At 32.2% G+C, this 106,319-nt stretch overlaps 3 protein-coding genes and 1 long non-coding RNA gene across 4 annotated transcripts; all 4 read right to left on the reverse strand.

The window, feature by feature from the left end:
• Positions 1 to 9,904: 9,904 nt before the first annotated feature.
• Positions 9,905 to 12,435, reverse strand: LOC132723914 (obscurin-like). Its single transcript, XM_060708722.1, has 5 exons — positions 12,430 to 12,435; positions 12,027 to 12,162; positions 11,182 to 11,328; positions 10,263 to 10,541; positions 9,905 to 9,954 (listed from the first exon to the last, which is right to left on the reverse strand). The coding sequence occupies exons 1-5, from the start codon at positions 12,433 to 12,435 to the stop codon at positions 9,905 to 9,907; spliced, it is 618 nt and encodes a 205-aa protein (XP_060564705.1).
• On the reverse strand, positions 12,436 to 14,231 carry LOC132723912 (uncharacterized). The gene is made up of 3 exons (XR_009624811.1): positions 14,087 to 14,231; positions 13,248 to 13,394; positions 12,436 to 12,576 (listed from the first exon to the last, which is right to left on the reverse strand). It is a non-coding gene; the product is annotated as an uncharacterized LOC132723912 (long non-coding RNA).
• Positions 14,232 to 14,891: 660 nt separating this feature from the next.
• On the reverse strand, positions 14,892 to 48,648 carry LOC132723911 (protein furry homolog-like). Its single transcript, XM_060708720.1, has 8 exons — positions 48,514 to 48,648; positions 21,109 to 21,219; positions 19,961 to 20,585; positions 19,115 to 19,261; positions 18,278 to 18,424; positions 17,441 to 17,587; positions 15,753 to 15,899; positions 14,892 to 15,058 (listed from the first exon to the last, which is right to left on the reverse strand). The coding sequence occupies exons 2-8, from the start codon at positions 21,136 to 21,138 to the stop codon at positions 14,892 to 14,894; spliced, it is 1,410 nt and encodes a 469-aa protein (XP_060564703.1). The 5' UTR covers positions 21,139 to 21,219; positions 48,514 to 48,648.
• Positions 48,649 to 58,370: 9,722 nt separating this feature from the next.
• LOC132723913 (uncharacterized) lies at positions 58,371 to 93,218 on the reverse strand. Its single transcript, XM_060708721.1, has 10 exons — positions 93,091 to 93,218; positions 84,619 to 85,255; positions 83,111 to 83,386; positions 82,237 to 82,512; positions 80,471 to 81,036; positions 80,060 to 80,230; positions 77,216 to 77,332; positions 76,493 to 76,532; positions 74,197 to 74,314; positions 58,371 to 59,876 (listed from the first exon to the last, which is right to left on the reverse strand). The coding sequence occupies exons 1-10, from the start codon at positions 93,097 to 93,099 to the stop codon at positions 58,931 to 58,933; spliced, it is 3,156 nt and encodes a 1,051-aa protein (XP_060564704.1). The 5' UTR covers positions 93,100 to 93,218; the 3' UTR covers positions 58,371 to 58,930.
• Between the last annotated feature and the right edge of the window lie 13,101 nt (positions 93,219 to 106,319).

The following is a 106,319-nucleotide window of genomic DNA, read 5'->3' on the forward strand; positions in this document are numbered from 1 at the left end:
TTAATAAATAACTAAAAAAACTAGCATAGCTTTTTTTAGTAAGAAGTAAAAACTGAAGACTCTTCAACGTTTGCCTGTGTTCATTCTATGCTAAGAGCGATAATTACATTGTAACAATAATATAGCACAACTTCATATTGACTATACACGTTACACACACACGCGCGCGCGCGGACACACGCACGTACGCACGCACAACGCCAGGCATACACACATACACGCACATACATTTCTAATAACATGTGTAACCGCCATGAGCCCCGATGATACCCTCAACCTGTCTCCTCATTCTACATGTAAGGAGTCTAATGCGATTTTGAGGTAAATTATGCTATTCTTGTTGCAGTGCTTGTTCCAGTTGCTGACTAAAGGTGGTTCGTACACTTGCCCAAATAAAATTTCAGTAGTGGTCATATCAAACTGCCGGGTGTAAGGTGACAAGTTTAGCTTATCATCTTGGCATGTGGCGGTTACACATGTTATTAAAAATTGGCTACATAATGGCATTTTAGGTTACGTAATTGACAACATTTACCAAAAATGTCCACCAGTAAATGTTTTGTAAACGCTCCAACACCATTTTAATAAACACTTACAATTAAGGTAAAAACAACACATTTTTACAACACCGCATCGCAGATGCTGCGGTGGCATAAAAAGACAATGCATACAAATCTCGTTGTATCCAATACGATATACTTCGGAAGTCTTAGACTATGTTGGATTTTGCAGGAGGGAATTGCGACTTGTGTATTTACTTGTGTGTCCCAATACTGCCTCGTTAGCATTGATAGGACTAGGAAGTATGACAAAGTACTGACAAAATATAAATAACTAACATGTTGTAGTTCGAAACATTTGAGAATGTCAGGCCGTATTATGTTATGGTCTTAGTGTGTTTCGATCAGATTTTCTCACTTACTGGAAAGAAAAATTCGTAAACGTTACAAAAAGTAGCAATGTTGGAAATTTTATATCAGTAGGCTTACCTCCCACTCCACGTGCAACACTTCTTTACATAGTCCTACACAAACGCTATATTTAGTTCTCGATAAAGCTTATTAGGGCCAAATTTATTTAGAAATTGTTTGATCGACTACGTTTCGAGCCAGAGGGAGAAATTGCTTCTTTTCGGTTGTTTACATTTGTTACTCAAAGAGACAGATTTAATACTGTTTTTGAAACTTAATTTAAATGGTAAACACGCACGTTAAGTACTGAGCTAAGAATATATAGAAAAGAATTGCGAACGATTAATGTCTACAAGGCCAATCCCCCTTCTCCAACAGGTCGTGCACAGGCAAGTGACAGTATGCATTAAAATATAGTAAAACTTTTCATTAGACACCGCGTGCACAGGCGGCTAGTAATTATGCCATTGTTTAATCAGCAATGGGGGATTTAGTATTGCTTTTATTTTTATGTTTTAACAAAATCACTCTGTTTTCAAATCTATTAAAATAACCTTTCTGATGTCCAACATGTCACTGAGCTTATAGAAATCAAAATAAAGAAATAAAGGTTTAACTGGAATGATAGGGCCATGTTTGAATATCAAATTCTTTTTATCTTTATCTTTTTTTAATTTACCTAATAAATAACGTGTCAATGAGCCAGTCTATATTCTAATGACGGGAACCAAATTCGGACAGGTAACAAAGGGTATGACTAAAATACGCAACGGATATTTTTTTGGCGCTACGTGCGCAACGGATTTTTTTTTGCACAGCAGGCATCACGTATGCTTAACATTTAAGTTATAAAATAGATTAGCTGAGTAAAAAAAGTTTTAAAATGAATCGCAAATATATGCAAAAGGGTTATTTTTGATTCTTTGACGATAAACTTTTTTTTATCAAATTTAGTTGTTCTATACCTAAATTCCAGACAAATATGCAATCTTTTGTTTTATCTAGTAATTTAATCTTTAATAAATAAGTAAACAATACGTAACTAAGAATTAATTATATTTAATTTATTCATAACCATTATTTCATATTGCAAACATATTTTTGCTATTTGAAAAATTACAAAACAGTTCGTCCTCAAAATAATTCGAACATTATGCTGTTCGTGTTTCATATTTAATTCTACATTAAATATATATTGTTTCATATTATTTTACATTAAATATATTGTTTCATATTTAATTCTACATTAAATATATATTGCATGCAGTACCTTTAAACTTGATTGTTAGGCTCCGCCTACTTAGTGACTACATATTGTTAGACAGTCTTAGAAATAAACTCATAGTATCAACATCTCGTATTCTCTGCATCCACACCAATTTAACAAACATAAAACAGTTCGCACCAATATTTCGACCAAATATCAATATCTTTAGGACGCATGATTTCATCACCTTCAATAAACGATCATTAAATATAACTACTTTATAAATAGAATTCAAAGCTGCGGACATCACAACTGGGCAGTAAGTCCCTGCCCAGCTACCGAATAGTGAACATCATAATTAATATTTCAGATAATTAACTTGGAATCTGGGACTATTTACGAAGTCTATTAATTGCATCACTTTAACATAGAGTTAGGTGTAATTGTTAGTACTAAAGTATCGAACAATTTATACCCAAGTGGTTTTTCTGTATATTTGAATAGCTTGATAATCAATACCTCTATTTTATAAATAAACCATTTCGAAATAAGGGCACGTTCTTGTTATCAAAACTTTTCAATTGAATTTGTTTGAACAAATCATTTTCTAATCATTTCTGATAAATCTTCTGGCAACGAAGCCATAAGAAAATATATATATCATTAATTTGAAAGTTTTATTGTGCCAATCATTTCATTTGATAAAAGTTTATGTAACAGCTAGCCCGTACACTTTACAATTTTATCCTGGCAAAATGACTGCGAAATGGACTAATAATTGGCGCAACGGAGATAATTCTCTATAGAGGGAACAATGTATGATTATAAATAATAATTATCAAACTAAAATAAATTATATATCCTAAATGAAGTATCAACATAAAAGTTTGTTGTAAATTTCAATAGAATATTTTTTATTTTAAATATTTTGTAAGGTTATACATGCCTGCAAAATTCGGGAGCTCAATAAAATGCTTACAAAGCCTAAAAATAAATATGTAATATCGTCAACAGACCAACAGAACAGAGTTGATTAACAGAAAGCCAAACCTCCGCGAATACAGAATATGTATTAGTTTCAATGCTGTTGCTTTGCTGAAGTTTTTATTCTAAATAATCAAAACAATGGACACGAAAACCTCGTATACATTTCAATAATTCATTCATTACAGAAAATAATTCATTTAATTATATTGGACAAAGCTTATTATAACTGTTCAAAACAAGATGCTTAAAAAGTTCAAATTATATGTAACCAATCAAATCAATTGAGATAAAAATGATGAAATAATACGATTTTTTTCTGAAGAAAATATATAAAAAGGGTAAATTATGAAGGTAAATTAAAATCCCTATTCTTTCGACTCCATCAAATATTGAAGTCACAACTAGTTTATGTTTAAAGAATACTGCATTAGTGCCGTTCTATTACAATTGACGTATGGTTCATAAGTCAAAGAATGCGTTTGCCATAAAAACGCCAATAATGGGCGAAACTCAATAGAATGGAATTTTGAAAGTTGATCAGAGGTAATAACGACTGCAAATCAAAGATGATATCAAAATACAAATTACAAAAGCGGGCAACATATCCGAAGGGTGATTTAACAATTTTCAAGTAAGGCCAACGAGAAAAAAGCCAAAGAGACAGAATTAAAAGTATCACAATCACAACAATAGTGTCGTGCTGAACGAGGCATTTCCGATCTGCATTGTTTATAATAAATTAATTTCATCATTCCATTTCAATGTAAAAAGCTTCAAGATGTCATCATCCACTACAATAAGACTCGACGTTTTTCTGTCAAATGAAGTGTAAGAGAAATCAGAACTTCTTTTTATGTCATCTATTTTTGTTTGTGTATATTCATCTTTACTGTTCACTTTTAAAACATGGCCTATCTTATCACAGACTATAACTTGACCGTTTCCAATGCAGTACACATCGACTGGTGGACTTAGACTTACCTCACTGACGTTTGGTAAACGTACATTACGTACAAGGGAATGGTCAATTGCTTTTTGGGTCAGATGCGGAGAAACTTGTAGTCGGCGTAGGTCTAATCCCATTACAACCTTTCCATTATTGCTATTAAGTTTGTATATACAAATATGTCTATCTAAACAGTAAATAAATTTCTCATCGTCGCTTACTGTTAAACTACTTTTACTTGAAACATGGCATTCTTTATGTTTGGGTAATGAAGTGAGTGTACATACATGTGTCCCATCTGTCGTACAAGTGAACACAACGTTACCATCGAAAGCATAAATCATGTCCCCATGACAAACTAAACATATTGCTTCATATTTTAACTTAACTTTTTGTTGAAGAATTTTTAAGGTTCCCACACATACAAATTCTAGTAGGTAGCTTTTTTGATAAAACACAGCTTTGTTGTTACCTATGTAACAAAGACTAGTAATTTCAGACACTTGTGAAGGGCAACATGCTATTGGCTTGAAGCTTTCGCTGAACTTATAAAATTTATATTTTAACTCTTCCTCCATCTGTGCAAGAAATTGTCTATTATTTAGTGCACATATAGTGATTATACGACCTTTAAATACACGTGATTGGTTCAACGCAAATGATATGGGCGTATCGTCTGTATGTCTTTTTTTAAATTCCCTTGGTTCTGAACACATCCTATAAGAAAAATAGCATATCAAATAAAAAGATAAAGATAACAATTGTTAACATGCAAACGTAATGCTATCTTAAATGTTTAAAATTGCACAAGCATTATATATGCATTTTGTTCTCAACTCAACTGAAAATCATGCTCATTGATGATTTGAGTATATAATACTAAAACAAAATTTTGCATGGGGTACTTCAAGAAAGGTATATGTATTACCATGGAAAAATTTAAGTAAAAAAAAAGTGTTGCGATCGCCTTTGTGGGAATGTATTTTATCAAACGCTTTAAAATTAGTGACAAATAATGGCATACCAGAAGAAAAGAAGAAATTATCTCTCGGAATATCTCTTTTTAATGAAGTATACGTAGTCGTAGCGTATAATTCTACAGAAAATCGCATAGTTACTAGGACTTTGATTTGCTTAAAACGTTATTTATAAACAAAGATATTGTCGCCAAATTGTAACAGTTAAAACTGTACAACCTCGAGCTCTATCCTCTTCTACAATAAAGCACACTTTTCGAATAAGGCTATAAAATAATAAGATTCACAGTTATTTCGTTTTACATCATTAACGTAGAACAACCAGATGTTTCTTCTTGAATGTGCAAAAACATTTATCTGTATCCGTTCCACTATTCTCAAAAACATAAGATTGCACATAATATTTGAAGTGAGATGCCCGTATGAGTGTTTGATATCAAGTATACAGAAATATAGATCTCTTTCTTATCAATGGGGAACTCGCTTGTGTTGTTTCCTGAATCAGCACTATACACTAATTTGTTAAATGGAATATTCCTAAACAATAAATAAAGTTTTTTGTCATATAATAAGTTTTAAATTAAATATATATCAGTCCAATGATGCAATTGTGAAAATCGATTGTACATTTTTTCAATCAAATGACCAAAACTGTAAAAAATGCTCAATTAATGACTACCGGATCCCTATAGGGTAAAGATTAGACTTAAGTTTCTGGTTGGATTAAACCTAAACGTGATTGACTTTGTAGCTAACTATGTTCAAGTCTGAAAGTAAAAATAAGTTGTTTGGATGTCAAATTTAATTGGCGAACAGGTATTTTCCCTCAATAGAAATATACGAAGGACATTATTATATCTAAATGATGATCAAACGGAGTAAAGTTATCCGGAAAAGACGTGTAAGGCTGAATAAAATATAGTAATGCGACATAGAAGACCAAGTAAGTTCTCTCCATTTTTGAGTTTCTACAACGTATACATTTTCGTGTTCAGCTTCTAACTACTTATTTCCGTAAAGTTAAGGAAGTAATATTTTTGCAGTACATGTACTTAGTATTTTATTTGATTTGCTGACATGTAATTTCCAAATTTACATGAGCAAGATCATTTCATAAAGTAAGTTTTATTTTACCCCGTTTTGTGTGCCTAAAGTCATAATGATCTGAAAATTTTCAACTTGTATCACAAAGCTTCTATTATGCCAAAATGCCATTGCAGATATTACTAATATAAATGTTTCATCTACTTAAAACATCGACAAACAAGCGCAACAATAACAGGCCAGTACATGGTCTAGAAAACAGAGCTCCCAAGCGGTCGTGATTTATGTCTAAATATACCATTAACCTTATTCTTATCTCGATTTTATTCATTCATCTGAGCGATTCGGCAACCATTCATAGAGCCAGTGTATAAATTCGGTCAGATTGTCTTATTCATATAAACAGCGATTTTAAGAAAGTTATTGACAGTCCGATAATCTTTACCCTAGCATTGAATAACATAATAATTTTTACCATTCAATATCTCATTTCGGAATTAAGAACAATATATTTTATTCAAAATTTTATTTTTATCTGTTGAAAATTCAAGAATTTTTTTTATCTCTTTATTTAAAGCCTGTTTCCATCAAACAAAATTGATTCACTTATTTTAGTTATAAATTTTTTGAGCGGATAGCTTTCTCTTACAATGACAATGTACAGATACGTGAAAATGTGAGCTTTCGGTTGATTTGGATTAAATACAAAAGGTTGGTTAATGATGAGTTTTGTTTATAAATAAAAAAATAAAAAAAAATGAAATCGATCCAGCACTTTCATCTATCATCGGAGTATGTTTTTATTCTTAACATTCATAAATATACTATTTTAAACATTTGTGATGGATATATTTAAATCTGAAACGTAAATGATGCATTACCTATGATCATTCTCCTTACAGGAACTGCAAAAAGCCTGAGCATGTTCCATGCAATACCATGTGCTTACTGTACCATCATGTTTCTCACACATAATTTCGCCCACCTTGCTGTTGTCATCTGAACATACAAAAAATCTATGAAAGCAAAGGAAACTACTTATGCGAGCCTTTAATGGATTTGTTAGATTTTGAACGCTGTTCCATATATATCATAATAAAAGGTAGCATTGTACGAACATATTGCAAACAGTGATGTAGCATTATTCATTTCTACAAATTTAATCTTGATATAAAAGCATGAAATCTTACAGGTTGTGATTTTAAGCGCGGTAACAAAATTAAAACTTCTTGTTGATTGCAGTAACCTGGATACAACATGTCAAAATGAAAGAATTATTCATAATTTACATTATTATTGTATCACGCATACAACACGCATTGAGATAATAGGATACTGTGTTAGAGAAAAGATATGTATGTGTTCTTTCCATGGCATCAAGGTTTTCTTCAATATTTTTTTGTGAAAATCACGGATTGATTTCTTCTTAAGCAATTGTTATTTTGTTGTTTCTTTCTATATTGTATATAGCAATGTGTACAAATATTTTGTCAGCAACCTTATTTATCCATGTTACTGCTCATTTATGAATTAATTGTCTCAAGAACTGTGCTTATGTTGAAGAAAATGTATTTAAAAATAAGATATTGTGCAGTGAAAAAAATGAAAGTGAACGGCTCTTACAATCCACCAAAATAACCAAGTGGTCAACATATGCAAAATTGCCCTTACTGACTTAGTTACGCAGTAGAAATATGGTGATAACTACTGCAAAATCAGTCATTAATCGAATGAAAAATCAGCCATTAATCGAATTTAACTTGTAAATCATTTTCTTAATCATGAATCGTTTTACTTTTCTATAATCTTAGAATTTTATTAGCACCAACATAAGATAAAATATCCGACCCAGATTTTATCAAATTGTGTGACACTTTACATTCTATTTATTCCTTACATTTTTATTAAGTTTCTATTAAAAATATATACATATAATAATAATATATAATGTTACTCCATCTTTACATCAGAACATATACACAACAATACGTATTCCAATATATTGCAATACGCTTCGGCAAAATGGCAATATATTGCAATACGGTTTTTGCCGTATTGTTACACCCCTACTATTTGCCTCCTTTTGAGCAAATAAAACAATAATACGAAACCATTATATAAAACAAGCCCCTTTAAAGGCCAAATATGTCTCAGAAATGATTTTACTTTTATTTCCCGAAGGCCTTTTTATCTTTGATGTATTGTTGTAGTTTCTAAAAAGTTACTCATACGCAAATTATTTGAACATTATTTTGCTTCTGTTGCTTTTTGACAATTAGTACTGTTGAAGTGATCTACTATTTTGTATGGAAGCCAGAACACTGTTTACATTTTGCTACTTTTATTACGGATAATTGCACATTTACAGCTAATTTCTTCACATGATACACATCTAACATGCTGTAAAACCATTATCTTATTGTTATAAAACTCATGATAATAGAAAAAAAATCGTTTTTGCGGCATAATGTACCTTTAATACAACTACTCTGTTCATCATACAAGTTTTTTTCTGATCAAACAACGTGAAATACTAAGTATTGGAAATAAAATTATGATACAAACCTTTAAGCTTTTCTTGCAATTGTCGAAGCTCTTCATCTTTCTAAAAAGAAGATAAAATAGTATTTTCTAATTATTACATCACATCCTATATCTAAATCCAGAAGAAGAATGTTGCTATATACTTTTTTTACATCTGCTGTAAAACAATTTAAGAAAAATAAGCCACAAGCCACATTATATAACATTTTGTTGTTGTTGTTGTTGTTGTTATTGTCGTGACAATTGGCATATGTATCATATTTTTGTAATATCATCATAATAATACAATGTAGTCTTAACCCTTTACCTCATATATACGCGAATCAACGCACTTTTGACCCCCTCCCTCTTTTAGGCCCCAAATAGTGAAAAAAAATCATATTTGGGCCCCAAACATATGTTTTCGTTTGAGAAATGTTGCTAAAAAAGTGAGCACTTTTTCGGCGCCGCCTCTCATCCAAAAGATACATCAGGTGGTTGCCAGAAGGGGGATGTGCCCCCTTCTGTTATGGGGGTGGGGGTTGAAGGGGGCGGTAGTCCCCCTGATCGCCAAGAAAATTTTGGATTGTAAGAGACTAAAAATGACCCCAGGTCGATCATAAGGTAACGTGTAACCAACGCTGAAAAGCCTTTGAACATTTGTGCCAAGTTTGATTAGTATTGAAGCATTTTTCATAGTTTCATAGCAATTTGAACTTGTAACAGGAGGCTTTTCAATGAAAATGGCCATTTTTCACAATAATTATGCTCATGAGGGATAGGGTTAACTAAAAAAAAATAAAAAAAATGTTATAAAACAACATTTTTTCACCAAAATTAGGTGAAAGACCACATGTTAACATGGAAAAACTAGATTTTGGGTAATTCAAAAGTTTTTCATCATCTTTTGTTAACCCTTTACCTCATATATACGCGAAACAACGCACTTTCGACCCCCCATCTTTTAGGCCTCAAATTGTGAAAAAATATCCCATTTGGGCCCCAAACACATGTTTTCGTTTGAGAAATGTTGCTAAAAAAGTGAGCACTTTTTCGGCGCCGCCCCCCATCCAAAAGATACATCAGGGGGTTGCAAGAAGGGGGATGTGCCCCTTCTGTTTTGGGGGTTTGAAGGGGGGCGGTAGTTCCCCTGATCGCCAAGAAAATTTTGGACTTGTGAGAGGCTATAAATGACCCCAGATTGATCATAAGGTAACGTTTGACCAACGCTGAAAAGCCTTCGACTCTATCTCAATCCCTTGAGAAGTTGCAGCACTTTGAAATAAATTTTGATAGAAAAAATCATTTTTCACCTCTCATCTGTTTCCACGTAATCAGAACTTTTCATGATTATCAGATCTGCATAAAATGTAAAAATAAAATCTGGATAAAGTGTGATCCCTCGGAAGCTTTAATCAACAAAATTACATCTAAACCATTTTGTAGGCAATACAGTTCTGCAAAATTTGGTACAAAGTTGCCAATATTTTGCTTAAATAAATGTACAATTTTTTCTGAGTATAGCTTTAGCAGCTGCGTACTCTTCCGAAAGAATTAGCTGTGTACTCGTCCAATAGAATTTGCCGTAAACTCGTCCAATAGAAAACAGTATTGTACTTAACAATGTATAATAACCTCACATAACAATTGAATAAACACAAACATACTGGACACTATAACGGAAGCAGATGTTGACTGATTTTTGTATGAACAAGAGTACGTGCCGCTGTCTTCTGTCGTTGCACTTGGAACAATAAGGAAATGGCTGCATTTGTTCGCTGCTAAAATGTAGTTAGAGTCCATGTCCGTAAGGTGTTTACCATTTTTCGACCAAATGGCATGACAATCATCTTTGTTGAGCTCACAAGCAAGAGCGATTGACTCCCCCACGTCAACAACTTTGTTTGAAAGATGTTTAACAAATTGTATGATCGGTTTCTCGTTATCTGTGATGAAATATAGGATATATTTAAAAAATACTAAGGTCATTCGTTTTAAGAGTATTTATTAAATAGTAGACTCGGTAAGTGTTTCACGTTTGTTTATTACAGGTTATCACATTGCTGTTCAGCATGACTCGCTATGCATTAGTACAGCTATGCATTAAATATGTAAACAAGCCGTTTCCACTGCTTTGCATGTCTGTGCGGTTATATTTCTGAAGATGTTATGTAGCTTTTTGATTTAGTAAACAAATCATAATTGTAACTTTTTCATGCGTCTCATTCCCCATTGGGAATATGTCACTTCCAATAATCCGTATAATTAGAATATGTGATAAAATATGAGATAAAATAATAAATTCGTAAATATTTCATATCAGCTTTATTGAACAAGACTCGCATTATATATTTTTTATTTAACGCGTTTAATAAATTTAATATGGAACCTAAATTTAAACTTAAAAAGTTTTCAGAATCGATATTAAAATAAAAGAGACATAAATGAAATATTTTCTCATGCTATCTAAAAAATTAATACAAAATGATAAATAAACAGCAACTGTGCCTTATTAAGGTTGTAATAGTTTACAATATATCTTAAGGAGACATATACAATGGTAATATTTTTACATTAATTTCTTACCATTATCTTCGACTTCAGGCAAATCCTCAGTGTATAAATCTGGGACCGAATTTGAAGGTAATTGGTATTCTGAAGCGATTTCAATATGCTTGTTGACATCTTCAGTACTTTTCAAGTGTTCATCTACTTCTTTTTCTATCTGAAAGTCTTTTGATTTATCAAAGAACTCAATTAGACTTTTGCATTTACATACAGCGTCTGTACCTTTACAAAGTTCAATCAACGAGAACTTGAGTTCCTCCCATGCATTTAAGTACAAAAGTTTCAAAGTCAAACGAAGCACACTTTGTAGGTTTTTTTTCAAGTTAAGCCGTTTGTATAATATGCGTTTAACACAATCGATATTTGATGGCAAAGTTAGTTAAAAAAAACAATTTCACAGAGTTGTTATTCCAAAATCTCTATTTTGTACAAATATTTTCATTGGTATCATCAAAAAGCAATTTGTATATAATCAGTATAAAACGTTCGTATATATTCTTTCTTGTCTGTAAGAACAGTATTCAGAGAGGTATGTTTTATCCGTATAATTAAAATATGTGATAGATAAAATAATAAAATCGTAAAGATTTCATATCAGATTTATTGAACGAGACTCGCGTTATATTTTCTTTTTATTTTATGCGTTTAATAAATAAAAAATGGAATCCAAATTCATTTAAAAGTTTTCAGTATAATCGATATTAAAATAAAAGAGACATTAATGAAATATTTTCTCATGCTATCTACAAAATTAATACAAAATGATAAATAAACAGCAACTGTGCCTTATTAAGGTTGTAATAGTTTACAATATATCTTAAGGAGACATATACAATGGGAATATTTTTACATTAATTTCTTACCATCATCTTCGACTTCAGACAAATCCTCAGTGTATAAATCTGGGACCGAATTTGAAGGTAATTGGTATTTTGAAGCAATTTCAATATGCCTGTTGACATCTTTTCCTATCTGAAAGTCTTTTGATTTATCAAAGAACTTAATTATACTTTTGCATTTACATTCAGCGTCTGTACCTTTACAAATTTCAATCAACGAGTATATGAGTTTTTTCCCATTTAAGTACAAAAGTTTCAAAGTCAAAGGAAGCACTCTTTGTAGGTCTTTTTTCTTCAAATTAAGTCGTTTGTATAATATGCGTTTAACACTAAATAAACAGCAACTGTGCCTTATTAAGGTTGTAATAGTTTGCAATATATCTTAAGGAGACATATACAATGGTAATATTTTTACATAATTTCTTACCATCATCTTCGACTTCAGTCAAATCCTCAGTGTATAAATCTGGGACCGAATTTGAAGGTAATTGGTATTCTGAAGCGATTTCAATATGCTTGTTGACATCTTCAGTCCTTTTCAAGTGTTCACCTACTTCTTTTCCTATCTGAAAGTCTTTTGATTTATCAAAGAACTTAATTAGACTTTTGCATTTACATTCAGCGTCTGTACCTTAACAAATGTCAATCAACGAGTATATGAGTTTTTCCCATTTAAGTACAAGAGTTTCAAAGTCAAAGAAAGCACTCTTTGTAGGTCTTTTTTTCTTCAAATTAAGCCGTTTGTATAATATGCGTTTAACACAATCGATCTTTGATGGCTAAGTTAGTTACAAAACAATTTCACAGAATTGTAATTCCAAAAACTCTATTTGTGTATAAATATTTTCATTGCTATCATCAAAAAGCACTTTGTATATGTCAGTATGAAAAGTTCGTATATATTCTTTCTTGTCTGTAAAAACAGAGGTATGTTTTATCCGTATTATTAGAATTTGTGATAGATAAAATAATTAATTCGTAAAGATTTATTAAAAGAGAATGGCGTTATATTGTTTTTATTTAACGCGTTTAATAAATTTAATATGGAATCCAAATTCATTTTAAAAGTTTTCAGAATCGATATTAAAATAAAAGAGACATAAATGAAATATTTTCTCATGCTATCTACAAAATTAATACAAAATGATAAATAAACAGCAACTGTGCCTTATTAAGGTTGTAATAGTTTACAATATATCTTAAGGAGACAAATACAATGGTAATATTTTTACATTAATTTCTTACCATTATCTTCGACTTCAGACAAATCCTCAGTGTATAAATCTGGGACCGAATTTGAAGGTAATTGGTATTCTGAAGCGATTTCAATATGCTTGTTGACATCTTCAGTACTTTTCAAGTGTTCATCTACTTCTTTTCCTATCTGAAAGTCTTTTGATTTATCAAAGAACTTAATTAGACTTTTGCATTTACATTCAGCGTCTGTACCTTTACAAATGTCAATCAACGAGTATATGAGTTTTTCCCATTTAAGTACAAGAGTTTCAAAGTCAAAGAAAGCACTCTTTGTAGGTCTTTTTTTCTTCAAATTAAGCCGTTTGTATAATATGCGTTTAACACAATCGATCTTTGATGGCTAAGTTAGTTACAAAACAATTTCACAGAATTGTTATTACAAAAACTCTATTTGTGTATAAATATTTTCATTGCTATCATCAAAAAGCACTTTGTATATGTCAGTATGAAAAGTTCGTATATATTCTTTCTTGTCTGTAAGAACAGTATTCAGAGAGGAATGATTAATCCGTATAATTAGAATATGTGATAGATAAAATAATAAATTCGTAACGATTTCATATCAGATTTATTGAAAAAGAATGACGTTATATTGTTTTTAATTAATGCGTTAAATAAATTTAGTATGGAATCAAAATTCATTTAAAAAGTTTTCAAAATCGATATTAAAATAAAAGAGACATAAATGAAATATTTTCTCATGCTATCTACAAAATTAATACAAAATGATAAATAAACAGCAACTGTGCCTTATTAAGGTTGTAATAGTTAACAATATATCTTAAGGAGACATATACAATGGTAATATTTTTACATTAATTTCTTACCATCATCTTCGACTTCAGACAAATCCTCAGTGTATAAATCTTGGACCGAATTTGAAGGTAATTGGTATTCTGAAGCGATTTCAATATGCTTGTTGACATCTTCAGTACTTTTCAAGTGTTCATCTACTTCTTTTCCTATCTGAAAGTCTTTTGAATTATCAAAAAAAAAAACTTTATTAGACTTTTGCATTAACATTCAGCGTCTGTACTTTTACAAAGTTCAATCAACGAATACTTGAGTTCCTCCCATTTAAATTCAAAAGTTTCAAAGTCAGAGGAAGCACGCTTTGTAGTTTTTCAGATTAAGCCGTTTGAATAATATGCGTTTAACACAATCGATCTTTGATGGCTAAGCATTTAAAAAACCAGTAACAGAATTGTTATTCCAAAAACGCTATTTGTGTACAAATATTTTTATTTGTATCATCAAAAAGCACTTTGTATATGTCAGTATGAAAAGTTCGTATATATTCTTTCTTGTCTGTAAAAATAGTATTCAGAGAGGTATGTTTTATCCGTATTATTAGAATTTGTGATAGATAAAATAATAAATTCGTAAAGATTTATTAAAAGAGAATGGCGTTATATTGTTTTTATTTAACGCGTTTAATAAATTTAATATGGAATCCAAATTCATTTTAAAAGTTTTCAGAATCGATATTAAAATAAAAGAAACATAAATGAAATATTTTCTCATGCTATCTAAAAAATTAATACAAAATGATAAATAAACAGCAACTGTGCCTTATTAAGGTTGTAATAGTTAACAATATATCTTAAGGAGACATATACAATGGTAATATTTTTACATTAATTTCTTACCATCATCTTCGACTTTAGACAAATCCTCAGTGTATAAATCTTGGACCGAATTTGAAGGTAATTGGTATTCTGAAGCGATTTCAATATGCCTGTTGACATTTTCAGTACTGCTTTTAAAGTATTCATCTACTTCTTTTCCTATCTGAAAGTCTTTTGATTTATCAAATTACATAATTAGACTTTTGCATTTACATTCAGCGTCTGTACATTTACAAAGTTCAATCAATGAGTACTTGAGTTCCTCCCATTTAAGTATAAAAGTTTCAAAGTCAAAGGAAGCACTCCTTGTAGGTTTCTTTTTCTTCTTCAAATTAAGCCGTTTGTATATCAACGCTTAACACAATCGATCTTTGATGGCTAAGTTAGTTAAAAAAAACAATTTTACAGAGTTGTTATTCAAAGAACTCTATATGTGTATAAATATTTTCATTGGTATCATCAGAAAGCACTTTTAATATGTCAGTATGAAAAGTTCGTATATATTCTTTCTTGTCTGTAAGAACAGTATTCAGAGAGGTATGGTTTATCCGTATAATTAAAATATGTGATAGATGAAATAATAAATTCGTAGATTTCATATCAGATTTATTGAACGAGACTCGCGTTATATTTTCTTTTTATTTTACGCGTTTAATTAATTAGATATGGAATCCAAATTCATTTAAAAAGTTTTAAGAATCGATATTAAAATAAAAGAGACATAAATGAAATATTTTCTCATGCTATCTACAAATTAATACAAATGATAAATAAACAGCAACTGTGCCTTATTAAGGTTGTAATAGTTAACAATATATCTTAAGGAGACATATACAATGGTAATATTTTTACATTAATTTCTTACCATCATCTTCGACTTTAGACAAATCCTCAGTGTATAAATCTGGGACCGAATGTGAAGGTAATTGGTATTCTGAAGTGATTTCAATATGCCTGTTGACATCTTCAGTACTTTTCAAGCGTTCATCTACTTCTTTTCCTATCTGAAAGTCTTTTGATTTATTAAAAAAGTTAATTAGACTTTTGCATTTACATTCAGCGTTTGTACCTTTACAAAGTTCAATCAACGAGTACTTGAGTTCCTCCCATTTAAGTACAAAAGTTTCAAAGTCAAAGGAAGCACTCTTTGTAGGTTTTCTTCTTCAAATTTAGCCGTTTGAATAATATGCGCTTAACACAATCGATCTTTAATGGCTAAGTTAGTTAGAAAACAGTTTTACAGAGTTGTTATTCCAAAAACTCTATTTGTGTATAAATATTTTCATTGGTTTCATCAAAAAGCAATTTGTATATGTCAGTATGTAAAGTTCATATATATTCTTTCTTGTCTGTAAGAGCAGTATTCAGAGAGGTATGTTTTATCCGTATTATTAGAATTTGTGATAGATAAAATAATAAATTCGAAAAGATTTCATATCAGATTTATTGAACGAGACTCGCGTTATATTTTTTTTTATTTAACGCGTTTAATAAATTAGATATGGAATCCAAATTCATTTAAAAAGTTTTCAGAATCGATATTAAAATAAAAGAGACATAAATGAAATATTTTCTCATGCTATCTACAAAGTTATTACAAAATGATAAATAAACAGAAACTGTGCCTTATTAAGGTTGTAATAGTTTACAATATATCTTAAGGAGACATATACAATGGTAATATTTTTACATTAATTTCTTACCATCATCTTCGACTTCAGGCAAATCCTCAGTGTTATAAATCTGGGACCGAATTTGAAGGTAATTGGTATTCTGAAGCGATTTCAATATGCTTGTTGACATCTTCAGTACTTTTCAAGTTTTCATCTACTTCTTTTCTATCTGAAAGTCTTTTGATTATCAAAAAAAAAAACTTTATTAGACTTTTGCATTAACATTCAGTGTTTGTACTTTTACAAAGTTCAATCAACGAGTTACTTGAGTTCCTCCCATTTAAGTTCAAAAGTTTCAAAGTCAGAGGAAGCACTCTTTGTAGGTTTATTTCTTCAAATTAAGCCGTTTGAATAATATGCGTTTAACACAATCGATCTTTTGATGGCTAAGTTAGTTTAAAACAATTTACAGAGTTGTTATTCCAAAAACTCTATTTGTGTATAAATATTTTCATTGTATCATCAAAAAGCAATTTGTATTTTGTCAGTATGAAAAGTTCGTATATATTCTTTCTTGTCTATAAAGAACAGTATTCAGAGAGGTATGTTTTATCCGTATTATTTAGAATTTGTGATAGATAAAATAATAAATTCGTAAAGATTTCATATCAGATTTTATTGAACGAGACTCGCGTTATATTTTTTTTTATTTTTAACGCGTTTAATAAATTAAATATGGAATCCAAATTCATTTTAAAAGTTTTCAGAATCGATATTAAAATAAAAGAGACATAAATGAAATATTTTCTCATGCTATCTAAAAAAAAATTATTACAAAATGATAAATAAACAGCAACTGTGCCTTATTTAGGTTGTAATAGTTTACAATATATCTTAAGGAGACATATACAATGGTAATATTTTTACATTAATTTCTTACCATCATCTTCGACTTTAGACAAATCCTCAGTGTATAAATCTTGGACCGAATTTGAAGGTAATTGGAATTCTGAAGCGATTTTAATATGCTTGTTGACATCTTCAGTACTTTTCAAGTGTTCATCTACTTCTTTTCCTATCTGAAAGTCTTTTGATTTATCAAAAAACTTAATTAGACTTATGCATTTACATTCAGCGTTTGTACTTTTACAAAGTTCAATCAACGAGTACTTGAGTTCCTCCCATTTAAGTACAAAAGTTTCAAAGTCAGAGGAAGCACTCTTTGTAGGTTTTCTTCTTCAAATTAAGCCGTTTGAATAATATGCGCTTAACACAATCGATCTTTGATGGCTAAGTTAGTTAAAAAACAATTTTACAGAGTTGTTATTCCAAAAACTCTATTTGTGTATAAATATTTTCATTGGTTTCATCAAAAAGCAATTTGTATATGTCAGTATGTAAAGTTCGTATATATTCTTTCTTGTCTGTAAGAACAGTATTCAGAGAGGTATGTTTTATCCGTATTATTAGAATTTGTGATAGATAAAATAATAAATTCGTAAAGATTTCATATCAGATTAATTGAACGAGACTCGCGTTATATTTTTTTTATTTAACGCGTTATATAAATTAAATATGGAATCCAAATTCATTTTAAAAGTTTTCAGAATCGATATTAAAATAAAAGAGACATAAATGAAATATTTTCTCATGCTATCTAAAAAATTATTACAAAATGATAAATAAACAGCAACTGTGTCTTATTAAGGTTGTAATAGTTAACAATATATCTTAAGGAGACATATGCAATGGTAATATTTTTACATTAATTTCTTACCATCATCTTCGACTTCAGACAAATCCTCAGTGTTTAAATCTAGGGCCGAATTTGAAGGTAATTGGTATTCTGAAGCGATTTCAATATGCTTGTTGACATCTTCAGTACTTTTCAAGTTTTCATCTACTTCTTTTCCTATCTGAAAGTCTTTTGATTTATCAAAGAACTTAATTAGACTTTTGCATTAACATTCAGTGTTTGTACCTTTACAAAGTTCAATCAACGAGTACTTGGAGTTCCTCCCATTTAAGTACAAAAGTTTCAAAGTCAGAGGAAGCACTCTTTGTAGGTTTATTTCTTCAAATTAAGCCGTTTGAATAATATGCGCTTAACACAATCGATCTTTGATGGCTAAGTTAGTTTAAAACAATTTTACAGAGTTGTTATTCCAAAAACTCTATTTGTGTATAAATATTTTCATTGGTATCATCAAAAAGCAATTTGTATTTGTCAGTATGAAAAGTTCGTATATATTCTTTCTTGTCTATAAGAACAGTATTCAGAGAGGTATGTTTTATCCGTATTATTAGAATTTGTGATAGATAAAATAATAAATTCGTAAAGATTTCATATCAGATTTATTGAACGAGACTCGCGTTATATTTTTTTTATTTAACGCGTTTAATAAATTAAATATGGAATCCAAATTCATTTTAAAAGTTTTCAGAATCGATATTAAAATAAAAGAGACATAAATGAAATATTTTCTCATGCTATCTAAAAAATTATTACAAAATGATAAATAAACAGCAACTGTGCCTTATTTAGGTTGTAATAGTTTACAATATATCTTAAGGAGACAAATACAATGGTAATATTTTTACATTAATTTCTTACCATCATCTTCGACTTCAGACAAATCCTCAGTGTATAAATCTGGGACCGAATTTGAAGGTAATTGGTATTCTGAAGCGATTTCAATATGCCTGTTGACATCTTCAGTACTTTTCAAGCGTTCATCTACTTCTTTTCCTATCTGAAAGTCTTTTGATTTATCAAAAAACTTAATTAGACTTATGCATTTACATTCAGCGTTTGTACCTTTACAAAGTTCAATCAACGAGTACTTGGAGTTCCTCCCATTTAAGTACAAAAGTTTCAAAGTCAGAGGAAGCACTCTTTGTAGGTTTTCTTCTTCAAATTAAGCCGTTTGAATAATATGCGCTTAACACAATCGATCTTTGATGGCTAAGTTAGTTAAAAAACAATTTTACAGAGTTGTTATTCCAAAAACTCTATTTGTGTATAAATATTTTCATTGGTTTCATCAAAAAGCAATTTGTATATGTCAGTATGTAAAGTTCGTATATATTCTTTCTTGTCTGTAAGAACAGTATTCATAGAGGTATGTTTTATCCGTATTATTAGAATTTGTGATAGATAAAATAATAAATTCGAAAAGATTTTATATCAGATTTATTGAACGAGACTCGCGTTATATTTTTTTTTTATTTAACGCGTTTAATAAATTAAAATATGGAAATCAATCCAAATTCATTTAAAATGTTTTCAGAATCGATATTAAAATAAAAGAGACATAAATGAAATATTTTCTCATGCTATCTACAAAATTATTACAAAATGATAAATAAACAGAAACTGTGTCTTATTAAGGTTGTAATAGTTAACAATATATCTTAAGGAGACATATGCAATGGTAATATTTTTACATTAATTTCTTACCATCATCTTCGACTTCAGACAAATCCTCAGTGTTTAAATCTGGGACCGAATTTGAAGGTAATTGGTATTCTGAAGCGATTTCAATATGCTTGTTGACATCTTCAGTACTTTTCAAGTTTTCATATATTTCTTTTCCTATCTGAAAGTCTTTTGATTCATCAAAGAACTTTATTAGACTTTTGCATTTACATTCAGCGTCTGTACCTTTACAAAGTTCAGTCAACGAGTACTTGAGTTCCTCCCATTTAAGTACAAAAGTTTCAAAGTCAAAAGAAGCACATTTCGAATAGTTTTTCAGATCAAGTTGTTGGACATATATGCGTTTAACACAATCGATCTTTGTTGGCTCAGTAAGTAAAAAAACAATATCACAGAGATTTGTTATTCCCAAAGATTCTATTTTTGTATCAATGTTTTCATTGGTATCATCAAAAAGCACTTTGTATATGTCAGTATAAAACGTTCGAATATGTTCTTTCTTGTTTGTAAGAACTATATTCAGAGAGGGTCCTCTTTTTTCAACAACATCTCTAATGAAGGCTTTAATTGCTAATGGCACGGCTTTACTGAATAGTAACATGTGCCTGAAATACAACTCTTGCCCTCTTGCTATTTCATCTGTTTTCTAAAACAAAAACAAAAAATCAAAACAGAATTCTTGTCTTGTTTTAAGTATGTTTTATTTAATTGACATAATTTTTGCTTAAAACAAGTATGTAGATTTCCTGTTGGTTGATTTTAATTAACTATATAAATTGCCAATTGTGGAAAGTGATATTGATATTTTGTGGATTTCTCTCAGTCCATGGTGCATTGATGTGTGTAGAAGCGTTATAAACATTTATGCATATTAAATATTAAAGCTTAAGAGTTTTTTTCTTGTTCATTGAAGAGTAAGTTTAATCCACAAAATTTACCTGGCAAGTATTAATGCGAAATTTTAAAACTAAAAGAAAAAATGCACACTTTAATGTATATTCTCTATAAATTTTGACCTGTCGACATCTATAGAAAACTCTTAAAAAGGATGATTGCTGTCTACAACTACGCCTTCTTTGTCCTCTATTTCTGGATAAATATATTTGAATATAACACTATTTAGAAAGGAATTACTGAGACCTAAAATATTTTAGGATTGTCAGACTTACATAAGAAATTGCATTAATTCTATTCTCCATTTCATCCGACACTCCACTAACACCACTCAAGGTTTACCAGCCACTTCATCATCATTGGTTAACATTGTACATACCGAGTTGCTGAAATAATTATTACAAAGACTAATTGTTTAAAGCAAATAAGACGAGCATTCTATTTTTTAATTTACTTTGTTTATTGCAAAATGTTGTTTGTTACAATCTGTAACTGAAGCATGAAAACATAACACTACAACATTATAATTGAATAACAGAAATAATGAACATGGAATCAAACATATCTAATTTTATTTTACATTCAATGAAGCAGTAGTCAAGTAATGATGCTCTTGCATGCTTGTTATTGCCAAGTGACCAACTTATGTTAAATTTTGCACGAGAGTGCCATTTGAAAAAAATATCATCTGCGCGAAACAGCATTTTAAACCGGCCCTATTTCACGAAAGTAAGTTAAAACTACATTATATCAATTAACTTTAACTGACGACAATCATTATGCTGTTATAAAGCTTTATAGAATAACCTAAAGAACATGTTGAAGGTTTAATTGATTTCGTATAGTTATGTCTCGACAGTACATATCTGTTTATGGTTTGTTTGTTTTTTTTTAAGTCAGGAAATGATTCTTAGAATCTTAGAACCTCCATCGGGCGGGTTCAACGCTCGACAGTTTTACTTTTTCTAAAAGCAAACAAATAAACGGTTTAAACACATCTTAAAGAAAAAATATTTCCTTTTTTTTTACTTTCAATAGGTCTAGACTGTCTAATTACACAACAATTGTCCAAGTATGAATCCTTTGCATAAATAAATTACAAAAGCTAAGCAAATATAATCAAGGTCAAGGTCACTTAAATGTCAAGGTCATATGTAAATTTTTCCACATATTTAGCAAGCACCAAAATGGCCCCGTCTTAGATATTGATAAAAACCTTAAGGAGAGGCAATTTGGTAGGAAGTTTTATATTCGAATAACCAACTACCTACTAGCTGGTAGTTGGTTTCTCGTAATCCCCCTCTACCTACCATCAGGTAGTTGGTAACTCGATTTTTGTATGTTTTCCGTTAAAAAACAGTAAGTATTTTTCCGGAATAAATATAATATATATACGATAGTGTGTTTTTCAACATTGAAACACCTTGTCTAACTATGTCCACCAACAGAATCAGTTGGCTATAGTACAACTGTAGTATATAAATAACACATGGGTTTGTGGGTAACAGTAAAAATATAATCCCAAGGAATATACTGTTACCCGAGGCGTTGGCTTATAAATCGATTAACTTCATATTTAGAACTTACATCTTTTAGGTCAGGACCTTCATGTTGATTATGACTTATGTATGACCTTGACACTGAGTGTAAAATTTTAGAATTTTCACTGATTGTTGCCATAATGTGCTGTAACTTGGTTATTTGTCAATGAATTATATTTATACTTGGATAAAACAAACGTTTAGACAAGACCTTGACCGTCAATGTTAAATTTATGTATTTCGGTTAAGTTGTTTTAATTTTGTTATTTATGTACGGATTTGATATATTTGACAAAACAACACTTATGACTCAACAAACATGTTGAAAAATTTCGATATGACCTTTAAATGACCTCGACCGTCAAATAATTGAAGTCTACTTTTAAAAAAGTAAACAAAAAAGTCAAGCGTTGCCCCGATCGGCGGTGGCTCATGTTTATCTTATAACTTGAATATACATTTGACATAAAAATATTTAACATTCAAAAGACATAGTTCAATGTAAATTAACATACACATTTATCTTGTGATCATTTTTATCAGTGATAAACATTAAAGGCACATCATGCCTCAGACATCAATAATTAATTCATTTTTTTAAATTTAATGTCAGATATGTGTTTGATAGTATTTTGATATTAAATTCAGAGCATCTTAGAAGAAAGTAGAAAATTTCGCAGTAATGTGTAGTAAAGTGATTTTTTTAAAACTGTTATATGATACCAAAAACAAAATGATTTGAATAATAAATATATAGCATTTCAAGGGCTTAATATAGGTCTTTAAACAATTGGTCGATTGTAGACGTTTATAATGACAAATAACTTGATGACTTTATCACAATCAAAGCGAAACAATTTACTTCCTAGTTAAATTAATTTAGATAACACGGTAGAGAATCACATGATTTTTACGATAACGTGTACTGACAATATGGCGGCCTAAACACCTCGCTTTACATGTGTTTTCCAGATATTTCTTATTATATCTCTTATACACCGTGTATATCCAGTAACGCCTGATTGTGAAAATAAAGCACTATTCGTGCAATAAGTAACAGAGAGATCATTTTCGCACTCAGGTAGCTCAAATTGTACTAAGTTACAATATGCAATCAAAATGTTGAATGTCATGATCTAAATATCATTTATTTCTTAATAAGTTACGAAGAAAACACATGGACTATAGGTCGCAAATAACTTGATTATAGTCGCCGATAAAAGGCGTTAAACCTGTGTAATAATTCTGTACCATATAAGAAAAAAATCACATTTTCCAGCGTTACCGCGAAGCACTATTCACGTACATTGGCGTTACCTCTTAAAAACGACTTGAATCACATTTCATCAGCTTATTTCAATTTTCTATATCACTAGAATTTTAGTAAATATCACTTGCCTACCTAAAATCGAAATTATACTGAGTGTATAATATGCATTGTTGTACTTATAACAGTCGACAAAAAGCCAACTTAACTATAAAACAAAAGAAAACAAAATCTCTTTGTGCTTAATTATTATTTTGTGTGACAATGGTAAGAAACAGTTCAAATAAGCAAAAAAGATAATGAATACTTGAAAATGGTAGTCAAGTCATCATTTTCACGAATGATCTTGAAAAGTAAACAATTTCATGGAAATAATCTTGATGATAGATAAAGAATTATTTTCTCGCAGCCGTATGCAGCTGTTTTTTTTTTTAATTCGGTTAAATAAAAAATATATTGGCCAGTTTTCTTACCTCGTTGGAAATCCTGTCAGGTATCCGCCATTTATTGCAATATTTTATGTGCAGGCAATATCTTTGCAAGTAATAGCTAAGATATTCCCGAGAAAAATACTGTTTCCCGAGGCGTTATATGAGGATGACAGCATTTTTAGGAGGGATGATATTTTTTACTGTTACTCATAAAACCTATGTGTTATGTATTTTATAATCCCGATAAAATACTGTAATGATCTGAAATGTCGGATGTACGATACACTAGATCAAATAAGATAAATCTTTCCATTCCTCATTGTAATGGCACTATTTTCTATAGTTGTATTAAAGATTGGAATATTATTGCTAGATAATCTGAAATGTATATCAAATCCAACTTTATATGAACCTTCTGTTAAAAACCATGTCGCTTCTATTTGGACTGCACAACATCAAAGTGATTTTCTCCATTACTGATGGGCATTACAGTTTCACATACTATTTCCTATTTAGACTATATAAATCAAGTAACACCTGGACGGGCTAATTTCGATCTGAGGATGCTTAAAACAAGAATGAATTAACCAATAATTAAAAACTTACAATCAATGATAAGCATCCGTTTGAGGTTAAATTTCAGACACACACTTGATTGTGTGACGGAAAAGTATTTTATGAATAACTTGATTTCCTCCCCTTTCTATAAGATCGCTACTTGCATAAGAAAAATATAACAATCTATTTATAAATTTAATATGAGATAAAGAGTAGGTATTTTAGTCACTTTTACTATCAAATCTGTATAATTTTAGGGTATCCTTCGATGTGTTTATATTTCCAAGTGTTTAGTTATTACTCACAATAGTTTGTACAAAGAATAGTTCAGGTAAAAGACGCTTATAAGATTTTGTTAGAATCAGTATCAAAAAACGTTTTACTTTTATTAGCCAATCAAAATTATTGCTTTTATTCAATGCGGAGATGGTGCACTCATAAGTATAAATAGAACGTTCGCAGTGTAAAAGATTCAGCTTCTCTCTTCCCCTCGGTACGTGTACGTCGTTGAGAAGACACAGGGCATCGGCAGATGATTGAAGGACCAATGCTACGTTTAAGGCGGCAAGTTCGCATGTTTTCTACAGCTCGGGGTAACGTTTAAGGCGGCACGACTTAGCTTGCATGAAGTTAGCTGCCGGTGTCCTGACTAAAGCCGAGGGGAATGGCCCTACAAAGTAGGCCTTTGGTCGACGAGGATGGTATGCTAGGGTGCGTGAGCCCCTAGCACGATTAGACGGCTTAAATGTCAGGCCTTTTGCTGGCACAAACAGCCCTTTTCAGGGCTAACCTTTCATATTGTCACGGGTAACTGTACGTTTAGGTTCTCATTGACCGCCGTACAGTGACCTACTTTCGGCTCAAAATTAATTTTTTTGAATAATATTCCGTGGAAATTGCATGGAGGTAAATTATCACCACTTTTGTGCTTCAAAATTAATTCTTTAAGGGAATGACTGGTGACATGTCCGGGGTCCGTACTAGACAGCGAAAGCTGCATTTTTGTGCCCTTACGGGCGGATGGACCCTCATTAAACATAGACTATAGATAGATAAAAGATTCAGTTTGGTTTCATCCGTAAGGCAGATCAGAGCAGTATTATATTTACTGGTACACATAAATCTCAAATATCTGGGGCTAAAAATCTCTTGCTGTTTCTCATGGACAAACCTTTCAATTGAAGAAAGTTTGAGAAATGGGTATTTAAGAGAGTCTGAATATGTCTGTGCAAGAAGGGAATGACGTATTAAATACATACTAGTGTACAGGAATCTCAGATATCTGGCACTAAGGACGTATTACTATTTCTGTCAAATCTCTGAGTAAATGTTTATTTTTGGGAAATAGATATTTGAAATATGTTTGGCTATGTCCTTGTAAGAGTTGGATTGTAAATTAAATGATAGTAACATTTTCTTGTACACAGCAATCTCGGATATCTGGTTGTGAAGTGTTCTATTGTTTCAGTAAGACCTCTGGGGCCAACGGTTGATCAGAAAGATTTGGTTGATGTTAAAGCTTATAGTTACTAGTACACCACAGAAATTTCGGATATCTGGTACTAAGGATGTTAAATATTTATAAGGCAAATGATTAATAAGGAAATATTTTGTTTGAATATTTGAAGTACTGTTTTTGGAAAGAAACATAGGATAAGAGATTGTTGAAATGTAAATGTAGCGGATGAAGGATAGGTTTGATATTTGTTTGACAAACAATTGTTACTTGGAATATATATCTTGGAATATATATTTTCGAATGATATTAGAAATAGATTAAAACTGTTATCTCATGCATTGAATGATGTTTGTTTTAGTTATTTTCCAATCTTAAGGATAGGTATCCCGAGAAATATTATATATTAACATTTAAGAATATTGTGATTTTATTTTGTAGCACTAGATTAACTAGAAATGTGTCCAAAGGACACGGGTTCCCCCACACGTCACTGTTCTGTCAATCTTATGACTTTATGTCAAATATATTTAGGACTACATGTGCCACAAGTTGAAAGCTAAAAATCTATTACTAAGTAAAGGGCAATAACTTTACAAATACTGAATAAATCAACAAGCAAACCTCAAGGTGCATAAGTACACATGCTGACCAACATTCTTGTAAACTTTCAGGCCTACAAGTCAAATACTTTTTGAGCTATGCATGAACAAGTTGAAAATTGCAAATTTATACTACTGTAAGTCAAGGGCAATAACACTAACAAAACAGAAAAAATACACATGCAAAGTCCCAGGTGCATAACTTCACAGTGATGTTGATCACTATTCCTGTAAAGTTGGTTGATTCTAACTCAAGCACTCAAGGAACAAATAACACAACATAATGAAACGGTGTTCACTAAGTCAAGGGAAATAACTCTACAAATACTGGATAAATCCACAAGCAAAACCAAAGGTGCACAGTTACACATGCTGATCAACATTCCTGTAAAGTTTCATGACTCTAGGTCAAATCCGTTTTGAGTTACATACGACACAAGTTGAAAATTGCAAAAGTTTACTAAATCAAAGGCAATAACTCTAAAAATACTATATAAATACACATGAAAATACCAAGGTGCACAACTACACATGCAGATCGACATTTCTGTAAAGTTTCATGACTCTAGGTCAAATCCGTTTTGAGTTACATGCGACACAAGTTGAAAATTGCAATTTTTTAATAAGTCAAGGGCAATAAAACTAAAAATACTATATGAATCCACAGGAAAATACCCAGGTGCACAACTACACATGCTTCTTAAACTTCCTGTAAAGTTTCATGACTCTAGGTCAAATACTTTTTGAGTTACATGCGACACAAGATAAAAATTGCAAAGTTTTACTAAGTCAAGGGCAATAACTCTAAAATACTAAATCCACACGAAAATACCCAGGTGCACAACTACACATGCTTCTCAAATTTCCTGTAAAGTTTCATGACTCTAGGTCAAATACTTTTTGAGTTACGTAGGACACAAGATAAAAATTGCAAATTTTTACTAAGTCAAGGGCAATAACTCTTAAAGTACTGAATAAATCCACACGAAAATTCCACGGTGCACAACTACACATGCTGATTAACATTCCTGTAAAGTTTCATGACTCTAGGTCAAATACTTTTTGAGTTACGTGCGACACAAAAGAGAACGGACGGACGGACAAGGGTAAATCTAAATGCCCGCCACTAAAGTGGGGGCACACTAATCCACCGATCGGTACACTTGTAGGCGTGAGGTCGCGGGTTTATTTTCTGGTGCATTTGCATCTTTCTGATATGTTGATATATGATATACAAACAAAATTCTAAGACAGTTTTTGGTGTGTTTCATGTATATGTAGATATGAAAAGATCACATTTAAAGTATATGATTGATCCGCGCATGCGTCGATGCACGTGTCATGGGGTCGATATTCTTTTTTCATTATTCGTTAATTATATCGTTTTTATGTATCATTATGTCCTCGTATATATCTTGTGTATTTGTCTGTAATCTATGTGTTATAATCTTCTACAGTCCGATATACAATCCGTTATCCCATATCATTCTTATATTATTCAATTTCATCATCTTTTCATCAAAACAATTACTTACTTATAATTATTTCATTTCGACATAACTAGCATGCCGGGTCCCAGTTTTCAAAACTTCCCGGAAAAACTATCTATCTCATGCATGCGCACTTTGATATAAATATATTTTTAAGGTGTGTACCAGAAATTGTTTGTCTCGTTATTTATTAAATTTTCAAGCCTTTGGTTTTATGTCCTTTACAGGTAATTGTTGTTAATCATTATGTTTCATTATCAAGCATATTTCCATTGTTCGTTTATGTATTTCGGAGCTATATTAATGCACTTTGATATAAATATATTTCAAAGGTTTGCGCCAGAAATTGTTTCTCATTATTTATTAAATTATCAAGGCGTTTGTCTTGTGTCATTTACAGGCATAAACAGCCATTCCTTGCATATGGAGAAGAACCACGCGACACAAGCTTGGCGCCAAATGTCACATGGTGAGAAAAATGTGCAGCTTGACCGGGACTCGAAACCTGGACTCTCGGAATACGGTTCCGCGGCTCTACCGACTGAGCTATCCGGCCGTTTACACAACCTCTCCCCTAATAATTGAACAGTTATGAACCGTGACACACGTTATACGACTTGCTGGAATGGAATGAATTTCACTTAGACAAAAATAAACGACAAAAATGTAAATTTACACCTAAAAACACCTTTTTCAATAACTGTATAGAAAATGACATGAAAATAAACCAGGCAATCATCATAATCATAACGTTACTTACTTAAGTATGCAAATATATATCCAGTAATAATATACATTTAATAATTTATCTACTATTTCAACATTAAGTAAAGTGCCCATCTAGATAGTGAGATACCTTCTTTGAAAACTTTTTACATATGAAGATAATAAGCTAGATAGAAATAGAAAGTCGAATCCTGGCTATACTACAATGCATTGAAAAAGGAAAAGATTTAAACAAATACACTATTCTTCATTAATACAATAAATAATTAGATTTGTTACCGGCAAAGAATCGACATGGAAGAGAAAACTACTTATAAATTGGAAGAAAAATAGATCTATAAAGTAAGTCTTTTATGTTATATGTAGCATAACATAATGACAAATACATTATTACCGATAAGTTTGCTTACCAAGAATTCCTTGACGATTGAAATAGCCCTAAAATGCAAATCCCGTGTACATAACTGCTAAATTGTCATAAATCACTTGGAACATGTACAACTTGAGTAGTCACAACAACGTAAGTGAAAGTATAAGCTAAACTGAAGTTTAACCGGAAGTGAAAGTGTTAAGTGTAGTCCTTGTCAGGGGCGGATACAGTTAATGGTTTCCTGGGGGGGACTCTTACATATGGGTGGAAGATAATGCAACAGGCAAAAATTGTGCATGTTTGAAAATTGGGCCAATATTTTGTTCATGTGACAAAAAATTGTGTTTGATGTGTTTTATATCTCATCTTATGAGTGGCGATGTACTTTGCTTATGTATGTGTATACTTATATTTCCGTAAAATATTTAGATGATATGTAATTAAGAAAAATATATGTTATTGGGGTGGGCTTGGGAGGGGTGTCCCCTCCAATAGACTCAGAAAAGTTTGAAATATGAGGTTTAAAATGATGTTTTTTCCTTTCTAGTGCACTTTCTAGTGCTGTTTATGGTACCTTTTGGATGGTTTTACAGGTTAGTGTTTGCAGGGTATTTCAAATAGAAATCCCCTGGTGTTTAGTATTAAGCATTTACAAAATAACAGCACACTAACCAATGTATGCGCAACTGTTGATAAAAATAATTTCAAACACTTGATCAATTTACTCATCTGAAAACTATTATTCAATAAGAGTTTTTCCATCACTGAATCCATTTTATATACTAAAGAGGTCAGTACAATTTAAATTTTATTTTAAAAAATATAACTGCAATAAAAAAGTTATCTAAAGCAAATGACCAATCATTTCATTTTTATAAAAATCGTAGTAAAACTAGTTAATAAAACGCGATTCATTTAATATAATCTTTATAAAACTCGCCATCTTTTTAATTCACAAATACATTGTAGTAATTTTCAATTTCTTAATCCTAGGGCTTTTGAAAAAAAAATTGAAAAACAAAGATAGTAAAATATGGTGTATAATGTAACACATCTATTTGCCACTACCTGTGACTATTAATTTCATTAGACCTTTGGAAAGTAATAAAATAATCAATTATGCAGTTTAAACATTGAAGTCATTCAAGCATGTTGATAGATAAAGATCTCTGTCAACCCCCCAGGCAGGAGATTAACAACTGGACGACAGCAATAAATGTTTTGATAAGGGAGTACACTACAGCCAGTTAAGTTTGAAACTGACAAAAAAAATTCCAACCCAGCTGGTAAACGTATCTTTTGGCCGAGCTGGGGGGGGGGGGGGGGGGGGGCTGCAGCCCTGAAGCCTGAATCCGCAACTGCTTGTGAAAAACAATAGCAAGGGGAAGGACGTTTGCACCGTAGTATTACTATAGAATTTTCACGGTCCTACTAAACACTGCTAAGGACTGCTAAGGACTGCTAAGGACCGCTAAGGACTGCTAAGGAGCCACAAAGGACTACTAGGGAGGCACAAAGGACATTAAAATACCTTCTAGGGCATTCGTATAATACATGGTAGTATGTTTAGTGAAAAAAAAAATATAATTTTAAGAAAAAATATTATTTTGGTGAAAATTTTATGAGTTGCCGGACTGCTAAGGACTGCTCAGATACACAAAAGACTGCTAGGAAGGCACAAAGGACCTTAAAATACGACCTAGGGCATTCTTGTAATACAAGGTAGGATGTTTAGTGACAAAAAATGTATTATTTTAAGAAAAAATATCATTTTAGTGATAAAATTTATGTTTTTGAAGAGTTGCCGGACCGCTAAGGACTGCTCAGGTGCACTAACAACTGCCAGGGAGGCACAAAGGACCTTAAAATCCCTCCTAGAACATTTTTATAATATATGGTAGTAAGGTAATAGACAAAAATGTATTATTGTAAGAAAAAATATAATTTTAGTGATAGAAATTATGTTTTCGATGAGTTGCAGGACCGCTAAGGTGCACAAAGGACTGCTAAGGAGGCACAAAGGACCTTAAAATATTTCCTAGGGAGGCACAAAGGACCTTAAAATACCTGTGAGGGCATTCTTATAATACATGGTAGTATGTTTAGTGACAAAAAATGTATAATTTTAAGAAAAAATATAATTTTGGTGATATAATTTATGCTTTCGATGAGTTGCCCGACCGCTAAGGACTGCTCAGATACACAAAAGACTGCTAGGGAGGCACAAAGGACCTTAAAATACCGCCTAGAACATTCTTATAATATATGGTAGTAAGTTAATGGACAAAAATGTATTATTGTAAGAAAAAATATAATTTTAGTGATAGAATTTATGTTTTCGATGAGTTGCAGGACCACTCAGGACTGCTAGGGAGGTACAAAGAATCTTAAAATACCTCCTAGGGGCACAAAGGACTGCTAGGGAGGCACAAAGGACATTGATATACCTCCTAGGGCATTCTTATAATATATGGTGGGATGTTTAGTGAGAAAAAATGTATAATTTTAAGAAAAAATAAAATTTTGCTGATAGAATTTATGTTTTTCGATGAGTTGACAGACCGCTAAGGACTGCTCAGGTACACAAAAGACTATTAGCAAGGCACAAAGGACCTTAAAATCACTCCTAGAACATTCTTATAATATATGGTAGTATGTTTAGTGACAAAAAATGTATTATTTTAAGAAAAAATATAATTTTTGTGATAAAATTTATGTTTTCGATGAGTTGCTGGACGGCTAAGGACTGCTCAGGTGCACAAAGGACTGCTAGGGAGGCACAAAGGACCTTAAATTACTTCCTAGGGCATTATTATAATATATTGTAGTAAGTTAATAGATAAAAAATGTATAATGTTAAGAAAAAATATAATTTTCGTGATAGAATTTATGTTTTCGATGAGTTGCCAGACCGCTAAGGACTGCTAGGAAGGCACAAATGACCTTAAAATACATCCTAGGGTCACAAAGGACTACTAGCGAGGCACAAAGGACCTTAAAATCACTCCTAGAACATTCTTATAATATATGGTAGTATGTTTAGTGACAAAAAATGTATTATTTTAAGAAAAAATATAATTTTCGTGATAGAATTTATGTTTTCGATGAGTTGCTGGACCGCTAAGGACTGCTCAGGTGCCCAAAGGACTGCTTGGGAGCCACAAAGGACCTTAAATTACTTCCAAGGGTATTATTATAATATATTGTAGTAAGTTAATAGATAAAAAATGTATAATTTTAAGAAAAAATATAATTTTCCTGATAGAATTTATGTCTTTGATGAGTTGCAGGACCGCTAAGGAATGTTATGTAACAGTTGTCTCTAACATCCGTCCCTATCATCAGTCACGACAAAACCAACATAGTGCGTTTGTGACCAGCATGGATCCAGACCAGTCTGCGTATCCGCGCAGTCTGATCAGGATCCATGCTGTTCGCTATCAATTCTCTACTTGTAATAGGGTTTGTAAGCAAACAGCATGGATCCTGATCAGACTGTGCGGATGCGCAGGCTGGTCTGGATCCATGCTGGTCGCAAAGCCATTATGTTGGTTTTGTCATGACCTGGCTCATATGGTGCTTCCTAAATCTCACAAAGGGAGTTTTATGCTAAATCTCCAAAGCGACTGATATTATTTTTTTCTACAAAAATTATTTACATGAAATAGATTATATGTTACTCTAACCTTCAGCGGACTAACAATTTATCAACATAATATAAAGCTAAAATGAATTTCCGACAAATATGAATATATATATGAGCTGCGTCATGACAAAACTAACATAATGGGTTTACGACCAGCATGGATCCAGACCAGCCTGCGCATCCGCGCAGTCTGATCAGGATCCATGCTGTTTGCTATCAATTTCTCTACTTGTAGTGGGGTTGGTAAGCGAACAGCATAGATCCTGATCAGACTGCGTGGATGCGCAGGCTGGTCTGGATCCATGCTGGTCGCAAACCCATTATGTTGGTCATGACGCGGCTCATATATATTTTTTGTTTTTTTGTGTTTTCAAAATAAGGTACTGAAGTGGACAGATGTAACAGAAATGAGCAAATGATTCTTTTTTAATTTTACAATAACACTAAACTTATCTTGTTCTTATGTTGTGTGATATGGAAGTAGTTAGCTTTGCAACTGTACATAGAAATATTTCACACTAAAATCAAATAGAATAATCTTAACAAAATAATCTCACATAAAACTATTGAAATAGGATATATAGAATGTTGAAGTGACATTGTGGTTAAAATTAGTCAATTGTTAAAACATAGATTCTTTAAGATCGTTCTTTTTACTTCATTAATAAACAAATCATCTATCCCAGCCCCTCATAAAACAGTTGGATACAGACCAATTTCAGCCCCTCATAAAACAATGGGATATGGATCCTAACTATATATAATATACAGATGGGGCTGGCACATTATTGGAAGTTAACAAGCTGTATATTGGGAGCTGTGTATTGTATATTGGGATGTGTGATATATTACAAACCAGTGGGGGTGCCAATATAGGGTGATATACTTCAAAACAGTGGGAGGGACTTTCTGTTAGAGAATGCCTGTTATTAAGTAAGCTGCAGTAGATCAATTAAGTCTAATTAAGGATCTATTGAACATTATTTTTTTATTGGCCAAATATATAGTCAATGAAAAAGACAACCCAAAAAACAAATATATTTCACCACCCTGAATAAAGTATTTGTCTCCATATTCCAGCACATTGTCATATCACTTAACCAATTTAATTATTATAAGAAATAGAAGAAGATCATAAGAAAAATGATTTTAATATATGGATATGACCTCAGTAATTTAAAAGTGATAATAATCAAAATTTGTTTGTAAACAAAGTCCTAAAAAAATATTTTGAATCTGTAAATTTTAATGAATTATCAGCTGTCCATTTATACTGAAACATTAACATAGAGAACTATCAATACTGAGAAATAATGAACTTATAACACTGAATCATAATAACAGATAATAATGTTACTGACATTTCACATAAATAAACATAAAATTTCATCAATTGGTAGTAATTAATTACAACAATTTAAAAGCAGATCTGTAATTTTTTAAATGAAAATTTTATTTGTTGGTATTTGTAATTAGAAATTCAAGCTTATGAAAACTTATAATTTACTTCAGTCTGTATAATATCTATTAAAAGAAAAATCTGATTATATCACTATATATTATTTTGTAAATATATATAGAAAGTTACTGTCTGTATGATAATTTTCTTTAACACAAAGGAAATACATTATCTGAAAAGAAAGAATCTTCCTTTCATTATCAATGTTCTTATTTAATTCAGAACAGTTCATTCAAATGTCTATGCAACTTTTCATTTTGAAATATAAAAAGAAAGAAACTCCTTGATCAAGGAGCTAAATTCTATATATTTTTCCTGAAATTTGTTCTATTTGTTTACATTAATTGTACATTATGTACTATTTTACTATTTAAAGCATATAAAGCTATTATCATAGTATTAAAACAAAAACCCCAGGAACTATGAGATTTGAACATCTAGTGTAACATACCCCCCCCCCCCCCAAAATGTAACAAACGCCTCCCTGCGGCATGTAATTTCTGGGTTTTCTAACTAAAAATAATTAGAAAATCATAGAATTTTTGATTTTTTTTTTAGGAAATGTGTTTGCATATTCGATTTAAGAATGATTTGGTATATGTATCTTGTTTTTTTCTTTTCTTCCTATGTTGAAAATTCTGGTTGCTATGGCAACAAATAGCCTGAAATTCAAGTTTTCTGATTTAAATTTTCAGCTTTTTCACTATAAGTTCTTTATTTCTTAAGGTGTTTACTTCAAACTTTAAATATAAGTTTCTGGCCATCAACCACATCATATGTGACAAGGTTTACAACTCTAGCACAAAAATTATCCGTATTACCTCCTTGAACTTAAAATTTTTATGAAAAAAAAAAATGTTGTCTTTTTTAAGTAACTTCTTTCTTTCCTAATGCATCTACTTCAAACTTCATATATATGTTTCTTATTATCACTCAACATTTTTGAGAAGGTTAAATACTCTAGCAAGATTATTTTCAGAATTATCTCCTCCTTGAACTTAGATTTTTTTCAAGAAATTGGTATTTTTCACTCCAACTTCTTCATTCCTTACAGGATTTACTTTAAAATTCCACATCATAATAAAATGACAAGGTTGTATAAACATAATTTTCTTACTAGGCAGGGAAACTAAACACATTACTGTGATATTGACAAACTTAGAACTCAAAAGATTTAGGTTCATTCATGTCATTCATCCACTGGTAAAATTGAATGGCCAATGGCCCATCAGAATGTTGCTGGGGTTCTAACCGGTAGGGGACTTATGGATTGCTTGCAATACTATGATAATTGCTTGTTAACTTTATTATTTGACATAGATGGTCCATTTACTGTGCAGAAGAGACAATTTGTTCAGCCAATATACACATTTTCAACATACATGTATATGAAAAAATGTGATTCATAATGAGATGTGTTTGTATATATATTCTTTTATATGTGCTTGTACATTTATATGTAAACTTGAATTTGTTTTGTCAGGATCTGTGTTCATGTATATAGATGTTTTGATATGTGTTTAAATCTGGCTTTATTATTGATATGTGCTTTTATATAAATATGTATACTTGCATTTTTGTCAGGGTATGTCTTTGTATATAGATGTTATGATGTGTGTTAGAGACCGGCTTCATAAGTGATATATGCTTAAACATAAATGTGTGTACTTGCATTTATTTTGTCATAATATATGTTTATATATACATGTAGATGTTTTGGTATGTGTTTAAAATCATAAAGCATAATTCTATCACCAAAATTATATTTTTTCTTAAAATTATACATTTTTTGTCATTAAACATACTACCATGTATTATGAGAATGACCTAACAGGTATTTTAAGGTCCTTTGTGCCTCCCTAGGAAATATTTTAAGGTCTTTTGTGCCTCCCTAGCAGTCCTTTGCGCACCTGAGCAGTCCTTAGCAGTCCTGCAACTCATCCAAAGCATAAATTCTATCACTAAAATTATATTTTTTCTTACAATAATACATTTTTGTCTATTAACTTACTACCATATATTATAAGAATGTTCTAGGAGGGATTTTAAGGTCCTTTGTGCCTCCTTAGCAGTTGTAAGTGCACCTGAGCAGTCCTTAGCGGTCCTGCAACTCATCGAAAGCATAAATTCTATCACCATAATTATACTTTTCTTAAAATTATACATTTTTTGCCACTAAACATACTACCATGTATTATAGGAATGCCCTAACAGGTATTTTAAGGCCCTTTGTGCATCCCTAGGAAATATTTTAAGTTCTTTTGTGCCTCCCTAGCAGTCCTTTGCGCACCTGAGCAGTCCTTAGCAGTCCTGCAACTCATCGAAACTTTCAAAGCATAATTTCTATCACAAAAATTATATTTTTTCTTACAATAGTACATTTTTGTCTATTAACTTACTACCATATATTATGAGAATGTTCTAGGAGGGATTTTAAGGTCCTTTGTGCCTCCCTAGCAGTTGTAAGTGCACCTGAGCAGTCCTTAGCGGTCCGGCAACTCATCAAAAGCATAAATTCTATCACCAAAATTATACCTTTTCTTAAAATTATACATTTTTTGCCACTAAACATACTACCATGTATTATAGGAATGCCCTAACAGGTATTTTAAGGCCCTTTGTGCCTCAGTAGCAAATATTTTAAGGTCCTTTGTGCCTCCCTAGCAGTCCTTTGTGCACCTTAGCGGTCCTGCACGTCATCTAAAGCATAAATTCTATCACCAAAATTATATTTTTTCTTAAAATTATACATTTTTTGCCACTAAACATACTACCATGTATTTTAGGAATGCCCTAACAGGTACTTTAAGGCCCTTTGTGCCTCCCTAGGAAATATTTTAAGGTCTTTTGTGCCTCCCTAGCAGTCCTTTGTGCACCTTAGCGGTCCTGCAACTCATCGAAAACATAAATTCTATCACAAAAATTATATTTTTTCTTACAATAATACATTTTTGTCTATTAACTTACTACCATATATTATGAGAATGTTCTAGGAGGGATTTTAAGGTCCTTTGTGCCTCCCTAGCAGTTGTTAGTGCGCCTGAGCAGTCCTTAGCGGTCCTGCAACTCTTCGAAAGCATAAATTCTATCACCAAAATTATATTTTTTCTTAAAATTATACATTTTTTGTCACTAAACATACTACCATGTATTATAGGAATGCCCTAACAGGTATTTTAAGGCCCTTTTTGCCTCCCTAGGAAATATTTTAAGTTCTTTTGTGCCTCCCTAGCAGTCCTTTGCGCACCTGAACAGTCCTTAGTGGTCCTGCAACTCATCAAAAGCATAAATTCTATCACCAAAGTTATATTTTTTCTTAAAATTATACATTTTTTGTCACTAAATATACTACCATGTATTATAGGAATACCCTAACAGGTATTTTAAGGTCCTTTGTGCCTCCCTAGGAAATATTTTAAGGTCTTTTGTGCCTCCCTAGCGGTCCTTTGCGCACCTGAGCAGTCCTTAGCGGTCCTGCACGTCATCGAAAGCATAAATTCTATCACAAAAATTATATTTTTTCTTACAATAATACATTTTTGTCTATCAACTTACTACCATATATTTATAATTATAAGAATGTTCTAGGAGGGATTTTAAGGTCCTTTGTGCCTCCCTAGAAGTTGTTAGTGCACCTGAGCAGTCCTTAGCGGTCCTGCACATCATCAAAAGCATAAATTCTATCACAAAAATTATATTTTTTCTTACAATAATACATTTTTGTCGATTAACTTACTACCATATATTTATAATTATAAGAATGTTCTAGGAGGGTTTTTAAGGTCCTTTGTGCCTCCCTAGCAGTCCTTTGTGCACCTGAGCAGTCCTTAGCGGTCCTGCAACTCATCGAAAACATAAATTTTTTCACTAAAATTATATTTTTTCTTACAATAATACATTTTTTTCTATTAACTTACTACCATATATTATAAGAATGTTCTAGGAGGGATTTTAAGGCCCTTTGTGCCTCCCTAGCAGTTGTTAGTGCACCTGAGCAGTCCTTAGCGGTCCGGCAACTCTTCAAAAACATAAATTTTACCACTAAAATGATATTTTTTCTTTAAATAATACATTTTTTGTCACTAAACATACTACCTTGTATTATAAGAATGCCCTAGGAGATATTTTAAGATCCTTTGTGCCTCCCTAGCAGTTCTTTGTATATCTGAGCAGTCCTTAGCGGTCCGGCAACTCATAAAATTTGCACCAAAATAATATTTTTTCTTAAAAATATATTTTTTTTTTCACTAAACATACTACCATGTATTATAAGAATGCCCTAGAAGGTATTTTAAGGTCCTTTGTGCCTCCCTAGTAGTCCTTTGTGGCTCCTTAGCAGTCCTTAGCGGTCCTTAGCAGTCCTTAGCAGTGTTTAGTAGGACCCGAATTTTCAAGATGGAGGATTATTTGTTTGGAAGACAAGTAGGTGAATTTTATTCCGGTCCATACTACAAGTAGTTTAGTTTCTAAAATATGTTTTGTGCTTTGCTTGTAAGGAATTTGATCCGGTATCTAGTCATATATTTCTTCAGACCCTGTACCGCATATTTATCTCTATATTGCCTCATATATATGCAGATTTGACACTTTGAAAATTTGAATCGAGAGACCAACTCATTCTTCTCTCATTCCGACATTATTTATTCGAATCCAATGTTTTGGGCTTTTGGGCTTCAGTGGAGTCCCTTTAAGCTAAAATAAACTGTGTAGTGAAAAAAAAAAACAATAAAAGCCATGAAATATGTAAAGCAAGATTGCATACATGTACTAGTATTAGGCAGTGTAAATTGAAAATTAAGGAAAACCCAATGTAAAGTCTTCAAAATCTTTTCTAGCTAGACATATATATTACTTTACATTTCATTATGTTCACTATAAGGTTTACTTGAAATTTAAGGGTTTTTTCATTTTTAAAGATTAAAAACGTATTTTAATTTCTGCTGTTAGATTTTTTGTTAAGTTTAAATGATTTACAACTATTATTAGGACGACTTTTGACAGTGTTCGGTTTAAAAGATTAAATCTGTATTCTCATGAAAATGATAGAAGAGTAATTGTGACCCATTCAATTTGAGTGACAGGTTAAAGTGGATTGGTCTATAATTTGAGTGACGTGTTAAAGTGGACTGGTCTATAATTTGAGTGACAAGTTAAAGTGGACTGGTCTATAATTTGAGTGACAGGTTAAATATGATTGGTCTATAATTTAAGTGACATGTTGATTGGTCTACAATTTGGACATAAAAAGAATAGAAATGTATTATTTGGATGTATTTATAAAAAAATCTTCTTGAGAGGTGTATATCGGCTATTTAACACCGGTTTGGAGTTTTGATGCGTAGGAATTTACCACGAAGGCCGTAGGTTACTATGTTGGGCCAAGAGTTACTATGTCGTGGCCACGAGATAGCTAAGTCGTGGCCACGAGAAACACTATGCTCGTTAAGTAAAGTATATTTTATTTAAATCATGCTAAACAAATATTAAAGATATTGTTTTGCTACGTAGATTTTAAAAGTTTTTATATATTTAGTATAATACTCAAAATTTACTTTATGCCATGGTTATTCATGACGCCATGTAGATATTTTTTCTGTCATGTTTCCACTGAAATAGGAAATTCTATGTCAACCTCAGAAGTCAAACAGTGTGATATAACTTTTATCTAACTGTTATTTTAATATTTCAAAAACAAAACAATGAATATGTAAAAACATAAAAATTTATATAGGCCTATCTTTAGTATCTTTCGACGCATAGGACAACTCATCCGAGGACTTAAGTCCATATTCGTCGACGGTCACATTGACAAATACAGGAACAGTTATTTTCATGTATGAAAAGAAATTCAAGAAATTTCCAACTTGTAATCGTATAAATTCACTTCTTTTCTTAATAGTTCATACTGCTTTTTTATACTACTTTTTTCAATCCGGGTAAAACATGTGCACACTCCTTCGAAAATAATAATTTCTGATAAAATTTAACTTCTGACATCAATTTATTGGGATCATCTCTATCCCTAAGTATCTGTTTTTCAACATTTATTTCCTAAAATACTCTCAGTTCGCGTATGATGCACTTAAATATATATGGGACGAAATTAATTCAAAATCAATACTCAAAACAAAGTGTTATTCAGTATTTTTTATTGAGGACACCTCAAGGTAGCCCCCTCCTAATCTCACATATTCTCAACTTTCAGTTCAGTCGACGCTTACTTTATAACCTGAATACCACTTTACTGAAAAGTGAGGACTGTCTTGACCTTAGGCAATTATATGGGATTTACTCAATGAGTGTGAGTGTTAGTATCGATTCTGAATACGGGCCATAGTAAAAAATAATGTCTGATGGGCCTTGGAAGGTGACTTTCTAATATGATCCTAAAGACAAGTTCAAAGTGAATATCTTCAGTATTTTAAAGGAATAAGAATGGATGGATTGATGTCTGTCTAATATAAATATTCATCATTTAAAAAGAGGAACCATGACAGTTTCCCTATTGACATCAACCCTATAAGAGAGAAATTCGTGTTTAAAGACACTATCTTATACTTGAGAAATAAGTTCATGGGCGCCGCCATTTTAGCGTTCTGTCATTCTCGCGAGACAGACGAGACCGAGATTGTGACGTGTTATACCCACTTCCGGTATAGGTTTACACGCTGGTACAACTGAAATATATCTTGATGAAGAACTTATTAATTTAATTGCGTACATTATATATTATTTATGAAAACATCATATGGAACTGAATTGCTTTAATTAATTAATTGAAGACGCCGCGACATTAATTATCATTTGCCCGATACTCAAGCTTGCTGATGATCCCACCACATGATTTAAGCAATGACTGCTTAATTTTCAAAGATAAACCATAAATTTACTTTGGGTACTATGAGAAACTTCTTCAAAATGACGATATATCCTTTTATTTTGTACTTAATTTTCGCTAGACAAGCTGTCCAAATAGGGTACATCGCCGGTCATGTATCTTTTTTTCAGGTAAAATATCAACTAAATCCAATATGCTGAGGACGCGATTTTCCGCCATTGACGCTTAAAATGAGAAAGGCGCAGGAAAATCGGCAGCCAGACTTATATCGTATGAAAACAAAACTGTCCGTAAAGTTATTTAGGCACCCAGTCAAAACTGGTACCAACAGCAACAGGAACTGTTGCCCATTCCCCTATAATTACGCATATTCTCGGGTTTATCCAGTTCCCCAAAGCTTTTTTCCACGTTATCTACTTACCAAATTCCTTTCCCCGACAGATACGCATTTCTTCTACCGTAAATTTAATCCAATAAAACAAAAAATCATAAATCTACTTAATATTTAAAATGATTATTGGGAACTGAAAAAAAAATGTGTTGCTATTTTATGACGTGCTGTAATTTACTACAGTACAATTTGACAGGTGTGGAACCGAATTCCCCCTAAGGTCATTCAGTTCACTGATGAAGCGTAAAAAAATAGATGTCTATTTCGTCATTAGAATATTTGACAAGGGCGATTAACCAATTAGGGCAACATTGTGCATGATCAAAAGGTCTGTCGGCACAGAGGCATACAAGGAGCAATAAAAATCGTCAGTACACAGTGTGACAGGAGCATTTGGTGCAAATTAGGAACAATTTAAATGGACAATGCGCAGTATTAGACATAAGTAGTAAGTACCAGCAATTGTGTGAATAAATTATGCAAATTAGATTTTTGAGCAGCCAATAAAAATGATTTGCCTGCAGTTAACATTAGGCTACGATTACGATGCGCAGCATCATACGTTGCGGACATGTTAACAATTTACTTTTCAAAACAGTTGCTTATATTTTTGAAATGTGTACATCAATTATAACATATGTTCACACCTTTTAATTTGAAGGTCAGAATCAAACTGCAAAAAATTAATTATATGTACTATTAAGAACACGTTTTAGTAGGGTTTTTATAATGGAAGTGGCTAGCGTACGGGCCCGTACGGCTAGCCAAAAGTTTTAGCCGTACGTGAGTCACGTACGACTAGCAAGAACACGCTGTATTGGCTAGCCGTACGGCACTTTTCAAAATTTTATGGAAGTCGAAAGTGCATATGTTATTTTATGACTTTAAGCGAGGATTTTAACCAAAAAACAGCATTAATTGTCTTTGGATGTTAACTTTTTAGAGATTAATCGCCTTGATCGCTATATATATATCGATCTTTGTCATCGCAAGATGTCGCGAAAAAATAGCCTTTGCTTGCATTTACACCAATTGAAATAGTTTACAAATTTTTGATAATAATCCTTTTTTGTTTCATTAAGTTTAATTTTCGACACCTTTAATATGAAAAAAACAAAACAAAAAAAACAACAAACACTGAAAATGATTGTTGTTAGGCTCTTGATAATTGCGACAATTACCGACGGTACTGTAACAAGGAAAGTTTGCATGTTCCGTGAAAGGCATTCTAAAATTCTATTGTCAGTCCCTGGATAGGTTTTAATTAAGTCTAATTAATTGATTGACTGTGCCTTTATGTTCGATATTTATCTACTGTTTTGAAAATTATATAATTATTTTTGCATTTCACCGTTTTTTTTCCATTCAATGTTCTTTTTATTTATTTATTATTTAACAGAACAGAACAGAAAGTTTATTTTGACGTATACAAAGTACATAGTCAATTACATTAATACATTCATTCATACATACATATATTTATTCCACTCCAATCATTTTTTATTCGATCCATGTGCTTAAAATTAACAAAAATGATTTAATAATTCATACAAATTAAACAACAAATGATAAGCATGAAAATCAACAATTTTATAACGTTCGACTTCCATATAATTTTGAAAATTGCCGTACGGCTAGACAATACAGTGCGTCCTGGCTAGTCGTTCGTGACTCACGTACGGCTAGAACTTTTGGCTAGCCGTACGTTTCTTTCTTTTTTTTTTATTTTTAATTGTTTCGTATTTTGAACCATAAAAAATCTCCTCTACACCTCCTGTGAAAATTAAATTGTCTGATCAATACTTTAATATATTAATATTTCCTTACGATTCAACAAGATTTATCATGAATCTAAAAGATGTGGGGAAATGACATCACGCGCACCTGTTTTTATACGGCCAATACACAAACATGGCCGCGCTTACCGATTTGTAGAAATCGGTGATTTAGCGATTTAAATTTTGTTATCATTCGTTTAATATTATTATTTGGCGGCAGAAAATTTGCAGACTTATTATTTATAGTATTCTTTTTCTGAAATCAAGTTTTTATTTTAACCTTGTCTTTCCCTTTAAAAGATTAATGTTCTATGTAAAAGTACGTTGTTAAGTTTACAAATTCATAATATATATAGTGTTTTCTGATTGTTTAATTATCTCGTACGCACGACTTTGTTATCTCGTGTCCACGACTTAGTAACTCATAGCCACGACATAGTATCTCGTGGCCAAGACTTCGGAGGGAACTGTTAGTATATAAATAATACATGGATTTGTGATGGAAAATAATTACACCTGAGGCGTTGGCCAAGGGTAACAGTATTTTTACAAGGGATGATACTTTTACTGTCACTCACAATTCCATGTATTATTTGTTTTATTACACCGAACAATAACTGTGATGATTTTTATGATGATTTTATTTTATTTTCTTTAGAAAATACACCCTCTGACCATAAACTGTTAAAAATACTGTTACAGTACAAATTTCTTAGGCACTTAACAGTAAAAGTGAGGGGTAATAATAGGGGTTATTGCACCTGCGCACTGATTCCGTAGGACTTGTTATTCGGTTTTTAAATTAAACCGTTTATGTTGTTTTTCAAAAAAGTATAAATAAGTGCAAGTAGTTGTTGTAGAAAGTAACCGGATGTAAATCAAAACAGTATGTGAAGCAAGTGAATTTACTTCCTTCATGTGTTTATTGTTGCTTATCGTTACTTGTTTCTACATATGAAACAATTAACAAGAACAATTATAATACGAAGGTTGATAACAGTTAACCAGATTTTTATACCACGGAAGACGGAAGGGTATAGAGTATATTATGGAAGCCTTGGAGGGTCACTTTTGAGTTTCGACTTATAGATTTGTATATAACAATGTACATATATACAGAAAAAAAGACATCCCCTGTTTTTAAGCGCATAAATAGTGTTATTTAAACAAATCAAATGTTCAAATGATCTACGGCATATATTCGGACGAACAATTATATATCCGATAAAACACATTTAACGTGTTGCAGAAGATGCGCAGACCTGTAGATTCATGTATATATATATGGAACATTTCAGTGTAATTTTATAGACTTTCATGTCAATAACAAAAAGATGTACTTAATAGCATTTTATTCAGTTTTCTTTATTGTTGATAAGCCTAGAATTCCGCAATATTTACGCGAACGTGTCATTGGCATGTTTTATGCTGGAATGGGGATGAATGCCGTCGCTATGAATATTAGATTTTCTACTCGTCCTATCTGACATCTTACACTGCCACAGCTACTGCTGCTAACACCCCTGGTACACATAACAACCGTATATCTAGAAAAACTGTGCGTAATCTCTTGCGCGAGCGTGGGCTACATGCAATGACCATACGTTGGTTTTGTTTCATTTGAGGCGACGTCAACGTGTAAATCGTGTTAATTGGACACGTACACAACAACGCTGCCTTAGACAACACTGGAATAGCGTTCTTCATTAACGAGTCGAGGTTTTCCATTTATTCAGCTGAGTATACCGCAGGAGAAATAAATGTTTAAACGACTGCTGCGTACTTGGACGAGATCGTTTTGGGCTGAGGGTTCTTTCCAAGTCTGGGCAGGCATTACACATAGCTTTAGCACTAATTTTCGTTATCGAAGGGAATTTGAATCCCTAACGCTTACGAGATAAAATTCTTACGAGGCATGGTACACCATTGTTTGAAAATAGTGCCAATGTCACTCTTTTTTAACATGATAATGCCACAAACCATACAACTAGGAACACTGAATTTTCTTAGGGCGAATAACATTGCATTTTATAATGACTGGTGTGTCGAACACCTTTGGGATAATTTTGGCCAGCGTGCTACACGTCGCCCTATTGTACTGTCAAACGTCATACGCTTAGACAAGCCTTAATCAAAAATGGAACATTCCCAACATCACGCTGATCCGTTTTATGCGCCAACGATCCCAGGCAGTCCTTCATATTGACAGGGTTTTTAAATTGAAAGACCCTGATGCTGAAGGTGGTCATACCCGATATTAGTTTATGACTTTGTTGGGCGACCCCTTCTGCATTTCACTACTTTTGGATAAACCTTCAGCATTATTTGTTTTTGTGTGACTTACGCAAGAAGATCTTTTTTGTATATTTTCACATCTTTTTAGTAATTTACGTGGGTTTTAAATGTCATTTTTTAATGTATAATTTACTTTCTTTCTTCACTTCACAATACTTTTAAATTACTTTAATATACATTTTCAAAATGTTGAAGGCATGCTGCTTTAATACATATTTGAAGAAAAAATAGATTTATAAGATCAGAACATAACAATACATTTATTAGCTCACCTGTCACTTTGTGACAGGGTGAGCTTTTGTGATCGCTTTTCGTCCGGCGTCCGTCCGTCCGTCTGTCCGTCCGTCCGTCGTCCGTCCGTCCGTAAACTTTTGCTTTAAATGACATCTCCTCATAAATCACTGAGCCAATTTCATCCAAACTTCACAGGAATGTTCCTTTGGTGGTCACCTTTAACAATTGTTCAAAGAATTTAATTCCATGCAGAACTCTAGTTGCCATGGCAACCGAAAGAAAAATCTTTAAATATCTTCTTTTAAACAACCCTAAGAGCTAGAGCTTAGATATTTGGCATGAAACATCTTCTAGTGAGTATCTACAAAGTTTGTTCAAATAAAAGCCCTGGGGTCAAAATTGGCCCCGCCCAAGGGGGTCATTGATTTTCCCTATATGCATATAGTAAAAACTTAAAAAATCTTCTTTTAAAGAACCCAAAGAGCTAGAGCTAAGATATTTGGCATGAAACATCTTCTAGTGATTGTCTACCAAGTTTGTTCAAATATAAGCCCTGGGGTGAAAATTGGCCCCGCCCCGGGGGGTCATTGATTTTCCCTATATGCATATAGTAAAAACTTAAAAAATCTACTTTTAAAGAACCGTAAGAGCTAGAGCTTAGATATTAAGCATGAAACATCTTCTAGTGAATGTCTACCAAGTTTGTTCAAATAAAAGCCCTGGGGTCAAAATTGGCCCCGCCCCAGGGGTTCATTGATTTTCCCTATATGCATATAGTAAAAACTTAAAAAATCTTCTTTTAAAGAACCCGAAGAGCTAGAGCTAAGATATTAAGCATGAAACATCTTCTAGTGAATGTCTACCAAGTTTGTTCAAATATAAGCCCTGGGGTGAAAATTGGCCCCGCCCCGGGGGGTCATTGATTTTCCCTATATGCATATAGTAAAAAACTTAAAAAATCTACTTTTAAAGAACCGTAAGAGCTAGAGCTTAGATATTAAGCATGAAATATCTTCTAGTGAATGTCTACCAAGTTTGTTCAAATAAAAGCCCTGGGGTCAAAATTGGCCCCGCCCCAGGGGTTCATTGATTTTCCCTATATGCATATAGTAAAAACTTAAAAATCTTCTTTTAAAGAACCGAAGAGCTAGAGCTAAGATATTAAGCATGAAACATCTTCTAGTGAATGTCTACCAAGTTTGTTCAAATATAAAGCCCTGGGGTGAAAATTGGCCCCGCCCCGGGGGGTCATTGATTTTCCCTATATGCATATAGTAAAAACTTAAAAAATCTACTTTTAAAAGAACCGTAAGAGCTAGAGCTTAGATATTAAGCATGAAACATCTTCTAGTGAATGTCTACCAAGTTTGTTCAAATAAAAGCCCTGGGGTCAAAATTGGCCCCGCCCCAGGGGTTCATTGATTTTCCCTATATGCATATAGTAAAAACTTAAAAAATCTTCTTTTAAAGAACCCGAAGAGCTAGAGCTAAGATATTAAGCATGAAACATCTTCTTGTGAGTGTCTACCAAGTTTGTTCAAATTAAAGCCCTGTGGTCAAAATTGGCCCCACCCCGGGGGTCATTGATTTTCCCTACATGCATATAGTAAATACTTAAAAAATCTTCTTTTAAAGAACCAAAAGAGCTAGAGCTTAGATATTTGGCATGAAATATCTTCTAGTGAATGTCTACCAAGTTTGTTCAAATAAAAGCCCTGGGGGTCAAAATTGACCCTGCCCCAGGGGGTCATAGATTTTCCCTATATGCATATAGTAAAAACTTAAAAAATCTTCTTTTAAAGATTCCAAAGAGCTAGAGCTAAGATATTTAGCATGAAACATCTTCTAATGAGTGTCTACCAAGTTTGTTCAAATAAAAGCCCTGGGGTCAAAATTGGCCCTGCCCCAGGGCCAGGGGGTCATTGATTTTCCCTATATGCATATAGTAAAAACTTAAAAAATCTTCTTTTAAAGAACTCAAAGAGCTAGAGCTAAGATATTTAGCATGAAACATGTTCTAATGGGTGTCTACCAAGTATGTTCAAATAAAAGCCCTGGGGTCAAAACTGGCCCCGCCGGGGGGGTCATTGATTTTCCTTATATGTGTATAGCAAAAACTTAAAAATCTTCTTTGAAAAAACCCGAATAGCTAGAGTTTAGATATTAAGCATGAAACATCTTTAAGTAAATATCTACAAAGTTTGTTCAAATAAAAGCCCGGGGGTCAAAACTGGGCCTGCCCCAGGGGTGTCATTGTTTTTAACTATATGTGTATAGTAAAAACTTTAAAAATCTTCTTTTAAAAAACCCAATGAGCTAGAACTTAGATGTATAGCATGAAACATCTTCTTATGGGTGTTTACCAAGTCTGTTCAAATAAAAAGCCCTTGGGTAAAAATTGGCCCGGGGGTGGGGGGCCTATATACAGGTGAGCGACCTCAGGGCCATCATGGCCCTCTTGTTACAATATATATCGTTTAGGTAGCACAAAATCAGTATAAATATACATTGTGGTTAATAAATATTGTTCAATAAAATGTTCTGTTATATGTAGCATAACTTAATGACATATACATAATTATCGATAATTTTGCTTACCAAGAATTCCTTGGCGATTGAAATAGCTGCCCTATAATGCAAATCCCTAGTACATAACTGCTAAATTGTCATACATCACTGTGAACATACTTTATAATAAATGTACAACTTAAGTAACGTGAGTCACAACAGTTTTAAGTAAATGTTTAAGCTTAACTGAAGTTTAACCGAAAGTGAAAGTGTTAAGTGTAGTTCTTGTAAAATACAATAGCAAGGGGAAGGACGTATAATGGTCGCACACTTGATTCAAGCAGGCGAAAGAAGGAAGACGGAAAAAGGGAACGTTTGAGAGAACTTGTACACTGCATATTTTGCTCCACTTTTGAAGTAAGCACGAATTTCTGATAAAGAGTTATCATTCTGATTAAGAATAGATTATAATGTTGTGGAAATGCTCAATGTCACTGTGAATGCCACTGGTAAATAGTGTTTATGTTTAATCCTCCTTATAAATATACACGTATGTCTAAAACTGAAAATATACTTAAAAGTCTTCAGGACATACAATGGCTTTTCATTTATATCACTAATCAGCATATGAACATATATGAGGATATCACGTAAGATGACTACAGGGTCATCTAAATGTATATACTATGTATATACTTGTTCATATGAAAGATATATGAGGAATCACATTATAAGAGGAACAAGAGGTCTTCTACAGGAACATATACTGTGTAGTCTTTTAAAAAACAATTGCAAGGGGAAGGATAAGGGGATCATGTCAGCTGACAATTAGATCATCTAATTATCTAAATGTACATGTGCCGTAGTTCCAATAAAACATATATGTGCGATCCTAAATGATGACCTAGGGTATCATCTATATGTACATACTCTAGTTCTTATGAAAACATATATGAGAGGATAAAATATATGTACATATAGTCTATTCGTTATAGAACATGAATGAGTGTATCATGTAAGCTTAGGTCATTAAAAACATCGCAACCCCATATGAGACATATTTTTAAGAATATGGGCGATACTTGGCCACCAACTTAACAATAACAGTCATACGAGCCAACCTCTATTTATATGTGAAGAATGATGCAGAATGGAGTCAAGCCCCATCCTCCCCACACCTTCTAACTAAAGCTCCCCTCAATGAGAAGGCAAAACAAAATAAAATGATCTGTTCAATACCATTTTCTGGATCTTAATATGTGCCATAATATTTAACGTATTTATATTTCACCAGTTTAGGGTATTCTCATTATAAGTAATATACAAAATTGAAAAGGAACTTTTTTGCTAAAATTTCATTTCAAATTCCCATGTAAAAACCTGCAAAAAAAACGTGCATGTCGGCTATGCATACGAAAAACATGTGTCAGGTACCAGTCCGAGTTGCATAATCTTATCATTCAGCCAAACTCTTCAGAAAGATATGACCATTTATTTTGGCAGCACCACTTTATTCAACTTGCATACATATTTAGTATCATTCAGTGAATTATTGAATTCAAAATGTATAGATCACCTTCTGGTAGATAATAACATTTAAGGACATGAATGGTGACATGTACGGGTCCGTACTCTAAGCCTAGAATACTTACACATATTCGGTGACTACCACCAATATGTTGTAACCTTCTCGTGATCTTTTAAACAGCCAATCATCGGCGAGCAATCACAATTTTGAAAGCGATGCGGATTCTAATTTTAACCGCTAACAAACCAGTACTGAGCACCGACACTTTGGGTGTGGAGCTTCAAACGCCTTTAAAATCCAAATAAAATGTATATTTTTCAATCCCAGCCAAGTGCTGATCATACGTGTATATATATATATATATATATATATATATATATATACATATATACATATATATATATATATATATATATATATATATATATATATATATATATATATATATATATATATATATATATAACATTAATAAAAGCCGTTTTGAAAAAAATCATATTTCAACGTCTATAATTAAGACGTTGAAATATGACTTTTTTTCTAAACGGCTTATTTTATTTTTTAAATTATATGATCAGTACATGTGCTGGGATTGACAAATTTTATTTGGATTTTAAAGGCGTTTAAAGCTCAACACGCCAAGTGTCTGTAGTACTGAGAAGGTAATTTTCACGATTTCAAGAACAAACATGGCGTTGTTCATATAGCTGGCAGGTGAAATGGCAAAACAATATTGCCCCTAAAAATGAGTCATTTTTTTCCAGTTTGTTCCAAATTACTTCATGTTTTGTAAAAAAAACAAATGATTTGCGACATTACATACGTGCAGTATTATAAATGTCAATATAATAATATTACCCCCAGAGGCGTGGTTTATATATGTATGTGTATGAAAAGTGATTTCATGAAATTTATCTTTAAGTTTATCTTATGAACCTGTGACATACAAGAGTCAAACCATCTATAAAATATTATTGTAAAGAGGACCAAGTGAGAATCATTACTGTCATTTCTGCAAAGTACAATGTCTACAATGTATTTCAGGAAATAATAGAGTTTCAACCGAAAATACTAAAAGTCTTTGTCTAGCGTCGATCATAAGCCATGTTGCAGATATAAGTCTAAAAAAATCACTTATTGGTACATAATGACAGCTGTGGGATATGGTAATATATAGTCCTGACCATGTATTAGTTTAGCAAGTACAGACTGAACAATAAAAACTAAAAAAATTCATAACATATTTAACAGTTTATTCATCTAAATCCATAAACAGAAACATAATAACTGCAAAAGAAGCACACAAGAGAGATGATATAACTGACAAAAAAGATGACAAAACTAACTGGCACGATGTCATCATTGACGGGAAAGATGACATCATTTTACAAGAAATATGACATCAATTGCTGGAAAGAAGACATCACTTACAGTAAAAAAAACATAATTTACAGTAAAGATGACATCACTTACAGTAAAGATGCCATCACTTACAGTAAAGATGACATCACTTTCAGGAAAAATGACATCATTTTAAAGAAAAATGACATCAATTACAGTAAAAAAGACATCACTTGCAGTAAAAATGCCATCACTTGCAGTAAAGATGGCTTCATTTAGAGTACAGATGGCATCACTTATAGAAAGATGACATCACATCAAACAGTACAAACGATATATAATTACTTAACGATTTCATAAATTAAAGTGACAAATATTTCATATTTATCAATAAACATGTATATACTTTAACTTTAATCATTATTACGTGCTTATTTTTATTATTTTAACAACAGTTGAAAGTTAAAACAAAGGTAGGCAAAAACTGATTTAAAGTTGATAAAAATATTGTCATTTTTGCATTAAAAAATTAATTTATGTAATTAATAACTTTTAATCCCATGCTAAAATTTTGGATTACACAGTTCATACAGTTAACTGCTTGATGTTTAGGTTATTTTTGTTACAAATGATTCATTACATTTACAATAAACAAATTCAGTGTTATACAAATTTACCAAGGAAAGTTTCTAATGTTAACACAAATGTCTTCTATTGCAAGAACAAGAAATGTATGACACATTTAAAGGGACTCAACTGAGGTTGTTTGCCATGGCTAGACAGGTAATAACTTTTTGAGATTAATGTTCCATTTGTGAAAAATGACCTTAATTAGATCAGTATAAGGAGGGCTCATCAATACAATTTTCAATCTATTTCTTAGTACATTTTGAAATTATCTTCAACATATATTTCTGTTTTGAATGCCCTCGCTGATCTATGTGAGAATTCAAATCGTTTTAGGTTTTTGAAACTCAGTGGAGTCCTTTTAAGCTAAAACAAGAGCCGGTTCAACCGGGTGATCCACGACTAGGTTTTGGACACAGAAAAGTTTATGTTTGTAGTTTCAGAGTTATGTCCTGGACAAAGTTCAAAGTGTGATAATTCTAAACTTAGGCAAGGCAGAGTTACTGTTCTTTGCACTGCACTTCTACTCAACGAGATCTATCTTCCGACTTGCGCGCGACATGTCGTCTCAATACGGTGCTCATTTTTGTTAAATATTGTAAAATCCGACACCAAATAAATAAAGTTATGGACTGGACATAATTTTGTTGCAAGGTCATGCTGTGACTTTGACCTTCAAGATAGCGACCCAAAAATTGCGCGAAACACATCTTCTCGATATGGTGAAATAGTTGTTAAATTTGACTTCAAATAAGTTATTGGCCAGACACGATTTTGCTGCAAGGTCATGCTGTGACCTTGACCTTCAAGATAGTGACCCAAATTTGCGCGCGACACGTCTTCTCAATATGGTGATCATTTTTGTGAAATAGTTTAAAAATCCGATTTCAAATAACGAAATTATGGGCCAGACATGAATTCGGGACATACGTATGGGCGGACTAACTGAGGCGACTATATGCTCCCCTCAATTTTTTCAGGGAGCATTATAAACTGTGAAGTAAAACAAAACCCAATAAAAGCCATGAAATATGTGAAGAAAAATTGCATACATGTACATGTATAAGGCAGTGTAAATATTAAATTAAATAAATTATTTTTAAGCTAGGTTTTTTTTATTTCAGACATCAAGGTTATCAAATTTAGTCTTGTTTAATATTGCAATGAAGTTTTGAATACAGGTAACTTAACGTGATTATGAGAAAAAAGTAAATGTGATAAAACATCTTCATTTAAACACACAAAGAAAGGAGAATATTATTTCAAAAAGTTCTATGTTATACAGTTAAAATGTTCACAATGAACGTAATAAAGTAACTAAAATTTTGCATACATTTTAGCTATCAGATACCTGATATGTCCCTAATTCTACATTACACTAAAATCCAAATAAATAACATATTCTTAAATATTTCCTGGTTGAATCAACTGGTTTATAAAAGCAATTTAAAGTGAAGTGGTCTGTAATAGAGGGTCTATATTACCATAGATATACTGAGTACCACACTTAATACCGTATTCCGGTAACAACCGGACAAGGTGCTTGAATGCTAAGATCTCGCCTTTTCATCTGCTAGAATGTATTTTAAATCTGTAAATTCATCTCATCACATTTCGATATTTAAGTACTTGTGATCAAGATTTCTATCAAGCGTCAAAAGGTACTGGCTTCAACACTGTAGTGAGTTAAATCCAATAATTATATATGTATGTTGTTGATCAATGTGATATGTGACCTGTTATGACATCATTTTTATATAGTAAATAATTCATTGTTCTAGAATAAAATATTATTATTCATCATATAAATGCTAAAACTAAATCACTTAGAACTTTATCAACATTTTTCATTCCAGAAATATTTTATCAATATATCCAAATAATACATTTCTATTCTTTTTATCTTTTCTTTAACCTGTCACTCAAATTAGAGACCAATCCACTTTAACCTTTCACTCAAATTGAAAGGGTCACAATAACTCTTCCATCATTTATATTATAATACAGCTTTAATTTTTTTAAACAAAACACTGTCAAAAATAGTCCGAATAATAATTGTAAATCATAGAAACTTAACAAAAAATCTAACAGCAGAAATTAAAATACATGTACGTCTTTAATCTTTAAAAATGAAAAAAAAACCTTAAATTTGAAGTAAGTCTTATAGAAATTATTAATGACTTTAAAATTAATGAAGTATAATATAATATAGGTTTAGACTTTATTCAATTTTTGTTGCTGTTGGAATTTTCGTCACACTGACGTAAATTATATGGCGTCATTCCAGCTTTTCCGGTGAAGGAAGACCTCAGACGCCCTTCATTTAAGAAACAAATGTGTTCCCGAGTAGAACCACATACATTCTGTAAGCTAGCTGAACATCTTCATCACATGAGAGTCCATGTACCTGATTTAAGTTACAAGTAGTTTATTGTGTGTATGATTCTCTTGTCTATAATTATAATATATAATTTGTTACATAACATAAATTTCTTATTGGTTTACTGTGGATATAACTTCAGTTTTTGTATGGAACATGGACGTGTACATGTGTTTTTCAGCTTCATAAACAATTTTCCTAAATTTTATTTGGTGCTAAGAGGCACATCCGGTATTCACTTTTTTCTGTGTAACAAGACTCGTAGATCTTATCAATTTCAAGTCCCCGAGAATATAACAAATAATCTTTTTCATTAAAATAAGCTTTAGAATCCATCTGAAAACAGTCCGAGTATATCGAACTCGAATGTTATGTTGAAACACTATGGCCTGAGGCTACATATCGGGTTTTCTTTACAGAAAAAAAAGCTCGACATTACGGAGCAATATTGAAAATATTAGCCCTATTGTACACTGTCATATAATTAAATTGTATTGTTTTTAAAGCTGCATGATCCAAAATGATTTTAAAAAAATCAAACTGTAGATCTATTTAGATTTAAAGTAATATAAAAAGATTCAAGATTCAAATAATTATCTAAGATTAATATTAATGTCTGTTTGGCAGTATTTCTCTCCATATTCACCATATTTCTGCTACATGACTGACGCAGTAAAAACTACTTTCGCATATGACCTCTGTTTGGTAATTTAAATGGATAAACTTAAAGAGCAGTCTGCACTGTGTAAATAACATTCTTCATTTCCCTCATAATAATTTCTTTTTAAGTTAAAATAATTTATGAAAATTAGCATGAATATTGAGGCATGCTGCTTTAATATTGTGAAATGTTTTGTATTTTGCTGGTGTTATGTTATAGATGATGAAAATGTTGTGGAGAAAAAATAAATATCACAAGTTTTGAGCGTAATAATTATAAATTGTTATACAATTTATTACAGAAGACATATTTCGTTCATCTGCTCAGTCAGAAAAACATATCAACAAACCAATGTCAGAAAAAAGCAAATGTTTTGGTTTATATATTTAACCTCCATATCGGGACCCATCATTTGAACGGGCAGCTGAAAAGACTGACTAAAACAAATGAAACATTCTAAACTCTAATTGTTATTAACGAAAATCGTCACTGCCCTTTGTCTAAGTCTGTTGTTTTTTTGTTTGTACTTAAAAATTGTTAACAAAACTAGACGTATGTAATTTCACCGGCCATTCACTTGATCCAATGAGATTCATATCCAAATAAACAATTTAGTACAATGAGAAATATTGATTTGCATTTATTTGTATGAACGGTCGTTTATGGTGTCGGCGGGTAGAAATATTTGTATCGGCTCCCTATATTTGTCGTCTATAATACAACAGGCGAAGACTGGATAACTGGCAAATTATCGGGGGTAAAACACGACGACACAAAGACTCGATAAATTGGCAAGCTATCGTCCTCGACTTTCGCTTTTTGAGGCGAAGACATGACGACCCGACACATATAGGGGGCAGATACAAAGATAAGAAAGAGGTCTGTTGTCTTCGCACAATAAAATATTGTCATTTCGCCTAAAATATATCGTGTTTTCGTATCGACGCCCAAAAAAATCAAAGACGAAGACCTGATTACTGAGCATATTATCATCTCTTCGTGTCTACGCATTCTTTTGAGACACGAAATGGCAGAAATCAACCACCATAGTATTTAAACCAGTTTTATCTGAATATACCAAAAACATGCCCTTAAACAAATTATTTCAGCCATACAAACCTGTAATAGCATGGTGTAATTTTTCATCTTTTAGATTATTAAAGCAAATGATCATTCATGATTTCTATTTAAAGTAAATAGTTTAATCACAATCTTATGTTCATTTTTGAACTTATAGTCTTGTATGTATGTATGTATGTATGTATGTATGTATGTATGTATGTTTAAACACAGCCATATAACCTGTAACGAATTGGAAGTAGAGCATAAGTACTTTACTTGAGGATAAATTGAAATTACTTAATACATTAAAAGCAGTCGGGTATATAAATTCTGTTGCTGTGGTGTTTAAAATATTCCATGTAAAAATAGGATTAGAGCTACCTATTTGCCACTATGTTATGTTCTTCAATAGTTTGTTCAGGAGTAGTGGTAAAATGATTTTTATAAATCAGGGAAAATCTAATCGACAGGATGACAGAGCAGGGAAAAAACTCAAGTGTTGAATTAGTTGGAAATCAACCAAATTTTTATTAAACGAACTTGTATGTACACTAAGCAAAGTAACTTATAGCTAATCAAGTTCACAAAGCATACTTTAATAGAAAATGTTCTAATTTTACCAAAAATATGAATATCAGAAAAATCAGGTTAAATAAAAAAATGAATCAGTTGAAAACATTGTAATAATATGTAATAAGCTAAAAGTATGATAAAAATACCTTGATGATTCTGTGCTATTAAACGAAAAAATCTAAATAGCAACAAGCCTTGTTTTAAAGTTACACTTACAAGCATAAATATCTTAATTTTACAAGATGGCTGCCAGTAAGAACAAACAAAAGATTTCGTTGAAAACAAGCAAATGCCTCAAAGCAGGGTCCAGTAGAGGAACCATGACCTTTGACTTGTATAAAGGGCATGGTTACTATAAAAAAAAGTGTAACAAGAATATAGAAAGATAAACAAATACTTTCTTATATTCCCGGTGAGACCAATTATTTCAAAAGCATCCATGAATAAATGACAAAGATACTACCAGACACAAACTTCAATTAACTATTTTGGCATCAAATTATAACAATGACATTTTAACCCCTTCACCTGGCGTTGGCGTGTAAAAAGCTTTCCTAATAAGCCAAAAAATATGGCTAGTTAATTCAAAATCCATTCATAGATGACAAAATTGATGACTTTGTGTAACCATCAATGTTCTTCATGAAACTATAAACCTTAAATGTCAAATCGTGACTTTGATCTTTAAGCTACACACTCATCATCAATTGTTTTAAGGAACCGTATATTTAAGCAAAAGTAAAAAAAAATAATATCTCACTGAATGGCTAAAAAACATAGACTAGACATAGCTAGCTATCAATGCACTATCATATCATAACTATTGCGATTAAAGTATATACTTCATCTTTGGGCTGCTGTGCTAAATTATTAATTACACATCATCGTAATAAGCAGCATATTTATGCATTTTTATTTTAAAATCCATATATTAATATTAAGGTTATGCAAAAACGAAGACAATCTATTCAAAATCATCATGTTTGACATAGATCTTCCTTTAAACTGCAGACCTGACCCATATGCGCAACACCATCATCATGTTCATGCTAAATTATTATAAAATCCACCCAGAAAATACAGAATTAGTGCCGGACACAACCATCAATGCATTTTTATATAACGATTCATATCATGACTGTGACCTTGACCTTTGAGGTCGGGATCCAATTCTAGCACGCAACACATTGCAATTAGGTGAAATACATTTATAAATACTTTTCTTAAATCTATCTATCAATGGCAGAATTGTTGACCGGACACGAACAATATATATCGCATATATGCATATTTATTAAAAATGTCATTTAAAGTCAAAGTTTGAACTTGACCTTTGAGCTCAAGGCCTGATCTTGCACATAACAAAATTGCCACAATGTGCTACAATGTGTTGGGAGGAGGGCATTATAAAAGAAATGAATTTATCTTAATTTTGTAAAAAAAAATAACCAAAATACTAAAAAATTATCAAAATTGTATAAGTGAATTAAGAGAATCTCGAAGGTTCAATTATATGTCAAAGTGCCTAAAATAAAAAAATAATGAATTAATTGACCTTAGAGAGCTTTTACAGATGTTACTTTCTCAAAAATTAGAAGATATTCCAATTGATTTAAAGCATGGAAAAAATAGCATTATTATCAAATGATAACCAATATAATTAATTTTAACAAAGTAAACATTACATGTACAATAAATTAAAAACTCATAGCAAACTAAACATATTTATAAACAGATGTAAAAACAACAATAACAACAACAAGAAGAAGCAATGCAATGCGAAGAAAACCATGTTTGCACCAACAAGTGTTGTGACAGGAAATAGATATGAAAAATGGCATTGTTAAAAGATGATGCTGTTATTTGTACCAACACAGAAAGTTGGTTTGAGTAGTTCAAAATAAAAATATTCCAGATACATGAGTAGGAATGCCAGGCTGTATTTTCATGTAAGCTACTCACATGCCAAGTTAAGTACCAATAGGTCAAAGTACCCTCATTTCATGGACAGGAAAGTAGGTCACTTTACCAAAAAGCAAGAAAGAAGGTTATACATGTATCATCAAAATCTAGGTCTAGTATAAAAGTTTAATTTTTACATCTAAAACAAGGGACATGGTCCAATTTTCATAGCTATACATCAAAAGACACAAAAGAAGGTCACTTTTCAAGTCTAGGTCAGCTGATTTTAAAATTCAATGTCAATCAGACAGAAGCCATATAACTTTAAAATGGGACCCACCATTGTGCTCAGGTGAGCTAAAACAAGCATGAAAGACAGATCATGTAAAGCCGTACACAAAAGAATGTTGTAAATGGGATGACTTAAAAGAAGTCACGAATCATTATCCCATTTCACTGTAAATAACTTTAAGGTATCGTTATCCACTACAAGAAGACTTGAAGCAGTTCTGTCATATAGTGTTGAAATGTAGGAGACAGTAGAACTTCTCTTCATGTCATCTTTTTTAGTAACTAAATATTCACCTTTACTATTAACAAATAAAACATGACCTTCCTTGTCATATAAAATGGCGGTATCATTTTCGAGGTAACACACATTTACTGGTGGAACAAGACTTGTCTCACCGATAATATCCCTTTCAACTGCGCTTGTTAAAGAAGCAAGAATACGCAATCTTCCTGTCGGTTCCTGAGGAACTGGTAGCCTACGAAGATTGATTTCCAATAAAACCTTCCCATTACAACTATCAAGTTTGTACATGTAAAAATGTCTATTTATACAGAATATAAATTCTCCATCGGCACTTACTGCCAGGCTACTCAAATCACAATTTCCTCTGTCTTTATAATCTTGTAATGTACAGAGAGTACCTGCTTTGCCTCCATCTGTTGTACAATGAAGCACAAATCTGCCATCAAATGCATAAATCATATCACCATGACAAGCCAAGCAATGAACGTTATGCTTACAATTTACTTCCTGTTGCAGAATTTGTAAAGATATGACGTTCATAAACTGTAATACACTTGAGTTGATTTCTTGGATAAATACAGCTTTGTTGTTACCTATGTAACAAATGCTAGAAATATCCACCAAAGTGGAAGCGGAATTTGATATAGGATTGAAGTTTTTGTTGAGCTTCAAAAATTCAGATCCTGACTTTGTTTCAAGCTGTGTTAGAAACTCGCCATTAGGTAGTGTGCATATTGATATAACATTACCTTTTAGTTTGATCGAGTGCCTGAAGGGAATTGATATAAATTTAAGTTCTTTGTTCGGAATACGTTTCCTAAGTTTCACAAGCCTTGAACACGACCTGAAATGTATACGATAGTGTTTCGTTATGATCAATAATAATGAAAATATCAAATGAAGGTAACATATGGAGATATACCAGCCTTCTATACAAATAATCGAAACACACGCACACATACACACACGCGCGCACGCACGAACACACGTACACACACACACAACAACATAAAACTATATCAACTATTCCATTGTCAATTTAGATTCGGTCTTACAGCAAACATTATTTGATTATTTTGGCAACGTTCCATTTAGATATTTAATATCATTCACACAAATGTCATTTACACACAATAAATTCACTTAACCAAAACACATGCATTATAAGTAATATAACATAATGCCACAATTAGCTATTTATTTTGTCTGCAAGATATGTTTGTTTATATTAATTTTTAAAAGATGTCAGGTAGTCTGTTTCAAATCTTTGCACCATTGTAACAAAAAGTCTTTTTACCATATAGTTTGTACGGTGTTTTGGCATAACTGTGTCATTTTGTGATGCAGACTTTAAATTGTGAATTTCATTGCTAGGAAAGGTCAAACTTTCAGATAATATTTATATAAGAAGTGACTTGATTATTACAAGCTTTATAAACAGGAATTCCATTATGAAAAATGCATCGTTCATTGAACAACATCCACCCAAGTTCTTTTAGTACATCGTGATTTCTTATTCGAGATGTTTTGTTTGAAATAATCCTTGCAGCTCTTATTTGTATTTACCTATTTCGTTTAAAGATCTTAAATTTCCTTTGCTCGAAACTGTACAACAAAAAATCAACAATTCGACATTATAATCGCATAATAAAATAACTGTTTAATTTTATCTGACAGGTAAAAAAGATATACGTTTCAATAATGCTATTTTTTTAGTTTGAACAAAAGCACTTCAGTTTGGTAATTCCAGGACAAAGAGTTAACCATAAAACACCTAATAAATTTTGTATCTTTACATTTTCTGTTGTTTTCTTTTGCTTTGTTATACTTAAATATAGTTCATTACAATAATTATGTTTTGTTTCGTATATAATATACCATGTACTTTGTTTATTTGGAAGGATTGCATATTGCTTAAATTGCACCATCGATCTATGGCATCCAAATTTTGTTGAAGTTTACTTTCTCGTATATCGACCCACGATCATATATAGTAGAATCGTTGGCATAAAGATCTATATTACCATAAGTAGTAACTAAAGCGATGTCATTGTTATATAATGAAAATGATAGAGGAAAAAGATTAGATCCCTGAGGAACTGAAGAAGTTACAAGCTGCTATTGGACATGATATGTCTTTAACGAACTGTTACAAATTGCGTTTTATTTGATAGATGGATTGGAAAAGATTTTATGAACACTTTTACCTGAACAAGGTGGCATTGGGCCAAAAGCGCTCACCTGAGCACAGACTATTATTTGTGTGAAATCAGTGAAAGTTAGTTTTCATTATAAGAATTTGAACAATGCTGGTCACTAGACCATACTTGTCCTAATTTCATAGCTGTACACAAAAAAAACACAAGAAATAAGGTTGCTAGGTCAATAATTAGGTAATTTGATATCAAATTCAGTTCTTCACTTGAAATTGTGCAAACGGTCAAACTCTTATATCTGTATATAAAAAACCAAAGCATGGTCCAAATATCATAGCTGTACATCAAAGGACAAGAAAGAAGGTCACATCATCAAAATGTAGGTCAGCTGATATTAACATTCATTTTACATATCTAACTGTGCATTTTTTTCAAATTTCATGACTGTACCTAAAAGGACAAGTAAGTAGGTAACTGGGCCCCCTTGAAAGCAAACAACTATGACCCGAGGATTAGGCCTATTTTGACACTAGATAGCAAAATTTAAACAACTTTTGAATAGGGAACCACCATTAGTTTCAGAGAGAGGAGACCCACGACAACGGACGGTGTTGGGATCACATTAGTTTTCACTTATGCAATAAAATTTCATGGTCGACAAGATCAAAAGCTTTTTAAAGAATAAAATACAGCTGCAACATATTTTCCGGAATCTGTAAGTCATGCTTCTAATAGCTGTATTAATGCTGTGAATGGTACTGTCTAAACCCTGATTGAAATTTAAAAATGATGTTTTTTTTAAAGAAGAATTGTACTTGATTTGCTATGTGTTTTTCCAATATTTTGGAAATTGTAGACATATATAGGCCAGTGGTTGCTTAGATTTTGTTATCGTCACCTTTGGATATCGGTAGAACATAGTTTGTTTGAGAGAGTCAGGGAATAAGCCAATATCAATAGATTTGTTATCCTTTATAAACGCAATAGATGTAGTTATGTGATAACAACAGTAACGTAAAATATTTGGACAAATGCCGTCCACCAGCTGATTTATGCACATCTAATTTATCAATATGTATTTTAACTTTAAATGTTGTAATAGGTTCCATAAAAAAATCATTAGAACCCAGTTTAGCGTTATTTAATTCTTTGAAATTTATTCTACTAATTGTGAATTTTGTTTGTTATATGTTCGTTTAGCATATTAATATATTTGTGTCGATCAACTTATTATTATTTTAAGCAACTTATCTGGTAAAACAACGCTCTTATCTATGGTGTTACTGTTGGTGATATCTAAGGTATGCTTTCTATCTCCACTTCAAAGCATTATGTGTATCAATCATTGCAGCATTTTCATTACATAGAGGATATTAAATTATGTTTTGCATGTAATATCAAAAAATATTTCACAGAGTGAACACCAGATGTTATATATAATGAAAATACATTTTGTATACTGAACATGTTGTGCAGGAAAAACCAAAAGATTTCTGTATATTTTATGAAACATTTCAGTGTAATTTTATAGACTTTAATTTCAATAAATTCAGTAACAATATTTTAAAAAAAAAATGTTTACTCATTCACTCAGTTATAGACAGAAAAAATCCAAAAAAAAATTGTAAACACAGTTATATAACTGACGTTTTGTAATTATGAAAAATAAAAGTTGGCAAGTCATTGCTATGACATGTGATGAAGTTGAAAAATATAGTATATGTATATATAAATGCAAGCCTTTACATTGAACCAAGTGACCCCAAACTCCATCTAAACTTAAAGGATAACCTTATGTAGGTGCCTTTTAAATAAGAGACATTAGTAACAAAATAAAAAAAATGTTAAAAAAGTGTAAACAGATTTATTTTTAGCACTGGTGAAATTGACGCAACTGACCCCTAACTCAGTTATCATCCTTTCAAATATGTGAAACATCAGTCAAAAATTAAAGGCTGTTTAAGGAAATTTGTAGAAATCTATTATTGGCATCCTTAGTTTTGACCAACTGAGCTCCGACTCAATCACAAGGAAGAATTATATGCAAGTAACCTTTCCACTAAAAAATAAATAAAGGCTTTATGGGCAAAAGTGTAAAAATCTATTTTAGCACTTGTGACCTTGACCACACTGAACCATAAACCAATCAAAAGGAAGAAGGCAACGCATGTTATAATCTTACCAAATAATAATAAAAAAAACATCAGTCAAAAAATAAAGGCTGTATAAGCAATATGTAGAAATCTATTATTGGCACACTTGAGCTTGACCCCACTGACAACTACATCACTCGAAAGAAGAATAACATGCAAGTTATTATATTACCAAATATAAAAATAATCTCCCAATAAATAAAGCCTGTATGGGCATAAGTGTAAAAATCTATTTTAGCACTGGTGACCCAATGACCCCAATAACCCCTAACTCCATCCAAATGAAGAATACCATACAAGTTATCTTCTAACCAAATATATAATAAATCTGTCAATAAATATATGCTGTATGGAAACAAGTGTAAACATTTTTTTTAGGTTACCTTTTCTGGTTACCTTGACTCAACTGACCCCTTACTCAATAAAGCATCTTCATCTGTTAATCATGTATAAAGGTGTATAGACAAAAGTGTGAAAATCTATTTTAGCACTGTTGACCATGATCCAACTGATCCCTAACTACATCTTAAGAAAGAATACCAAGCAAGTTATCTTCCTATCAATTATGAGATACATCTGTCAATAAATGTAGGCTGTATGGACAAAACTGTAAAAATCTATTTATAGCATCAGCGATCTTGATCCACTTATCCCTACCTCAATCAAAATGAAGAATACCATGCAAGTTATCTTCCTACTGAATATGAAATACATCTGTCATTTAATAAAGGCTGTGTGAAAAAATATGCGAAAATCTATTTTTAACACTGTTGACCTTGACCCAATAGACACCTATTTAAAGGAGAAGACCACAATGTTATGTTCTTATCAAATATAAATGACATCTGTCAACAAATTAAGGTTTAAACACCTGTAAAAATGTTAAAATCTATTTTTGACAGAAGTGTCCTTGACCTTGACCCAAATGACCCCTTACCAAGACCTCCAAAGAAAGAGGACATCCATTGGCTCGAAATCATAAAAATACTTCTAAAATGTTTAATTTATTCTTTACACAAGTGACATTGATCTTGACCTTAGAGAACACTGATTCCACAGAAAATAAGATAACCATTCAAGGTAACCACCTACCAAATATGTAGGATTTCATTAAATTAAGCAATTAGAAGAAATCTAAGATAAATAGAGCTTTCATGAAAAGGTTAACCAAACAAAGCCCTATTTTCAAAGTGAAAAAAGGAAATAACTGGGACAAATGGATGACACTGTTATATAACTTGGCAATATCATGTAGTTTGTAATGAGAAGTGTGGAAATTATGAAACCATTAGTTAAGAAAGAAATTAAGGCATTTCCAACTTGCCGGTTTAGGTTAACCATTACTCATTTTCTAAGTGCTCAAGTGGGCAATAACTTGGTAAGTATGGAAGCCATAGATATGTAACTTGCCCAGATCATGTACTTTGTATTGAATAGTAAGTGTTTAATCTATGTAGCCATTGGTACAGCTTGAACTTAAGAAAATCCAACTTGCCGTGCTGGGTTAACCTCGAACGGACAGACAGAGGGACTGACGGTTCAATTAGTTATGTAGAAGAAGATGTCTAAAGGTTTTTCTATTTTTAGCCCTAGAGACCCCTTAAAAGGGCCAATCAAATTAATATGAGCACACTTGATAACAGTCTACCTAAGAATGCTACAGACAAAGTTTGGTGATCATCCACCAATTAGTGCTGTAGAACAAGACATTTAAAGGTATTACTATTTTAGCTTTAGCAGCTCCTACAAGTAGCCATTGAAATGAATATGAGCACACTTGATAAAAGACTATCCAAGAATGCTACGGACAAAGTTTGGTGATCATCCATCAATTAGTTCTGTAGGAGAAGATGTCTAAAGGTTTTTCAAATTTTTAGCTCTAGAGACCCCTTAAATGGGGCCAATGAAATAAATATGAGCAAATTTGATAAGAGACTACCCAAGAATGCTACAGATAAATTTTGGTGAGCATCCATCAATTAATTCTATAGAATAAAACGTTTAAATAATCAAAGTTTGGTGAATATCCATCTTTTAGTTCTGTAGTAGAAGATTTTTAAAGGTTTTACTTTTTTTAGCTCTGTTGACCCCTAAAAGGGGCCAATTGAAATGAATTGAGCAAATTTAAGTGTGACTGTCACAAGGATGCTACAGACTAAATTCTAGATAAATCTGCCCAGCAGTTTCAGAGAAGAAGACGATTGTTGACGCATGACGACGGACGCCGGAGTATCCCCTTTTGATACTAATAGCTCAACCTGAGCCTTCTTTCTTTATTTTTAATGTGCTAAGAATTCCGCAAATGTACGCAAACGTGCATTTGGCATGCTTTATGCTGGTATGACGATGAATACCGCCACTATGAATATTTGATATTCTACTCGTGCTATTCGACACCTTAGGCACCGTTTTTAAGCAACAGTGTGTACAGAAGATCGACCATTCAATGGACGTCCACATGTGCTGACGCGTGCCCAAGACCGCTTCATTCGGAAAACTTACCTGCGCAATCGATTCCAAATCCTTGGTACACATAACAACCGTATATCTGCCAAACTGTGTGCAATGGTGGGCTACTTGGACGTTGACCAAACGTTGGTTGTGTTTTGAGGGGACGTCACCGCGTAAATCGTTTTAATTGTGCATGTACTCGCCAACGCTGGCTTAGACAACAATTAAATAGCGTTTATGTTCTCAGACGAGTTGAGGTTTTCCATTCATCGAACTTATATATGGGTGCAAGTATAGCGTAGGAGAAATGAACGTTTTGCCAATTCCTGTGTACTTGAACGAAATTGTTTTGGAGGTGGGAGTTCTGTCTTGGTCTGGGCAGGCATTGCACATGGCTTTCGCACTATTCTCGTCGATATCGCATTTTATGCCACTGTTTCAAAATAGGGCCGGTATGTCTTTTTTTCAACATGAAAATGTCACAACCCATACAGCTATGGACACTGTGAATTTCTTCAGGGCGAATCACATTGCATTTATTAATGATTGGCATGTCCAAAGCCCTAATCTTAATCCCATTGAATATTTATTTTTGATTTTGTTCGGCGAAACATTCTGCATTTTAACTACAATTTCACTATTTTTAGATAAACTGTCAGTAATATTTATTTTCCAATAAAATGCAATAAAATACTCTTTCAATACACGTGAACCTACTTTAATCCTGATTTGTGTATATATCTGCACTTCAATATTGGGGAAATTCTGTTTTTTTAAGTATCTAATATATGGTATTCACGGGTGTAATATAATTTGATTTTTCGTGCAAAAGAAACAAATTTACTATTTATTTTATGCTGTTTATGTACATTGTTGTATTCTAAATCATTTTTACTGATCTTTTTCTGCGTAACGACATGCACTCTCATTCATGACGTCATCAAATCATGATGTCATATTGTTCTTGCTGAAAAATATATTTTTTTAAATTTTACGAATTTAATGTTACACATATAAAATGATATTTACATGTATCAATGTGCTTCTCGTTATCAAGCATATTTTTTTCCAGACAGACTGTATTTCTGTCGATATTTCCACCTATTGACCCCGCCTTTTCGAAGAAAAAAGGGGTTTATAGAAATGAGTGCCATCCGTCTGTCTGTCACACTCTCACGTCCGGTCCATAACCAAGTCATTTATCAAAGGAATTTAAAATAACTTGTTATAATAAGACGAAACGATGTGTCATGCGCAAATCCCGGACCCATACCTCAAAGGTCAAGATTAACGGTCCACATTTTTTTAGGGTTAATGTCTTGTCCAGTTCATAACTTTCTCATCCATCAAAGAAATTTTAAAAATACTTGTTACAAATGCTCACAATAATAGAATGATGTGTCATGCGCAATATCTGAACCCAAACCTCCTTCATTAAAGTCACACTTTGAGGTCAAATTTAAATGTGGTCTGTTAAAGGGTATATGTCGTGTCCGGCCCATAACATTCTTATCCATCAAGGGATTTTGAAAATACTTTGCACTGATGTTCACAGTAATGAGCCGACGTGTCGTGGACAACACCCAGACACCTTCTTTAAATGTAAAAGTCACACTTGGAGAGCAAAGATTTGATGATCTGTTGTAAGTTATATTTTGTGTCCATAACTGTTTCATAGAACAAAGGATTTGGAATTTACTTGGCACACATGTTGACAATAATGAAACGACACGTCATGTGCAACACCCACAACAAAACCTTCGAGGTCTTCGTCTCACTTAGTGGTCAAATCCTAACTTGATCTGTTATAGAGTATATTTTGTGGTCAATAACTTATTCAACCATTCACAAATGTTCACAACAATGAGTCGACGTGTGTTATGCGCAACACCCGAACACAAGGTATCACTTAGAAGTCAAAGCCTTACATTTCTGCTACAGGATATAATGCCAAGCCATGCCAAAGCAAATAAAATGTCATTGGTGATTCGCCCACATACCCTAATTAATGAAAAAGGATGGACAAGAAATATATCTTGTAACAGACCCAAAATGTTTTTATGACTCTTAAAAGAAATGGCAGACACATTGTTCTTGCTTTCGTCGTCTATCTGTCCGTCCGTCAGCATTAAATTTGTCTTGCTTTCACAGGTCAAAACGCCTTCGATGATTTCAGCCAAACTTCACAGGATCGATCAGTACTAACCCTATTAGTGCATATCGCCGGCATGTACCGCTTTGCTGCACAAAATAAAAAAAAACGTGTTCGGCGTTTACAGATCAAACTGGTGGTTTGATTTCAATAAAACTCCACAGGAGTTATCAGTGCAATACCTAGTTGTGCATATCACCAGCACGTTCCGCTTCGCTACACCAGAGCTAATAGAAAAAAAACTTGTCCGGTTTTCACAGGTCAAACGGCTGGTGGGAAGTGCACATGCGTCAAATTGCTAGCAGCTAATTTCCGTAGCTCGCATGAAAAATTCTTTTAACACTGTGTGTCTGACTGTTCCTGCATTTTAACTACTGTTCATAATATTGAATGAAGAAATTTAATGACATTTTAGTTCATCCACGAATATATTAACGCATATAAAATAGTTACAGGTAACTTCTGTCAAAACTTTTTCCGCCTGTCCAACCTTGACTACATCTTCCAATTTCCGGTTGGAGAAAAAGGTAAACACAATTTTTGCAGGTTTTTTTTATATCCCTTCTTTTTCTCTCGACATTACTTTATATGGCTAGTGCACCAGATGATTTAATCAGAACCAACATAACCTTACATCCATTGCCCTCAATCAATGCAATGTCACCATCGAAATTTTCTCATGTGGACTTATCGTAGCCAACCTGAAAATCAGGTTCCGACGCCACCAAACCCCTACTAAATTCATAGAATAAGGACTATATCACATCTGCTCATACTCCTATTCCATGCGATGTTGAAAGGAACTCTGGCCTGATTATCCTTGTAGAAGCTGTGGGTCTGAGGCCAAGCCATTAAATCTGATAACTGCTGAATGTGGTTCTACATACAATGCCAAGGACTGAACAGCACAGGCTACCAAGATCTAACCAACAGCAACACATTTTTGCATGGACCTGTACATAATCATATCTTTCAAACTTTTGAGGATGGCATATCAAAATTCATACCCACTTAAAGAATAATAGATTAACAATCTTTGTCCCGAATATCAGAATTTATTACAAAAAACTTATTCATGAAAGGGACCAGCTCTATAAAAAATATTAAAAACAAAACAAAAATAAAACAAATAAACAGAAATCCGATCATGGTAAATGGCTAAAATTTAAGAAATTAAAATCTCAAGTAACAGCTTAAATTAAACAGTAATATGACTCTTACTTAGAAACTAGAAATGTGTCATCATGCCACGGATGCCCCCGCATGCAAACAAAATTTCAGATGTTATAATATTTAGTTCCAAATTTGTTTCATTTTAAGTTCAAAGCCCTTAAAATTTTTCAATGTTAACACAAACCATTTTTATACAATGTTCAAGGCACTGAAATTATTCAGTCTTAAACTTTTGTAAATTGCATATTGCATATTTGTAGCCAAAATAATGGCTACATACATTTCCACAAAAGTATGAGTGCTTAAACTGAAAGTTTCCAAAATTTCCAAAATTCAGGAAAGATAAGTTTGTCAAAAATCATTAAACCACGAAAAAAAATCAAACCTAAACTGCTTATTCCTAAGATGTATCTATATGTTAAATTTGAGCCCATTGGGGAGACAATGAACGGAAACTTAAAATTTCTGATTTTTTTCAAAGTTCAAGAGGGATAACTCTGTCAGCTATCATCAAACCATGACCAAATTCAAAATTGACCAATGCATTCTTATCATATCTTTAATTTGAGTTGAATATGTACAATTGTTGGGAAAATAATGAATAGGAACTGAAAATTTCCTTTTATCCAAAGTTAAAGGGGCATAACTCTGCCAAAAATCATCAAGCCATGATAAAACTCAAACTTGACCTGCGCATTTCTTTGATGTATCCATATGTCAAATTTGAGTTGAATGTGTAATACCCTAGAGGAGATAATGAACAGACACTGAAAGTTTCATATTATTTTCAAAGTGAAGGGGACATAACTCTGCCAAAAAATCAACGAACCATGACCAAATTCCAACTTGACCTGCGCTATCCATATGTCAAATTTGAGTTGAATATGTAACACTGTTGGGGAGATAATGAACAGAAACTGTAAATTTCATATTATTTTCAAAGTGAAAGGGGCATCATTCTGCCAAAAACCATTGAACCACGACCGAATTCGAACTTGGCTTGCTCATTCCATTGACACATCCATATGTCTAATTTGAGTTGAATTTGTAATACTGTTGGGGAGATAATGAACGGAAACTGAACATTTAATATTATTTTCAAAGTGAAAGGGGCATAACTCTGCCAAAAATTATTAAACCATGACCAAATTTGAACTTGACCTGCGCATTCCTTTGACGTATCCATATGTCAAGTTTGAGTTGAATGTGTTGTACCGTTGGGGAGATAATGAACGGACACTGAAAATTTCATATTTTTTTCAAAGTAAAAGGGGAATCACTCTGCCAAAAATCATCAAACCATGACCAAATTCAAACTTAATCTGTATTTTCTCATGTCATATCCATATGTCAAGTTTGAGTTGAATGTGTTGTACCGTTGGGGAGATAATGAACGGAAACTGAACATTTCATATTATTTTCAAAGTAAAAGGGACATAACTCTGCCAAAAATCATCAAACCATGACCAAATTCGAACTTGACCTGTATTTTCTCATGACATATCCATAATTATGCAAATTTGTAATGAATGTGTGCAACCGTTACTAAAATAATGAACGGAAACTGATGATGAAGGAATGACAGAATGACGGAAGGACGAAATGACGGAACAGGGTAACACTATATGCCCCGGCCATTATATGGCGGGGGCCATAAACATTCTGAATCTTGTAGATGATGATGAAAACATAATTTAGAAACAAAGTGATCCCTCGGAAGCATTAATCACAAAAAAGTACAAGAGAATTGCAGACTCGGTTTGATTGCGTCTGTACATAAGTGATAATGAATAAGTGCAACATCATTCACGCCCACTAGCATTGGCTTGAGCGGTTCTCAATTGTCAACACTTAATAGTGCTGGCATCAATGATCCCGAAGGACCATAAAAATATAACAACACTGAGGTGAAGAACGGGGAAACTTTTTACAGCTGCCACACAGCACTTGACACCTGCTGTTGTGAAGTATAAAAATGTGGAAACAAAGTGATCCCTCTGTTGAATTAATCACAACAAAATTACAAGACTAAACTAACTAAAACAAAAAGAAAAGTCTGTACAAATATTTTACATTCTAATAATAAACTCTAACAAGATTCACAAGGCGTATCCCAATTAAAAGATCAAAACTTAAGTAATAACACTGGAAAAGTAAACCTTCTTAACAAACAATTTCAGTCACTTTTCTCACCAATTATAACACTCTCACAGTTACATGCATACAAAACCTGACACTCATGGACACCAGAAAGCATTGTCATTACACATAAATGAGTGAATTCTTCATAAGTAAGGCAGGTGTACTAAAGCTCCGACATCAATGCTAGCAAAGCTGTCGGCTCTGACAACATAAGACTAACTGTCCTGAAGGAGCTGAGGGAAGAGATTGTTGACATTCCAAAATTCCGGTATTATTCTCTATGACTGCACAAGTGCAAATGTATGCACTGTCTATTAAAAGGTGATACCAGTAATCCATCAAACTATCGCCGAATTCCCCTTTCTTGCACCATTTGTAAAACACTTGAACACATAGTTGACTCTTAACTGTCCTCCTCTCACTTTACTATCCACAACATACTCTATGATCTTCAGCATGTATTCAGGGAACGGCGATCGTGTGAGACACAGGTCATTGAACTAACTTTTATCCCTCTGAACAACCTTTCAAATGACAAACAAACCTGAACAATCTTTCAAATGTCAAACCTATCTCACTACTTGACTAAACCATCTTAAACTCTTAGATACCCATCAAGAACAAGCTCTCTGTCCTCAAGTTCCAATCTTGATACATTCCTTCCTAACTGGCCGTAGATAGACAGTAGTTGTCGATAGAGACTGCTCATCTGAAGTTCCAGTTACCTCTTGAAAGCCCCAAGTTTCAGTTCTGGGGTCCTCTGTTTCTTTCTTTATATAAACAAGCTACCATCTTCTGTCCTTGAATCTCAAGTCAAGCTTTTTGCAAACGACACTGCAGTCTACCTAACAATCAATTCCTCCCCAGAATCTCCAACACTTTAATATGATCTAGACAATATGGTTCTGTGGGAGAAGCAGTGTGACATGGAGTTTAACCCTTCAAAGTACCAAGTCATATTTATATCACTAAAAAACCAAACCATAATTAAACAACCACTTTATGCTCAATTGCCAAGTCCAGGAATCGGTTTATTTTGCTAATTATCTCAAACTAGATCTGTTTGTTGACATTATATTTAAGAATAACTTCCAATGCAACAAATCTCTTGGCTTTATCAAAAAGCATGTAATTGCCAAAAATGAGAAAATGTAAGAACTAGCATACAAGTCCCTGGTCCGGCAATAGGTTGAATATGCATAAAATATTTGGTCTCCGTAAATTGAAACCAATATTGAAAAAGTTGAGATGGTTGTTAGACGTACAATACGATAGGTAAAAAGGGACAACTCCCCTCTCTCCAGTGTCAAAGTGATGGATTGAGAAGAACTGGACTAAATGGACTGGCGATCTCTTTCACAAGACATACTCGACTGTAGACTCATCCTGTTTTATAAGATATTTCAATAAATGCGCCCCTTATCCCTGCGCCAAATACAGGTTTACTCCAACTACCATAAGTACCCTTTCTTTTTTTATAACATTATACTCTAGAATAAACTCCCTAGCTACATTACCACCCTGTCAAACTTAAGTCAGTTTAAATGGATAATAGTAAGATTACAGTACTAGTCTTGCTCCCGATGTTTTTAACTATTTTATCCTTTATATTTTTCTTTCACTATTAACATTTAAACAATGACTAGAAGACATTTCAAGTCTCAGCTTCCTACCATGCTTGGACTATTTCGCTCTTCTTTCACAGTTTACTAACAATCTGACAATCATTCTATTTTTTCATGAATTTATTGTTGCATGTGCAGTCCTAGCATTGAGCATTGAAAGACCAGGTCCATTCGTCAATCTTGTGAAATAGCACAAGTTTGTGCTTCATGTAAAACATCATTTAGGGTGGGGTCGTTGGTAAATTTGAATTCTTGTTAAAGATAAATTGCTTCCCTCCGCATTCAGAAACAGTCCGGCTACAGTGAAAATTATATTTCATAATTTCATTGTGTGACTATCACCATATAAGTTCTCTTTCCATTAGAAACCACGCAACGGTTTTTTGTTCTTTGATAGTTTTGTTATTGGCACACATAATATTTTCTGTTTAGGCAATTTAAATTATGCTTTTATTAAAACTGCGTTAAGTGAATTTCCGATTTCGTTTTGAGCACAGTGTTCATGATTTCATTTGATAGGTTTGGAAATTCAAATATAAACTAAATGTTCTCTTTTGATATTGGAATTTTCATTCCTTGCCATTTAAAGGCCCATTGGGCCTCAAAAATGCTTTTATTTCAATTCATCAAAAGTATTTTATAGATTTTGGTGTTTTGTCATATTTTCCAAACACTTACTTATTGGCTAATTGTCTGAACCATCATTTGCGTCAGTCGCTTTTTAGCAATTACTGAATAAGTATTTTGTATGGAAGTCATTATACTACTTTGTCTACATTCTACCGCTTTAATGACAAATACTTTCACATTCAGTGCTTCTGTCTGTTGGTAAGCATCTAAAGTGCTCTAGAATCTTCATTTAAACGTTAAAACACCCTAATGTTTGACATTTTAAAGAACGAAAACATTATTTGTTTCTGAGGTATGATGTGCCTTTAAGTTTCTTTGACAAACGTCTTTTACCAAGCGTAAATGCAGATGCTAGTTAACAACAGTAAGGCAATAAACATACGGGGAAAACACATGTAAAAGTGAAAAATGCAGATACTGTGATAAAGATTGTTTCCAATACAATAAGTAATGCGCATCTCATATTTACAAGAGTACTTTTACAAGAATCTAAAATGTAATTAAACAATAGCATATTGCACTATAAGAAATGTTCATTTGTTCATTGTATAATCAAAAGTATAAATTATTTCCTTGTAAACGCTTACATCTGCAAATGAAATTACAAAAGAAAACGATTTTCAGATTGTAAGTAAACGCAAACATCTTTAACAAGTCCGAAAATAATAAAAAAATCTATTACCTGTGATTTTTTTCCATACATGACTTGCAAAAAAAAATATTATGGTCTGTGCAATACCACGTGCACTCAGTACCATCATGCGTTTCACATGTTTTTATTCCCGTCTCAGACTCGACATCTGCATAAAAGAAACAAATATATGAATAAGAAAAGATGCTTTGTGAACTGATGTAATCTTTAAAAGTAATTGCTCCGTGAAGAAGTGTCAAAATAAGTAATAAGAAAAGTATGAAGAAGGTGTAAATATTATTTAGCATCAGTGAATGAAATAATTTATTGAAAACGTACAAATACAACCCATATGCTTGCATGTGAAATATCAAACATGAATAAAACATTCGTTACGTAGGTACAGCAAGCGAGGCAACAGCATCAAAGCGGCATTCAGCTTTCCAAAAGATAAAATATGTTAGTTTTTAGATAAATCGTTTCATATTATTGGCAAATGAAAAACAAACATAATATGTTTGTGAAACATGTTTGCCCCTATCGGCAACCAATTAGTCATGTGGTCAGGTGATTGTGACTGACCTTTGACCTATTGACCATAACAAAAAATCAACAGAAGTCATCTACTGGTCATGACAAGTCACTAGGTAATTGAGATTGTAAAGTTTGTTTGCAGCAAACTTATGACAAAGTTATCACAAATCTTACAAAATGATAAATAAAATTTTATGAATCATGTAGGCCTCTTTAATGACCGCAAAATTGTTATATTACATTAGACCTTAAAATGTGTATACTAAAAGCATTTTAGTTAAATAAAAAAATATCAACCAATGCAACTTCAATCCATTGAGGTCATCTTCTGACCAAAAGCAACGCACCTGTAAAGTTTGAAGGTCAAAGATGTTATCTTATTGGAAAGACCAATCCACTTACGACGTTTGAGGGCCAACAGGTCATGAGTTGTCAAGTTATTGAAAGGAAACTGCCTTTATCACCAAAGTCAATGTGACCTTGACCTTTAACCCCATGACCCAAAAATCCATCGAGATCTAGTGGCCTGGAGGGCCAAGGGCCTATGGGTTGTCAAACATTTTTACCTACAAGGTCAAGATGACCTTGATCTTTGATCCATTGACCCCAAAATGAATATGGGTCATCTACTTGCAAAGACTAATGTACCTATGCATTTACAGGGCCAAGTTGTCCATGGGTTGCCATGGAAAACCGTTTTTATCTACAAGGTCAATATAACCTGACCTTTGACACTTAAATCATTAGAAGTCATCTACTTGTCAAGACCATTTCACCTTCGAAGATTGAGGGCCAACAGCAAGTTCGTTGTTAACTAATTGATCGGAAACCGTTTTTACCTACAAGGTCAATATGATCCCCAAAACCATTTTATTAGACCAAACGACCTCAGAAGTTTGAGAGCCAACAGCCCATGGGTTGTCAAGTTATTGGTCAAAAATTGTTTTTAACTACAAAGTCAATGTGACCATAACCTTAAATCATTTTTTTACGTATTATTGTACCTCAAGAATTTCAAAGTTAATTTTCATTGGAAGGTTTTCCTTGATTTCTTCAGCACAAAACTGAATTACTTGTCCTAATCAATAGCAACATCTTTTAGCATTAAGACGTGCCTTTTGTATTTTTATCTACAAAAATCTATATACGTTGCGTTTTCTATTTTAATTAACCCAGCTACAATTTTTGAGTGCTATTATATAATAAAAAGTATGAACAAAATAAACAAGAATTATTTTTTCTAGGTAAATGCAATAACCCTCTTCAATTTCATTTTTTTGATCGCAGTTACGAAATTTGTCAGAATCAAGGGCATTGTAGAAAAAATATATTTGTATTTATACGAAGCATTTGGCTTTCGTAAAAATAACACAAACTTGCTGAAATTGACAAATGTGTTACTTTATAAAGCGTGAAGGAAAGACAGCTAAAAAATCGTAATTAAAAATTCAAGTTTAGACAGTCATGCACCAAGTGACAGCAACACGTGCATTCCTTCTTTCTACTTGTTCGGAATGCACGTGACAATACAAATTATCGAGATTCACTTTTGCATTTGTTGAACAGTAAATGACAAAATCCGACATTCACAAGTGTCAAGTTATGATTCTAACTTAGTTTATACAATAATGTAAAAATAATAATTTCACACTTTGAATATTAGTTTATGAATATCTTAAAGTATCTTTTCGAAATCTAAATTTTAATAAATTCATTTCAATGTGACTATTTTTATCGTACCAGTTTGCTTTTTGGAAAGAAATGAATAAAAGAAAAACAGTGTGTAAAGCAAAACATGTAAAAGAATACAAACCTTTTAATTCTTCATGTGCTTGTCGGAACTCTTCATCTTTCTTCAGAAAATAGGTAAAAGTATTACGTGTTTATCATGAAATAATAGCAAATAAAGAAAACAATAAAAAAAAGTAACAATATATTTTCAATACATGAGTTTTGTTCATAATTTCATATTATGACAAAATTTTCAAATCTTTGACTTGAATTTAAGTGGTAAAGTGGTATCAGTACAAATGTAAAACGCTATTGATCTTTAATTTTGGGATACTTTTGTAATCTTATAATGGCCAAATTTAATGTTGTAATACCACGTGACATTTTGGGTACCCTGCGCCTAATCTGATCAAAATCGGTGGAGTAACAGCAATGTTATACAAAACATACCTGAATCGGATAAAAAAATCTGCGTGTACCGTACCAGGAACGTCACCTGGTATGACCACAATAAACTTGCATCAGAAAAAAACTCAAACTACAATATATTTAATTGATTCGGAATTTTGGAAGCCGTTCATATTTAACTAACTGACCAGCTCCTGTGTTGCGTTAGTGAATTTGCCTAAATCTGTATGTCAAAATATATATCTGCAGGATTCACCTAGTGAAACTCCGCGTTTTGATATATTGTTTCGATTACCTTTAATCTTACATTATTTAACTTTCACATTTTACATTTTTAACTTATCACGTTTAATGCATTTTCTTTACATTATTATTTCTAGAAAATTGCCATTTATACCTGACTTAGAGCAGCTTCAAGTAGTTCTGTAACCTCTTGTAGGGCTGTAGCTCGAACATCTTTCTTCATTTTTTCTATTTCCTCTTTTGTGTTAATATAAATTTCACAGTTCTTTAACTGTAAATAGATAAATTACTTGAATGATTAAAAAGCATGGTTACGTCAGCTGTTGTTAATGGGAAGAAAAAAATAATAAAGGCCTACATACCTACCCGACTTTGCCTGTTTAAGATATTATATATGCTCTATTGAAAAATTTGTAATTAATTACATGCTTTATATATTTTGATTTTTTCTGTCAAAGTGAAATTATAAAACATAATTTTCTATATATGAATGCGGTTGAAAATAATCGTTCATAAATAATTGGAAATATCGTTAGAAATATACTCTATGTTACTAGTAAGTGAAATGTTTAAGACAAAAGAAAACAAAAAAGGCAGAGGAAAAATGATGAGGATAAGATAAAATAATGGATTGGCGATTAACGTACGTATCAATTTTATTGACAAGTCATTATTAAGCATTACTTGGTAATTTACATGTACTGTAAGTGCCATTTGAAGTGTATCAATAAGTTTTTGTTCACATTTCTTAAAAGCATTTTTTGTTTCAAGAAAATTTGCATGAATCTGGAGACATGCAGTTAAACCGGCAATGCGAAATAGTAAAAACGTACATACATTATCATCATTAATCGGTTCTTACTTTAACTAACAAGCATTTATGTTCTCACTGTTTACTATAGGCGCGCTACAAGTATTAGCATTTCCAAAAAACGCTTTGAATCAACCTGAATAAAGCATTTAACACGTTTTTTTAGAAGTGCACGTTTCGGAAAGAAAACAAAATATACTCTTATTTAGACAATATTCTCTAATCAAAATTGACATGCAGCAAAAAATAATGGATTTTGCTGTGATCCTCAAGACTAGTACTGAGTTCGCACATATACAATGGTATTTTTCAGTTGTATGAATAAGTGACCGACAAACTTAGCGGTTGGGCGAGTCCATTTGCACGTCCCTTATTGAAGTTTTTTGACGCCCATTTTGTTATCAAGTGATATTGAATTATTCGCTTTCATTGGCTAAATGCAGGCCGTGTTTCATAAGTTACTGCTATTTTCAAACTTAATGAGTTTATAAATTAGCTTAGTTTCTCTGTGAAAATAGATATTCCATTGATCAAGTTATTTTTCCACATTTATATTGCAATCTTCAACCCCGTACAAGGCAATGCACCCCCATATCATTAGTTCGTTGCATGACTAAATGCGTCGAGTCCCAGCCAAATCTGATCTACACCACTTGCCCTCTTTTTTTCAAGGAATGTATTCGAAAGTCTTTCCTTACAACAATTTCCGACTCATCAGAGAATATGATATTTTTCAAATGACCTTCAACAGTAAGTTTCCTCTTTTCTCGGCACCATGACAACCGTTTCCTGCGATTAACCTCCCGGAAAGTCAGTTTCTTCCTTGCTACTCGTCGCCTAAATCCATGCTTGTGTAAATGAAATTGTTATGTACTTGCAGCTAATGGCTTGTCTCTGTTTTTATTTCAATTATTTGTTAGATCTTGTAAACTGTCTGTCCTTTTACTTTTTACTAACCTTTGTAACCACCTATACTCCACTGCTATAACTGTTGATTTAATACAACTTCTTGAACTATTTTCTGTAGAATCACTCTGCTCGATTTGATTCTGTTAACTTCCAACGTCGATCTGGGCACATTTAACGTATTTGATACGAATTGTTTTATCTTCTTCAAACAATTTTTGAGCTTTCATTTTTATTCCGGCATTAATTCTTTACCTTTTCGCCCCATGTTTTCTTAACATTTTTTTCTGAATAGCAGTATATGATGTTAGAAAAGTCACACATCTATATAATTCTACAAAACATAGAAAACCCAGTTCCTATTCCGATATTTGTTGACAATGCTATGAAGCTCCGCCATTTTGCCCAAATATATATTGCATCATACTGTATAAGTCAATTTCATAGCTGTCTGTCATATGTGTTCTGTTTATTAATTTATTGATTAAAAACGATTCCCAATGTATTCGGAAAGTTATCATCTTTTTTTTTTATTTCTTTTTTTTTTCTTTTTTTTTTTTTGGGGGGGGGGGGTAATGGGAGGGGTCTAGGCGGATTTTTAATGTTCGACCTTTTATCATCTCCATTTTTATACGTGTGTAATCACGCCTCTTTACAACACTTTCGCCTGTGCATAGAACGAGCGCAAAAGGATATCAACTTTTAAAAAGTTTCTTAGGAATTATAATACTGATTTACTACAATTATTGTGTTACTATTATTTTACATACTTCAATCTTATTGGACAAAAATAATTTCAAACACAAACATATATCAATCATAAATGGATGATGATTGTCATTTAAACATTTATCTATTAACGCACACAGTTTGGCACATAAAGATTTCCCGCAGGCATACGGCTCATTGAATGATCACAAAACATGTTTGTGATAGCCGAAAACATTAATCAAAATCAAAAGTCAGAAATTAATTCAAGTCCATTCCAATTACACTATATACTAATATTGTAACAATCTTACACCGGCTGCCGGTGCAGAGCGAAATATCTAGCTCGCGGGGAACTGTTCACTGCAGTAACAATTCTCATTTAACATTTTATTCTTATAGCAGCGTATGAATTTACACAGCAAAATGACGTCATCCTAATAACGCAATTCATTTATTAAAGAAGAAACACTATGCATATATTCATTAAATAGATAGAATTTTTGAAGCATTAGATTTTTTCATTGTTGACTTGGACTTGAAACATAAATATTTTATCACAAAAAAACTTACATCATCGAGGGCTTTCAAAGATTTTTCTACTTCAGCGTGTTTAAAAACCTTTTCATTTGAATTATTTCTGACCTCCAAAACATCTCTAAAATCACTTAAGTATTCACGTAACTTGTCATCGGATATCTCGTAGCTCGCGCTATGTAGCAATTCGTTTCTGTGTCTCCTTGCCTAAAATTAAGAAAAGAAAATGTATAAAACATAAAAAAATCGAATATATTTTTGCCGATCATAATTTTCAATATGCTCTCTTTGAGAATGATTCAATGAAATTTAGACTAAATGCAAATTGCTGAGATATCTGATTACTAAAAGTTTACTAGAAAATTTAAAAAAATAATAATTTTGAACATGTTATATAAACCGCGGTTAAAATGCTAAGAATTAAGATTGAAGTAATGTAATTTTCACCATATCAAAAACGCCATAATTTGTGTTTGGGAGGTATGCTTTATTGTTGACGAACAAACAAAGCAGCTCTGCACAATCCAGGTCTTTTGCTGATTGCTTACGTTTGTACTCTGATGTATGGATGAAAGCTGTATTACTTATGTAGCAAGCTGCTATACTCCAGGAATCAGTTTTCCACTTGTCCATGCTTGTGTTTGTCAAGGCTGGATCCTCAAAGCGATGGTCACGAACTATCAGGTCATAAATCTCACTACATAGCTCATTACTTGGACAAACTCGTCTGCTGTGTGGATGGCTGGAGCATATACACCTATGCTTGTTCTGGGTTCTTGGACATTGCTTTTTTGAGTGCAAAGGAAGGAGATTTTCGCTATTACATTCTAAACATACTTGTTTTGACACAGTTTTAGGTAAAGCCTTTAAAATATGTTTATGATGACTATTTACAGCTTTTTCTGCAGGCAACTCTAGTCCTAACTGCAGGGGTTTGAGAGCCAGTACTCCTCGTATCCAATTGTTGTGCATTTCTTCCTTCATCTGCTGCTTAACTATATGGTCCATATGTCCTGTTTTGATAGAATCATGTTTATACATGTATTATTGGTTGTAATTTAGTTCTGTCTACACTACAGATATAAAAAATGCTGGTCCATGATATATTAGTTTTTTGTTTCTTTTGTAGGATTTATAGTAAAAATAGTGAAGTTATGTTACACAATATCAAAGATAGACTATGTTCAAAATAATTATGCAAAAAATCTTTATCATAAAAAATCCCATCTTTTGATGATGTATTTATAACGTTTCTAAAATGTTCAGCGCTGTACAATATTAATTTGAGCGCTGTACTGGTTTAACTAAATCAGTGTTTCTTGTTCTCCTAACTTTCACTGTATAAAAACAAATTTGTTTTAGATAAAACAAAATAAATGTGCCTTGTACAGAGTTATTTTGAAGAAAAAAATGACTTTTTGACAACAACCTATTTTATTTTCGGTAGCATGTGCATATCATCAGCCGAAATAGTTTAATTAATATCAATAAACAGACTTGTAACGTCATGAAATAATGCTTAAACGTTAAGTAACAACGTTTTCTTGCATATCAGACAAACTTATCTACTGTTTACTCCGATGCTTACAGCCCCCGTTTTAGACAAGCCGCGTGCTTAAAATGACATCATATCCTCGCGCCTTTAATGAATAAATTGCGGTCTTAAGATGACGTAATTTTGCCGGTATGAATGAAATTGAAAATTGATACGCTTCTGTAAGAAAAGGGTGTTAAATGAAAATACTAGTTTTCGTTATTGCTGTTCGAAATATGATTAACGTGTGATGTGCAAGAAAATATGCATTATAAGATAACGCGGTAATAATGAGTAGTGCGTAATGCAAGTAGTATTAGTACATTGTACATGTTTTTCAAGGCAACTTATCTAGAGTTATTGCAATATGTGTACATATATGCATTCTACTGAGTACATATAAATGGTCCATCCGACTTGACCCTTGATAGCGAATCCATTCGTTATATTCGTAACCTAGAGCATTTATATGATAACCAGTTTGTTATACATGTGGTCTTCTTTTATAGAACTCCTTTCAAATATTGAATTACCACATTGTACAAATAATATTAAATGTCCGGACAGTTGCTTTATTATAAATGTATTGTGTTTCGTCCCAGAAAAGCATTGCTACTTATCATTCCCGCATTTTTATGACGTTACGTCAAGATATGTTGCGCTCATGGTCTCCGGATACCTTTTACAGTAATTGATGTTTTTGATGTCACTCTATCAAATACAACCATATACTCTCCCTCGTCAGCAGACTCAACATGGTGTATGATAAGCTTATATGTATGACATTCTGACACAATAGATACTTTTCCATCATTTTTGATTTCTTGGTTGTTATGGAACCATCTTGGTATCTTCCCACATATGTTTATTGTGCATCTAAGAGAAACTTTCATATATTCGTTGATATCCCCATCACAATCTGTATGTAAAGGTGTGCATATGTGCAACTCTTCTTCTGTTTGAAATAAAAAATGTATTTCAATTTGATTTTGTATGGTATACATTGTTAAAATATCATTTATTTCTGATTAATTTTATACAGTACATTGATTTAAACAAGTATTGTTGTGGTTGTCAGTTTCAACACTGTATAAGTGGATATTTATGCGTCACAAATATTTTGCGAATTACAAAAAGTGGACTTTTGAGTGCGGAAATACTTGCGAAAATATGATTTATTGAATTTAATTCTGTTTTATTTTCTCAACCTCCTTGAGAAATAAACGCTGCTCTCTCTCTCTCACAATATGCTTTATTATGGTGTCAGTCAGTTTGTAATCTGCTTTAATCTGTACCAAAACATTGGCCTGCGTCATGGTTAAGAGTAAGAATATAAAAGTTGCTATAAAGATGTCATAAGTGTGTAGATGTGTTTGGAGTTTAATTTGAATAAGAATCCAAATAATTTTCAAAAGGAAAATATTAAATGGTTCTCGTAAAAGAACAAAAAAATCAGGATATTTCTGACCATCCTCTCGTTTATTATTACATATCATGTTAAAGTCCATGTTATCAAAAATAGTTAGATTTTTCTTTCAATTTTACTGACTTACCTTCGACTAAAACAGAAGCTGATGAAAACAAATCATTGTATTTACAAATATATATTCCGCTATCTTCAATTTTCGTGCATGGAACAATCAGGAAATGTCTGCCTTTTTCCGCTAATATATTGACTGATTTTTTGTCCGTGAGGATTTCACCGTCTTTCGACCAAACTACTTGGCAATCATCTTTGTTCAGTTCGCAAACGAGTGTAACTGATTCGCCTGTGTGAACAACCCTGCTAGATAACTGTATTACAAACTGTACCGTGTGATTCTCTTTGTCTGTAATGATAAATAATTGAATGTAATGTTAAAGGACTAAATGGTTAGTGAAGAATTTAAACAGAATCGAATAGACGGTGTACGCTTACTATAGTGTACGTATGCTCAATATATGTACATGTATAAAAAAAGTTAACATACATTGATGTTTATTAAGGTAAACATGAATGATATAATTGAATCAAGACATCTCATGCATGGCTAAATATATCAATATTCAATTTTAACATGCTTCGTGATTTTGCAAATCTACACAAAGAAGGAAAAAAACGCTGCCTTTAAAAGTTGGTACGGAACTACGTTTATGCGGCTGTTTTTTTACCACCGATAACAGCGATAGTAAACGCTTTTAGGCCAACAATGTATTTTATGTATAGGTTAGAGTGCATATTGGGTGTTCTTCGTAAATAAGAAAGCTAAAAAGGAGCGGAGCTTGCGAAGCGACTGTAGCTTTCTTATTTACGAAGAACACCCAATATGCACTCTAACCGGCTTAGTGCTCCGCCCACTTGCGTTTTATAATATAAAACGTCCAGTTTATATAAAATCTGTTCTATTAAGATTTGTAACCTGAAAATTTGAAAAATCCTCGTCGGTGATTGGCTTAAAAATATTGGCGAGCACTAATTATTTATATTTTCCGTTTTTGTTGTATTGTTTCCATATGGTGCTAAATTGTCATCTAACATACGCTACAGATTTTATCCATATCAGTTGATAAATTTATAATTATAAGAAAAAATACAGCAATGTATACAAGCAACGTGATGACGTCGTCCGATGTTTATATCTCATAAGGGCGCCAGAATGACGTCATTTTAAACTGACATGGATGGGGAATGACGAAGGAATTATTATTCGAGCATCGATGTAAACACAATGTTATCCAGACTGACAATTCTGCAAGTAAGTTTAAATTGTTTGAAAAATTGATGGCGACATAGAGCAGCGCAATACAAAAATCGGCAGCGGGAATAATCGCTTGAAAAAAGCGTAAGTGGTCTCCTTGTTTTTTTCATGTTAGAATCGAAATAATATTGGTGTTCATCGGGCATTTAACACTGGCATGTCGTTTTGATGCAAAAAAACACTTAGGCCTACGGTCTTTGTTATCAGTTCCCGCGCATCAAAACTTTTAACGTTGTTAAATGGCCTATAAACACTACGTTTATTTATGAAATGAACAACGAATATGCTATTTGACATCTCTCGATTTAACAATATATGCATACCTGTATTATTTAGCACGCCTTTGAATTTAGAAATGTCACCTGTGCCAATTTCCGACTTCCAATTTGACGTTGAAACACTTTCGGTTGCAATCTGGATATGCCTGTTAACATCGTCGGTGCGTTTTAAACTTTCACAAACATCTCTGCTAACATGAATGTCCGTTGATTCGTCAAAGGAATGAATTAATCGTGTGCACTCAAAGTCAGCATCTGTATCTGTGAAAAGACGCCGCAATGAGCTCGTCAGTCCATTCCATTTATATTGAAAAGTATCAAAGTCAAGAAAGGCACTCTTTGCATAGTTTTCGAGATCATGATGTTGATCCGAGATACACTTAACACTATCAATCTCTGGGTGTTCACTAAGAACAAAAACTACTTCACACAGAGTTTTTATTCCCCAAGTCTCGATTTGTTCGTCGATGTTTTCGTCGTTATCCACAAAAAGCTTTGTGTATAAATTCTTGTAAAATGTTTGAATATGTTCTTTCTTTTCTGTTAGAATATAATCAAGAGATTGTCCATTTTTTCTAACGTGTTCTTTTATATAGGCTTTAACAGTCAACGGTACAGCTTTACTAAATAATGAAAGGTGTCTGAAATATAACTCTTGTCCTCTTGTTGACTCCTCTTTTTTCTAAAATTCGAATATAGATATAATCTGATGTAAAAAAGAAACATTGCACTATTATATTTGCCATTTTTATGTAATCACTCGAAATGATTAGATTTTTTTTCCCATCCGAGTACTGGCGCACGTTGCATGACTGTTAAACTGCCATCGCAACACAATTATCAATCAGCGGCAGCGTTTTCAGCTATCTGGAAGCGCAAGAGATTGCGTTCGTTAAAGAAGGCCAAGGGTAACGACTGCAAGTATTATTATATTTAAATGTTTAACAAGAAAAGCCTATTAAAAACAATTAGCAAATCCCAAGTGCTCCGTTTCTTTTTTTTTTTCTTTTTTTTTTCGTCAGTATGGAAATGATGGTGACGAATATATATTTTGTTTATTAATTATACAGTATGTAGCTGAGATATTTGTTTTTCGTAAAATTGTAAGACGATTAAATGCTGTAAATTATTCTTAATCTTGGGATATACCTGGTAATACTACAATTCATTATATCTTGTTTGTAATCAAACGAGATAAAACAGGTTTCCAAATCTTTACCTAATCAAAAGTTTCATAGAACAAGGGCGTTGTTACATTCGAAAGAGTTCTTATCGTTTAACTAATGCATGTTTTGCTGATCTTTCAACTGTCTGTTTGAAGCGGTAGAAATTTTATATATTATACGTCCATTTACAATCTGGAGCTAACTCGTAAATAATAGACGGGGAAAAGTATTTTTTTTCAAGCTGCTGTTTTGTTTAGAATTTATATAGTTTATATTGAAACATAATTATCGTTTCGCTGCACAAAATAACGCAACAGAAAAAAAATTGTATTCTTAAAGAACTTTAGGAGTTTATATCAGGTATTGCCACAGTTTAGTTCAGTTTCCGGTGCGGGTATAAAAAGTCGTTGTTAATTTTGCTTGTGAAAAATGTAAAATTTGATTGCCTAATTGTGCTTTAGAGGATTGTTTTTATATTTGAGCGGTGAGAATGTACCTATGTTATAAAATACTAGAAATCTCGGAATTGTGAAATTGTGAATTTGATACCTTGTGTGATATTTGAATTGACATTATTTGCTTTTGTTTAGATATTTTGGTTGTTATAGCTAGGACACGTAGTAGACATCGCATATTTGGTTTAACCAGTATACACCTATATTGATCGCTTGATCGTCACGCATGACTTAACTGTAATAAGCTGAATAGATCGGTACTGATTGATACTGAATCTTTAGATATGCGAATTACAATTGGACTTTGGCGAGCATGAAATCGGACATTTACTTATCCGTCCAGTCACAAGAAAAATTGCCTAACGACTTGCGCCTCTATACATAATTAATCAATGTGCATGCGAACGTTGCTTTTTCTTCTTCTATCTGTATATTGCGTTGAATGTAATCCAGGACCGACTAGCAAGAGAGCACGCGGGCAGGCTAGGTTGGCGCGATCATCCACTACATCCTCACATCCGCCGAAACACACGCATGCACGCACGCACGCACACACACATGAGATCGACCTCTCGCAGAGTAAAGTAACAAATGACAGCGGGCATTCGTATTTTTCGCGTAGCTCTGGCCAAGCGTTCTTCGTACCTAGGCAACAGCCAGACGCTACGCAACAGAAAACAATTACATGGAAGATGGAACATTGACATCATCAAAGTCATCTGGAGTAACACATGCCGTAGAATTGAACTTCTTCTAGATATTAAATCGGAATTAAGACAAATCAAATGAATATGAAAAACAAGATCATCAAGGAAGTGTGGCGTTCAATGAATGCAAACCCCAAACGATCCAGCAACAATTGACCACCATCAAGGAGCTCAGCAGTACACCCAAACAAAAACAAGACAAGGCAAAAGGCCAAGCACGGACGGGCGATAACTTAAATGATATGTAATAATAAACTAAAGAAACAGACAAGGAATTAAAGAAGATGATTAATTAATAGGTCTTTACTTAAACGGGATGTAGGGGAAGGGGACTCGGTGGTCGGGGAAGTGGAGGGGCAAAATCAAAATAATAAAACAAACCTAAGACAAAATGGAAGAAACATTAGACGAGAAAACAAAAAGAAGGAACATAAAATTGTCACCATAACAGTATAAAATATCAAACAAAACATTAATCTCAGGAACACAGAGGAGCGCTGCCTTGGAACGTTCAGCAGAATAGACACTGCTGGGGAGTTAATTGTACACCAAACCTCACTTTTAGCCCCAATATGTTCCTTTTAAATGAAACAATGTTAATAAAATGAATCCCCGCCGAGTGAAATTCTAATAGTTGTTATGGTTATAAAAGGTAAAATGAGTTAAATAGAAAAATGCTCATGTAGATAAAAAGTAAACCAAATGACTACAAAAAATGGCTTTTTGTGATGTCTTCAGGTAAATCTTCGTTTAAGTGATGAAAGCTGCTCATTCCATGATAAAATTAATATGTGAATAAATAATTTTCATGATGTTTTCAGAAGATTTGAAAAGTAAAAAAATCGGTCGAAAAAAATAAAACTAAAGGAAAGTCAAATAAAGGCGGAAAATGACACCCTCTAAAGTAAAAATGACACTTTGTCGTCGTCCAATGAATTGAAAACTGTAAAAGACCAAAACTCGAAACGCGAACTAAACATGAAAAATTGGAAATGCATATTCGTAGAAACAAAAAATCCACGGAATAGAAACTATTGACATTATCCAACAGGATCGAGTAGAACAACATCGTCAATATCTAACCAATAACTTTGATTTTGACGGAGGTATATAAGATATGATGCAGCCTATAAACTTCCGGGACGAGCCGAGAGCCGTGCTGGTAATGTTCATACGACAATCGGATCGTGATAAAGTACGTAATGCTTACAAAGAAAAAAGGTAAATATGAGGATGTGCGAGGATGAATCGTTGAAAACCTGCCAGAAAGGGTAGTAAAGGCCCGAACATGACTAAATTGTTTTCTTAAGCTATGGAAAGGGCGCCTTTTTCAAATATGATAAACTCATAGTTGATAGAAAATCCTATGTTAATGACACAGTCGAAAAGAAAAGCTCGTGCCGGTAAGCAAACAGCAGAATTGCAAAGACCCACGATACACACCTGTAAATACCAATGTTTTAAATGTGAAATAATGTTCTTTAAATATAAAAGGATTTAATAAAAAAATGATTAAGCTGTGTCTCTTTATTATTTTTGCTCAGAATATGATACTTTAGCCTTATGCGAAAAAAGGATTCATACAGACGAACATTCAATGATTTCGGGTTTTTTCCGCACATATCAATACAATGTACTAGAAAGTACTAGTGAAAAAGAGTTAAAAGAGTTAGATTTTATTTAAAGGAATGGTTGAGTAATCGAGTGGAGAGATTATACAATCATTTCAAAAACTGTATTGTTTTACGTTTAATAATGTTGGGGCGTATGTATAAATATATGATCATTAAATTCGCTTATGTTTCGCCAGAGAGATCTCCTATAAACGATTCATTCATCACATATGGTCGCAGGTGATCTTAACTTGCGCCTTTATACCTCATAACGAAGTTGACTTCATATTGGGAGAAACTGATAACCCTGTTGATATGTTTAATATGCATAAAAACAATTAAGGCAGTAATATAAGTAAGTTCGGAATGTCATTAATAGAAATGTGTTGCGCCTGAGACAGGCACATTCTGAATGGCCGATTATTTCAAGAGACCAAAGGTGAAACCACGTACACGGACGGAGTACGGTGGGTTAAATTATTTCAGAGCGACAACAGCTATATTAGAATTTGTGGAAGATTTTGGTTTCGGAACAAATATTTACTATATTATACTCCAAATTTATCGGAACGAGAACTAGAGATATCATCTATCGGATTTTATGACATAGAATAACGAAGCAGGTACCTGCATGAAAAGGTTAAAATATCTGACAGCGCACAATAGTGATATTCAGCGTGGTGGGGCGTGCAACAAGATAATAAGCGAAAAGTATAAATGCTTACGAACTGTTTGGCACACTAACGCATCAGTTGAATACGAACACAAAATGAAACTGCTTTAAAATCATTTGCAAAATAAAACGAAAACACTGCAAATTGAAGGACGCGAAAACCTTATAGCGCGCAGTAACGATCCAAAACTATTCTGGGAACCACTGAAAAGGGCAAAACCGAATAACATTAACGTGGACGAATGGTTTGCTAATTTTCGCAAATCATTCACAACACAAGATAGTGCAGATACATAAAGGATTCCAAACCTACCACCATCAGATGATCTTGTTAAGGCGAGATATTCAAGTTGTTTAAACACTCCAATTGCGGAACTGTTTTTTTTTTGGCATTACTGGTTGAGAGAGTCAACGATAAAGCTACACATACGATCATTTCGCAAGAAAAAAAACCCTCCTCCCAAAGCCAATCACATCTAGATACAGAGAGATATTTGTCAATACATCTGCCATATAAACTGAAAAGACAATTGGCGAATTCTAGATGTTCTGGTCATAATTTAATGATCGAAAAAGGACGCCACCAGATATTGATCGACAACTCATTATTGTCTATGTTGTCTAAAAACCCTTGCTTATTTTGTTGAGGACGAGTACCACATGTTGATTGTATGTAAATTATATGACGAACTGAGAACCCAATGTTTTATTTAAATTTGACTTAACCGTTAACCTATCATTGGCTTATTTCATTCAACTATGTCATGTGACGATGAACCAAGCATTTTCGCTTTTGTAAACTAAATATACAAAGCTTTTGAAACTAGAAATATGTTAAAAACTTTATTAAAAATCTTGGAACATCCTAGTATAGTTTTTTGGAACCGAGAATATGAATTAAATGATGTTAGATACTAAAACAAATTATAAAGAGTTTGAAGAACACGAATAGTATTTGTACATAAGTTATTTATTTGTAATGCATAATTTATTTTGTAAATAATAAATTAAAAAAGTACAATATTATGTGTATCGTGGGCCGGAGGCCTTTAACGGCAAAAAAGCGTATGTTACGTTATGTTATTATATGAAGATCCTAATAGGAAAAGTCAGACATAGCAATTCTGATGTTTCTAGGTAAAAAAGGGGGCAGTGCCACAATAAAAAAATATGAGCATAATTTTGTAAGGACTAATTATGACGACATAATTCTTAATTACAAAATTATCATTTAATGAAATTAATTCCTAAAAGATAACTAATTAGTTCCGAAATTATACAAATTTAGTAAACATAGATATTTCTAGTTTCTAAATATTTGCTACAAAAGCGTGATACATGTATTCACAATTAAACAGAACAGAACATACTCTTTATTTGGAAGACACATATTACAAAATGTAACATGTGTGCAAATTTATAGACAATATTATAAGCAGTGGGAATGGTCAATACATAAATGACAAAAGAATTACATACAAACAAAGTAATTATACAATAAATATTGCTTATGGGTATTGTTATGACTAAATCTAAGCTGATCTTACATTCAAAAATAGTGTTTCAATTTCTTTTCTTTGTATGAATGGTGCTTTTTTAAAACTTATTTTTTTTTACCAATGTGATTCGATTGAAATAAAAGTTGTCAAAAATATAATTAAGACTGGTAGGTCTAGTATTAAAGAAAAACGGAAAAAAAGGAAAAAGGATAATAATAATAATAAGAATAATAATAATAAAGTATATGTGTAGTATAAAATCGACATTTTTATAGTCATATAAGCAATTCAAACATAGAGCACAATATCATGGTGCATGAAAAGTATTGAACTGATTTCAGTAAACAAAGTATAAAGTATAAAAGAACAACAATAAATAAGTTCGGGAATAAAAAAGAAATTCCACGAAAGCTTGAATACCCTCAAATGTAATAAAGTGCACAGATGAGGGAGATAATACAAATGGGCTTTACTTGACACATATAGTTGCATTTACTTCCCTTTATTTAAGAAAACAACTGTTTCAAACGGTTTATTGTGCAAAACAATTGAATGTATTTTGTAATATATTTCACATAAATGTCCTTAGATTGGAGGCAACTGGTGGTTTTCGCCTACTCTATCGTGGACCTGGACTCGACCAGAGCACGACATGGGACAGAGAAGCTCCAATTAGGTCTTCCTGCGATGACATGCACCCAAGGCCGTGCCAGATGAACTCCCGACCATCAACTCTCCAGTGGCGGTCGGGAGTCAGGAGTAAAGGTGTTTGTACATATAATAGTAGTAGTAGTTGTGTTAACTAGGATTTTGTATTTTCATTGGATTAAGTTATCAGAAGAGCGGTATAGGAGGCAAATTTGAAGGATGTTGGTAATTTATGTATTTGCCTATATTCTAGTACGTACCCCTGCAATACTTGGGAAAAATGCTGATGAATGTCCATTTACTGATACACAAGATTTGTTCCGCCAGTTATATCCATCAAAAATGTTTAATGATATTTGAGTAGTGTGGCTATCTACTTTATAAGACTCTTTTATAAACTCGAAAAGTGCAATATAAAGGTAAATAATCATATTCATCTCGAGAAAAAACCTCAATATCATTAATGTATAAACATAGAGAAGATTTGCTATAACTAACACGGTTTAAAATTGTCTGACAGTCCTTGAAGTGCACAAAACGTGCTATTATCGTACATGTATTCATGTAATTTGATCTAATCCTGTGTGAATGGTCCAAATCAATTTCGTCTGCTTCTTCAACAAAATTAAGCTTTGTTTGGTGTAAATATGAGTGTAAAATATATTTGTTGTACAGTTTCAAGACATTATTTAACCCTCAGAAAGGTATATATCAACGTACAATATCGGATTAACAAAATGAGTCAATTGAAATAGGTGTTCAAGATATTGAATGTATTGATATTGTGTGTAAAACTATATATCATATATAATTGTTATACAATCAAAAAGAGATCAATAGTCGCTTTTAAATAGAAGTTATCTTCTGATCTGCATTCCTTTGAAAACACACTTTTTGCATGAGATTGATTCCTCATAATGTATAAAATATGATTGAAGGTATCCATCTTAAAAAGTATTTTTTACCTTTCGATGACAGACAATTAAATTTACTATAAAATCTTTGTAGGTTAGGTACTTCAGTACTGTTTAGTATCGAAACACATTCTTTACACGTCATAAGATAATGCAGGAAGGACGTATTGTCGGTTTTTTTCTTTTTATTTTCAAATTGTGAGAAAATAAATACTTAGATAGTATTGCACAGAGGTATATTATAATAAGTCACTGGTTAAAGCGACTTGGTCTTGATTTTATTGATTTCCTGTTTGATATTACAATTGTTTTATATTCTATCAAACAATTTGGGGTTATAGACCATTGTCTTAAGGCAGTGAACTTAATATCATAAAGTTTGTGAAAAAAGTGTAAATGTATATTGCTAACTGTGATTTACTGTTTATAACTGCATTCATTATGAAATAAACCCATGTCTTGCCACCCACGAAAGAGTGTTTGGAGTTTCTTACAATGCGTTCAATAAAAAAAAGTAAATATAAAAAAGATGCTTTATGTGAGTGAAGAATACATAATGATTATAAGAATAATGGTTTTGTTTGTTATTAATAAAATGGAAATGTTGTTGATGATTATGATGATGATAACGATGATGATGGCCATGACGATGTGTGACAATGGTGGTATTAGTGGTGCTGCTTCTGCTGATGGTGATAAAGAGAAGAAGAATGTGACAAAATTATGCAATTTACTCTTATCGATAAATCATAAGTATTTTAAAGAAAATCAAAAGTAAAAATAACATTACAATTACACAGAATTTAATTCGAACAAAAATCACGAAATAATGTCTACTTTACCGCCTCCATTGCATTTGTACACTGCTACTTAATCATTTCTATAGACGTCTGTTCTTCCTGGATATAACCTTTAGCGTATAAAAAATAATTGTTATTCATATTTCATATAAGTGGCACTATTTCGCAACGTAACTGTAACGTGCACGGGCTAGCTGTTAAACTCTAATAAAATCTAAACATCTATTGAAATCTTTAAATAGATTATATAAATTTTCTTATGGCTTCTTTGTCAGTTGTCACGAATGATCAAAAAAATGATTGTTCAAACTTTTGAACTAAGTTTAATCAAACAGATTTTATAACAGGAACGAGCCTTAATAATCGATATATTTTATTTGATATAAATTTGAAATATTTACTTTTCAGGCTTTTTAAATATACAGAAATAAACGCGCTAGGATATCGAGTGTTAGAATTTCTACTTATGAAGATGTTCCCTATTACACCAAATGTGAAAAAGAGAAAATAGGTCAATTATAGGGTAATTTAGGATTTTTTAAAAAGTGTTTAAAAGAAAAATATTTCATCGAACTTTTAACGCAAAACGTATTTCGTTAGTATTGTACTGCAATATCTTTGCACTAAATACGTTGTTTTGTTTTACTTCTAGCTTCTTAAACATAATAAAATGATTCAAGGGCTCTTAATCAATCTACAAGCTATAAGTCTAAACATATTTATTCATGCTCGATTGCGCAACACGTTATTTCAACTTATATATCATAACGTTTAATGAGCAAGTAATATATGTAGAATGAACACAACGCCATTCATACTGTCTCCTCTCGTGTGCACCACTGTAAAATTATACATCTTGTTTGCAGCGTGAAGAAAATGATTAATGAAAATGTTTAAAAATTGTTTTTTCGTGATGAAAAAAGTTTTTAATTTGCTTACATGTAAGTCACAGCGTAAAATACTTGCTTATAACTTTACCAGTAAGATGATACTGCGTTAATACCCAGTGACTGCCTTTCTAAATATTTTAGACATTAATATTTATTGACTTGAAGATTAAATATCAACTATTTATGCCCTCGCTCTGAGGGGGTGGGGGATAGCTTTTTACTTGACCATGCACCTGTGCCTGAGTACATGCGTCTGTCAGTCCTGGAATCTTAAGAGTTGCTCCATAAATAATTTATTTAGGGTCGTGAAATGTTAAAAGTTTACATGTCAGTCGGACAGCATTATGTTACTGTGCACCTGAGGTTTCGCTTGTCGATATGGGCAGACATGCCAGTGTAATTGCCCTTGACTTTTTCTTTTTATTTCGTTAATACATGATAGGTTTTTTTAAGTTTATCTTATGGCACAAATCGGGATTTTGACATGTACTTTACAAATGACGTTATACCTCTAATTGAGATTTATTATTTTAGGCAGTGACTTTGCAAAATCAACAAAAAATAATATTTGATCACTTTCGTCAATATTCACGCTGCAAACCAGATGTATAATTGTACAATGGTGCGCAGGAAATGAGGTAGAATGAATGGCGAGCTGCTCACCCCACATTTTGACTTGCTCCTTAAACGTTATGTAATGCCTAAAACCATCATGGTCATTTTCAAAATGACGATTGAACGCGTTGAAGTTGTTTCGAAGAAATTGTTTAACATGTTTTAACATATAGTTAACGTTTGCTTTTGCATTGGTTCTGCAGCAAATGTGCCAAATCTGATGTGCAAGATGTGATCATAAATAAATATGTTTAAACTTATAATTGTTGATTTATTAAGGGCCCTGGAATCATTTTGTTCAGACAGCAAGAATTATGCAAAACATATTTTAGTGCAAGACAAAACTATATTCTTGTTTACAGTGATAATGCAGTACGAAATATGTTTTGCGTTTATTTGGTAAAATATTTGTTTATTGTACAAAAAATGATGAAATATTTGTTTATTTTATACATTTAAAAAAATTGAGGAAATATTTATATATTATACGCTTTTAAGAAAATTGGCGAAATATAAGTTTATTATACACTTGTGATGATGATAATGATGAATCTCTGGTACTTATAATATATTCTTATTTAAATCATATTTATATTGATGTGAAAGACGAACTTCACTGAGCCACTGAAATATCTAGCTTTTAAATATTTAATATGCCTCAATATAACTGAGAAAATGATGAAAAATAAATCGTTTAGCTTTCTTTTCGAAACGGGTAATTTTGTTTATTATTTTAATATGTAATCATTCAATATCTGTATGTTCTATAGGAAATTACTTGAACTGTAACATTTCGATTTAAAACGGTCGAAATAAATGTTCTTTTTATGTATAACACTTTTTAAATGTTATTTGTCATTTTTGCCCTTTCTTAGAAGGAAAAAATCGGTTTTGATGCGTAATGTGCCTTTAAATATTCAGCACAAATATATACAAAAATGATTTTATGTAATAAAAATATAACATAGAAAATTTATAACTTACTTTAATCAATATACATTAATCCTTTGACACACATTCATCAAATGCGTAATAGATTGTAGCGAGTTATGAAATGAGTCCATAATTATTATCTATTTGGATTACTTAATAAAATTCACTTTTAAAGTAATTCAACAAAATACCGTTTGAGTATGTTCTAAACTTACTTAAATAATATTGACATAGAATGTTTGGTAACTAAGAATGTAAGGCTATCTTAATAATAAACCTTTTGATGACGACTGCATTTAAATACTGAAATACGATCTGTACAATTAACCGTGAAATAAGAGTTGTAAGATAAGTTTATATTTTTCGTCTGAAATCTACTTATAAATTAGAAAAAAAGATATAATGATTTGTGGCTATATCACAAAACACACAAAAAATATTTGACAAAAGATTAAACCGATTGCATTAAGGGTACACTTTAAATATCAAAATACATAAAAAAAGTCATTATATAGAAATGCAGATTGTCACTCTAAAACGTTCGGTGTTTTTCCTTTATTTGAAGATCGGTGTCGCGTAATTATCACAAGCGTGGTAATATTACCACGCGTGTGATTATTACGCCGCCGCTCCGGTAAAGGGTAGTGCCGTTAGAATCACACGTACGGTCTTAATTATACTCTAAAATATTTAAATTATATACCATTGTATTGCACAATGAATTCCGCATCTAATGGTATAACTTCTATGGGAATTCATTAATTTTCTAACACACGAGAGGTTTTAATATGACAACATTCGTTATTAAAAATTATAATTATGTTCTGATAAATAAGTTTTTAAAAGTTTTTGTCCTACTTTTCTAATGTGTTATATTGATTGTGTTTTCACTTAGTGTTCAATTCATTTATGATATCATATAGACCTACTATAAGAAATTGTGATAGTGCACTGTTTGATTATATCGCGCCGAAGTAACAACGGTCATGCGTACGAAATTAAATTTTATTATATAATTATTACATATTTGAAAAGTTACGTAACACACTATAAAAATATATACTGAACCAAAAAAGAAACTTTCGCAAAGTATGTGCCATTTGTTCAAGGGTACCACTTAGATGTACACATTTATGTACATGTAGTAGCTTGTAAAACTCGTTTTGTTTGCAAAATCGGTCAGCTAATCCCCGTATAAAAGCCCGATATGTTTATTCAACGTAAAAATCGAGTTTCAAAAGTATTGAAAACCTGTATTAACATATCTACATTCAAACTCGGAGAAAGTTTATTTTTTGTTTCAGTATATATTCTGAAAGTAAAATCATTATCAAAAAATGTGCACAATTGTAGATTTGAATTCGAAAAACCATGTCCATAGCCTGAAATCTTCATAATCAGAGCTTTCTAACCAGTACGCTTACTTGGATTTACGTATCTATATTATCCACTTTTATTTTTCTATATGGTAATAAAAATATAATAATTGAAGAACTTGCACAACCCATTAAATCATAATGGTACGACCGATTAATGTAAATTTTTCTTAGATTAACGAGAAGTCATTGAATTTAGAAGGATAGTACATTTATTTACCATGCAAATTTAACAACACAACCAACGTATACATTTCGCATACCATTTTTAGGCGATTTGTTTTGCTTATTACTAATATCACACTAAAGTGGGTGTGATTGAACTTAAGCCTTCCATTTAATATGAATAGAACAGATTATTTATCTAATCTGTTACTACAACTTGCACATGCATATGATACAGATACAGACATATGAAAAGGAAAATGGGCAATCACGATAATATTAACGCACAGCATTCAACATCCTGTTTCTCATAGCCAGAATTCCTTTGAAGTCACATGCTTACCTTTACACTGACAGTTATTATGGTAGTTTAATAGTTATTGATAAATATGTAGCATCCAATATAAAAAATACTTAAAAATTAACACACTGCCCAATTCTTTTTTTTTTTTTTTTTTTTTTTTGATAAATTGAACATTTCCGATAAATACCGAAGGAAATAAATATATATAAAGCGTCACGGGGTTACTGATTATTCAAGCAACGTTAACCTTGAAACTGAAAACAAATATGACAATTTGAATTTTACATGTGTTCAATAGTTTTAACAATTTATAAAGTGGTTCTGTTCTCGTTTAGACCGTGTGATAATTACGCGAAACCACGCATGTGATTATCATACGGCGGGGTAATAAAGACACGGTTATGGGTAGTGCCGTACGGCTAATCACACGCAGGACTTTATATCTAATCAGTTTAATCCGAATTATAAATCTTTTTCTTAAAACAAAATAGTTCTGCGTTAAATGTTAAACTTTTCAGAACACTACTATTTTTACAATTTGCTTTATAACCACGACGCGTTATAATCGCGCGGTTGGAAGAAGTGCCGTGATAATCACACGTACGGTCTTATATACACTCCAAATAACACAAATTATATACTATTTTATTCCAAAATGATTTCCACATCTCGTGTATAACTATTGTGCGAATGCTATGATTTTCCAAAACGCGGATATGTATTAAAAATCACATTTTACTGGAATTTTCATACAGTCGTCATTTTCATATGAATACATATAATTGTGTTTTTATTTTATCTGATAGATATTTTATAAATACAAAACCCACCAAACGTTAACAGATATTTGATTTAGTGCAGTTTGATAAAATGCTCAAGATCATATTCTAAATCAAAGCACTGCAAGCACTGATGTTATTAATTGGACAAGGAAGAGTTTTCGTTCCTACAGACTAGGGCTGTATTTGCCAGGCAATTAAGATGCTAGACTATAAGGTTTGCATAACTGAAGAGCAATACAGAAATCAGTTTGCGAAAAACCTGTTTATTATCTTCAGTATACAATATTGAAATAGTAAAATGGATTCTTAAGTCTATAAAAATGTGGAATTGAATCATCCAGCAAGATTAAAAGTTACATGCCAAACACACACACTGGAAAAAATGCACGCCATAGTTTTTACTATATACCTATAAGGAAAACCTATGATCCCCTGGCGGCCCCAGGGCCATAATTTGAACAATCTTGGTCGAGGTCTACTACACAAGTGAAGGTTTTCATGCCAACTATCTTACATCTAGCCTTTGTATATTCAGAGGAGAAGATTTTAAAGTTTTTACTACATATACATAAAAGAAAAACATATGACACCCTTGGACCAATTCATTCTAGTGCCAACATTTGAATTGACGCTTCTAAATTTGTGAAGTGATCAGCTTTGCAGCCTAGCAGCCTGGCAACCTGGCAGTCTGAAGTTGGCAGCCTAGCAGCCTGGTAACCTAACAGCCTAAAGAACCTAAAGAAAACTAAGGATAATACAAACATGAATACCGTCGGAAATGAACATACTTAAACCATTCCACATCTTATTTCAGTATCGCGATATTTATTTTTTTTGAATATTGAACTTTGTTTGTTTTTTTAATTTGACGCTTCGAAATTTGTGAAGTAAGCAGCCTAGCAGCCTTGCAGCCTAGCAGCCTGAAGTTTGCAGTCTAGAAGCATGGCAGCCTAGCAGCCTAAAGAAAACTAAGGATAATTCAAACATGAAAACCGTCGGAAATGAATCGGTAGCACATACTTAGACCATTCCACGTCTTATTTCAGTATTGCGATCTTTATTTTTTAAAATATTGAACTTTGTTTTTTTTATTTTGACGCTCCGAAATTTGTGAAGTTACCAGTCTGACAGCCTGGCAGCTAAGCAGCCTGGCAGCCTGAAGTTGGCAGCCTAGCAGCCTAGAAGCCTAAAGAAAACTAAGGATAATACAAATATAAAAACCGTCGGAAATGAATAGGTAGTACATACTTAGACCATTCCACGTCTTATTTCAATATCGCGATCTTGATTTTTTAAAATATTGAACTTATTTTTTATTTTGACGCTCCGAAATTTGTGAAGTTAGCAGCCTAGCAGCCTTAAGAAAACTTAAGATAACAAAATCATGAAAACCGTCGGAAATGAATCGGTACCACATACATCGACCATTCCACGTCTTATTTCAATATCGCGATCTTTGTTTTTTAAAGTATTGAACTTTATTTTTTTCAGTCTGCCGATTCGGAATTTATGAAGTTAGCAGCCTAGCAGTCTAACAGCCTAGCAGCCTGAAGAAAACTTAGGATAGTACAAACATGAAAACCGTCGGAATTAAATTGATAGCACATACTCAGACCATTCGATGCCTTATTTTGATATCATGGTCTTATTTTATTTTGAAAGAAATTTGAAAGATTTGTTTCTTTTTGCATGTTTGTAACATAATTTTTCATTGGATAATCGTGGTGTTTATACAATCTATATGCTGTCAAATTTTAAAGAATTTTAATTTATAAATAAACATAACAGTATTATAAATTCGTTACAAAGATTATTGACAGATTATATGCCGTATATAAACTGTTATTTGCACTATAACCCCCAAATATATACATGTATATTTGAATTACCTACATGGCAGTGTTGAATAATAAATCATAGAATGACTGGGCACGACAATTTGTTTATTTCTGGAAAACGAGAAATGTCAAATAGTCTATAATATGAAAAAAAATTCCGTCCAAGCATCAAATGCATATCTCTAAGAGTAACACATACTGTCCCTTTTTTCAACCTTCCATTAGACTTTATTATAACAACTGACTGTATATACATAAAGTGTTTAAAATTTATAACTTAAGAAATATATCCTTTCTCTGTTTCAATATTACATGGACATGTGCACCTTTATGCATTTTTACCACATGTTAATTTATTGACAATTGTGATACAAAAAAAAACACAGAAAAGTTGTACATTTATAATATATATCACAAAGTGATTGAAGGATTCCTGTAGCAGAATGCCTGTAGGTGTGAACTTACTGAACAAACTAGACAAATACAATCTAAGATGTATAAAGCCAGTACAAAAAGTCAATCAACATTCACTCCTCTATGCTTTTGATGAACCTACAATTGATAAATTGTTCATTTCTATTCATCAACAAAATATTAGGAAAGTTATTTTATAGCCTATCAACACTGCCAATAACCATACTGTTTATATACAATAAAATTAATGTAATGACTAAGATAGATATGATAAAAATGAGTTACTTCCCTTTAAGATAGAGAAAATCCCCAAAAATGCGCTAAACAGCAAAATTATAACGTTTGGAAAGTAGTGGTGATATGTGTGGGTAAAAAATTAATCAAATGTTGAAATTCTTATATCAATCCAGGGATGTTTCTGATAATAATAGAGCATTATTGTATTGTAATCAGAACATTAAGCATTAAGTTTACAGTCGAAGTATCCCTTTGGGCTCCGCATTTTTACTAGTATGTTCTTGGTGTTGTATTTTTTTCTTTTCGGTAGTTTTATATCTTTTCTGGTTTTAGTAACGTTTTGCGCTCCGCAATTATTCACGATATTTAGTCTTATAGCCCCACACAGCGTTAGTTTTATGGTTGAATGTGATAGAATTGTCTATTATCTTTGTATTAAGATAATTGTTCAATTTTTATAGATTTTTGTAAGCATTGAGAATTATTGCAGAAAATAAGGTCACTAGTTTTCGCGATTTATGTTATTCGCACCAGTGCATTTTCGAACCTTTGTTTTTGTAAGATTACAAGCACTGTGAGACTGAGGAAGCTTGACGTTTGTTTCAAATAGCATTTCTTATATGTATTTTGTATATTCCTTTTTGTGAATTGTTGTTTTAAAGTAATCGCTTTATTCTAAAACGTAACCAGGAGGACTGTTCTATTGATATTCACATTTGTCAATTAATACTTAAAGGTACATTAGTATAATATTATTAGTGTAATCCTAATTATCTAGTCTGTTACCTTTTAGTCATACTTATAAGTGTTTATTTGTGTTTCAGTCTTTTACCATACGAAATTTTGAAGGGGTCATTGCAAGATGGTACCTAACGTTATTTAACATTATTTTGAGAAAAAGGTCATTTTATGAAATTTTAGTATTAATTGAAATATTTTAAAATTAATTCACTTATAAGTAATGTTATTAATTAAAAGAACATTTGAAACCAAAGTTGTATGTTTTACACCATTTTTAACCATTTTATTGAAAGAAAAATTAATTTAATCAAATGTGCCTATGCAAAAACGGTTCTAAATCCTATGGAGTTAGGACCTTTGCAACTTTAAAACAATTTCATAAAGTATTTGAGATTAAAATTTACATATCTTTCAACTTTTCAATCAACTAAAAGGTTATCATATAACCCCTAATGTATTTGCACAATAATATTAAGCTTAAAAACTTATCAAACAAATCATTAATTGTATAATTTGTATTTGTTACACATCCTTTAGTTGATAAATTGATGAATATTTGATTGATTAACTAATGATTTATTGACTGACTACAAGTTACAAAAACAAATGAGTTTTAAACATATATTCTTCATAGAAAGAAACAAAACTTTAATATTCAAGCCAGTTCAAATATAAAATAACCTATCTTACGAATAAAAGTTTTGTTTTTAATAATTCAGAATATAATTACATGTATTTCAAAAATATTATGTGAAGGAACTGTAACAAACGTATTTTCACTAGACGACTACATTTAAATAACCTAAGTTACGAATATTATCAAATACATCAGCTTTAGCTGTTAGTTTCAATATCTCAGAATATGGTCTCGAAAAATCAAACAAAAGCTACCAGAACATGCCTTTGTCGCTACCCAGCAAACACAAGACGTCATACTGACGTCAGATTTAAGTCAGGTTCTGACGTCGGATGACGGTCGGAAAAACGGTTGGATTTGAAAGTTTTTTTGACGTAATTATCTGACGTCAGGTAGACGTCAGAATCTCCCCATTATTTAACCTTTTTATGACCAAAATCTGACCATTATCTAACCATTTTCCGACCTCAATCTGACAATTTTCCGATCTCAATCTGACCATTTTCCGACCTAAATCTAACCAGTTTCTAACCATTTTCCGACCTCAATCTGACCATTTTCCGACCTAAATATCAACCCTTTTCTGCCCTAAATCTGATCATTTTCTGACCTTCATCTTATCATTCCCCTAATCCTTTTTGTTTCACCACGTCATAAATATTTTCTGGCTAATCCTGATTTGATCTTATTTAATGTAACTCATTCTATTAAGTAACTTTCCCTCAAATGAAATGTATAACAGAAAACTAAAAGCAAAAATATGTTTCATGTTTTTTTAATTTAAGATAAAAGTTGCAATTTTAAGCTGATACATACAATTTTAGTAAATTCTGCAAGGTTAAATAATTTTCATAAATAAAACAAAATAAAACATAATATAAGTGAATTACAAAACAAAAAGTATTACAAAAACAATGACATAAATGAAACTAAGAAAACATGTACAAATATTTAAGAACAAAACAATGTATGCACATTTCTATCAAAGTTTGCCTTATCAAATAAAACAATGAAAATATTATAATTTTAAGAACAGTTAAAAGATTCTGATAATAATGTTTCAAGCAATTAATGACAGATTTTCAGTACTTTAACTATATTTCTACAGCATTTCTAAAACATTTAGTGCCATTTTGCATATTTTGACCTCCTTTGATAATTGTCAGTAATGTATAAATTGCTGCCTTTTAGTTACTTCACAAAGTTATACTTTTAGATATCCATGAGAATTAGCACGAATTTTGAGGTGTGATGCTTTAAGATATGACCTTCTTTCAGCACCCCTCGTCTGTCCGGAGGATATGTAGCGCCCAATAGCGTGTGTGACATTATTTTTTTTACTGAAAAAAAAAAAGAAATTTATGAAACATGTAAAAATAACAAGCAAAAATCTTTTCATGGTTATATTAACTTAATGAACAATTTTGCCAACTTTTTATAAGAGAGCTTTAACAAAAATTAAAAGTAAACATAAATACTGAACATTTAAAAAGCCGCTTTTAAACTCCAGTTTAGTATGGATTAAAGTATGTAATAGAATTTACAAAAATCTTACTTTCATATGTTTCTTTTTACATATTCATGTGTTTCCGTACCTCCGACCTTTGAGAGCATGTCCAACACTTAAACTCCCTGAAAAGAAAATGATATTCTAATTTATGTATATATTCTACGTTTGAAATAGAACAGTTACGCAAGTCTAAAATATTTCATAGTTTTAAAAACTTTTAAATTAAAGATTTAATGCCGAAATGTCTGGAACCAAAACGTCTTGCGTTATTTGGGACCGGAACGTTTTGGGTTATTTGGGACCGAAACGTCTTGGTCCGAAATGCTCGAAATCGTACAAATTCATTCTCAATTCTCAGATTTTAACTGACAAAAACATCACAGTTTAAGAAAAATATGAAAACTAAGCATTCTCTTTGGTAGTACTGAAAGGCATATTATAAACTCTTCACAAGCAGAGTTAAAACAATTTAATTTTAAAAAGATTTATTATTAGACATTATCGCGAATTTGTGTGACATTTTACTTAAGCTGTTCAAATAATGATAATTAAATTTAAGAGTGCTTGCAATCATGCAATTATTTATCAAATACAAAGTAGAAATAAATCTAAATAAATTGAACTGACCTTTTTGTTCAAGAAAACCTATAATATTCACTTATCAATGCATCCCGATTCCTGACCGACAGCCAAAACGTAACGCCTACGAATTTGAATTTCCATCCACGTGACTTTAGATTCGAATTAAAGGTTAATTATGTTTTCTTTCCCTTTTCTGTCACTATGATTAAATGTTAAAGCACTATTAAAAACACGTCATTTTGATACATATAATGTACCACAAATGATAATATTACAACGTTAAATGATTGGAACTTGTAAACAGATCTGTAGCTATAAATAGATTCCATAATTGCGTATATACAGCGCCACCTTTATGTTTTATTAGGTTGCAGCGCCGCGATCTTGGTCTGTATTTATATAAGAACACTTCATTTGTAATCCAAATAACATTTGAAAAAAAGTTTAAATGATTACAACAGCGAATAAGGATTATTTTTTGTATTTTTTTTTACCTACCGTAAGGACACCGACCATAACCTGACGTTAGTACGACGTCAAAAAGAAACGTCTATTAGACATCGGTATTTTAACGTCAGATTTACGTCGTATTTTGGTCGCCGACGTCGTGACCAAAATCTAACATTAATCCGACGTTATTTTAACGTCATGTGTTTGCTGGGTAAAATGTAAAATATTTAATACAATTAACATTAACTACCTAAAGCATCCTAAGTGCTCAAATTGAAACATTTCCTCTTAAACAATAAATTTTATGGTGATATACATGTATAGAAAATCTCTAAACAATATTTTTAAGACTTAAATGTCTTCATGCAAAATTTTAAAAAGGGAAGATATGGTATATGTGCAACAAAGGTTCTATCTCCATGAACACAAAATTCACATAATAATTTTTGTAATTATTTCACACAAATGAACATTTCTGCAAATTAATTTGACAAAACATAGAAGAAAACATTGTTGTTGTAAATTTCAATGCACATTTTGACATAAAATCAAAATATAATCACAATTTCATAAAAAAAATTTCACCTCAAAACAAGAAAAAATGGATAGATTTAATGTAACAAAGGTACCAACTCCACCTTTGGAGTTAGGACCTTTGTAAAGTTCCTCCAAGAACCACTTTTACCTTAAAAACAAATAAATGAGTAACAAAGGGAGGTTATTCTAATTCAAAATAACGTTCTTTAAATCACAAAGGTCCTAACTCAATTTCATCCAAAATTGTAGTTAGGTACCTTGTTGCACTGGCCCCTTCGAATGTTGGGGAAACAACCACATTAAAGGTTAAACTGCTTGCATGACTCGTTATTTCTAACCGAAGGCAAGACAATTATCAACATTATTTTTATTTTTGGGGATCCTTGGAGTTAAGTCAATATATGAAAAGATACACTTACATCTTTATATCATGAGTTCTGTACTTACCAATTCGTATTTTAAAGGCAAATTCGGGTTAATAAAATATTTTTTATGTTACAGTATAGAACTGTTATCTAATTGAGAGGGTGTGAGAACTGTTGTCTAATTGTGGGGGAGGAGAAAATGTCAGATTGCAAGACAGCTCAGTCAGTACAGCCAGCATGTGGTATGCTGAGGGTCCCTGGTTTGAATCCGATCAGATTGCACATTAAATAATTAAAACATATGAAAAAAACTTCAAAGATAACAATAAAGACATGATTTTTGAGTGTTGAGACCTCCAATAAAATATATTAAGTTTAGTAAAATTGTTATATGGAGAGCAAACACTATCAGGAATAGTGCAAATATCATTTTGTTTAGGAGGTCTATATAAAACACCATGTTTTAGTTTTTGGTAGAACTTCAATCCAAGTGGCTTTCAATATTTCATGTTCAAGATCACTTAGCATGTTGAAAGAAATGTCTCTTCGTACATATACACAGACACCACTCTGTTAGTTTATATCCTTGGACTGTAAAAAAGAGTTATAAATATTTCTTTGTCGGAAATTGATTAATCTAACCATGTATCCGAAACATAAACAGGCAGCTCTGGTTCTACGTGTAGGCATACGTAACTCATCAAGTTTCGGAATAAGTGTTCAGGTGTATGAAGTGAATGCCTCGCTTATGAAACACATTATATGATCTATCAAAGGAAGTATGATTATCTGTATAGTATTAAAATCAGATGGACCCAGATAGGGTTGGGTATCACCACATTAAAGAGGGCAAATTGTAATTAAAAATATTAAGTATTTTTACTGTATGTAAAGT

This window comes from Ruditapes philippinarum, unplaced genomic scaffold (genome assembly GCF_026571515.1).
Source record: "Ruditapes philippinarum isolate M1 unplaced genomic scaffold, ASM2657151v2 ctg5631_1_1_1_1, whole genome shotgun sequence".
NCBI lineage: Eukaryota > Metazoa > Mollusca > Bivalvia > Venerida > Veneridae > Ruditapes > Ruditapes philippinarum.

Bases quoted from the DNA above. Each gene is read 5' to 3' on its own strand.
- LOC132723914 (XM_060708722.1), bottom strand. The intron at 10,542-11,181 runs GTAAGAAATTAA...ATTTCATCACAG, and splicing joins GCCTGAAGTCGAAGATAATG to ATAACGAGAAACCGATCATA. The intron at 9,955-10,262 runs GTATGTTTGTGT...CATTTTATGCAG, and splicing joins TGCTTCCGTTATAGTGTCCA to ATCTGATAATCATGAAAAGT.
- LOC132723911 (XM_060708720.1), bottom strand. From the start codon at position 21,138: ATGGAGAATAGAATTAATGCAATTTCTTAT. The intron at 19,262-19,960 runs GTAAGAAATTAA...ATAAATCAAAAG, and splicing joins GTCTGAAGTCGAAGATGATG to ACTTTCAGATAGGAAAAGAA. The intron at 17,588-18,277 runs GTAAGAAATTAA...ATAAATCAAAAG, and splicing joins GTCTGAAGTCGAAGATGATG to ACTTTCAGATAGGAAAAGAA.
- LOC132723913 (XM_060708721.1), bottom strand. The intron at 82,513-83,110 runs GTAAGTCAGTAA...TATTTCAAACAG, and splicing joins AGCTTCTGTTTTAGTCGAAG to AAGAAGAGTTGCACATATGC. The intron at 74,315-76,492 runs GTTTGTATTCTT...TCTTTTATGCAG, and splicing joins AGCACATGAAGAATTAAAAG to ATGTCGAGTCTGAGACGGGA.